Source organism: Pholcus phalangioides, unplaced genomic scaffold (assembly GCF_987345545.1).
Source record: "Pholcus phalangioides strain wild (caught in Gottingen) unplaced genomic scaffold, Ppha-v1.0 ptg000009l_1, whole genome shotgun sequence".
NCBI lineage: Eukaryota > Metazoa > Arthropoda > Arachnida > Araneae > Pholcidae > Pholcus > Pholcus phalangioides.
Genome location: NW_028301602.1, coordinates 39,217,203 through 39,361,381, shown reverse-complemented (window position 1 = coordinate 39,361,381; position 144,179 = coordinate 39,217,203). Strand labels below are relative to the sequence as shown.

Here is a 144,179-nt window from a genome sequence, read left to right as displayed (position 1 = left end):
TCATCTCGTCAATTATCGCTAAAAATCAGGGTCTGACTTTGACTTGCTGGAGCCCTGGGCAAAAGAGGTAGCCCCCTTCCCCCAAGAGCCGAATCTTGAATCCTGAAAATTACGCGGCCGCAGAAGGTGTCAACTGAAAAGGGCCGAATTTTTATTGAGGGAACTGAAGGGAAGGGCGAATTTTATCACTAAAATATCATTCGCTACACTTGAAAAGTATCTGAACTTCCAGAACCAGTCCTGGACCCTCCTACCCCCCCGGACTGTGGTCGAAGAGGTTTGAGACATGTTAGACCGGACCACGTCAGCAAATATAGTATTATGTTGTTTGTAAACACATAACCATAGGTATGCACCCCTGACCCCGCCCTAAGGCCATACAGGTTAGAACTCCTTAATACTCCTTAATATATGAAGGCGTCTTAATACAGGTTAAATGTTGAACAGACGTCGCCGTCCTGCTCCATGGAGGTATTATCTAGTAATACCCCATAATAACTCCATGTCCTGTTCGGCTCAAAGCCGACAGGGGAGACGTAATAATTCCCGAGTCGAGAGCCGGCAAGAGTCTGGTTCGATGGGGGGGGGGGGAGGGCTTGTCACCCCTCTTACTGTCCGTCGCGTGGTTTTTGGTCAGAGCTAAAGCCGCTGACCCCAGGGCTTAGTGAAACGTGCACAAAGCTAATAGAATTACCCACCGTATCGCGATAAGGAGAACCCCGGCCTGTCAACAGTAGGGTAAAACTAACTTCTCTCACGACGGCCTTTGTAACCACATAAAAAAAGAATATATACACTATTTTAAAAATAAGATTTTCCAAAATTTTTCCAAAAAAATATAAAAAATTACTGAAATATATGCTAAATGTTTAGTAAAATATATGCTAATAAATTTAGGGAACCCCCCCCGCAAAACATGGGGTCCTGAGCAAATTTTCTACGAAAAAAGAAAAAGGCAAATTTGTGAGAGGAATATTCATATTTATAATTGTAACTACCGCAATATAATTTATGAGTTGCAAAAACAAGTTTAATCCTTGATTTCAATAAAGAATATAAACTAACTTCAATTTAAATTTATTTCTGTACATGAAAAGTATTGCAGTGCATTATACAACATGGATGATTATTAGTACTCGAATTGGTAGTGTTAAAAATACGTGAAGCAACGGGCGCGAGGATTGCTAATATTCAAATATGCGTATGTGGAAAAAATAACGGATAAAACAAATTGTTTTCCAGTTAGCAATTTTATTTTACAAAAAAATAAAAATTTCAGGAACTCTAAAAATGAGGAATTTTTGTGAAAACCCCCCCCCCCCCCCCCCATGTGAGAAGAGACATTCGAAATGACATAAAAAAAATGAGGACGTCTGTGAACCCTACGACTATTCATCTCTCACATTCGCCATGTTAACTAGTTTTTTCGTGGATTTCCTTTTAATCCAATGCAATTTTCGGTAGTGCTGGATGTCCCACCATCAGAGTTATTTCGGTTATTTCAACAACAATTGGCAACTTTGCTGATCTTCATCATGATTTTATGGACAATCGTTATAACGACCTTCCCACTCTCGTTCGACGGAAAACGGACGGGGTCGTTTCCTCGAAATTTCGAAAGACAAACAAAAACTTTTTAAAAGAATTCCATACTTGCAATGAAATAAAAAATTATATTAATTTTTTTTTATAATGCAAGCAATTGCAGCAGAAATGCATCAGGGGTTAAGAAATAATAGCAAAATCATAATAATTTATTACATGCAAGGTACCTGTGCGCCGAATTTTCCAATATCAAGGTTTAAATTAAGGCGAGGGTACTCAGCCCCTTTCGGGAAGTACAGGCCACTTCATTGATATCAAAAAGTGTCGCGGGCCACTTGAACTGCACCGTGGGTCGCTAAAGTTACGTTCTATCGTGCCGAGGGCCCTTTGCAACCATGCCGTTGGTTATAAAAGTGATCTGCGAATGCACCACGGAAAGCTTGCGTTATGTGGAGCTGTACCGTTAGTCCCAAAAGTGATATACAAATGTGCCGAGGCCGTTTGACTGCTCTGGAACTGTGCCATTGGTCTCTCAAGTGATAAAGAACACCACGGGCCACTTGAGCGATCGGAAAATATGCCGTAGGTCACCACTTAGAGATCTGGAAATGTGCCATGGGTCATTTGTGTGATGTGTGGAACTAAACCAAACACGAGTCACATAAGTCGATCTGGAAATGTGCCGTGGGTCATTCAAGTGATGTGGAACTGAACTACACACGAGTCGCTTCAGTGATACCGAAGCGTGCCGAGGGCCACTTGAGAGATCTAGAAATGTGTTGCGGGTCACTTTATCATAAATAAATGTGGTTTGTTCGAAATAAATGAACAAAATAGAATGATGTATGTGATGCGGCGTGTAGCACTTTATCATAAGTATACGTTATTTGATCTGAAAACGTGCCACGGGCCATGTAAATGCTCTGAAACTGTGTAGCGCTTCACTTAAGTGATTCGTAAATGTTCCACGGGTCACTCAAGTGATCTGGAAACGTGTCATGGGTCGGGGAGGGGGTCACTTGAGTGATGGGGAACTGTATCGCAGGTAAAGTGCTGCTTTGTTTATTTTTGAAAAATAAGGTTTGAGGCGGGAAAAATGAGATGACTCCCCGAAGCCGCATTTGCCTCGCAGGCCATGCTTTGAGCATGTGTGGTTTAAGATCAAACACATTTTTGGCAAACGAAAAACACGAATTTTGTACATTTCTTTGCTAGAAAAACATGCAAAGCATAGTAGAGCTGAATTCGGACGTTGTATTGGATGGAATGATTTTTGCGGGTAATTATATTTGATGAAAAATAATTCGGGATAAATTAGAAAAAAATTTTGGGAGTTTTCGTACCAAGATCGTTATAATGGAACGGTCGTGATATCGTATGGTCGTTATAACGAGCGTCAACCTTATAAATTTTCGCGTTTTTTGAAAAACTAATTATAGAACCTAATAAAATGAACAATGACATCTAAAAATTAGTGGGAATTCGACAGATTGTCGAAACCTGAGTAATTATTTATTATTCATTGAATATCGTCCTGATAACATCAATCATATGAATGGTCCTGTTGCATGATTGATGAGTCCTTCTGAGTCACTACGAAGGATTGATTCTTTAATGCAAAGTGAATAGAATATGAGTGGGGCTTCCATCTTTAAGGGAAAAAATATTATTTCCGGTGACTCGAAAGTGGCAATATTATGGATTTCCTCAGTGATGACTTGACATCAGTTATTTGTATCGCTGGATCTTGACACTTCATCATGCTGATGCATCACGTTTTGCGCTTTCTTTACGTGATGACGCACATTTTGGATTCAAATTAGATTCCTCTTCATATCAACAGAGATGTCAATACGAGGAGACAGGTCCTCGTTGATTTGATGCATCTATTTCTAAATATTTCTAAACGGTGACGGTCGCTTACCATCTGAATGCAGAATGCTGGTGATGTCGATAGCATTCTACATTGTGCTGAACACTATTGTACCGCAGTCTTCTTAAAATATTTTTTAATCGGCACATATACTTATTATTGAGGCATTTATTATACATACACATATAATAAAGGACAATTATAAACGTAAGGGAAGATACGACCATAAATACGGGACATCAGTAATTCCCGTACAAAATGCTGCGAATGGTCGGCAAATGCAGTACGGGGGAGGGGGGCTGAGAAGGCTCGTGCAAGAAGGCCCGAAACGGAAACAAGAGCGACAAAAAATATGTTGTCATATCCGAGGTCACTGGATTTTCATCGACGTTATAAGCGGGATTAATTGCCATTATTTTCTATGGAAATTTGCCCGGACCGAAAATTATTAACGTTAAAACCGATTTGCCATTACAGTTGGAGTCATTATAACCGAGTTTGACTGTACTTACAAGATTTATGTCTTCATGTGTTTAATTTTAACCATATACAAACGACACAGTGCCATTTTTTCCGAAAAATTTAATATATATATATATATTTATTCATGTTTTTATTATTTTAACGAAATTTTTCATCATGACGAGCATGGCACTGCACAGACTGCATTCTCATGACCCAATTGGTTATTTTTTGTTACTTTTAAAAATGTGTCATGAACACACAGTCAGAGGCTTTTTAGCCAACCACGAGAAGTAAAATTAACATTAATATGAACGGCTAGGAAAATATGTATTCATCTCGCATATTTGCCATGCTTTATTATATTAACTACGAAAGTTTATTCTTTCGTGAAATACGGTTTAAATCAATGAAAACTTTCTGCAGCACAGAATTTATCGCCAAGAGTTATTTAGGAATTATTTGCAATTTCATCAACAATTGGAAATATTTTTGGCGAGAATCAGTGACATCTTGTAATTTTATGACACCCCCCCCCCTTCCCGATTTCCTATATTTTTTCCTCTAGAAAAAAATGGTCACCCAAATCATAATGAAATAATGACTTCATGCTCATCGCCTCTTCATGCTCAAATTTAGTTTCTTTCCCCGAACAATAACCGATTGGAACAACCTCCCGTCAAACATTATTGATTGTACAACAGTTTTCTGATTTCCTTTGTAACATCAATCGTCTCTTTCAAACTTCACCACCGCATTCCCTTGTATAGGCTTCGGCCAAGCAATATTGTATAAATAAATAAATATAGTACGAGATATATCACAAATTCTCTCAAAAAATTTTACGAACTGTCAAAGAAATCGCCAAGTACGGCTAACGAATTGTCTGTCCTTGGCGAGAAATGCAGTACTAGAAAATATGTGTGTGCGCAATGATTTAAAATATATTTCATGGGAATACTAACATGACGAAATAAGTGAGACGAATATTTAGTCATAATCATTTTTACACAATTTATAAATTATGTAAATAATAATCATCTCTTATTCTAGTAAAGATTAAAGTAAATTTCGTCAAAAAAAAATTATTGCAAAAATATTTTTGCAGTTTGAAAAATCGAAGAGTGAAATTACGGGATGGGGGCAGTTGTTTCCAATATAGAGTTCATGTTCATTAGTAGCACGTTAGAGCACCGAACTTCTCAAAAATCTTTCTTTTTTCCATCTTTAAGTATCAAAAACACCATAAAACGACAAAAAACGTGTCGTTATATCCGAGTTCATGGCATCGTCATCAACGCTATAAGCAAGGTTCATTAACATTATTCTCTGTGAGGGCTCAGCCCAGACTACCAATTATTGACTTTATAATCGAGATGTTGTTATAACCTAGTTGGACTGTATACCATACGCCGTACTGAATATCTTTTTACCCATTACCTACTTATCGTGAAAAACCTATCGGATCAAATAAGGCTATTTTTCTTTTTTCAGCGACCGAAGATTCCTCGGTATCGCTGAGCAAAGTACTTTGTCTCGTTAGATGAATCCTTCGAAAGTGATACTCTTTCGCCCATAACCTTTAATGGATTTTACCATGGAAACATCTTAGCTAAGCTACGCGGCGATTTATATGGGACTAATGTTCGGTGTACTATATCGATTTGCCTTCCGTTACGAAAAAAAAAAAATCCTTTCCCATACTCCTAAGATTATCGTGGCGTATTTATGCACCGTATAAAATACCACTCTCCTCATTAAAGAAGTATTTGGCAACAGTCTGAAGTTAAGAGGGAGTTGAACTTCATCTTAAAAAATTCCACTCGCATCAAAATGCATAACTTTTTTTTAAGTTTATGCATAATTAGAGTAACGATAATTAACCTTAGACGAGTGAAATAAATGTACTATACTTGAAGGTAAGGTTTATAAGCGGAGGTAATTATATAGAAATGTAAATTGAGTGAAGTTACGTAATGTGTAATTACGTAAATAAGGAAAATGGGGATAGAGTTTTTAGAATTATATAATAAAGTTAAAGAAGTTTCACGTAAATTATATACGCGGTGTCCCATCAAGACCACCCAAACTCTGCACAGCCAGATTCCTCTCTGGGAATACGTAAAAAATGCCCAAAGAACTGCACCCGTACCACCCATAGAGTTTTTGAGAAAAATTGCGAAAGAAAAGTATATGACGCCATATCCGGTGCTATATCGAACGATGGCTTTACGTCATTCCACGGCGCGCGCATGCATGCCTCGATATGCGCGGTGTACATTTTTAACATCTTCCTATGTAAACATACGCAAATACCGATGTTCATGTTTCCAATAAAGTTTTTGTTTTTTTTTCCTTGCACCGGATATGACATCATGCTTTTCTTTGGAAAAATATGGGTCGTACAGGGGTAACAATTCTTTGAGCATTTTTATGTATTCCAAACGAGGAATCTAGCTGTATAGAGTTTGGGTAATCTTGATAAGAGACAGGGTGCTTAAAAACTCAAACTACAAACTTTTAGGGGAGGTAGAAACACAAAAACACAAATCAGAATATCATAGGAATGCATGACCGGAAACCCCAACCTGCTCAGCTGGAGGATAAATGAAGATGCAGAAATGACAAGCGATTAATGGGTGGAAAAACTCTTTATTTAGCGATACTTTTACACGCGAACAATACGTGGACACGTTAAGTTTCACAACAAGTGCTCAAAGTTCTTACCATCCACGTCGCAAGAATCTTCGTCACAGCTGCAAACGTCCACGCAATGCCGAGTATTTTTGAAAGGGTTCGACAATACAGCAAACATATACAGCCCCGGTCTGGGCCTACGCAAGTCAAAGCAACATGCAAAAGCTACAATCTCAGCAAAACAAGGTCCTAAGGTCTCTTGTGAGGCCACCTAAATTTATAAGTGGAGCTGACATCAGGAAAGACTTGGGTAGACCCCTTATAGTTGGGGGCGATGCATGGGTGGAGATATGGGGGGGCGTGGGGGGGCCCAGAGTCAAACGTGGAGTCGACTGATCTAATGTATATACAAATACAAATACAAATACAAATACAACGCCACAACAGGCAAAATGCCCAACGAGGTGGCTGATAAAAAGATGCCCATAAAAATATGGTTGTCACATGTTTCAAAAATACAGCAACCCAATTAAAAATGCAATTAACACAAATTACAAACAATATATACACATGATAAAATATTATACAATGCCCATAAGGAATACTTATGGTTGTCTTATTCTAAGAATGGATAGCTTCTCGATCCACCCCATTAGATGAATTGACATCATCATCATCGTGCCCCCCCCAGCAATAATGACCTTGCCCCCCCCCCCAGACTTCCAAGTCAATCTCCGCCTATGGGGCTAGTGGTCGGCTGAAGTTGGTTTTCTGTGGTTCCCAACTTCAAGGCGCAAATCCGAGCCGATCTCCCCGTTAAAAAGTCTCACCACAGAGAGCAAAAGTCCTACAACGGTAAATCATTCAACCATAACACTTCACTCATAGTTAGAAAAACTGGGGGCAGATGACAGCACTACACATAACAAGCATTACATAGAAACAAACTTTACGTCAGGTTGCACTACACGTACACGCACATTCCCGCAGGTACCGATTCATTGGGGTTCGTTGTGGGGTTCCGCGGGGGGGGGGGTGCATGTGTGGTAGTAGGTGGGGCCTCCAAAAAATGGCTCGGGGATCCATGATGTTCTTAAGTCAGCCACCTCGTTGGGCAATTTGCCTGTTGTGGCGTTGTATTTGTATTTGTATTTGTATTGTATGAGAGAAAAAAACATTCTGAAGAAGGGGAACGACGGAATGAAAAGTTTGGGGAACTATGATCGATCTGAACTATCTCAAATTAAATAGAAATAAATAACCCCGAAAACTAATACAGATAAACGAATGTACTGAACTTGACATCACACACACACGCACAAATAGATATTTGAAATTTAGTTGAAAGTATTGGGTTTTTGCATCCAAATCGTCGATAAGAAATCCTATGCCGAGTTCCAGATAAGTTTCAAATTGATTTAAAAGTGGGGGAGAGGGTTTAAAGAATACGATATTCAGCATTTTCTAACCGAAAACCAAATTCAATCTTTCTGAAATATCCGCCGCAACAGTAGCACAAACTATTTTCCTGATTAAAATAAGAAAAAAAAAGACGGAACTTGAGGTTTTGCTATTTCCAGAATGCAGAGCGGAAAAACTTATCTTCGAAGTTAATCGCTCACAAGACTGGTAATAGTACCCGCAAAGGTTTCTCTTGTCCCAATGGACACCAGTTCGAAACCCGATTTCTGAAAATAAGAAACAATGAACCCTTGAGATATATTATGAACATCAAGTGGATAATCGGAGTATTAACACTCGGATATCAACACAATATCATCATGTATATGTAACTGTGCCAAAGCCCGAAGTGCTGCCAATTCACGGCGGTGTCGGCCACTTCACGAATTGGCCGAGAGTTTGGCCGAATCGCACTTTGGCCAACTATTTCGAGAAGTGGCCGGCGGTCCCTGGCGAAAGCTCGACGTAGTGATCTAAGACGGCCCAGTAGGAGCCAAATCAATTTTTTTTAATCTCCAGCGTGGGATGCATGCTTAGGCGGAGATAGACTTGGAAGTCTGGGGGGGGGGGCACGGTCATTACTGCTGGGTTGCACGATGATTATGATGTGTCAATTAATATATATATATATATACATTAGATCAGTCGAATCCACCTTTGACGCTGGGGAGGGGGCAATTCCCCCCCCCCCCCGTATCTCCGCCCATGGATGCATGCCTATATATAGCTGTTGTATTGGATTAGCTTCAACTGAAGAGAGAAAAAATATTGAAATTTAAGTGAAAAAAGTATAAAAATAATAATATAACATTTTTTTTGTCAAATTTTTGAGGGAAAATGATTACCGCATCGTGACTGCGGTTTGATGGGTTGCCATAACTAATTGGAGATAATTATCACGAAAAAATACGCCAACTGGGCGATGAGCCCGAATCATGTCTTTTGTTGTCGGATTTTGACCACGGATCACCGGCCAGTTCGCGAAGTGACCGGTCCCGTCGTGAATTGGCCGATTTCGGGCTTTGGCAGGCCAGGTGAGGAATGGCGATTAAAAAACCGTTTTATAGGAATTTTTCAATTTTTTTTCATAAATTGGTGGTTATGACGGAAAATAATATCTCTAAAACTTAGTTTAAAAAAATTCTCAATATTTTTTCAGTAAATATATACATATTTTCAGATTATCATTACTAGGCAAATGGAAAGAATTATAAGGCCACTCCCCCTTTATTCGCGTCACTTACCTCATTTGCATATCCTTATAGATAGGCATCATTTCTAGGAGATTCTTGGGCAATTCGACGTCGTTGCTTTCCACGAAGCTCGATTTTATTAAGATGGAACGAGGAAAGAGGCTATCTCTTATAGGAAAAAAGATAAGCTCCTCGTTCTGAAAAAGTCTAGATTAATTTCTCGAGGAATTGGATTGAATATTAATAAGCCTAAGATACTGGTTAACAATTTCTTGAAGAACAGCCGAATGTTCTTCTGAGCGTATAAAGGTACGGTCTGGACGTTTTCTTCAACAGATTGGCCAAGGAGAATATCAATAATATTCGAGATGCGAACAAAAACAAATTTTCAGAGAAAAAAAAATTACGGACGACTAATGACTTTCTTGGAACGGTAGGAGTGTCCGCAATGGAAGATTAGGAGGTACACATACCATGTGTTCGAAAGTAAAGGCTATGACTATGTACCCTTTCCGAGTACACACAGTGATAAGATTGAAGTTCGCTAAAAAGCCCTTAATTTGAAAAGGTATAAATGTTTGAAAATTTATGTTAGTCTTTATACAGGGTGGATCGCGATACTATAGAGTATAGATCACCCAATAAGTACACAAGTTATTCCATATGAACACCTAATATGGAAAAGTGTTTTCAATTTTTAGAGGCGCATTCAAGTGCGTCTCCATTGACGCATTCAAAATTGATGACGTCACTTTCGAATCCTGCCAAACTCACCGAACGTGCACCAAATCTTACAACTTAAAAATTTCACTCAATAGTGAAGGCAAAAAAAAGTTGATTTTGGAAAAATTTTTTCCAGTAGAGAGATCCCGTTTGGCCAACGCTTTATAAATCTGGTGATAAATTTGCCTATATAGTGGGGTGAATTTATCACATAATAACAAGGTTGACCTCTATACCAGTGATTCCCAACGTGGGCGTTAACGCCCCCCGGGGGGCGAGGGAATGTTCCAGGGGGGCGGTAGAAGCTACGAATATAACATAGGATCCTATTTGTTGGATTGCGTTGGGGAGGGGGCGATGGGAGAAAATAATTTCTGAAGAAAAAGGCGATGGGACAAAAAAGGTTGGGAAACTATGCTCTTCACGAAGGGGAAAAAGCGCCAATAGTGAAAGAAGATAACTGAACTTGGCTTCCAGCGGGGTTGAATGTTTCAGTTTATTTTCAGTTATCGGCAACCCGCTGCACGGGAATTTTTTGTTGTTGTTGGGTGTTTGGGCGCGTAATTGACCATTACGAAAATGACACGTCACCAAATTTCAGAACGTTATAAATCTATCAATATTCGTTTGACCCTTTCGTATTAGTTTTTCACAAGGAATCACGTGTATGATTATTGGGTGGTCGATAGCATCCACCCTGTATGAGTTATAATAATCCCATGTAATGTAAATTCTCATTTTAAAGCGTTCATTTCCTTAAAATTAAATACTTTTTAGGAAACTCCAATCTCATCATTGTGTGTGCTCGTAAAGTGTGGTCAGGACAGCCTTTACTTATACGGGAATTAACGAAAATTATTCATCCCACGAACGAACACCGCAATTATTTTCGCACCAGGCCCACGTCTGCTAAACGTACACCTACCATTAATCTAGGAGGATTTTGTAGTGGCAGCATCAAGCATTTGTTTTACTGACTTCTTGGTCAGAGACACGAAAGGAAAGCTGAGCTGAATATGCTTTCAAACTGTTAATGTCAGTATATTTAGATACTTATGAGCACATAATGACCCGAGTACGACAAAAATGATCACTAACAAGGCAGCTGAATACCTTTCAAGTTTACGTAAGCAATGTTGCTGATGGTGAAGTTCAGATATGCGTTTGTAAAGGAATAATTGAAATCCTTACAAATGCGTTGACATAGTTTCTTACATGAGCATTTGGTCGACATAATCTGGTACCGCTTCATGTGAAAGCTTAATACGTTGACACAGTTGTAAGGATTCACGACGGCTTTATTTAGACAAACGGCACGAAGGTAACACAAAACATTCAAGAGCGAATATCTTGGGAAGCCATTTATGTGTCACCATTCCAACACCTGAGCAATTATATGCTCGAATATGTGAACTAAAATAAAAGAACGAGAAGTCATCTAGAGCACACAGTAGCTAAGACAAGAAGACATAAGGATATTAATTTCATCACCTTGAAGAAAAATCTAATAAAGTGAGGAGAGAGTATATATATACAATATGTTTTTCCATACTTCCCCTACTGTTTCCATGCAAGCGAGTGAGCAGAGACTGCATGTTGTGAAATTCGAGTTACAAGTCCAGGAGAATTCTTAAATATCTTGAGTCTAAGAATTGATTGAATTCGTGAAATTGAACCTTGTCTGATTTTAGCATCGTATGATCATTTTTGTTTCATGAAATTTCAAATAATTCCATCTTTATGTTTGCACTTGTTACCTCAAAGATTTGACTTAAAGGACTGTGTAAAATTTGAGTTAGAAATATGGTGAATATGAACTTGGTAGTTCACCAGATGGCAGTACTTAAAGTAGAACTTTCAGGGGTTTTTTAAGATGGCTTCCTGCAGAAAGTTTCTCTAGAAAATGTTTGATTTGTTAAACAAAATTCAACAATAATTCTGGAAAAATTGTATGCGGAGGTGAACAAACCCTGCATCTTATTGGCTGAAAAAAATTGAATCAAGTGAATTATTTTTTTTTTTCAAAAAGAAATTGAAAAATTGTCTAAAAAAAAATAAAGATTTGATGACATTTATGTTTTTAATGCATTTTTCTTGTATCAAAAATGCAAAAACATTTTAAAAATTCTAAAAAAGGAAAAGTAGCTAAAAGTTACGATATTAAGGGTCCGAATGTCGGCAAAAAAAATTCACAACTATCACTACTAAACCACACATGCACCTCGTCCATATTCCTCTGCGGATTGGTACATGTTGGAATGTGTGTGTACAAGTAGTAGTGAACCTAACGTGAAGATTGTTATGTGTAGTGGCATCTGCCATCGATTTTTCTAACTATGAGTGAAAAACAAATTGGCTGCACTCATCGAGTCTACTGTTTCAATGATAGATAATAATAACTGCATTAGTAGCTAAGTTTACATTATTATACCAAAAAAAGCGCTAGTGATCCTTCAAGATTAGGTCGCAATTCAATATTCGATCGAATACTTGATATTTTATTTTCTAATGCAAAATAGTGCTAGCTAGAAAAAACTAAAAAATAATTATATAAAAAGTAAAACGTTTCGTATATGGAAGTATTAAAAACCATTTTCATAATAACGAAATTAATATTGAGTTCTGTATTGTTCGTTTTGCATCGATTTGAAAAAAAATAAGAATATATCTCAAATTCTAGAGATAATGTTTTCATGTCTAAAATCACTTGTCGCGGTTGTTTGCAATGCATTTATTTATGGTCTAAAAAATGAAATCTAAGTAACATGGGGCTACTACAGCCCTGTTAGCTCCCACCCCCCTCTCTGTTGAAGTTATGACGTTAACTGATGGGCTATTGGGACGGCCACCGGTCAGCTATTCATCTACAATGCTGTGCAATGTGCGAGCAAGACAATCATGTTACATGAAGCATTGTAGACAAACGAAATTTCTAATTTCTTATACATGGATCGCTTTCATCTAGGACTCTTACAATCTTTGATGAGAATTCGACGCTATGTTGATAGCTATCTGAAAGCCATGTTTTATAGAGGTATGAAAATAGTCTTCGTCACTTATATACCTAACACCAATTTTCCTGTGTCAGACACATCTTATGCCATAACGTAAATAAGATCTCTACTGATAGGAATCAATACTGGGTATAGGAGTATTGCCTACACGCTCAATCGTTTTTCAGAAAAAATGAGATTACCCTTACCTCGATTTCAGAAAGACAGTCGTTTGCCCTTCCCTCCTTGTCGTTAAAGTGGCAGGTAAACCCTTCATATAAATTATTATCGGACACATCATACTTTCTTAGACAGCAAGCGAAGCGTCCTTTATCAATCTTCTTCCTATTATATGTTACAATTGATAACATAATATAACGTAATTTATTTGATAATTTAGTTTATAAAGGTACAAAGTGACCAGAAAACAAGTTTCTCTCCGAGGTATTTTCTAGTTATTTGTCGGAATTCTACATGTTGCATGGAAAATACTGCGTTTTTAACCCATTATTTACTATTGCCCTTCTATTGGGCCCAATTAAGCAGAGAAACTTTTAGTTTTGATTCTTGCACCTAAATTTTGAACTGACTGCTATACACGTTTCAAACTCAATAAAAATATTTTAGAATTTTTAATAATGATTAATTAATATATAATTTATAATTTTAATTTAATAAAACTCTTTTCCCAAATAGTTTTCTTTTTCCTACATAATCCATGTTATCATTTTTAAAAGTTGAATAATAGTTTTTTTTGACATATAATGGGAAAATCTTCATTTCTGGAGATATGGAGTTCGTTTCCGGTAAGCACGAGAAAAAAAATCGTGTTCTACTGTAATTACAAATTTATAAATATCACGCAAAAAAAAAGAACGAATGCATTAATGGGAGATGTACAAATAGAAAGTCCACGTTGATGAAAATGTCACTAGAAATTTCCAATTCGGAATAACTTCATAAACACGAGCCGGAAAATAATCTCAGGAGACAAATTACACTGGAGATAATTTGGTTTTTTCGTTTTCTGTTGCATGAGATTTTTCAACGGATCTAAGCTATTTTCTTATCGCTGATTCCAAATCTGAAATCGATTTCTCTCTGCAAGCTCTGGTCTTTATGCAGTTTGATATTATATACTGATATATGGCCAAAAATCCCGGGATATCGACTAACGACATTCACTAGCTCAGTTGTTGCAGTTTAGTTGTACTACTATACAGGGTGATTCAAAACTCAACGTGCAAACTTTTAGGGAAGGTAGAAAAAAAAGCCACACAAAAAAAACAGAATCACTCATTAATGTATGACCGGAAACCCCAACCTCATCAGCTGGAGGATAAACGAAGATGTAGAAATGACAAGGCAATAATGGATGGAAAAACTGTTTATTTAACGATACTTTAAACGAGGACAGTACGTGTACACATGAAGTTTCCCTTTATAGTAACTGAGTAGTGCTATTGCGTCGATAGCCATCGTTAAAATGTCAATTAAATGAATTAGAGGAATCAAATTTGGTTGAAAAATCAGACTGTAATATAAGCTTGCACTATACCTCTTTTGCCTCCACCATCAACACTCTTTAATTTTATGGCCACTTACTTAAATGTCGAAGATTGCGTAATAGCCCCTCTGTATGTTTCTTCTTTTTCTCTCTTCCTAATACTGAAACCTATCCCTTAACCATTGTATTGCCACCTGCAAGCAATTGAATTTTTATCCAGTTCATCCGGAAAGTGAAAGAACGTGGGTTCGATTCCCCGCAAAGGCAGTTGAATTTTCTCTTTCTCCAAAAATTAATCTTAGCAACAGCCGGTTGTTAAAAAGCCTTCGTAATAAGGACTTGCTGACATTTGTGTTTTTAATGAATTTGTTTTGAGTATCAAAAATGCAAAAACATTTTGAAAATTCCACAAAAATGAATGCTCGGGTCTGAAAGGTTTAAACTTCAGTGAATGATTGATGGAATCGTTCGTTGATGATTATGTTTGGAAATGTTAATGCTTTCACGACAAATTTTTTTTGAGGAAAAAATATTAAATATGTGCTTTAATAAATCAACTAAAATACAAATATCGATAATATGCTGAAAGAATCTAAAAAAAAGTTATCAGGGAGGAGAAAGAATCAGAGGAGACATGTGTCTTGTTGGTGTTTTTTAGTGGAGCACACATGTGTCCCAGCGGTGGTATTTTAATAATGATTAAAATGCAATGAAAGACTAATTTATTTTTATTAAAATCAATTTTGATTAATATATTAATAAAACAATAAAAATTGCCACGGGACTTGTAATATGTCCCAGTGGTGGCAAAAAAGATTGAAGATTGAATGCGAAGAAAGCTGTCACTATAAAGATAATAATTTGTACGTTTTATCCTTATAAAATTTATTTTAATTTAATTTAATACATGTGTAACTCTGATATCACGTACGGGAGATACTGATGAGTGACTGAATTTAAGTGATATTTCTGAACGTATTTCTTCTATATCTATCATTCTTATCAACTTCACTCAGGAATTATGCATAATCATCCGGAAAAATTAAAATATCATTTGATCATTTTTGTCGCACCACGGTCATTTTCTGCACACGAAAGCTAATTAGACCGTTATCTGCAATTTATTTCTGATTCCGAACGTCAGGCTTTGTTTTTATACCGATCGAGAAGTAGGTATGCTATCCCCTTGATGTGGGACTCACTCCGGTAACAAATTTTTTCTGCGGTCATGTCGCCGTTTCTGTTGTGCCCCTGTGTCAGTAAAGTTTTCTGACAAGGACGAACCGGGTATCGAACTCACGACACCTATAAACATTCTTTGGTACTTTAGGCGAGTATCTTATCGACCTGAGCTACCGTACCCACACAAAAGTGAAAATACAGGAAAAATTTTGCATAATAACAGGTGAATAATATGTTGTGCATGTTTTACTTGTTTAAAATTAATACTCAGGATATACGTAGTCATGTCATCCATGTCAAACGGTCCGAATTTAATTGAAGAAAGCAAAAGATTGACATATCACAGCAGCAGAAACATAAATTATTATCGCACAGTTAATGTTATAATATGGGTGAAGCAAGGACTACTCACTCGAGTTCTCATACAAATGAAATTATCAGTCAGTTTTAGTGTAGAATGTGACAACTCAACTGTATATGCGCATCGTACACATTCCTTAGAGGAATTTCTAACGAATCGAGGTTTCACGTCTTTTACATTTTGGATAAAAATGGTTAATGCTTCAATTTCCAGTGCACGTATCAGTTGAAGGTCTACCGGACTTTTTCAAATGGGAGACCGGTTCACATTTGTTTTCGAAGTTGAAAAACAGCATAAAAAAAGTGTAAAATGTGAATGAATGAACATTTTTGATTTACGTAGGTATGTACTCATAGCAATCATGGCAAAATATGTAGTTCGAATGAATGAGTGAGGGTTTATATAAATATTTGCAGATAATTCCTATGGCTTAATCTTCGAAAATCTCGAATTCCCTTTTTAGCGACTAAAATGTATCAGAACGTACATTACATTGTTGTTTCACAAATTCGAAATCCGTTCGTTCGACTTCTGTTGTTCGAACAATGCGATCCAACAATGCCGGGCTCCCGAATATAAGCAGCCGCGCCAAAACACATGCACAGAACCGATTATTACTGCTATCATTAACTGGTGATTTTCTGTTCTATATTACAGGTGTGCGTGAGTGATTTCTAGTGAAGCGTAAGCTTCGATTTTTCGAGCTGATCTCGATATTTTAGTGGCATAGAAGTAGAGGAGAAATGGAATCAACGCGGGAGACGGACAAGTTGGAGGTTCCCGTCGTCGTGGAGGTTAGTGTCTATCACTATTTCCATTTTTGTTTTGCAAATCGAATGCTTTTGTTAAGCATAAATCATTTTGTATTAATTACCGATAATAGCGGCAGTACGAAATAATTTTCAATATAAGTGATAATAAGCAGGTGTGATTGTTTATCTTTTTCTTAAGGTCCGTCTTTGACTGAGATTTTGAAGTTAATTTATTTATCTAATTTCATAAATATGATGTTTAACGTTGTCGCGTGGTTATAAAGCCATTCATTTAACTAAACCGATTAACGTATAAAAGCCATTTGAAAGTATTTTTCTCATGCTATTGTTATTCGTAAATATCACGAGTCATGATGTCCGATAAGTAGTCTAAAGTTGTAATGTTTGCATGAAGTAATACCACGAAGTCGAGATTTTGAATGAACGACTATGTTTTTATCCTCATAGGAGGTCCGGAGGCCCACCGTGGACGAGGTATCATTCATCACCAACCTCGTCAACGAACAAATCGTGAGCACCAATAATTCTCCAATCGATCTTCAATCTATTTCATTGCTTCCGTTCGATTGCAGTATAGTATATGAAATTGTATATCCCACATTTATTTCGCAGAACTACGCCGTGGACCTCGTCGATCAAGTTTCGGCTGTGGTGAAGGACCTGGTGGACAGGACAGTCATCGAAGTGGCAAGTGTCTTCTTTTTCTGTACAGTAATAGTGTAATTCTTGCATTGTGTATGAATACACACGTTGTGATGTATCATTTGCAGAAAGTCGCCAATCTTTTACATTCTTATCTCATCTTCACATTATAAAAGTATTTGGTAATTCAGGGTTATTAAAACTTGGAGCGTCTGTCATACTCTGATTTCACGCGTAGGATTCAACTGACTAATAGCGAGATTAACTTTATATTACTTGTGTTATTCAGTTGTGATATTAATCCTTGGATTTGGTTATGGTTTTGTTCTTTTAACCTGGTTCAAGAAAATGCTAATCTTTGATTTCCATTTTAGGAGGTCTCTCAAGTCCTGTCCGAGGTGGTCGACAAAGTCGTCGCTGAATTCGGCGAGTCGGACAATCAAGTCATCGAGGGGGTTGCTGATCAAGTCGCACCCGAGGTGAAGTTTTTAATGCTGAAGTTTTTATGATTTTGAATACATTAGGTTTATTTGTGAGATGTAAGAAATGAAAGTCATGTTATCATGATTTCTTTTATTTCACTGACTTCTCTACTAATGCATTCCTTTGTAAAAAGAAGTGGTTTTTAGTTTCACGGCGTTGTATATGAACGTGGCCACTTCAATCGCGAAAGTTTTGTTTTTGTTCATCGGCAAAAACAATGCCTAATTTTTATTATTCACTTCACATGTATTTTTGCCTTTCACGGCCTCGTTAGCCATTGTAAAATGAGCGTATTATATTGATTACAACCGCGATGTAATTAGATGTATGCTGTAAAAGAGGCTCTCAAATTTGATACTTATCTTCTTTATTATATGGTTTATCGTCGAAGAGGGGAAAATACTCTATAAACAGCCGGCTTGTGTTCTGTTTACACGAGATAATTATTCAGTTATAAATATAATATGAGAAATGATATTAAAAATGGATAAACATTTGAAGAAAAGTTGCGGAAATTAATTCTTATACAGTATTGTTTTATTATCAGGACATTTCACGATACGTAATTCGTGGTTCTGTAGCTTCCAGCTTTTTCATACGCTGGTTTCAATCGTAGGTTTCATTGATTTCAATTTGATTGATCATTGATTCAATTGATTTAGATATCAAGATTACATGTTGGTTTTTATCATAAACATTAATGGATTTAATCCTTGAATTTTATTATGATAAAGTGTTCTTTCACCCTTTCCTAAAAAGACTTTTATATATAAATATTTGATTTACACTTTAGGAGGCGGCATCAATCTACTCCGGAATCTTTTGGGCCCCCACCGACGATTGGGTCGATGTCGTCAAGAAACCAAAGGTAAAGTTTTCACTACTGAGTTTTTGTGCTTTTGAATGTATCGGCTTTATGAAATGTGGAAAATGAATTTCTCTCGTGCTTTATTTTTTTTAGTAAATGCTCTCACTCATCAAAAATGTTATTTTTTTAAAGTTTTACAGCGTTCATGAACATGGCCATCTCCAATCACGGGACTTTGGTGCTTGTACATCGTTCAACGTTGAAAAGTTTTATTATCAAAATTTTTAATGTATTTTGACTTTTTAGTGATTCAATAGAAGTTGGGTAACAGGTGTATCTTGCTTTTACTGAAATCGCAATGAATTTATTACTCGTGTGCCCTAGCTATAGTAGAGATTCTAAGTATGAACATACTTGTCTTTTTTTCTCGTAAGATTTATCATCTTAAATTATCAGTTACCTGAATTGAATCGGGAATGTCGGAGGTATAACATTATCTAATTAAAATCTTGCCTTTGAAAATGCATTTCACCACTCTCTTCAAGAAGTTAGCTGATAGAACTATAAATTTTTTTTTCTATTTTACATGTACGTGTGTGCATAACTGTAAAAGGATTTCAAATTTAACACATATTTTACGATGTCTATTTACAGGTAAAACCCAAGAAGAAGCAGCTGAGGTTCGAACGTGGCCACCTGGTCATCGTCTACGTAAGTTAACCTTTTATTGATCACTTTAGGAGAACTTTCATTTGTAGCTATATATATACTGTTGCATGAAAAACACATTGATATTTATTTACATTATTATCTAATGTAAAGTGATTTTTGGCATAAACTCAATTTTTACTTGTAATAAAATACAAATTCCCTGTTTATGAAAAACATATGCTTGTATTTCTAATATGGGACATTTTTCTGGTCAATTCAGTATATGTTCACTTTGATGAAACGTCAATGTTTGTTGTCTTCCACTTACAGGACAAGAAGATGCCACCGACTGACCACCTCGTCAGTGTCGGCATTGGACACCCAAGTGAGTACATCCTTTATGTTTGTATTTTTCTTAATACAAATATTGATTCTAATAATTGTGTCAAGTCGAAAATGTTTGTGAGATACTGATTGTGACAAGATTGTAGACTTACATTTTCAATATGCTACGAATTTGAATGAATATTTTATTTGCTCTTAATTTTGGTCTGCACCAAACTAATGTCTAGAGACCACATTTTAGTTCAGGGTTTCCCAAAGGGGACAATTGAATGGATCAGGGAAAGAAATTAGAGAAAGCACCTAAGGATATAACATGGGATATATTTAAATTTTTCTTATAGCAAGGGGCACGATAGGAATGCTTTTTTCTTGTAGAAGATGGGCCAGTGAAACAAACATGTTAGGAAGCTGATTCAAACGTCTCTTCACGAGTGCATTTGACTGATTGTATCACGATGTCGTAGTGATATCACACATGAAATGCAACAGAGCTACATTCAAAATCACAGATGTCCTGTGTGTGTGATCATCCATATAATTTACCTATACATAACTCAGTTTTGATTTTGAAAAAAAAAATCCGAGCTGTGGCTTTACTGCATTTGCAATGTTATGGGTCACAAATTGTCCATCTAAATTGCATTACTTCTGGGCTGATCATAGGGATATTCAAAGCATCTCAAATTATGTGTCTCTGTTGCATTACGATATACTACATGATCGTACATTTTTTCTAATTTATGTGGCCCTGCTGAGCACGATACTGCTTCATATTTCTTTTCCAGGTGGACGTCTGTTCATCTTGGACTGAAATATTACTATGACAGGATCAAGTCAGCAAAACCGGAATTTTAATTCCTGTACGCAACTGTCTCTAATATATATTCTTTTTTTTTTCTTATTCTCGTTTCAGAACGCAGGCCTCGGAGTTACCGTCGTCGGCTCAACTGCCTTCAACGCTGCATGACGCGTCTCGTGCAGTGCCTGAGCTGCAGGTAAGTATGATGTTAAGGTAAGTACAGGTGAGTATGCAAATATGTTTTTAAATCTAACTTAAAATTAAAACAAAAATTAAGTAAAATTAAATTTATATAAATTCAAACTAAAAGTATTTTTGACTTTATAATCTGTTTGCGAAAATTAATTAATTTAATCGATTTAAATTAAATTCGCTTAATGAATTTATTAAATTAATTTAACTTAAAATATGACTCTATATTATCTCTTTAAACTTGAATTTCTGTGCGTCCCAAATATATAATAATAGTAATGAATAAATTGATCGAAGTAGTTCTTAAATATAAAATATAATAATCTCGAATGATATTCAACTCAATTTGATGGAAAATAATTTGACAGGCATTAAACTAATTAAATTACCAACTCAATGAATAAATTAAAATAAACTTAAATTCCAATTTTGGATTCTTTTTGTGGTTTTCTAACTAGAAATAAAAATAAAAATAATTGGGACTCGAACTTGCAGCCACCTCCCCGTGGTTGAGTCCTGGGAAGTTTCCCGTGTTGGAAATCTTGCCAAGCGCTGCATTCAAACTTGATTTTTACCATGACTTTTGACGTGTAAAGTTATTTATAAGAATATTTCTAATCACAGTAGTTTTAACGATAAACCTCAACCACCGATCGATCAAAATCATGTATTTATTTATTCGAATTAATTGTCTGATGGTGATGCCGAATGATTCTGAAAGCTAAAAATTCCGAAGGATTCCTTCACTACCTTTAAATGCTTCAAGTTTAGCGAGGCGTCTAAACATTAGGAACCCAATAATCCCAACTAATCGTGACCTGGATCAGTTCAGATGAAGAAAATGTTCAGATCATTGGTTCTCCTTTAAAATTTGATTTAAAAAGAATTTGATACCGTAAAGTAGGGTGTCTCGGTGAATAGCGGGGTGACTTGGGTGCATGCTGTAATTTGTGGGTTGGAACCCAACTTTCGCCACAGTGGTGTTCGGCTAAAGTTGGTTTTCTGTGGTTCCCAACTTCGAGGCGAAATGCGAGCCGATCTCCCCGTTAAAAAGTCTCGCCCGAGAGAGCAACAGGCCTACAAACAGTACACATATTCAGTGACTACACTTCACTCACCTCTCTACTAAAACATAGATGGCAGCACTGAAAAATCATACACAACACTAGATACGCGCTCAGGCTGTTAGGTACACACGCACTTACACTTCCGGCACAACTCACCTAGGTAGTAAATTGCCCATGGCGATAGACCTGAGTTGTGCTCGGTTTGAAAGAAAGAAAGCCTCTAGGATACAGGAAAAGAATTTACTTATTCCTTCACAAAGGTACTTTTTATAAAGTACAAAGGTATCTCTTTTTTCCCAAGAGATCAGGCCTTCTTTTCAGAAGATATGCGGTTTGTTTTCTGCCACAATATCCTGGTGTCTTCTCAGAAAATTAGATGTCCTCTTAGTGCACAGTCATTTAGTACAACAGAGTAGGGCTTTTTTTGGATAGCAGTAAGTGCAGTCTAAAATGCGTACTATTGCATAATGGTAATGTATGGAGTGGTAACAGCCGGCCTTTCAGTGTATTTGCGAGAAACGCATGACGACATTAAAATCGCTATTGACGTACTGAAATATCATGAGCATAATTGGATCATTTGTGTAGACCTAAAAATGATTAGCATCCTACTTGGCCAACAGAAAGGATTCTCAAAATTTTCATGCTTGCTTTGCAAGTAGGCGAGTCGAACTCGAGACGAACACTATTTTACTGCTCACAAACTCCGATCATATATCGCCATAAGGCAATTTCCACCCAAATGAGTCGGGTGGGAAATGAAGACGCTCATTGATTCGGTGGTCGCCCCAGACTCGGTGGGTAAACTTGTTTCTGAGGTTCTTGTGGGGATTCGAACGCGTGGACTTTGACGGTAACCTTCATAGTGGAAAACGAGCATCTTACCACGGCGTCACTCAGGCGCGTGCCACCAAACACTGGACCCAGAAGGAGTGGCCTATCCGTAAAACTCAGGAAGCAGGCATGCCAAACATTCTGAGTGATTCACTTGTCAGTCGAGAGATGATCGGTTTTCCTCCACTTCACATCAAGCCTGGATTAATGTGAAGCAGTTTATCAAGCCAATTGAATATTTATGGTGAATGTTTTCAATATATAACTTATTCTTTTACTGCTTTGTCTTTCAAGAAGATCAAAGCAGGTGTGCTCTTTGGACCTCAAATTCTTGCTCTTGTGCGTGATCCTGAATTTGTCACGAAGATGAATGAAAACGAGAAGTCATAGTGGCTGTCTTCTAAGACAATTATACAAAACTTTCTTGGTAACAGAAAGGCAGATAACTATGAGATTCTGGCTACTAGAATGCTGTTGGCTTTTCGGTGCAACAAGAATGTAAAGCTTCATTTCCTGTTTAATCACCTCGATCGATTCCCCAAGAACCTTCGGGCTGTAAGTGATGAACGTGGGGAGTGGGGGGGGGGGCGAGCTTTGATCAATATTTCATAACGATGGAAGAGCACTACCAAGAACGCTGAGACAAAAATATGATGGTGGACTACTGCTGGCAAACGAGATTGCCTTCATAAAGTTTACAAACGCCAGAGTTATAAGCCAAATTCTTGGCTGCAAAGTGCCAGAAAAAATAAATTTAGAACAAAAAATAAAACTGCTGTATTGAAAAAAAAATCGGCAGCCTACAGGGAAAAACTAAATTCAGATTTGAAATCAGTATACTCGATCATCCAAGAAGAAATCAACGGTTTTCATCATTTGAAAATATTACCGTTAAAGATTGGGAATGTAGAGCATATGGAAAATTTATGTATCGGATGAAGAGGATTTATTGTTACGGATAATGTCTCTCACAATCACTCGAAATGACGAAGCACGAAGCAGTTTTAAGGACAACACAGATTTATTTTACAGAACAGCTATTACACGTATTCACAAGGAGTGATTTGACAACACGCTAACCAGAGAGTGACTTCTGTCATACACAAGAGATCTGGCTTCAAAAACTCAGCAAATTGCTCATAGTTCCGGTTTGGTGCGCTTTTTATTCAGGAGAAAAAAGTCCGGGAGCTTCTCAAGAGATTCTCTGGCGTCATGACGTCGCCAAATTATCGAAGCTTTCGCCAGACTTGACAATTTTGCCGTTAATTTTTCGAGATTTACAGACAATCATGTTAATGACTTTTTACAGGTAAAAAATGACATAATAAATGATAAATAAGAACTATTTACATAATTTTCGTAACAGTATATATATGTGGCCAGGGATCCTCAAACTTTTCCCATCCGCGGTGCCCCTGAAAAAAGCTGGCGGCGCACAGTTTGAGAAACCCTAATACAGGCATATAAAAAAGTGTATGCCTGGTCAAAATTTTTACATACCTCAAGTACTAGATTTGCCCCCCCCCCCCCACCACCATCCACTTTTTGGTACCTACATTCAAAACATACGAAATACGCGTGCATTGCAATGGAAATGAAGTGTTTTTAGCGTTTTTTTAATGGTTGCGTCTTAATAAGGAAGAAGAAACATCGAATTAACCGATATTTCACTGTATCCGGTTATTTTATAAGTGAGCACAACTCCCAAAAATAGTCAAATGTTTGCAAATTATTGAGAAATTAATTTCTCTGTTTGAAAAAAAAAACCGATAGAAGGTGAAAAAGTATTGCCACACAAAATTTATACTTGTTAAATTAGAAAATGATATTTAAATTCAGAGATAGATGACGCTAGAAAAGAAACTAGTTTATTTTAACAAGCACAAAATCCTCGTCCCCATGGTCCTCACATCCTGCAGCAACGTCCCCTCTATAGTGAATTTATCGTGCAAGAAAACAAATATAAGACTCCTCTCAAGCCCTTGGGCTGTAGCCTCCCCTTGTTAAGAGCCATATCTCTTTGATTCCTGTGCATGGTACTTTGACTACAGCGTCATTATTTGAGCCTGGAAGTTTAAACAAAATGTCATAAATGCCTTTTTTTGCCTATATTAAAACTTTTTCTTTCGATTTTCCTGCCATAAATGCCTTTTTCAATATTGTTTTATATTTCTTCGTGATTTTCAGAGGCCTTATTCTGTAGAACTTAAAACAATTTATGTTCAAAATCTTCAACCCTTAATAAGAATTAAATGGCTCCATCAATTGCCATCGAAATGGGAAGGGTTTGAAGTTTCCGTGTTCCTGCCGAGAAGCCGATTCCCGTCAGTCTAATTTTCGTTAAAGCAGGTGATGGAGACGAGGGAAGGGTGAATTTCAAGACTTATCAAATGTTATGTATTTTATCAGTTATAATAATATATGATAATTATGTGCATTATTTGATGATAAGAATTTGGAGGAGTGGCGTGTTGATGCGTGTCAGAGAAGAAAGTTTTACTCTATCGCCTTCTTCTGTTGACTTCAAACATTAATTTCTGTATTGTTCTTATCTTAGAGAAATACCTTTATCTCTTTTTTTTAAATTATGATTTAAGTTATTTTGGATAAAATTCAATATAGTTGAGCTTAATTGCTGAGAAATTTGATGAAGTCAAATTTCGGTTAATGTATTTTTGTGTTACGTAATAGATCAATTTTATTCCATAGAATTAAATAGTAATATAAGTTACTCATCAATAGTTGTTTAACGTTGCACAAGGGGTTCTTGTGCCTGTATAGCAAATGAACTATAATGCCCGGAGAAGGGAAGACAGTCATCACACAAAATAGTTTTTTTCCCCATTCATACGTCATAGAAAAAAAATCAATCAATTATTTTAGCCGTAATTGTGTAGATTAAAATATTCTAAAATTCAAATAAAAGCATCGATTCGGTTTCAATCATTAAAAAATAATAATAATAACCGGGGACGTTTCCCGCACCAAGAGAATTAGTGCATTCATTAACCGGAGAAAAAAAGAATATGTTTTTTGCAACTCATTTTTTGTTGTTCGTAATAATAAACCTAATTGGAGATACGGGATGATTTATGGAACTTGGGAAACTTTTTCCTTTACTTGGTGACCTATATATATAAGTATGTAGATGAACAAACAGAGTTGCCGTCTCTCTGTACCCATAATTTTAATTATTCCTTTTTTCTCGAATAATTTACATAATTAGGACCATAGAAAAACTTCATTCTTTTTTTTTATTCTCCTTAATTTCCATTTAGTTATAGTTATGAACATTATGCATGGGTATAGTTGTATGAATAACTTTTTATTTGCTATCCAAGATGGAATCTCTCGCAAAAAAAAATATATATGTGATAATCAGAGCTTTACAGCATCGTAAGTCCCTAGGCCAAGGACATTCAACATTTCAGATATTGCGGGCCAAATAAAACTTTTCATGAACCCGCAGGCCACCAAGTCATATACCGTGGTATTCTATGTTATTGAACAGGATTCTCCAAAAATTTATTGAATACCTATTTTTTCACTCCGAATATCTTTCTTTCATTAAATTTGAATTTTTATTAAGTTTTAAATGAATTCCATTATTAATCAATTAATTCTTTTTAATCAATTAATTCTTTTTAATCAATTAATTCTTTTTTTTTCGATAATTCTGAACTTATTTTTTCATTGCTATTAAATTTTCATTAATTAGGAAATCATTTCTTTCAAAATTCCTTAATTTTTTCCAGGAATTCTTACTTTTAACAATTCTGAAACTACTCTTGATAACTGAAATTATTTCTATCCGTAGTTCTGAAATTATTTCTTTGAGTATTCTGTAACTATTTTTTTCAGTAAATTATAATTTTTCATTAATTATCAAATTATTTTTTCAATAGCTCCAGAATTATTTTTTTCTTTAAAGTGTTTTTTAGCATTTCTCTACATTCTGCAATTATGTATATCTTTTGAATGCTGGATTCGGCATCTCGAAATTTGTAGCCTATAAGAAACCATTAGCCTCAAAAACTGTTTTGGCTCAGGATCTTCCGAATTGTTACGACGGCCCTTTTAATGTACCAAATGCACAGGATTACTATTGAACCTGGAAAATACCTCAAATTCGAAATACAGCAGTACAGATTCCAATGACCCACAGCTCTCTAATGATTTCTTTTTTTTTTGGAATTTAATCGTTTTTCTATGTATAAAGTAGTTATTTTCTAAAAATTGTCGGTGGGCCACAGCAAAAAGCTCGAAGGGCCGTGTTTGGCCTGCGGGGCCATGGGTGGAAGACCCCTGACTCTAGGCAAAGTGATTTTTCTTTCCCCCCTAAAAACTTACAGTGAAATTCAAAATAATTAATAATTACGAGAACTGTGTGTATAATAAGTAGGAAGGATCATGTAACGGGGAAAAGACTGCGATGGCCCATTTCCATATGACATGTCGAGAGCGCTATGGTAAGTGCATCTTCTCAGTTGCGCAGAATAAGAGCAAGCATTTCATGCAATTCATTTTGGTTATTAATTGTGGTATAGTCAGCCACCAATTCGAATGACCATAATGCTATTAAATTGCCTTTATGATAAAAATCTTCCGAGACAGTCTAACCCCCTGCACAGAAGCCTTAACTGATATCATCGATACGTGATATAGTCTGGACTATTCTAGGCTGGTACGCAGAGGCAGATTTATAGTTTTCGAAATTCCGCGGACCGGTGGCAGTCCGTGGGAATTTCCAGTCGGTCCTTGAAACATTTCGCCAAATTCTTCAAGCGACTACAGTAGCCACCGCTTATAAGAATCACTGGCTGTAAAATTAACCACTTATAAAAACCAATGTGTAAAAAGAAAACCAAACGCTGTTTCAACATAGGAAAATCATCGGTTATAAGAATCAGATTTCCACTCATTTTTAAGAATCAAAACAAATTTTTTTTCTCAAAACCTCAGTGGTGGAAACTTTTGTAGAATATTTTTGAGTATTCACAAGGTAATTTGGAAGACTGTTTTTTTGTCATTTTTACATTTATAATAAAACCATCCCATATTGACTGTTGCCTTTCATCCCCCTCCCCCAACATGATATCAATTTTCCGTGATTGGAAGTTTTTTCCCATACACATGCATACACATGGTTAATGTGACATATAAATGGGTGATTGATTGATTGATTGATGACCGCTCACGCCCAGAGCTGCTGTGCAAGGCAACTTCCTCTCTTCACCTCCTAGGAGATTGGGTCGTGTCGGAGAGCATCTTCTATTTATTCAACAAATGAAAAAATTATATACATTCTATGGAAACAGTCCATCAGGAACCACTCACGGCCCGATTACAATGATGTCTAGATACGGTACGGGGCCGGAGCACGGCGGTTAAGAAACACTGATCTAGCGCGCAGTGTTTCCTAAAGTGGCCAATATCGCCCCCCCCCCTCCGAGGCGAAGGAAAGATCCAGGGGTTGATAGAAGCTACGGGTATAACACACACACACACACACATATATATATATATAGCAAAATACCCTGTGCCAGATTTGAGAGTGAGAATACAGTGTGTCACAAAATGAACAATCTGAAGTTTCATACTGTCTCCCTGTGCTCTAACTTCCAATGAGAAAGTTGTTGCCCTGTCTTTTCTGGTGCCAACAGAAAATTCAAGGTTTCTAAGTGCAATATTCACAGAGATATTCGAATTCGAAAAACGGAGGAAATTTGGGAAAGAACAGCTCTGTATATATATATATATATATATATATATATCTTAGAAACAACGCTGAAGCCACGTATATGATATTATCTTAAGAAGAAACACAAGATAAAGTATATAGAGATAAACGGCTTATTTCTCAACCCACTACATGAAGAAAACAGATATATTCTGGATATTATGCCGAGGTGGACTCTGTAAGGAAAGTCATCTGGTCTCCACCGGGACTCGAACCCAGGCCCACTGGAGACTCACTGGAGACACGACCCTGCCTTCCTTTTTTTCACGAGTTGTGGCGTGAGGCACTGAAGTAGAGGCATTAGTAGCCCTTAAATGCCCTCTTTTTTTCCGAGTTCACAGAAACATGGTTCTTGATATCTTGGGCTGAGAAAAAAACCGTCTGTGTGTGTGTCTCTCTCTACTGTCCCACCTGGGGACTATTTGCTAAACTTAAGAGAGGCTACTAATGTCTCTACTTAAGCACGTCACGCCACATTGCGTGAAATAAGGAAAGCAAGGTCATGTCACCAGTGATGTAGTTAAGCACTCGACCAGAATGACGCATTGGTAAAATGCTCCACTATGAAGGTTAGGGGCCGTTCAAGTATTACATAAGCATCGATGGGGGTTTCCGATTTGCTGAATTTTGATGACAAGGGGGAAGGGGGTTTTGATAATGCTTACGTCATCAACCACCCTTTATGAAAATATGAAATATTTTTAATGACATCTTACTCGGTGCGCCAAAAACGGGAAAAAACTTTCGATAATTTGTGGGCACTTGAAGTAACACTACCCTCCTCCCTATTGATAAGTGCCCTACAGAGCCACTTTAGTGATCTCTAAATGTTTCGCGGATCCAAGTGATCTGGAAATGTTTCCGGGCCCCTTAAGTGCTCTGGATCTGTGCCAAGCATCACTCAAGTGATCCGTAATTATATGCCGCGGATCACTTAAATAATCTGAGAATGTGACGCGGGTAACTTGTGTGATGTAGAACCGCACTGGGGGCCACTTACGTGATCTAAAACTACGTCCAGTCACTCTAAATGTGTTACGGATCGCTTAAGTGTTCTGGAACTGTGTCCCGGGTCATTTAAGTGATCTGAAAATGTGCCACGGGACACTTAAATGTTCTGGAATTGTACCACGAGATACTTAAGCGATCTGTAAATGTGCCGCTTAGTTCATTTTTACAAAATTAGGTTACAGGAGGGCAGGCCGCATCAGATAACCCCCAGGGCCATACTTGGTCCGCCGGCCAAGGGCCTTTATGCGATTTATCATTATATGGCTTAGAGAGTGGGTCGCAATGAATTTATTAAAGATAAATTCTGAGTTCATAACCTTCAAATAACATTGAAATTAACAGAAATTGATTATAATAAGGGGACAGTTGGCCCCCTCTCGATAGGAGGCTCAAAAGTAGAGAGCAATGTAGGCATGTGTAGTGCTTTCAATGACTTTTTCGCGTCGGTTTTTAATGGAGATAATGATATTCGATATACGGGTGTTGCATGGGGTAATAAAACGCTCAACGATATTCAAGTGGAAGACGTGGAGGTCCTAAATCTTCTAAGAAATGTATGTGCAAGCAAAGCACCAGGACCAGATGATATCTATCCCAGGGTTCTCAGGGAAGGTGCTAATGAATTGTTGGGGCCAGTCGCACAGATATACAGGAGTAGTGTTGCTGAGGGTATCGTCCCGAGAGATTGGAAACTGGCTAACGTTGTTCCGATATTTAAGAAGGGTAGTAGAGAAGTGGTGTCTAATTATTGTCCAGTGAGTTTGACGAGCTCCCTCTCGAAAATTTTGGAAATTATCATCAAAAGGCAGTTTGTGAAGTGGATAGACGAGAATAATGTATTGTCGGATAATCAGCATAGGTTCAGGAAGGGGAAGTCATGTGTAACTAACCTCCTTTGCTTCTATGATTACGTGACTAAGGCTTTGGGTAAGAGCAAAAATGTCGACGTTGTTTACCTTGATTTCCAGAAGGCATTCGATCGGGTCCAACATGGCAAACTCTTGAAGCGTTTACACGAGATTGGAATAGGGGGCAACTTGCTGAATTGGATAGAATCGTGGTTAAGAGATAGGTCGCAACGAGTTATGGTGAACGGGGAATTCTCTGGTTGGACAGACGTCACAAGTGGAGTTCCTCAGGGAAGTGTCCTTGGCCCCATACTTTTTTCACTTTTTATCGACAAACTCGATCAGGGTATCGATGGGATTACTAGCAAATTCGCAGATGATGTGAAGCTAATGGGGGTAATCGGAAATGAAAGCGATAGGGAGTTGCTCCAGCTTAAACAAGATTGCAGCATGGGCAAATGAATGGAGCATGACGTTTAGCGTAGATAAGTGCATGGTCGCTCATTTTGGTTCGAACAACCCACGGTTCTCTTACGAGTTGAATGGTGTCACTATCCCGGATGCAACTAGAGTCACCGATTTGGGAATTCTCATTGACGAGCGACTTAAGTTTTCTGAACATTGTTCAGCGGTTGTCAAAAAATCGAATAGAATGCTTGGTCTCATTTTCAAAAAGGTCTCTTCGCGTTCTCCTAAAGTCATTCTTCCGCTTTTTCGAGGCTTAGTTCGCCCTGGACTGGAGTATGCTGTAAGGTTTTGGAGACCATACCTACAGAGGGACATAGACTTGGTTGAAGGGGTGCAGAGAAGAGCTACGCGTGTCCTTATTGGCACACAGGGCTTGAGTTATGAAGAAAGACTTCATTTTTTGAATATGTTTACATTGGATGAACGCAGGTGTCGAGGAGATATGATCGAAGTGTTCAAAATTTTCAATGGGATGGATAGGATGGACCATGAACTTTTAGTACACCGCCAATCGACTGCTTTTACAAGGGGACACCAGTATCGATTGGTGAGGGACAATGCAAGGTTATGGTGTCGCAGGGAATTTTTCTCCAATAGGGTTGTTAATAAATGGAATAGCTTACCCCCGGAGGTAGTAAATTGTAACACAATTGACACGTTTAAAAAGAAATACGATAAACATGTTGGGGTAAATCGAGAAGCTATCCATTCTTAGAATAAGACAACCATAAGTATTCTTTATGGGCATTGTATAATATTTTATCATGTGTATATATTGTTTGTAATTTGTGTTAATTGCATTTTTAATTGGGTTGCTGTATTTTTGAAACATATGACAACCATATTTTTATGGGCATCTTTTTATCAGCCACCTCGTTGGGCATTTTGCCTGTTGTGGCGTTGTATTTGTATTTGTATTTGTATTTGTATAATAACATATAAAGTTATTTTCTTCCGAAATTTCAATTTAAAAAAAATTATTTTTTTTTGCATTAAAAAATAATTTCTTGATCGTCGGGGGGGGGGCATGAGCCCCCTACGCCTCTCCTCCCTGTGTACGTCTCTGATCCCACCAATATGCGTTAGGATTCAGAGGGGCCACAGAGTTAGAATAATTGTACCTTTAGTCTATGAGAGGGGCAGAGCTTATGACGAAATTTTGTTGACAAGGAGGAGAGTCAGAGTTTTTCTGACTTTTGCTGACGGGGGAGGAGGGGGGTCAAAAATGTCTAAAAATTTGTATAAGTACTACTTGAACGGCCCCAAAGAACATCAGAAACAAGTTCTTTACCTATTGAGACTGGAGTGACCACCGATAGACGGCGCCTTCATTTCCCACCCAACTCTACTGCTTGTATATAATAAACCAATATATGACCGGTAAAGTACTTTTTACCGGTATTTTATACAAAAATATATATGCGCAACGGAAGCAAACATTGTGAATTCAATATGAGGAAGGCAAAACGACCAAAATAGATGAGAAAACATAAAATATATACAAATTCATATAGTACCTAGTAGAACATGGAATTCCTGTGAAATATATCAGGGAATTCACCCGTATTATAATGCTTGCATGCTCGCAAAATTGGTGAAGCATTTAAAATGTTCGTGCGTGCACGAGGAAAATAAAAGACATTTCGGGAACTATGAACCCGTCGCTCGCGAGATGACACGGAGATATTAATTAGGCTCGTCAAATAATAGTCGTCGATTCTTCCGTGAAGAACTTTATGAAGGAATGATAGATCTCGCTTAGTACGTCTGCTATAGAGAGATGTCATCTTGAAAAAAGAGAGAAGATCCGAAGTGGGCGCATCTGGGACGTACACACCAAAAGTCTTTCGGAATAATGGCCTCAAAAACTTTTTCTGTACACGTTCAATACGTACGTTCATCACTGCAGGAATATGGCCCCATATCACTGAGCCATACTCAAGTGAGGGCAAGACATACGCGAAATACAGCCGTACCATCGCTGGAACTGAGGTGAATGGCCCAGACGACCTTACGAGAAAGCCAAGTGACTTGTTGGATTTCGACAAGACACTTTCCGCGTGAGCGCTAAAGTTCAAATCGGTCTTGAAGATTACACCAAAATCCATTACCATGCTCTTTCTTTCTATAGCCGCTGTATCTACGGTGTAATCGTAATGTAATGGATGTAATTTTCGCGTGAATGAAACGACACTGCACTTTGAAACATTCAGACCAAGGTTGTTGTCACGACACCGATCATTAAGATGCAATATATCATTTTGAAGAGCCAAGCAGTCTTCTATGGACTGAATTGATCGATGAAATTTTAGGTCATCAGCAAACATGAGGCAGCGGCTATTTTGAAGAGACAACGGTAAGTCATTTACAACTGATGTAGATGGTAGCATGCTTGCCCAGTTTACAAGAGGGGCCTGGGTTTGGAGTCGTAGCAGAGACCAGATGACTTTTCTTTCCAAGTTCACCTCAGCATAATATCCAGAAAATATCTGTTTGATTAATAAAAAGTATATTAAAATATTAAGGTATTACTCTAGTATATATGATCTCACATTAGTCTCTCTCGTCATTAATTATGAATTCTTCAAAATCAATTAATTCTGATGCCATGATTAATCAAGATTTATGAAAGATATTATTTTTTTTCTTGTGATTTCGATCATTATTTTTGTTGTTTTTTTTTCAAGTAAGTATGTTAGATGTCTTCAGATTTATTTTTAGAAATTATCGAAACGGTAATTACAGATCATATACGACGTTAAGGTGTTTCCGAAATTTCATGTCAAAAGGAAATAATATAATTACTGTATAATAAGTGTCTTTTTTTTAATTCGCACATGACTTAATTAGAGAGTCATTATTTTTGATCATTTGCGCAATAAAATTCTCATGACGACGCAGTGGCTCATTAATGAAATGATCGGAATTCCTCTAGAGGCAATTAATGGAACGGAAATTCAGATGTTCGTGACGATGAGGCATTTAGGCTCTTGAGTAAACGAATCGGAACTGGTGACATTAATTGGCCTGTTTCCACGATAATTAGAACTGAAATCACCCTATTTATCTACGGGAGGTGTTTCAGTAATAAAGCTATAATAATAAAAAAAAAAATTCAAGTCAGGCATGTGCAGTAATATTAACTTGGTATTCTCTCAAATTTTGAATAACTTCTCGCTTTGATTTTAAGCACTGCAATACTGGATGAATTAAAAATGGCTGTCATTATAAGAAACAAGTACTGAAATAGACAGTTTGCTCATACAGAGTTGTCACATAAATTTTGACAGATTTAAAAAATATCATATAAAAAATCAATAAATTAATTATTTACCCGAGTTGCGGTGTGTTAGCGCCTTTAGACTTGTCAAAGTCAAAAACTTTTGTACGAGAGAAATTTCAAATTTTCGCTGCTAGGTGACTTTTTAGCGGCACGTTAGCCAAAAACATGGTAAAATATCTAGATTACAACAACTTCACCAAATGTGTTTTTGCTGCCAGAAGTCAAAATCAGTCCTTCAAAGAGATATAATAATCCAACAGAGCTGTAATTTGTGATTCGCATTAACTAATATCCAGCAAGAATTTGTTTGTAAGCTAATTGATGATTCCCATCGTCTTATAAAATTATTAAATTTGCTTATTATTAGAAAACAAAAGATTATGCATCGCCACCTATCGGCGGTAACTTTAACTAATTTTATTCTTTTATCAGAAAATATGTCAGACTCTTTTGGGTGGCATTACAAATAACATTACAAAAATTTTATAATAGTTACTTTATTGAACTTGAAAAATGTAACCAACAAGCGTGTTGGTTACATTTGAGCGAATGGAACCAATAGGCTTATTGGTTGTTTTTTCAAGTTTTGTAAGAGATCTTTTATCAAACTTTTATAGTTCAATCCCGGTCTTACTTATCGAATTCATTCATTTATACTGGCTTTCTAAGTACAGCTTCGGCTGTATATTTTAATCTCTTTTTTTCTTTATTTGACACAAATCTTATACACACCCAACTATATCACATACACAAATAATTTCTAATCTTCTTCATCCAGCATCTACCTCAGTCAGTCAATCCCGATCTTTTACAAGTTTAAGAGCACCAACCACAACCCGTTACTTCATTTTGTGGATTTTTTATGATTTCTTAAAATCCGTTCAAATTTTCGGTACAGCCGGTATACAGAGGGGGTACGCAATCTTCTCAGTCCGCGGGCCAAAAACTTGTATATGAGTGCTGAGAATGAGGTAAGTCAATTAATCCTCATTTCGAGGAAAAAGTAAGTTAACTGCAATTGTTATCATAGAATCCCACATTTCTATAATTTCACAATCTATCGGCGAACTATTGCAGCTGAGACTCATTTCACTTTTTCTTTCAACAGTCTAGCACTTCTAGATTGCATTTCTGGCCTTGAGTCAGAATTGTTGAAAATGTACTTAACCAACCTGACTTTACCCCCCCCCCCCCCCCACCTACAGGGAGTAACCATATGATCCATATTCTACGAGATATTCAGATATTCTCGTATAATTTTGGCCGTCCCAATTTTTTTTATAAAAAATTTCCGTTTTTCCCCCTATTTTCAACAAGGTAACATTAGTTGAATTTTCAAAATCAAGAATTACGATTATTTTCATGACATAATAGTATTATGATAATTATGATTCTAATTATCATAATTAGTTATAGTCGTATAAATGTATTCATCTCCCATATTTGTCAAACATATAAGTTTATTACATTTCGACTTACAGTATCAATACTTTTCCGCGAGTTCTATGCGAATTATCGGCAATTATACTTGCCTCTGGCAATTTATTTGTTTGTAGATGGCAACTTTACTTACCTTTAACAATTTTTTACGGCTGTAATTGCCAACTTCTTCATTTGCCTTGACAACTTTTGGTATCCAGTATTATTTGTAAAGAAATTTTAAAGTACTTTGATACCGATTAGACCATTTGGTTCACAGAAATTAGTTTTTACAAAAATATTTATTAAAATTACTCGAAAATGTTGTTTGAACAAACCGTTGCGCAAACGCAAAGTCAGTCAAAAGTAGGTTCATAATGCCTATTACAGGAGTTCTTAACTCTTAGGTTATAAGAGCTTCCGAATTGGGCCGATAAAATTCACTTACAGCCATAGGCTTTGAGCTGTGGTTCTGATCCCAAACTTGATTCGTGGGATCCTCGGAGAATTCACTCGTATCTACTATCTGCCGAGATTCGCGGGGGCTTCCAAGATGGGTTCTTAAAATAGGGAATTCTTGAGCTATGAGTCACGACCGAATCTTGATTCAAAGGGACTTGTGAAATGGGTCGTTCAAATTCGCTAACAACCAGGGACTCCTGAGCTATGGGTCACGCTCCAAACTTGTTTTACTGGGACTTTCGAGATGGGTCATACAAATTCACTAACGGCCGGAGATTCTCGGGCAAGTCAAGCCCCCCCCCCCTGTTGTAAAATGGAGCACTTTTGCCTTATCAAAAATCCATATTTTATGATTACTTTATGGAAGAAAAATAGATTAAAATTTATACAGTACGATGTTTCATACAGTATACAGATATTAAAAATTAATTGAGTGAAATTTTACGTTAAAGATTGATTGAGGGACAAAAAGTTTGATGAATAATGTGCCGAGGAATAACAGTCTCCCCTACATACAAATATTTTCCGATGGTTTTCCCCCATTCCTCTTTGTTGGAAAGACATTATCTTTTCTATAATACTTTTAACCCACAAAAGAGCAATTGCACCGTTTTGTGCTAATGGATATAATGTTCGCAGTCATTCAACTAAGTACTATTCATCAATGCTGCTGCACCTATAACTTTAACGGCACCGCCGCGAAGCCAATTCAGTCGATTGCGTTTCCCTAGACAAAAAGAATAGCGAGATACTGCCTCCAGGAATAGTAGTCGTCGCCAGACAGTACCGTTATTCAAGCCGAGAGAGGCGAGGAAACAGTCCAAAGAAATAGTAAATTGCGTAACTTCTAGAAATGCACAGTAACTTTTGAGTTTTTCCATCTTAGAGGAATACGTGTGGCTAGAGAAGAGGAAGAAACCACACGCACACCTACATACAAATGGAGGAAACGTTGAATTGCTGATGCCTTGGGAATTTCAGTCAACGTAAGAAATTAGTCTAAGAGAAATTTGTCTTCAGTGGAAAGGAAATGGACGACATGGCCATTCTTGGTTGGGTGGAATGTGAGAAACTTCCATCCACCAAAGTTCCACTTCTCTGTGGAAATGGCCGAACCGGAAAGATTAGTAGCTACAACGGCATCACATTTTCACCTGTGTAATATTCCCCCCCCCCCCCCAGCGAGTTTCTTTTACTTATAGCGTTACTGTTTGGTTTTATTTTCTTATTTCACTCGATCAAATCCCTGCATTCCTTGGGCAAATCAAATATATACACCGGAAATAGTTTATAATAATTTTTCAGAGGATGAAAAGATAAAAAAATTACTCTATTCAACATTTTTCTATATAATCGTGACCCTATGAAACACGTTTTCCCCCTACGAATTGAGAATTTTTAATATTTTCCTTGAAGAAAGATGAATCTGCTGTGTTGCGCATGTGCTCCTCCATTTCTACATCATCATCGCTTCACTGTTCTCCCAATGCTTCTTTTAAGTGATCCAAACAAGCGTTAGTCGCAGGGTGATGAATCCGGACTACGGGGTGGGTGTTCTAGAACTGGCCAGTAAACCGCCTTCAGATTTTCAGTCGTTTATGCAGTAATTATTGCTTTTTACGACCACCCGTTGACGAGGCAAGATATGCTAACGCCGTTTGTTGTAATGATCCTGTAATGATCCAATGTAATGATTGTTTGTCCTCTGCTATATTTTTTGAAAAAAAAAAAATGATGAATTCCAGACAGCGTCATCCGAAAAAGCAACTTTGAAAGTAATTTTATTCTTCTAAAATTTTAAGATGCATTTTTTGTAAATAGAGGGTTTTTACGAGAAACACCCAGAAACAAGTCTGTTACAAAAAAATATATATATAACCTTGAAATTTGAAGAAATAATTGAATACATAACAGTATCTATTATCATTATTATTTTACAACGTGATCCTCACGTATTAGCATTATCCGTCCAGGGAATTTGTTAATGTTAGTAGACATCCGTGATCGAACCCAGACTTGCACAGTGAAAGGCTAGCTCCCTAACCACTCGACTGCTAGGTGGCAACTTTTTTTGTATTTTCACTAAAATCATATTTATAGAGTTAAAATTTCTAACACATTTATGAATGTTTGAAATTCCAATAAATGGAAGCTGTGAATTAGAAACCAATCAAAATGGAAGCCAAAATTTGCCTCTCTTATTATACTACCTTGTTTCCATGAGATATTTTGAGTGAATGTTCAACTCAGATACACAACAGTTACCTACAGTGTACTGGTTTCACGCACAGTATAGTGTCATTCAAAACTATATAGTAAGAAAAAAATTTGACTCGCAAACTTCAAGGTAAAAAAAAAGAAATGCAAACAAAGCATTTTAACGAAATAGCGAAATCACAGCCACACGTGCTCTGCAACAAACAGAGAGTTGTTGTTATATCTGTAAATATTACAGATAAGAGAGAGTATAGCAATATACTGTTTTAGAGAGAGATAGATTGCTTTTTCTCAGCCCAAGATATCAAGGAAACAGTTATTTTCCGGATATTACGCTGAGGTGAACTCGGAAAGAAAGGTCATCACGTCTCCGCCGGGACTCGAACCCAGGCCCTCTTGCATACCGAACAAGAGGGACTTTTTTTCCTTACTTTTTTCCTTCCTCTTTCTAACATGCCATTACGTTAGAACAAGGTTATCAAAACTTGTATCGTATTTATCGCCGATTCGACAAGTAGAGATCATCCGAATTTCTCGCCCAATCACTTGTGAGCGAAGAGGTTAAATTTAGCAATGATAAAAAAAAAAAAATGCCAATTCTGAAAAACATTCAACCTGTCCCGTAATGAAATATGATGATAGTGTTTAATATATAGAACTGACTACAATGAATACCTATAAGCGCGTACTTTTTATACCATTAACATTATTGTTAAAGAATAGCGATATAGAAAGTTTGAAAAACGACTTCCTATTCAGATTAAATAGGAAATGATTCAAAAATATCGAATGTTCGTGGTTCGTTCACCAATAATCATACAAGTCCTTGCTGCGATATTCCGTGACTGTTAACGTAGATCGAGTTACGAACTAATGTTCCAAGCGATCGATGATGACGACGAGATCGATGAACAATCGTATATAGTTCGTGCATAACAGTTCGAGGACCTTACAGGACCATTACCTATATCTGAGTGAAGTTGATGATAGCCAATGAGAGACAACTACATTCCTCTGGGAGCTTTCCAGAGATATTTTCATTTAGAATTCATTCGTCATTATTCAAGCAGATTTGGTTGAGCGTGCTCTACACTTCATACTTTGTGACAGTTGCGGGCAGAAACTTTTGCATAAGTTTCTAAATAATAAATAATAATTATAAGCAGAAAAATGTAGTACATAAGCAATAAACGTGAATAAAATTATTAAAATACATTGATTTATTTTTTCTCAGTTCTAAAAGATAAAGCCTAGAGTCTCATTTGCAATGAAACCGTGACATTCTTGAAAATATGACAACACATTCCGCCACTTCATTTCTAAGCAAAAAATTCCAATTATCATTCTATGTACGAATATGTCCGGCCCATCAGAAATTTTTATTTTTTGTTTTTTGACACGGTCCTGATAAACCAATCCTATATCACTTTACTAAAGTAAGACATTCCTCGATGCCCAAGAGCTGAAATTGTTCAGAGATTGCTTCAGATGCGTTCGTTGCTACAAAGACTTTGATTTACTTAGTTGTCTTCCAAGTAGACGTAATATCAAAAGCAATCACTTCGCAACATCAAAAGGAATCTCACAAAATGCAAGGAAATTATTTCTATTTTAGTCTGCTTCCTGTTAGAAAAAAAATCCATTTCTTATTTTTTATATAAGTTCCATCATAAAAAAGTGATTCTGTGATGGAAGATTAACAATAGATCTTCAAGAGGAAAGGAAATGGAATTTATGAATTATAGAGGAACCGAAAACACTGTGTGAAAGGAAAAACCAAACTGATAAATGAGATTCAGAAAAAAAATTCACAAAAAAATTAAATTAGTTTTCACGGATTTGAATCAATGTCGTTCCACGTCGCAAATCTCCTTCCAATTTTTATCATTTTTCTCGGGCACTATGCCCAACCAAAACACGAAAGAGTGTTAAATATTCAGTCAACAAAATAGATGAAAACACAGCTCATGTCCAACGTGTAACGGAAACAACAATTTATGTCGAAGAATACGTGGAATAATAGGAATCCCGAAGGGGAATAGAAATGCAAGAGATTCCCAAGAGTTCAAAAACAGGAAAAAGCTCCAATAGATTTTATGTTGTTTTTTTTACAATGAAAGAGAAATAAAAACACCAAAAAATATCAGTTAATTCTCAAGCCAAAATGTTATACAGTCTTTCACAGAAATATATTTATGACACATTCTATCCTATATGACAAGTCATCATGCGTTATAAATTCAGAATGCGGGATGTTTTATTAAGGTTCAAATATACATGAGATAAGAAACCTCCGATCTATTATTTATTCGAAGACAAAATGACCAGAGTAAAATTTCAAAGGAGAAATACCAATTCGACCAATTAGAAAATATTCCCTTTACGAATGTAATAAAAATCTAAGATTGAATTTTATCAATGATTGATCTGTTGTCAACCCCAATATATGAATGTAAATATCAATACAGAAAATTAATTTCATATGCAGCAGAACTTGGTAATTCCAAGTCCAAAGTCACTAAAAAAGTTCGAATTATCCAATTAATCTATCCTGCATCTGCAAAATGACTACAAATTGCAACCTAATCATCAACATTCACATATCATAACAATTATCTTGCAAATTTTTTTAACAGTTGGCTAATGCGAAGATATATTTTTGAAAAAGAGAAAATTCAACGACTTTGCGGGGAATCGAACCCACGTCCTTTCACTTTCTGAGTGAACGCCCTAGGCCAGTGGTGCACAAACTTGTTGAAGCGCGATCCTCCTTTTGACCAAAAAATTTATCGAAAGAATTCACGTGATTCTACACTTAAAATCGACAATTAAAAAAAATTAGCCATAAAACGTAGATACATCCCCCCCCCGTATATATTCACATGTTGCTCATCATTCTATTCTGTGTTTTTAATTTTAAGAACTATAAAATTTTGAAATTGGGTGATTCTCCCACGTACTTTTTTTTGCAAGGGCATTCATTGCACATTTGTGATTCTGGCATGACGGAGTCGATACATTGATTATTGTACAAGTAGAATTTGGTAAAATTACATTGTATGATACATGGTAATTAGCTCAACTGAATAAAAGCATTCTTTAGTTTTTCTAACACATTTTTAAATAAAAATGAATTTCTTATTTTGAAGTTTTATCTTGGAGAATCTCTCGTGTGTGACCCCTTCCCCCACAGTTAATTGACGTGACCCACGTGGCGTCGCGACCCCACGGTTTGCGCACCACTGCCCTAGACTACTACTACTTAACCATACATGCACCATGTAAACATTACTCTGCCGAATTTCTAATGAATCGGCATGTGCCGGAATGTGTGTTATGAGTGTATGTGTGGCCCCTAACTTATTTATGGTGTTGAGTTGCGTTTGTTTTTTTAGTGTTCATGCTGCCATCTGTCTTCCATTTTCTGAAGTGAAGATGGAAATGCTTGTATTTTCATTTTATGTTAGTATAGTGTTGTAAGTCGTAGACCACTAGACTACAAAGGCAATGAATATCTCAATCTTATTATCTCGACTTATCCGAGGATAATTCGCCATCTGTTGTGAGCTTTGGCCTGAGTTAGGTCCGACCGTCCATGTACGGTCCCGTTCAGTGCACACGAGCTCCAAGGAAAGATGGATACATCCGTTGCCTTTGTAGTCTAAGGCATTCGTCCACAAAGTGAAAAGACGTGGATTCGATTTCCCACAAAGGCAGTTGAATTTTCTCTGTTTCCAAAATATATCGTCGCATCAGCCAGCTGTTAAAAACCTTCTAATGGATATCGCAGAGTGACATTGACCTCGGATAATAATTATCAGTCATTACAATTTTTTATCGTCAGTTATGAAACGGTTTTCCGAAATTTAATACTTTTAATAATAAATTTATATTATAATAAATGATTTGCTACAATATATTATATTTATAATAATGAATTATAATATTTAATAATTTATAATTTGGATCTATAATATGAAAAGCATTTTCGATATTAAGCGGTGCACGGTCTCGATGCACTCCAGCTGAACAATGTGAAAATGACAATTTATAACAAGAAATTTTAAGATCATTGTAAAAGGGGGAATAAACATGCCTGAAACGCGTTGTTTGAGAACCATGGTGAAGTTAATATTCCAAATACTCATTGTGTGTGTGTTGAGACCCAGAAACTATTGTTGCCTGACAAGTTTTGCGATGATTTTGGGCATTTTCCCATCCCTGACGAACTTTTGAAGTACCCTATCGTTCAGGTCCCGAGTGGCGTGGTGGCAAGATGCTCGTCAGGTCGCAGGTTCGAACCGGGAGAAGAATATAGATAAGATATTTTCCCTAAGAGAGCTTGAAGCGACCGCCGAGTGCTGGCACCTTTACACGTGTATTTCCAACCGAACTTATAAAATTCAGTGAATTGCAATATAGCAATATGCGGTTGGTGTGTGGTGAAGTAATAGCCTATCGGTCGAGTCCTGTTTGGTATATATGCGAAATTTTGAGAAAATCGGATTAAAATTGTAGTTTTTTTTATAGACAACATACGCACAGACATACAGAAAATCAATTGTATAGATAAGATAGTACTTAAATAATTTTATACTTTTATAACCAGCTTATATATCTCAAAGAAATTGTTGAAAAATTATGGAAATTTTTGTTAATGGCATTCTACGTTATAATTCAAGGCATTGCTACAGAACAACAATATGTCATTCGATGCATACTAGCACATGTGCATGTCTATTGGTAGCTTTCAGAAACGGGAGAAAGCATATGTCATGACGCCTTATACTCTCCTCACTGGATTACAGTAGCTGGTAAAGTAATAAGGTTGCAACCAAGTCATTAATGTGCTCAAGAGAGCGAGTTCAATTCTAACATTCCCGAATGTATTTATATGGCTTGGAAACATTTTGTGAGTTTAACATGTGTTGCTCGGTGCAGCTACTCTGCAAATACTAATTCGCTTCAAATAGGACTGAAGTAACATAATTAGCTTTTGTGGGGCTGCCTGTGGAGGAAAATTAGTAGGCGTAGTCGAAATTTGTGTCACGCAGTTGGGAAGCCGCAGGAAGCTAAATTCTCGGGGCATCACAACTCGTGATACCCATTTTAAAACGCTGATGCACATCCCTTAAAGCCATAAGCGCCGGAACCTAGGGGGCTGAGGCCATTTGAGTCCCCCCCCAAAAAAAAATTTGCAAATGGGGGCCCCCCTCACAATTTCTGAAAAACAATGCAATGCACCTTTCTCCTCATGCGTACGCGCTTGAGTCCCGTATATACGGGACGACCATAAATTTTCAGCCAATCCAATGTTTCCTTCACGTCGGCGCCTCTGCTTACAGCTTATTGGAATAGAGCATCTGTCAAAAACAAAGTGGCTCTCAAAAATTTGCACAATTTTCTTGCCCCATGACGGAAATAATAATTGTATAAATCATTGTAAATTCTAGCTACTTCTAACCACTGAATACGTGCACGTCAATATGGTCGGCCCCAAGCGACGCTCTTTTACAATCTTTGGTGACTCCTGGCATGACGTGACTCACACTTTGAGAAATGAGTAAGTCACATAATTATTTCTCGTATGCTACACATACGCGGTGTCTCATAAATTCTTAAATTGCTTAAAATTCATTAAAATTGAAGAAATTGGTATATATTTTAATGTTGTTTGCAAAAAATTATTCTCACGAAGGGAGAATTTTCTTGGTCCTAAAAATAGTTCAAATGTTTGTTGATAGAGGTCGCTGCATGAAAGCAAATCGCAGAATTTCAGACATGTGTTACACGAATACAAACATGTGTTACACGAATACAAACATGTGTTACACGAATACAAACATGTGTTACACGAATACAAACATGTGTTACACGAATACAAACATGTGTTACACGAATACAAACATGTGTTACACGAATACAAACATGTGTTACACGAATACAAACATGTAGTATACAAATCTAGAAATGTGTTATACAAATATATAATACACAAAAAAAAACAAAAAATGGATGCACACATATTACAAACAAACACTTTGTAGCCTCAAGGGACTGAAAAGTCCTTCCAGCAGGTCTAAAGGAATAAACTATAGAATATTTTTTTCTTTCTCTTGCAACAGCATTATTATATCTATTAGATATGTGTTCACAAATGTATTTTCGCTTATCTATATATATCTGAATAATGTTCTCAATTAAGTTGTTTTACGTGAAGCTCCATATAATACAACCATCGTACACCACTTCTCTTATTTATTATTATACTCTTTTGCTCTTTCAATACTTTCATCTAAATGGTTTCGTAATCTATGCGTCTGACGAAGTCAAAAATGTCATGATTTATGTTTTTATTATTATTAAATTGATTTTCAGTGTGAAAAATGTTTAATATCTTAGGAACAATGAAGGAAAATCTCTTTTTATGTAATGTTTTATTTGGTTTTGGTACTTGATAAACTCGATTATATCTATTTTCTTAATCTATCTTTCTTAATTTATCTTTCTTGAATCTTTTCTGCGTCTGAAGCGTTTGTGAAGCTTCAATCAGCGATTCGTGACTGTGGTAAAACAATTTCACCAACAGTGCTTTATACATTAATGACAACCTTACACAAGCGCCAGCTACAGAAAAATCGAGAAATGAGCTTTTAATCTCACACTCTGCATTTTGTTGGACTCTGATTTGCATATTTCCAGTGATCTGCTCTCGTGTAGCGTCCTGTATCGATGAAAACGTGCACTAATTTTTGTTTCCCGAACCACAAAAAAATCCCCCTTTCCAAAAATAACTTTTTCGCAAACCACATTAAATTTTCAAAATTCCTTCAATTTATAAACTATTTATGAATTTTATGGGGCAGGCATATTGTAGTTCATAATCACATAATGGCCTGAGGCTTTACGAACGTTTTTGGGCACAAAAGGGTTTTAAGAAAGGTTCGTGTGTCCAGCATTCTGCGATTTACTTCTACGCAGCGCTATCTGTTAATGAAAAAACCGAATTAACTTTTTTTTTTGACACCATCACCACAAACCCCCAACTCCGGCCACATCATTTTTTGCTATTTTTTGAGGTGTGTTGTGGAAATGATGGTACAATCTCTCTCGTTTGGAAAAATGTCTGGATATATTGCCCCAAATTCACACACAATTGAGATTTGACGGCCACCTTCAGGGTGGTAGGTGGGCATCTTACCACCACCCACTCGTGAGCTTCATGACATACTGTATTTTCGCTCCCGAAACTGGTACAGAGTGATTCCTGAACACAATTTGAGAGCATTCTCTAAACTGGAACCATACTCTCTACGACGAACAGTTGATGAGATAAAGGCCCAATTTTAGGAGTTGCTGGACATCCTATTATATATAGCAGCGCATCTTTCGAAATCCCACGGTATAATCGAATGATGTATGTTATTGCATTTTTACTGGGATTAAATAACGTTGATGTGTTATAGAATCTCCATAATCCCGAGCGAAAAAAACTATTGATTGAAATGAAAGATTTTTTGAACTCCAGTTACATGATACGATTAAAAAAAATGATGATTTTTGATTTCTCATTCAATCAAATTTATTTATTCATTTAATTTCAATTTATTTATTCATTTAATTTCAATTTATTTATTCATTTAATTTCAATTTATTTATTCATTTAATTTCAATTTATTTATTCATTTAATTTCAATTTATTTATTCATTTAATTTCAATTTATTTATTCATTTAATTTCAATTTATTTATTCATTTAATTTCAATTTATTTATTCATTTAATTTCAATTTATTTATTCATTTAATTTCAATTTATTTATTCATTTAATTTCAATTTATTTATTCATTTAATTCAATCAAATTTCTGATTGCACCTTTTGCGATATGATTTTATACAACTTTCTATGATTATTTATTATCCGTGCCCGTTGCACTTTGACTTTAATTTGATTAATTTGATTCTTCATTTTACATGATTTTTAATTTCCTTTCACTGTATGTAATCTTTCACGTATCAATGAATATTGGTTTTGCAGGAGATGCCCTGGACCACCCCTCTTCGGAGGGGGGGGGGGTTGGGGGCGAAGAGCTTACGTTGCTTCTGCGACAGAGCCTGTCTCGCGGTTTCTGCAGTTACATGATACGTTGAACTTAGAAAAAAAAAACTTAAATGGGATTCGCGGAGTATGAAATAATATCTTTTGATTGGTACTTGTGTGTGTTGATGTTTTATGTGTTATAATCCAATTCAGTATTTCTCATGGGATGTGTCATCAGCATTCTACTTTTCTACTCGAATATCACTTTATTTTTAGACGAATAATCATTATTTTGCGAAATTACGAGATTGTCGAACACACAAATAGAAAACAAACTTATTATGGAGGAAACAAAATATCCTTCGATGAAATCAAATGTTGTGATTTTTTTCATCTTCCGTTACGTGCGTGGGTTTTTATTGTCACTTGGAAACGAAATTTGGTCCTGATTGTTATTTTCGGGAAATTGGATTTAATATACGCGTTTTTTTTTTCTGTACGAACGTTCAAATAATTTGCACATCATTTATTGTCCTTACCTCATATTGAGAGAATCGTCGTGTTCTCCTTTCCTAAATGAAAATATTCATATTGGAATGCCTCATGAATAACTAAATATGAACGAGAATGTGCTCATTGGGCGTATCTTTACTGAAATTCATCAGCGTTTCGAGAAATTTGAAACCGCTACAGTTGTATATCAAACGTAAGAGTTCATGATTATTAATAGCCGTTTATTAATATTGCAAAACGATATTTGAATGATTAATGAGATTTTCAATAGCGGATGGTTCGATCTCGCGTGGGGAGAAGAGATCAGCCTTTCCTCAGAAAATACCTTCTAATCTGCAGTATAGTCAATGTTATTGCTACGAATCTTACGTTATTATGTTCGAGTATGTTCTAACAGAGCGTCGACGTTGTTCGGAAATAAGCTTTTCCGTGATTTTGGGCGCATTAATATGTTTTGACATTTCTTCGCTCTTTTGAACGTATGTTGTATGCGAAATCTTAATCATGTCTGTCGCCGTGCTTAGCTCTAGATATAACGCCAAACTTCCGACGGTATATCATTATTAAAGATGGTCAAGGGTAGGGTGGATGGATGCACTGCATTATATCTCCCAGATTTTATCATAAGCCAATGCTTCAATGCGTGGAGGTTATAGAGGCTACCAAACAAAATTTAATCATAGATGATGACTGTGCTTTTCTCTGGAGTTCGAGAGTCTAACAGTTATATATACTTCTACTTTGAACTTTTGTAAATGTAGTCCAATCCGCTTAATGTAATCACATTGGGACTCGGGGCTTTCCAATAACAATAACCGAATGATTACAACACCGATGTGGTGGTTAAGTGGGCATAGTGATGGACTCACATCCCGGTTTCGAACCCCACCGTCGCCACAGTGGTAGTCGACTGAAGTTGGTTTTCTGTGGTTCCCAACTTTGAGGCACAAATGTGAGCTGATCTCTCCGTTAAAAATTCCCGACACAAAGAGCAACAGGCCTATATATACCGGCACAATTATTCAGTCAATACACTTCATTCACAATTTGAAATCGAGATGGCAGCACTACAATTCCACACACACAACACTATGTAGACACTCAGACTTCGGTACACGCAAACTCACACTTCCGGCGCAACTCAATCTGTAGGAAATTGCCCATACAGAGACCGGAGTTGTGCTCGGTTTGAAAGAAAGAAAGAATGATAACTACAGTCAAAGCCGCTTATTAAAATCACGGAAAACGTTATCATGCGGGTATCGCTATCACTTTTGCAAGGAACGGATCAATACCATAACATGGGAAAAAATTCATTTATCCGGGCAAATAACGGGACTTCGGATAATGCTGTCGAATTTTTTCCCGTCAAAAGTTTTTTTTCCGCATTCTGAAGCTAAAATTTAACCGAACTTGTTTTTCGCTGCGACTCATCCTTAACAGGATGTAGAAGGCTAGAAGGTGTCTCCCCTCCCACCCGTTGACAAATATTTCCGTAAATAACGTGATCAGTCCTTAGTATTAGCTGTGATACGTGTACGTGGGGAGTTTCTTATGCTATATCTTTCTCATTGTGAAAGAAAATGTGTGACGAAAATAAAGCTTGTGCTCTCCTTCAGATCTAATTCAGCTTCTTTCAGTTGACCGGATTCAAATTTCTTTTCCCGAGAGACTTTCTCAAGGGTTCTATGAGACGCATTATGTACACTAAAAAAATATCGTAATTAGTAATATACACATTAGACAATTCTATTCTAACGCCTCACAATAGCTCGTACGCATTCCTATGCAAAATTTTAAACGAATCGGCCCATGCCGGAACATGTGCACTGAGTGTATCTGCGACTCTAACGTACGTGATACAAGTCGCTTCAAAATTTGCGCACATCATAGTTTACAAATGTTTTTTTTCAAATGAACATGAACTTTTCAATAGAAAATAACGAATTAGACTAACAAAACTGCAAAATTTTAGGTCAAAGGGGAAAAAAGTCCCGTTTTAAAATGGAAGAAAGATGGGACGATTGAACACATTTTGCAACCAATTATGTAAGGAAAAAAACAGTTGTCCCGTTTTACCAATACCCACTTAGCACACGTCCCATTCAACCAAATGGGATGCATGGTCACCGTAGTTGCGAATGGGGACTTCTCGGATATGGTTCATTCGGTTATTATTATTAGAAACCACAACACCCTATGTGATCACATCAAGCGGCGTGGGCCGTATAACCGAAAAATAGTCCCGTTCGCAGGTACGGTGACCATACATCCCGTTTGTCGAATGGGGACAACTGTTTTGCTTTCCTACATAATTGGTGGCAAAATGTTCAATTGTTCCCGTTTTTTTTTCATTTCTATTCTAAACTGGATTGTTTTTCTTCGAGCTAAAATCCTACATTTTTGTTATTCTGCCATTGTCAAGCTATTAAAATGGAATTGCCCTGTCTAATGCTAATGTATATCAAGGATTTCGATATCCTGTCAAATGTGCACTACGTTTTATAGATCCCTCGTGAAAGTCTCTCACGAAAGAGAAATTTCAATCTATTATCAACTGAAACTAATCAAGAACTGAAGGAAAAGGCTTTATTTGCGTCATACACTCGCTTTCACTATAGGAAGGCCATTGCAAGAGAAGCTTCACACGTACATGGATTAAAGTGCATACTACCGACTGATTACGACAGTAAGTACGGATTTGCTTGTCGACAAGGGAGTGGGAGAGGAAGGGAGAGAACACCTTCGAGCCTCCTATATAGTCTAGCATCCTAATAACGATAACATTGATAACATACACCAAATACCCATTAACTGTAAGCAAATTTCTTCCACATGTTATGTATGACATTGGTCCGTTCCGTTCTTTGCAAAAGTTTCCGTTATTTGAAAAAAAAAATACTGTTAGCTAATACAGATAAAAATAAGTTTAATATAATAAATATTGAACACATTTAATTAAATTTGTTAATTGCAAAAATGCAATTCAAAGCACGGAACGTATATCAAGAATTTGTGAGGTTTATTCCTTGAGAAAATGAAGTTTGGATAAGATAATGTTTTTTATTATCCAATGGGGAAAATTAGACTTTTTACCAAAATAACATAATTCAACATAAGCTGTCAACCCCAGCTGAATTATTTTCCCTAATTTCTAGATACTTCGAAAAATCCCACTGGGATCAATATATATATATATATACGTTAATGATACATACGTTAATTACCACATTATCATGATCGGCATATACAAGATCTTTCCATTTGCAACGTTCTGACGTGAAGGGATTCTAATTAATCCTTATGAACATTTTTTTATATATTTTTTTTCATTCTTGTTGAAAAATCGATCACTTACTCCAGAAAAACGTCTAATGTCACGTAATAGAGTATATATATAACGCATATGTTACGGTAAATGCGATAAATCGGTTATTATACATAGTTTTACCAATCGTCTTGGTGAGTTTGGTGAAAGTGGTAAATTTACCACTTTTTCCGGCAACTAGACATAATAACCAAATGCCGTTGGTAAATTTGTTTAAAACTGAAAACATCACTTTTACCACGCGGTGATTGTGCATAACAACCAAGTGTTATTACAAAATTTGATAAACACTTGAAATTTATCGCCTTTGTCTGTGATAATGCATAAATACCCTAGTGTGATTGATGAATTTGATAAACATGGAAAAAATTCCCAATTGAGTCTAGTATGTGTGATAAATGTACTCAGACCCCGGTAGAATAACAAATTTTACGATCTTACCCTAATATAATGATACAATACACGCGTGAATTATCATGTATCTATATATATAAAATTGATTTTCTGTGTGTGTATGTTCTCTATACAAATCTACAATTTTAGATCGATCGTCGCCAAATTTTGCATATATACCAAATGGAACCCGACTTGAACGATAGGGTACTTTAAAATTTCGTCAGACCAGGGCAAATGCCCCAAATGGGCAAAAAACTGTCCGGCAAAATGGTTTTTGGGCCTCAACAATCACTTTCCGAACGTTTACTTTGGTTACCGTGGTTCCCTAGCGATGAGTTTCAGACGTGTTTATGTCTTTACAATGGTTTTTCACTTCTTTAATGCTGCTAGTTATGTATAATAGTTTATGCCTTTATAATGGTTTGCCACATTTTCAATACTCTCAGTAATGAGCCTTTTTGAATAGAGGTTATAATCATCACCATCATCGCTTTGATGGTCAGGAAAAGGGTGATCCTCATAGAAATCGGTATTAAAATTGCCGATTTAACTGCATAAATACGGAAATTTAGTGGGGGGGGGGTTTTCCTGCCACATCAATAATTTTAAAAATTAAATTGAATTCTCGATTTTTGAAGTATTGAATTCGCTTGGAGATACGAAGCCCAGAAAATTAAGTATGAATTAATTAGCCGGATCTACTTTTGAGTTGGATATCCATGCAATAACATTGATTTCAACTTTTTATTTATATCTTCTCAATCATGAAAATTAATGTCTCCGTATTGTCTTTTGATATTTATTTGCATAAATTCATATAGTTTAGGATGTTTTTAAAATTAGTTATGGGCCCCGTAAAGTGCATCGAAAAAATTCCACAGCTTTAATTAAGCATGTTTGGAAGCTGAAACAGGCAGAAATAGATAACTTGAAGTTCAGGGGGAGGGAATCGAAATACCTAACACCCATAAAAAAAGGGGGGGGGGACTATTCATTTCTACGTTTCTTTAAATTTAGATTTGTTTCTTTCATGAGTCGTGCAGGACGTCGCCATATTGGTTAACTTAGACACGGTTTGCATGTCCCTCAAAGAAAGAAGGAGATATCGCATGATCCAAAAAGCCTCATTGAAGAAAACCCGGGCAGCGCCGGGTATTGTAGCTAGTAGTATATAATATAACGATTTATCATGTTTATAAATGGAGTATTATGTATGATCATCGTTAAAAGTGATAATTTTTTTAGTACTTATTAAATTTACCAACGACACTTGGGTATTATGCATAAACGCCGGTTAAAATAATAAATTTAGGGAAATTTATCAAAATTACCAAAATGCTCGGTGATTATGCGAAGAGAAATAATACTCTAAGTACTATAGAATAGTACTATAGAGTATATATACTCTATCTTTTATCAATCATCAACCGTACATATCCACAAACTTGAATCAAACTAAGGGAAGGGGAAAAAAAAGATTCAATCTGAACACCATTTCTTTTCTTCAATATCGAAATGTCGCAAAGGATTCCACACTCGGCCACTTTCTACAGCGGAAGAACGAGTTTTGAATTCCAGTCAGACCAGGCTCTATTATAGAGTTGAGATTTCATTCCCATACGTGCTGTGCAATTCTTACGACTCACAAGAAGCTGCGGCGGTTTTAAGAACGTATTTTATTTTCTCGTGATCATTTTTCTTATTGCAGCTAATGCATCGCAGTTGCTTATTTAAAAACAGAAATTACAATTATTTCAATGGACTAATGATTTATAAATTATTACAGGAGAAACTATTTTTTTCGGACTGCAATGAACACTCATTTTAAAATTCCGTTACTTTAGAATTAGAAAAGTAGGAAAAATTAAGAATTTCAATCATTGATATCTCAGTGGATTTTCATACAAATGATATTGGAGGAGTTTCTTTCTGTAAAAAACATAGAGGTGGAATTTTACTTAGTGACTTTTTTTTAGATCTGACGCCGTTCACTGATTTTAATTTTTAGGTCTCTCTTCCAAATCGTTATTTTACGCTCTGAAGTTTGATGCATCTGATCACATGTAGTCACCTTGCTACACCGTTTCATAGCTGTAGCTCTTTCCATCCACTTGTTGTTAGAGATCATAGTTTGAAAGACTGGTAATAGATGGCAGCAATACACATAACAAGCTTTACACAGAAACAAACTTCACGTCAGGTTTCACTACACGTACACGCACATTCCCGCATGTACAAATACGTTAGAGGTTCCGCAGAGGAATATGGACGAGGTGCATGTGTGGTTTAGTAATTGTTTGATATCGAGCACTTTCCCATCACGAGCGTAAAAGTAAAATGACCATTTCATCCGGTATCAAAATCGTATCAAAGATCTTCGTCACGTATGACACATTAACACTTCTCTCTCTCTCCCCCCCCCCCAACTAACTTCTCCAAATGATATTTCTTCTTTAATCCTCTTTATATTTCCCAATTAACCTCTTTATGATCACGACCGTAATATTACGCCCAAACAACTGTGGCATAGGTTCAAACAAGTTCTTTGTGTTTCCTTCACTCGTTCTCTTCACCATCTCGAAGCTTTATAGCAAGCACATTATCTACCGAAGTTGTTTTTTTCTTTCATTTCTTTCTTTATAATGTATCTTTCTACACATGCATCTAAGAGCGAAAAATAACACTTAGGGTGAGGGTGAAAAGAGGACTGTAAAAATAACTCATACATTATTCATTTTACTTTTTTACTTTTATATATATTTTCTTTCCCCTTCTTCCTTTTTCTACATGTGTTTTGGTTAGAACAAGGTTACCAGGTTTATCCCGATTCTTTAAATAGAGATAAACAGAATTTCTTATCAAAATCTTGTACGTGAAGTGGTTAAAACAACTACCACGTTTCAACAATTTCTTTTTGGGATACTACCACAAACTTTTACATAACGTGCTATTTATAGAAATAGCAACTATATGGTTATACAACGAAATTAATGTCTTGAAATGAGGATAATTTGCATAAAACATACCATACTTGCTCTCAAGTAATTTTCTTGCAGAGATTGCATACAGTATTCTTTTCGAAACACGATGACATTTTATGACATTTGATTCAAAAAATATATTCAGATCAAAGTGGCATGTTTATTTATAAGACTTTTATAATATCGAGTTGTGCGTTCTTCATTCTAAAAAAATCTTCATCTTTCTCAATTTTCCATCTTTTTAAGTCTACGTAAGTATGTTATGTTATAAAACTCAAGACTCAAATCTTTTATAAGCCTTCTGTAAAATATTTTGGAAAAATATTACTTTTTTGTAATAAATCAATAAAGTATTTTAGAATTCATTTAATAAATATTATGTAGTTTATATTCAGGTGAACGCGACATAAATTAATTAAAAGTTTCTGAAAATAAAAGATATCATAATAATAATAATAATAATAATGATGATGATAATAATAATAAATAATAACAGCAGCAGCTGTAGTAATAATAATAATCTCCAACCTTAAAAAAAATTTCATTGGCAATAAACGTTAGTTCCACAACATTCCAAAAAAAAGGCATTTACAATGAAATTTTTAAATCATCAAACTTAAATTTTTCTTACGTCATCATTAGGACACAAAAATTTTACCTAATTTATTAATTATTTTTAACAGTTAATACTAAATGGATCTGCAGAACCCTTTCAAAAACACAGTAGTGTTGTTATACTCAATTACAATAAGTTGTAATAGCACGGATAATCCTTCAGGTACTTTTTTAACGTTGCTTGAAAATATAAGATTTAATTTCAAAATGAAACAAAAAATTTGCATGTATTTATAGAAATGATGTTTTTTCAAAGTGCATATTTTCTATAAATAAAGTCCACTACCCTTGAAGCATAAAAATGTTTTATTTTACTTGTTAGCGAGGGCAATCAATCAAAAGATTTGTTTTTACCTTTTTTGCTAGCTATTGTCGGTAACGATCACGATTCATTCTGTTGCATTCGTGATCGTTACCGACTTATGATCACGTAGTCTTTTGATAATTTGTACAGAAATGTCAAAGAAGAACTAGAAATATTTCGAAATAAAAAAAAAGTTATCAGATTTATAAAGAAGAAAGACAACTAACTACTGAATAAGTTTTCGTTCCTATTTATTTTTGCCAAACAAACTGCCGAGGAATGGTTTTTTCCCCTTTTATCTAGGTTTTACTAGTTCACTTCATGACCTTAATTGCGATGTAGTGAAAAAAAAAAATCCAAGTTTTTTTCTGGTTAGTCAAACAAATCTGATAATATTGGGGTAATGGAAGTGGAATACGTTGAAAGAACTACTCCATCTCTAGTTATTCGATAAAACTTTGGTCGTTTTAAGACCATAAAATTTCATTTTTTTCGGAAGCTTTACTGCTGATAAAAGTTAAAACTTAAAAAAAGAATGGTTAGAATATGGTTATATGGGTATAATGTACTACAAAGATTGACCATGCGCTATCATCTTTAATAAAGATTCTTTGCACATACATTGTTTGCTCTTGGAATTTTTCGATGTAATATTGGTCTTTTATCAGCAGCAGTGTATAAGAAATGCGCATAATTTTCCTGATGCTACCGAGTTTCTCGAACACAAAACCTGAGATATGTTTCAACGATAAAGAAAAATACAACAACCAGAAGTTAATGATCCTGCCATTGCTTGTAGCATCTCTAAGAAGATTCTTATGCTGAATGATATTCCTTTTAGTCACCGCTATCGGTCTCATCACCACTGATAATTTCCGAGACGAAAGCAGAGAGCAGAGTTTTCCTTTTTATTTTCCACTCTCAGTAGCAAATAGTTTGCTATATTCCGTAATTCACATAGTTTTTATTGTTGTTCAAACAAATATCTAAGTATCTTATGGATTTATATAGGCTATTCGTTCCGACAATCTGTCGGTCGGAGTGAACTTCCTTCTGAAGCAGATAGCTGATCAGAAAATTCTTTGTATTCGCTGCTGATAAGTTCGCAAGATTACTCAAGGTATGCTACTGGTGATGAGATCGATCGGAAAACAACGTCTGACTGAAAGAAAAGTTTTTCCGAAAGTGCTTTGAACACGCATCTATCCCCCCAATATAGTAGGATAAAGGGAACATCATAAACTTACTTTTAAGTTGAACATTTTATAGATAGTTTTTGCCTTATTGGTTCACATTTCACAGTGCTACATTGTACAGTTTGATCGCTTCCTGCGTCAGTGTACTGAGTGTATGTGCGACCCTAACTTACGAGATACAAGGCGTTTCAAAATTTGCGCACACCATAGTTTTACGAATATTTTTTTCAAATGAACATGAGCTTTTAATTAGACTTATGAATTGAAACATTACATTTAATGAAAGAATGAAACAACTTCGAATTTACTATATATATGTGGGAAACGTTGACCTTTTTATCCCGATGCATAGGCACATTTTTTTACGAGATTGCCCGAGACTTTATAAAAGTCTGCGAGAATTAATGTCTGATATTTTATTAATGATGTTAGTCCTGAGTTCATCAATCATACGTGGATTATTGCAATATACTACATTTTGAACACACCCCGAAATTTTGGTATTTTTCCAACTGCAAACCCTCATATTGTTCATGAACAGCAATTAGATGATTAAAAAAAATTGTGTTTGGTGTGCCTACATCACGCCGTCGGATTTGTGGGGTCTATATTTTCCGTTTCCACTATTAATGACAAAGTCTTCACGGGCATTATAACGAAATTCATGTCACTGATGAACTATGATGAATGGTAATCCTGGTTTCATCAGGATAGTGCAATACATCAAAATAAAGTTTTCATATTTTAGCTGAACTTTTTGTCGATCGTGTCGTTACGCATGATCTTAGGCCGCCTTTTTCACCAAACTTGTATCACTAGGACTTTTGTTTTCTTTGGGGATATCTTAAAAACGTGGCATTCTGCAATAATACACATACGATAAGTGAATTGAAGACTACCATCATCACTGCTACCTCTCACAGACTTCGTAAAGTTTCGAGCGATCTGGTAAAAAAAATGTGCGTATGTGTCCGGGAAAAAAGCCAACCTTTTCAACGTTCACAGCAAATTCGAAGTTGTTTTAAGCTTTTGTTAATGGTAATGTTTCAATTCCTACGCCTAATCCATTCTTTTCTGTTAAAAAGTTCATATTCATTTGAAAAAATATTCGTAAATTATGGTGTGAGTGAATTTTGAAGCAACCTGTATTTATATCGCTAGGGCTATACTCGTTTCTTGTTCTAGTCACGCTGCTATTTGTCATATATTTTGGACTGAAAATGGCTGGTGCCTGAATTTTCATGTGTGTGTGTTATGTGAGTATCGTATCTCTCAGACTTTTTCCACAAAGACAGAAATTTTGCATATATTACATAGTTTAGGAAACACAAGTTGGGGGGGGGGGGTAGACGATGGCATCAATCCATTTAACGCTACTGGTTTTTCGGCTAATCATGCAAAATAAAATATTAAGAGTTTATATTATTATCTTCTCTTACCTTTTCTTCTTATCAGAGTATCGGACGGTTGATGACATAAGGACCGCATTAGCATTTACAGGACACCCTGTATAGCCGCAATCAGTATTCACCTCAGAGTTTCGACATTTTTCCTGATTTTCTAGACAAGTACCTGATGAAGTATTCAATAATTTCGGGCATGTGAGCAAAATGTGTGAAATCACACAACTTTCCAGGTTGTCCAACCTTCCATACATTGGCGAAATTCACTCGCCAATGTATTTAGGAGACAGATAAGAAATTTGATAAGTATAAAATACTTTTTTTCGATTAATCATCTTTATATCATGAAAAGATGCATACGGTTTGTAAATTTCACAAAATAATTTGTGTGTTATGTGCAATGTTTTTGTTCGTTTCTGTAAAAACAGTGCTCACGTACACGAAGATATAGATGTTTCTTCTAGAAATTAATATTTTCCAACGTTTTGCTCTTTTTTTCTGGTTACAACGTGTCGTGTTTTTAACTAAACTCCATGAAACTTACAGAAAAATTGACAACTCAATACAAAAAACATATATATTGCAATTTTCAGAAACATTCAATACTCAGTGAGATATGAACATTCAAAGGAAATAATTTTCGAGTACGAATGTGCGAAAGTGAGTAAATTTTTATAATTTTTTGATGCCAAAATATATAGGGTGACTGGTATGAATATTCCAGTTGGATATCATTAAAATTCAGAAAGATGTCCACGATATAGCGAGCTGTTAATTTCTGAAATTAGAGCAATAATTATTCACAAATTTTCATTTTGATTATTTTCGGCCATTTGATTATTCGTTCACGTTTGTTCATTTTGCCATCAAACACGCGTTTTATGTTCAAACAGTGTGTTTCTTTTCTTTTATATGCATTGGATACCTGTTTTTTCTCATTCACATAATGCTGGAGGAGGAGGGGGAAATTCAAGCATTTCAGCAGAACACAAACAAGCACAACTCCGACAACATAAATACGTTAGCGTCAAGCATGAACACACACGAGAAACACGTTCCGGCATGTACCAATTCGTTGAATAGTTCTCAGAGGCATGTGTACGATGTGTTGAGTAGTCGTTGTAGTAGTAAGTAGCTTAAATGTAGGTCACTATACCGTCGACATCTTTCTCAATTTTCATGATATCCAACTGGAATTTTTATGTAAGTCGCCTTTTATAGCTGGGAACAAATTTTTTGGAAAACTGAAATTGATATCACACGCGCATACGCTCTTGAAAATTATTTCCTTCAAATGTTCGTAACTTACTGAATATTTAATGTTTTAATTTTCAAATTGCAGTGTAACTTCTTTTTTACGTTGTCGAATGAAAAATATGCAAGGAAACTTGGAACTTTTCAGAGTAAAATTTACATCTTCGTGAATGTGAACGATATTTTCACGAAAATCCACACAAACATTGTTGCACATTGCACGTAGAATGCTTAAAGTTACAAATCATTTGCAGCTTTTTATGACACAGGGCTGATCCCACAAAAATATTGTTTTCTTATTAAATTTCTAGTTGGTCCCTTAAATCCACTAGCGACAAAATCTTCTCTGGAAACCGTGAATTCAAGCATTATGTTTAGATGCCCGAAAATACAGAACAAATTCATCTTGTATTTTTCTAGAAAATCGAAAGAGAATGTTGAAACTCCAAAGTGAACATTGATTTACTGCTGTATGCGTGTATAGTGTAGATGGTTCTTATTTTGCGAATGCTTCTTTCCATTATATTTCTGTTCAATCAGAATTTCGTTTTTATTATTTCGACATTGGCGCACAACATCGCACTTTTCCCCCAATAAAAATTTTCCCCACGTACCAATAAAAGAGAAGCTATTGAGTAAATCCCTTTTCCTGGATGAGAATGGAGACATTTATATAAGATGATTCGAGAATACAACGAAATCGACCAGTTGAACTAAAAATGAAACTCAGCTTATATATCGTGGAGGCAGAATGAAAATATTTCGTGTGTAAAATAAATTTACGAGCAAGTAAATTGTCCGGGATTTAGGTGTTTGCGTTGTTGATCATGAAAATCTTCACTAGGTGTGACAGACTATATAAACGTGATGTAATGCAAATTTGAATTTATATCTTGAGAAGTGTAGTTATTTTTCATTCCAAACCTGATGGATTATATTCATGTGTATTTTGGAAATTATGTACTTATTTTTGTTTTTCAAGACTTTAGATTATTCAAAGCAGCAAAAATTATTCTTTTTGTGAATTTGAAGGTACTGTAAAGGTACTAAAAAACTCGTTTTTTATTTAGGATTTCGGAAAAAAATTAAAAATGTTAACCAAGCACAAAAAAAGGTGTCCATAACAAATATGTGGATGTCACATATTTCTAAAATACTTCAACCCAATTAAAAATGCAATCATAAAAGTTAAAAACGATACATACGTGATAAAATATTATACAATGCCCATAAAATATTTATGATCCTCTTGTTTTCCCTATATCGTATTTCTTTTTAAAATTGTCACTTTGTTAGAATTTACTACCCCCAGGGAAAAAGCTGTTCCATTCATTAACAATCCCGTTAGAGAAAAATTCCCTGCAGCACAACAACCTAGAATTGCCTCTTACCAATCGGTACTTTCTTTCAACCAAGCACAACTCAGGTCTATCACGATTCTATGGGCGATTTACTACCTAGTGAGTTGAGCCGGAAGTGTAACTGTGTGTGCACCTAACAGTCTGAGTGCGTAGTAGTGTTGTTTGATTTTTCAGTGCCGTCATCTATATTTCAGAAGTGAAGTGAATGATGTGTTAGGGGTCATTCAAGTATTACGTCAGCATCGGGGGGGGGGAGGGTGTTTCGGATTTGCTGACTTTTAATGACAAGGGGGGGGGTTGAAGGTTGCCTACGTCATCAACCACCCCTTTCTGAAGATATGAAATATTCTAAGCTGCTGACGAAATTTTGCTGACAAGGGGGGGGGGGGAAGTAAAAAATTTGCTGAAAATCTGCTTACTTGATGCTTGAATGGCCCCTTATGATTGAATTACATTTGCAGGTCTGTTGCTCTCTGTGGCGAAACTTTTTAAAGGGGAGATCGGCTCGCATTCGCGCCTTCAAGTTGGGAACCACAGAAAACAAACTTCCGCCGACCACCACTGTGGGGAAGATGAGGTTCGAACCCGAGACCGTCACTATGACCATTCGACCACAACAGCGGCTACCAATCGATACTGGTGTCTCCTTGTCAAAGCAGTCGATTGACGGCGTATATATAATACATGGCCCATCCTATCCATCCCGTTGAAAAATTTTAACACTTCGATCCTATCCGCCCGACACTTGCGTTTTTCAACTGTGAACATATTCAAGAAATGAAGTCTTTCAAGCCTTGTGTATAGCAACAAGAACACGCGTAACTCTTCTCTGCTCCCCCTCAACCAAGTCTATGTCTCTCTGTAGGTATGGGCTTCAATTCCTTATGCCATACTCCAGTACAAGACAAACCAGGCCCCTGAAAAGCGGAAGAATGACTTTAGGAGAACGTGAACAGAAACAGACCTTTTTAAGCATGTAACCGAGCATTCCATTCGATTTTTTGACCACCGCTGAACAATGTTCAGAAAACCAAAGCCGCCCGTGAATGAAAATTCCAAATCCGTGGCCCTAGTTGCATCCGGAATAATAACACCATTGAACTCATAAGTGAAACATGGGATGTTCGAACCAAAAATGACTTACCATGTCAACGCTAACGGTCATGTTCTATTCATTAGCCCATGCTGCAGTCCCGTTTAAGTTAGTCGTCTGGATTCTTTTCATATAGTCATCAATCGGTTATTATTATCAGAAATCCCGATATGATCACATTAAGCAGCATGTACTGCATAAACGTCTGCGTACAAGCACGTAATGACATGTTTTAATCATCTATGGCTTGAAGAAAATAACGCCGTATTCCTTGACAGGCCGAATTATCGAAAATCTGAATTAAAATTCTATTTCAATTAAGGGTGACCATAATTTACTGAGAGAAATGCGGGAAATCGGTATCATAAACATGGGAAATCGACAATTGTCAGTGAAATTGTACATTATTTCTTATAAAAAATTATAAAGTCTGCAGCGAATGAAAATGTATTCACGAAAAAAAATTCAACATGGTGCATTTGTTTCAGGAATATTTGTATCTACGCATAGTTAAATGCATTATGATACAGTTTATAAATTATGAAAAATATCTTCGTCACCAATTTTAATAAGCATTATAAATTAAAATATCAGCTTCGTAAAAAAAAAGGGACTCTCATTACAAAAAAAGTTGGAAACAACAAAATTGCGGGATGTCCCGTTCATGTGTGTTATACCCGGATGTCCCGGGTCATATCAATGAGCAAGTCAAAGCGTCGAACATGCAATAAATCATTTTTTCATCGTTGGGTATCAATAGAATGACAAACTTTCCCCGAATATGATCAGCTCTAACTTTCGGAATTTCTAAGAAAGCACCGTAGAAATGGCAGCAAAATCGACTCAAAATGTGCCGTTATATCCGAGACCAGTTCGTTTTCATCAAATTACAAGCAAGGTTCCTTAATAACATTGTTTTCTGTGATAATCAGTCGTGACCACCAATGTTTGATGTTATAGCCGAGGTGGCGTTACAACCGAGGTTTTATAACCGAGTTTGACTGCATTTCAATAGATTTGTTTTAAAAATCATTAATTTACAATACTATGTGTCAGCATGTGACAGCGCTTTGCTGCAGAAAGAATGATTCTCCATACAAATGCAGGAAAACAAAAATTCCTGCATAAATGAAAAATTCCTTTAAATGAAAACGGGGCCGAAAACCCCTGTAAAGTCACAAAAAAAAATTCAGAATAATCATTTTATTTCGAAAAAAATGTTTTTTCCTGTGCATAATGTGGATTGTTTTTTGATTTTATATTGGGAAAAAAACCAGATTCCTTGAATTCATTATTTTGTTTATTCAGACGCATTAAAAAGTACTTTATTGCCTAAAACCACTTAAAAGTTTGCGATCGCAAAGCAATCAGATATCTTATTTAATAATATATATTCAGAGAAACGATCAATAATCCTTTCAATTTTTCAATTTCCATATTTGCTAAAGGTAACATATTTACGTTTCTCTGTGCACCTCGAAATCCTTTAAAAGCTTCATTGCTTATTAGATAAAATATTTTAAATTTTGATTGAAATAATCGGAAATTCCAAGAATATTTTATTAGAGGCCGTTCAAGTATTACGTAAGCAAATTTTTAGCTATTTTTGACCCCCTCCCCCCCTTATCAGCAAAATTTCGTCATCAGCTCTGCCCCTCTGAATCCTAACCCATATTTTCATAAAGAGTGGTTGATGACGTAAGCATTATCCAAACTCCCCCTCCCCCCTTGTTATCAAAAGTCAGCAAATCGGAAACCCCCCCCCCCCCATCGGTGATGACGTAATACTTTCACGGCCCCTTAGGAAAAAACGAAATATATATATATATTCCTAGGAAAGTATTTGATGATACAAATCACCGAAAAATATGGCTATTATATAAAGAGTGGTATTTACAGGCGGGGTGGGGGGGGGGGGAATAAGTGGGCTATAACCTAGAGCGGCAAATTTGAGGAACGAGTAGCCAAGAAAATTAGAGCGAAGCGGAAGTATAGGGAAACAAAACCGAAAAAATCCGCCTATTCCCAGAAATCGAAAGACTAGGTCTGTGAGCGACAAAAAGAGTGACTTACAGAGTGTCCAAGCATATGTGAGATCAACAACAGTGACCTAGAGATCGAGGGACCAGATAAGTGAGCAGTCAAAAAATTGACTAAGAGAGTATGCAAGAATGAAGTGACCAAACGAGTGATCTAGAGAGTGAGGGGACCAGGGCAGTGAGTCACCAAAAGAGTGACCTAGAAAGGGGGAAAGCAAGGAATTAAAAGCAAGCAACTGACAAAAATAAGGTCCTAGAGAGCGAGGAACTGGGTCACTGAGCGACCCAGAAAGTGACCTAATAGGTTGTAAGCTGAGAGACCAGGTGTCAGTGAAGGACCAAAAGAATGTTACAGCATGTGAGCGATTAACAGAGTGCTAAAGCATGTTGAGCGACCAAAAGCTTGACTTAGAGCAGTGGTGCGCAAACCGTGAAGAATGTGAATGAACGTCAAAATGAACTTCAAACATCAATAAACTGGGCAAGAGAGAAAAATTCCCAAATAAGAAATTTATTTTTATTTAAAAATATGTCAAAACTAAAGAATACCTTTATTCAGTTGAACTAATTACTATGTATCATACAATGCAATTTTATCAAATTCTACTTGTACAATAATTAATACATCGGCTCCGTCATGCTAGAATCACGAATGTGCACTGTCCTTGCAAAATAAGAACGTGGGGAAATAACATTTAAATGTTTACTCTACCCATGTTACTATATGAATGTTATTTTCGCAAAATGTTTTGTAACGTGTGTTTCAAAAGGACATTATTGAAACACACGTGTGTTACATTCGCGTTTTAGGCATAACTTAGATAGCAAAATAAGGTATCCAAATAGCTGTAATAAAAAGAAAAAGAAAATTTGTACATTCGTGCTTCTCTGGCATGCGGCGGACGATATGAAGCTAGTATTTTTACAGGGTGACTTGGACAGAATCGCCCAATTTCAAAATTGTATATTTCTTAAAAATTAAAAACACAGAATAAATGATAAGTGATATGTGAATATACAGGGGAAAATGTGTCTACATTTTACGAATAACTTTTGTTAATGGTCGATTTCAAGTGTAGAATCATTTTGAGAAATCGAATGATTCTTTCTTAATGACCCTTATACGAAAATCAAGGACCAACACCTCGCTACACTTCCGCCTTGAATAAGGGACTTCAAGAACAAACAAAGCAAATATTTATATGATATTAAAAGAAATGAATATCTTTGGAAGTCAGTCATTATCGCCTAATCAAAATCAAAACCAGCGTTCCGAAAAGGGCTTTGGGGCAGCACGTTTACTGGCAAAAAAATTGTTATGGCCAGGAAAATCGGGACTTATGGACAGCCTATGTAGGGGGTCACCGAAAAATCTTTTTGGTCACAAGGGCGTCGCGCTTCAAAAGGTTTGCGTACCACTGACTTAGCTCTGAGACTGACTCAGGTCAAGCGGGCTGTAACCCATGCAAGTAAGTTTGGAGGGACGGGAATTTGAAGAATGAGTAATGAAGGAAATTAATACGTCTTTCTGCCATTCTAGTGAGTAAGGCTTAAAAATTTGTGTAGCCCACCAGGCAGCAGAACCATAAACCCGCCTTTGATTATATCAACACTGAAAATCAACGTTACAATAAAAAAAATACATCTTTACGGAGAAAAAAAATGATGGACGACTTTCAGAAATTCGTTAAAATAATGTAATTCTGCTAATTCGCGTCTGAAATCCAGGTTTAATTTAGAATAAAAACAAACTGATTTAAATTTCGTAGATAAGTGGGCACGAATTGTCATAAGTGAAGTTCTGCTGATGAGACATAGCTGATCAAAATATTCCACCTGAACAGGAGGAACCTAATACTACTTATCTACTACCACCAACCATCAACTCCGGCAATATTACAGCAATTTAAAACCGATCGAGTTGGATCGGAAATCAAGGCTCCACCAGGTTCTGTAAAAAATTACTTGTTATCTATGTTCTTCGCCAGGATCGAACTCGTAGGCCTGACGGCAGCCTTTATAGTGATAAAATAATGGGATGTTGCAGATCACAGAATACACTGTATCTGTATGATCTATGTAGATTTGAATAGTTCAAAAATGCCAATAAAAATATAATTGTTTATAAATGTATAAAAATGTTTGTCAACATATTTTTCTAACATTATTGAAGAATGAAAAGCAATATAGCTTCTTCACACATGGTATTTCGCTAAATAATGCGAGGGTTAAAAATTATTCTTGCTTGGCTCGTCAAGAAATAAGGACACACGTGTGCCTTTGATACATTCTGCTGGTAATTATAAAAACTTCATGAACAGCTCACAAGTAAAAGTCGAATATTTGAAAGTTACTTAAAAGCATAAATGCCGAAACGAGCTCAAAATATAAAATTCTCTTATTTGAAAAATATAAAATCTCGTGCTTCTTAACAGCAATACTATTGAAAAAATGGGTTAAATGTCACTAGAAATTAAAAAATATCAATTTCATTAAGCGTTTAAATAAGTAAATAATATTATGTATCATGCTTTGCAAATAAACCATCTTAGATTCCCTCGTTCTTTAAAACTTAATTGAAAAGAGAATGTTTCCAGGCAGATATAAATATGTAACTTCCAAAACAGTTTCTTTTTCTTTCGAATTTTGGTATTTTCACTTGGCGCTATGCGAAAAATGTAGGCGGTAAAAACAGATGAATTTCCTCCGTTTATCCACATGAAATGAATTTTCTCCGTTTTATCCGCGTGAAATGAATTTCCGTTTACTAATGCACATTCCTTTTTTAAATTATTCATATGAAGCATAGTGAAGAAAATCACCAGGTTCCAAAACGACTCAAGCAAAGTTTTGTCTTTTAACTATGAAATATTTGAGAAATGCTCCTACCCTTCAGTGAAGATAGAATTTTCCTTTTGTGCTGGAATGTTTTTCTTACCATTTCCTTCGTAATGAAGTTAAAAACACTGAAGAACAAAAAGTACTTTAACTTCACTTTTATGGCTCGTTGAACAAGTTATAGCCGTGGAGAAGAACGATATTTGGTTTTTATCTCTTCAGGATTAAAATTGAAATATTTTCTTCAACCTTGAATGTTCACTGCTATATCAGATGAGACCACAACCGCTCACACTCCCTCCATCATCTCTCTGTCAATTAGATGCAATAGTGCATTGAAACCATGGTTGGTATAAGAGAATTGGGATGATGTAAATTTAAGAGTCATCTCACACCACCTCTGAAATGGTGAAAATTTTGAAAAGAAACGTAGCTGGAAGTGTATCTTTACACCGAGAGTCACCAGCCAACTTCACAGGAAATAATGTATAGCACATATTGATGATAACCGATGCTAACTAAGTATATGTGATAATATGATGATAAATTGATCAACATGTAATATGATTAAAACGACAGCGTAGAAAATCGATCGCGCAGTAAGCACTATGCACTGTATGCACATTCCCTCAAAATATTTGACTCGATAGTGAAAGAGAACAAATTGCTCCACTTTTGGCAAAAAAGTGTTGATTTGGTTAAAAAAGTTTCAAGTAGATCACATTTGACTAACACTTTACAAATCTGGTGATAAATTTGTCAACATAGTGGATGAACCTAACACGTAATTACACGTAACAACAGGGTTATAATATCACACTACATTGAGAGGAAAAGCGCCAATCGTGAAAAAAGAAGGACGTACTTGGCTTCTATAATGGGACTGGATATTTCAATTCAATTTCAAGAAGTGGCAACCACGTTAGCTACCAAAGTTAACCAACGACTACCAAAGTTCCCTAACCACTCGACTGCCAGGCGGGAGTCGAGTGGTTAGGGAACTAGCTTCTCACTGTGCAGGTCTGGGTTCGAATCCCGGTTCGGGCATGGATGTTTATTAACACTAACAAATTCCCTGGACGGATCATGCTGATCCCTTGGGAGTACGTGAATATCACGTTATTATAAAAAAAAAACAAAAAAAAAAACTTATGCGATTGTACCCGGTTCCACCCACCGTGTAACTTCAAGGTATTTGTCGTACTTATCAAACCTAAAATATTAACCTCCAAGACGTATGGAAAAGGCATCTAAAATATTTATTAAAATAACATATTTACCTTCCATAAACTGATAAATAGATCGCTGCAGAATCAAACAAAAGAGGGAAATGGGCAAGTAGCTGAAAATGCTTTTCTCAGTAACCAACAATAGTTTTTATTTTCCACAACAGAAATTCAAACATGTTACATCCTCAGCTTTAGCTCAGAAAATGTAGGTTTTCCTCTTATGAATACAGACGCCCATTTAACCACATTTTGCTTCTACTGTTCTGAAAATATTACTACATAGTATTGCATGTGGTCGGCTGAAGTTGGTTTTCTGTGGTTCCCAACTTCAAGGCACAAATGCGAGCCGATCTCCCCGTTAAAAAGTCTCGCCACAGAGAACAACAATCCTACAACGATAAATCATTCAATCATAACACTGCACTTATAGTTAGAAAAACTGGTGGCAGATGTCAGCACTACACATAACAAGCATTACAGAGAAACAAAAAACTTCCCGTGAGGTTTCACTACACGCACATTCCCGCATATACCGATTCGTTGGGGGTTCCGCGGGGGGTGTGTGGACAGGTGCATGTGTGGTGTAGCAGTAGTAGGTAGGTAGGGCCTCCAAAAAATGGCTCGGGGATCCATGATGTTCTTAAGTCAGCCACCTCGTTGGGCAATTTGCCTGTTGTGGCGTTGTATTTGTATTTGTTACATCTTAAATATTAAATTACTGTAATAAGACAAAAAATATTCCAAATTGTTATCCTAATAAAATATTCGGTTGTTCGGCGAGTCGGAAGCAAGTGAATATTTTTAAAAACTTCAAATTCTTAACTTGAGCTCCAGAGGCGTTAATATTTCGCGATTCTCCAAGATTATTATCTTTTATTGAAAGGATCTCACAAACTACTGTGAACAGCACAAAAGAAATTTGCAAAGGCATTAAATTTTTTATTTCGCTATAAAAATGATAAAGAAGAAAAATAAAATTTCCAAAACTTCCCTCCATCAAGTGAAAAATATTTTATCCCCCCCCTGCATTTCGGAATTCGCCTCTAGGGAATGCTTTAGTTCTGTTAATTGAAAATACGATACTTTGGATCGATTTTTCTCGATCAAATGAAACAAAAAAAAAATTGGTGTGTTCAGTACAGTAAAGGCCAAAAAAGGGAGTATTACTCCGAAAGTATATCAGCCAAAAGTAATCATTCAACAAAGAGAAATCATCAGCCAAAGAGATAATTTTTGTCTCACCACGGTCATTTTCTGCACAGGAGGGCTAATTAGACCGCGACCTACAATTTGTTGCCGATTCCGAACGGCAGGCTTGTTTTTTATGCTTGTCGAGGAGTTGGTGCGGTAACCCCTTGAGATGTGGGACTCCTTGCTGTAGTAATTTTTTCCTGCGGTGTTCTCACCGTTTTTGTTGTACTCCTGCGTCAGGAACTTTTTCTGACAAGGACGAACCGGGTATCGATCTCGCGACACCTCTAAACATCACTTTAGCACTTTAGGCGAGTATCTCATCGACCTGGGCTACCGCGCCCGCCAAAAAGGAATCATCATAATATGGTGATTATATTCAGGGGAAAAATTCAGATTTTTTTTACATTCAGATACATACTCTGAAAGCATGCTTTTAAATGGCGCATTAAAATACTAGAACAGCCGGATTTTGGAATAATCTAAAACTCCCGTTTGGAGTCAACTTGATCCCCATAACAAATGCAAGCCCTATAAAAAGTAACTGTTGTTTGATTGATAAATGATGTTGAAATGACAAACATACAGTAAGACCTCAGTATAACGTAGAACACTTTTAACGTCACCCTGACTATAACGTCAGCTTTCCGAAAGTCCTGCTAGCATAATTGGCAAAAAGTTTTACTCGTTATCAAACCCGCTTTTGAAGTCATTTTTATTTTGTGTCCTTAGGTGACGCTATACGACGATCTGACTTCATGAGATTTAACTAGTTTCACGAAGTGCTTTCGCATGAGTACAAATGGTAAGAAAGCCAAAAAAGTGCGATTCAGCACATACATGTGTATTAGAAATTAATATATAATATGTTTCAAAGTGAAATCATACACATGAACTATGAATTAACCCACAGAATGTTCTAAAGTTCGTCAGATATCAGCACAAGTTGAATAATATTCAAGCTTGACAGTGACAGCAACGCATTTTCCACAAAATGTTTTCTAGCACCCTTCGCAGCTGTCAGAAGCTTTATTCTGTCTCTTGCATACGTTGGAAGGGACATTTCTTTCGTGTTGTGGCGTGTAGGAGAATTGGACGGCATTTGTTGCGCAAAGCACCAGCACAAAAAGAAATCCTCGGCGTGAAATTGTGGAGTTAGCGCAGGCTCGTAGCCAGAAATTTCGTTCGGGAGGGGGCAAAGTGACAGAACAATATATATGTCCATCTTTTCGCTCTTTTTCGGACATTTTCTCATATTTCGAGGGGAGGGTGGACTAGACCCTCGAGTCCCCCCCCCCCCACTTCGGCTTCGGCTTTTAGTATGAGTATTCCTTGAAAGTATGCAAGCATTGAGTGTGACAATGCCCCAAGGACGTTATAAAATACGTCCAGGCCATCTGCGAGCTCCACATCTTGTAGTTATTTCCTCGGCATCTCGTCTACCAAGGAAAAATCACATGCCACAGAAATCAGAAATGCCACGTTTAATGCTATTTCAATAATTGACAGTGTTCGGCTGCTTCTTTGGGGTGTCACCTGAAGACATATTTGTGCAAGGTGAACCTAAAATTCCTGCACCTACATATTGAGTGCATGTTGTTCACACTTCTCAGTGCAACGGGTCAATATTGTGGCTTTGAAGTGTCATGGCAATTGTGGTTTTCTTCGCAAAAAGTTCTTCTGTAAGTCTCACAGAAGTTAAATAGTTGTGAATTGATATTGTGTCGCCATCTGGTGGCCTCTCATTCACGAGGTATTAGTTGATTGCTGCCGGCGTCCATGTACGGAGCCTTTCAATACATTAAAATCCCTCTTAACGGACATACCTCAGATGCGAGTATCCCTCTTTCACGGCAAAATAATAATCTCGAGTTGTATAATTAACGTATGTATTTCAAACACCTGATCAACTGTCACCCCTCTTTTGCGGACGAATTTTTTTGTCCTGTCGGTGTCCGCAAAATAGAGGTTTTACTGTATATATACTCTCTAAGGCAGCGATTTTCTATCTGTTTCCATAGCTTAGTTGGTAGAGCACTCGTCAGGCAAATGAGAGACCGTGGTTCGTGTTCCCGTGGAGCTAGAGATGAATTTTCTCCCTTGTAATCATCATCTCCAAAAACATAACCAGTCTTTCGAGGAACCTTGTTCTATTGTATGTTGAAATAAAGCAGGGGAAAATTGAGAAAAGAGGTCAAAATGACTCCAACGGCGCTTCTAGTGTTAAAAAACGCATTGTTTAATGAGATTACAGTAAGCAAACGGATAACCTTCTTCTTTGTAAAAAAAAATCCAGCAAATTCATAAAAACACGGTAATTAAAATCAGTAGACAATTAAAACAAGATTTATAAATGAAGTCATTTCAGGATCAAAATCCGTTATTTCTCCAGAATACATGTTTTAATCCCTTCACTGAAACTTCGTAACGAATCACTGTGTGTTGACTTTATGGTTGATTAAGCCTTTATTCACTCCGCCACTTCATTCCAGATACACTTAAATCAACCACGACTGGCGTACACGAGGGGGAAATTCAATTTCAGAAAGACAATACATATATTTTCCCCACAGAAATAGGACTCTGGAGATTACTCTAGACGCACCTGATTTCGTAGTATCATAAAGGGAGAGCCACATTTTATATTAAACGTATATTAAGGAGAAAACTCATTTATACTCAGCATCCTCTGCTTAATGAGTTTTAGGGATTGAAATGTTCCCGTGGCTTTCAATTTTTCCGATAGCCGACAGCTTCAAGGAAAATCCCTTTCGTATGTTTCGTATTTGTTTCAGTTGTCTTAGAAGATTTACATTGAAGCATTTGCTCCCGGAACTAGTTCTGATTAAGCTATTTCTGAGATCATCAGTGGGAGATGCTTTCATAGAAATAAGGAATAAACTGCGATATAAATATGAGAGAAATGCTACTCCCCCGCTTTCCGTTTTTAAGAATATTATCGATAATAATTTTAGAAACTCAATGAATACCTGTAGTGAAAGGGGGATGGGCGAATTTTCACTGTTAAAGAGTATACATAACGAAAAAAATGAAATTCCTGTATTTTCCTGCGTATAATTCTTATAATTCTCAGATTATAGATTTAAAAAAAACATTTAAGGTATCCGACTATGTTCGAGAGCACTTTTCTATGAAATGGTACTGGAGTAAATTTTAATTTACATTTTTTGATAGAAAGTGTCCCAAAATGGTAAAAATAAAAAAAAAATTTAGGACTACCTGTGTAATTTTCTATGAAAAAGTGATTTTTATATGTCACATTTCAAGCAAATTTCACGTAATATTCAAAATGCGATTGCAAAAAATAGGGCTGTAGGTGTGTGGTGAAGTAGTATTCAGAACGTATTTAAGACATAGGAGGAGATAGACTTGGAAATCTGGGGGGGGGGGGACGCGGTCATTATTGCTGGAGGGTCACGATGATGATGATGTTGACTCTCTCGTATATACACGTGTGCAGTAGATCAGTTGACTCTACCTTTGATGCCTCTCCCGTATCTCCGCCCATGATTTAAGGGCTAGTACATAGAAAATGAAAGCTATTCTTACAACCTAAATTTTAATAGGCCTCCCGGGCCAAGAAATTATCTGACACCCTATCTGTGTGTCTTGTAAATTTACATGCTCAATTTCGAAATTCCAACCAGATCTTATATCTGCGAGGCCCTTGGTGGACCCATGCCTTAAGATGGCACTGCTGGGCAGTGAAAGTCGCGGAGCATTTCTTCAGGCAACGGTTTTGAGCTAGGTCGTATTATAGTATACCTTCCTTCTAAACAGCTCATGGCCGTCTGCTCTGTCTCCATGAAAAGATGCAAGCAGGTGGTCGAAGAAGACCCGGATCGTGCTGGAAACGGTAAGTGTGTGAGTTGGGAACTCGAAGTAAAGTTTGTTTCTGTGTGATGCTTGCGATAGTGCTGCCATCTGCCATCAGTTTTTTGAAACTATGAGTGAAGTGTAAAGATTGTAGGCCTGTTGCTCTCTGTGGCGAGACTTTTTAAAGGAGGAGACCGGCTCGTATTCGCAACTCGAATTTGGGAAGCACATTTTCTCTCTGCTGAGGGAATCATATTATCGGGCTTAGGTAGTTTTCACAAATATTTTGGTAATGTAGTTTCTTAGATGGTTATTCGTTCTTATTTATTTATTGACTTTAAAACTTGCATCACTGTGTTTGTGATATGCACACTTCTCTATTATTATTTAAAGTTGAAGTCTTTCATGCTTTAATGGTTACTACTCAGAATGACAAATAAAAGATCCAAAATGATTAATTTTAATCAGTGTTTCCACCTAAAAACCAATGTCAGAAGTAGCTATTAAAAATACAGTAAAACCTCTCTTTGGCGGACACTGGTGGAACAAACAAATTCGTCCGTAAAACAGGGTGACCATTAATGAGGGGTTTGAAATGCATACTTTTATTACGCGCCGGGAAATTATATAATTTGCGCGTAAAAGAGGGTTGTCCGCTAAGAAAGGTTTTACTGTATGTCTCTTCAGATTTACGTATATAATATGCATACATACATATTTTCAAAAACGATGAGTCCATGACCCAAATGTTCGAAGTATCTGAGAAAACGGCTAATGGTATTTTTCCGCCCACCAGTTATGTATGACATTTTCTCTCATAACTGGATAAAGAAAATCATTACATCCACCCACAGAAATAGCGGACTACCATCCGTATCTAGGATCATTTCTTCATTATTAATGGCGTAATCCTCTTGATTGAAAACCCAGAAGAACTCCAATTGATCTCGCTCTATCCTTACAGTATGATTTTATGGAAAAACAAATTGTTGTGAGGAAGGAATATTTTTATTGACCGTTCTTGATGGATTGATGATGATTCATCTACTTGCTGTTTATACCCATTCACTTTGATTTATATATTGACGATTCTTAATGGTTCATCACGATTTATATACAGACGATTCTTAAGGAATTAGCGATTTATACACAGACGATTCTTAAGGAATTGGCGATTTATACACAGACGATTCTTAAGGAATTAGCGATTTATACACAGACGATTCTTAATGATGTATTATGACATAAACGATTGTTACTTCATTCTTTTAATGCTAATGCGAGAAAATTTGTCTAATCGCTCTTTTTTTGTTGTTGTTCATGTACCTATTCTGAATTTAATATTGGCTTGTTGGACTTCTGGATGCACCCATTCCCCGGGAAACGCTTCTCTTCTTGGAGATGTGAAGCAGGGTGGTACCGGGGTCCCTCTCAATGTCAATGTGAAGAAGGAATACAGGCTTTCATGGTCGGTATAATTGGTAAAAAATTCCGGGGTAAAGATCCGTAGTATCGACGGAATTGTTCTAAATATCTTCGGTAGAAATATTCACTGACAACGAAGTGACCGCCTTGGTCAGTGGTTCCCAACTTATGGTATGGACTGAACAATACATACATGCAAATAATCTGTAAAGTTTTTGCTTCCGGAAGACAGATGGCAACACTTCTCGCACGTTTAAAAACAGGGAAGAAAAATATACCAAATTGCCCTATAAGCGGTGAAGGGAATATGTCCTTACAACAACGACCGTTCCAAACGTACTTGCATGTATTTAAGATCTCAGATAATCAACTATAATACTGCCGAATGTTCGGAGCTCCATTTTGAAACATCGTTCAAGTACATCGAAAAGCTTCATTTCAGTGCTGAAAGTGCGAATAATTTTTGCAGGAAGAAACTTTCTCAAAATTAAGAATTCTCAAATGTTCTCAAAACTTTCGGCGGTCTTTACCCTTTTCTTAGAAAACTTAGATAAGCTTCACTAGAAATAAACACGAGCGGAGAAATACCAACTTCACTTGCGTTGACGAATTCTTTAGACGGGAATCAGAGTACTAGTGTAGAGACCTAGATGTTAATTCTGGATGTGAATTTTCCACACTGGTATAAACTGGTACAATACAACGCGCGCGAAATGTGCATACATTATTTAATGTGCATATTAAACATAATATGAATTTTTTTGTATGCATTTTTTTTCTGGCCATACGTAGGATCAACCTTGATGGTGGGGGCCGCAAAGGTTTTCTTCTCGCGAAAGTTTGAGTTACTACTTATCAGAAGGCGTTTAAATTAACAGAAATTGGTATAGTGGTATGTCGTGGTTGAGTTTGGTTTTCGAAGGCAAAGCACTCTTGAACGTATAACATGTAAAAGCAAAATGCCATGCTGAGTATACAACACATACACGGTACATTCCATCAATAATCCGTAAGGAATTTTAAGCATTTCCAAGAGCACGCATGCCCATCACGCACTTCTATTGGTTCTTAAGCTTTCTACGATATTGTAACGCATACCTCCCCCACCCCCTTTTTAAGGGTACACAAATCTTGTACATATGCTATAGGTACTCAATCCGTCTATGATATTTATTAGGGCGTATTCCATTTTTTGCAAGAATTTTTAAATCAATTTATCTTAAAATTGAAAAAATAATACGATTTTATTACGTAACATTTAGCCATAAAATTGGAAGAAAAATTGTATGTGAAGATGAATTTATTTCTGCATCATTTTGGCTGAAAAAATTTGAACGACGTGAATTATTTCCTCACAAAAAAATTCAAATTTTGAAGAAAACAAGGATTTGCTGGCATTTATGTTTTAAATGTATTTTTTGAGTATCAAAAATGCAAAAAACATCTTGAAAATTCCAGAAAATTAATGCTCGGTTTTGAAAAAGTTAAGTAATCTGTTTTTTGAAACATACTATTTATATACGAGTATTTTAAAATCTGCGGCGGGCCGGATAGAACCTCTAAGCGGCCATAATTTTCCCCTCACTATCCTAGGCTATCTAAAGACGACGTCATCACAAATCACAACAGACAACCATTTGCGTAACTTGATTTATTTTAATGGAAACATTGAGATCCGTAATTCAAGCAACTTTTTCTCCCAAGAGATTTCCTCTCAAGTCAAAAGAAGAAACAACGAGTGCAAAATAAAATTGAAAAGAACACATCGAGCGAGTTTCAAACTTCCACATCAAAGCTGTTCTTTTTATTCGAAAACATTTTCACAAATCTTTCATTAAGTCCCTTAATTGTGGTTTCTCCTTTGAAATTCTAAGAGAGTAACGATAAAATAACACAAAAGGAAAGGAAAAAAGACATTATTTGTTAAGCAAAACGTTAACGCTAGACTTGGTGCAATGCGTTGAATAAAGCCATCTGCACGTATCAGCTTGGTTAAGTTCAAATTAATTACTGTTTTGAGGATCCTGTGAATAACTCCCGAAATGTCTTTTTTTAAGAACACTTCCCGAATTCTAAATGCTTCTCCGAAGAACAAAATCGACTTTAAGTGGAGGTATTAACGTTCCAACTACCAATCCAAAGCTCAATGTCTCAGTTCTGAGAAATAGATGAAGCATTAAATAGGCTTTTATATTTTGAGTTACTGGGTTATTCACTTTTTTACACCTTAGTTGTTTCTCTCAGGTGTAGAATACATGCAAAATTATTAATTCCTTCCCGAATGAATGTGCCTTCCGTGAATTCGTCCAAAAGGTAAATCGATTAAGGAAAAAAAAAATTGCAGAAACTGAGAACTTGTTTTTTAGAAGCAATTTTTATGTTATCTAATTTGTTTTTGGGAAATTTTAATTGGAGAATTTCAACGGGAAGAAAAAAAACACACGTTTCTACGGGTTACTCGAATATTTACGAATAGATGCGTTTGTCTGAGATCCGTCAAAAACTCAATTCTATGTATATCTATTTTTAAAAAAAGTATCGCTCACTAAATAAGGATTCTTTCATACATAAAAATTTATACATTTTAATTTTCCTTCATTTTTTTCCAAAAGAATTTCATATCAATTCAATAAAAAAATTAAAAGAATGCATCCCCTCCCCCTTTCATAAAAAAACAATCAAGTTTCTGTGATATACGTCGCAAAATTTTCACGCGCATTTCCTCGCTGGTATTTGTAAATTACAAACTACAATCTGTTAATTCAATAGCCAATCAAACTACTTCTACACCATTCTATGTGTCCACAGACAAAAGATGTAGCTTCAACGGAAAAAAAAACCGTGTCGACACCCTTCAATAGTTTGTTTAAACTTCGTAAACTCGTTAATTAGTTGTTATTTGCTCATTAATGAATGTTCACCAGGAAAATAAAAATGTTGAACGTACTGTGTTGTCGGAAAGTTTATATAAGCTCATTAAGTCAGAAAAAATAGCACAAAATTTCCTAAATAGCATGAATTTCTTTTTTTAAATTCAAAATTTGTTTTTCTTTAATTTAGAAAATTCTCCATAACTCTAAAATACTTCCGTACACTGCTTAAATTTTAAACTTAATTTGAGGAGTCCTAAATTTCCTCTGTTTTTTTTTTACATTTGACAGTAGTTAACCGAACTCACTTCTTCTAGAGTAAATTGCTTGAATGGCGATAGATCATCAGAAAAATATAGGCAGTCAGGAGAAGAAAAACGTATTTTTCCTTTTCTAAAGCCGTGAGAAGAGCTGCCATCCATTAACTAGAGAAAAAAGAGCCCTTTAAAATAGGTTACTGCTGAAAATCAATTTTGCCAGCATCTTGAGATTAACTTCTTAAGACTAAAATTCCCGTAAATTCCGCGTGAATAGAAATAAATTGAAAAAAAAAAATTACCGTAATTTCAGGTAAATAAGCAGTTTTTCCCCTGCATCTTACAAGCCGCAAGTAATTTTTTTTTTCAAGAAGCTCTAAAGAAAAAATATAGATGTTGAAATAAAATGATATATTGTGCGTTTAGCTTACTGTTCAAATTTTCTGCGAGAATCTCATAGTAGTTAAAGCTCGGTATAACGACCGGAACGGTAAGTCCCAGATATTTACCTATACTGACTATCCTATATGTTTTCTTTCAATATTACGTTCGTTCTCGTGGAAATATAAGGGTGAAACATATGACATCCATATTTTTATGGGCATCTTTTTATCAGCCACCTCGTTGGGCATTTTGCCTGTTGTGGCGTTGTATTTGTATTTGTATTAAATCGACTGTACAACGCGACAATTATTCTGAAGTAAATGTATATATATTTTTTTCCAAGCCGAACACTACTCAGGTCTATCGCCATGGGCAATTTACTACCTAGTGAGTTGTTCCGAAAGTGTAAATATGTGTACCTAACAGTCTGAGTGCGTATCTAGTGTTGTGTATGATATTTTAGTGCTGCCATCTATATCTCAGAAGTGAAGTGAAATGGCTGAATATTTGTACTGTTTGTAGGACTGTTGCTCTCTGTGGCGAGACTTTTTAACGGGGAGATCGGCTTGCATTTGTTGGGAACCAGAAGTAAATATTAGACAAGGACTATTATTAAAGGAGTAAATATTAGACTCTGCAATTGCATTGAAAATAAGCACATAAAACAAGTTAAAGTCTTTCAAAGCTAGAAAAAAATTATGGAATAAAACGTGGCGTTAAATAATTCGTAAAGATACAGGTTGGGCAAAAAGTCCGTAGAAACTTTAAAAATTCATAGAAACCGGAAAAAGTAATCGAAATAAAAAAACGATTTGCAGGGCTGTCACGGGAAATTTTTTTGACAGAAAAAAACCAAAAACTAGCCGATAGGTGGCGCTGACGTACATAAGTCAAATGAAAGATACGGCAATAACGAACAGAATGTCTCAGAATCGTTTATTACAAGCAGTATGTGTTCCACATGACCACCACCACCACAGGGGATAACACATTGCAGGCGAGTCACGAATCCAACAACGGCAGTGGGCAGCTGGTCCACGTACACGGTTTACAATGGTGAACTGCTTGTAGATTAGGAGCGCAAGTTCTTATAACCTTCTCATTTGCATATTGCCACCGAAGTTGCTCGCACCAGTGCCACCTATCGGCTGTTTTTTTAGTTTTTTTTCCCTGTCAAAAAAAAAATTCCCGTGACTTTAATGCTCAAACCGTTTTTTATTTTCGGTTATTTTTCCGGTTTTTATGAACTTTTCAGTTTCTACGGACTTTTTTCCTATCCTGTATCTAAGTCGCTGCTTTATATCTTTAAAAGTTCGTTTTTGGTATGTTTACGACACATTATGATTATCACTCTTCCAATTCGTTAAAAAAATTTCACAGCATTTGTCCATGTAATACACATTTGAGAAGTTTTAAAAAATAGAGCCTTAATTGAGCATATTTTTATTATTTCAAATTACTTTAATTGAAATAATTAGTCATTATTATTTCGAGAAATCTACCATGTGAAAAAAACAATGGGGGAAAAACAATTTTTCTATTAAAAAACAATAATTATTATTCATGGTCATGGAAGAAAATATTACGGGTAGAAAATCAGGTTAAAATTTAAGTTTTGGAAAGCCAATGAAAATAAAATTTCCTCGAAAAAAAAATTAAAACGCTCATTATATAGACCTCTAAATTCTCAAACCTATTCGTCTCATACAAAACTGTGGAAGAAAATTATTTGAAAAAATATTTTAAACAAATCATTGCACAAACTTAACGTCAGTCAAAAAAATTGGAAAGAAGAAACTTCATTAGTGAGTAAATAATAAAACTCTTTATTTCCTTATTTTTCAATACCATTATAACCAACAAATTTTTTTTAATAATTCGGACTTAATCACTTTCACTCACACACACATATAGCCAGAAGATGATTCTATACGTACATGCACCAATCATCAATAAAATAAACGACATTTAAGACATCTCAAATTGAATAAATATATATCCAATTAGATATTTATACGCGTTCAAATATATCAGTTATTTTGATCACAAAAGTACATGCAGTCGAATCCCGTTTTAACGAATACCGGTATAGTGAAAATCTCGTTTTAACGAACACTTTCCAATCTTCCAGATAAGTTTACATGGGAATAATGCAAAAACCTGGAATTTCGTTATAACGAAGTGATTTTTCCGGTCTCTTGGAGCTCGTTATAACGTGTGATTCCACTGTATTTTCAACACTAAGTATTAAAATCAGCATATTTATTTTGTTCGTATATTTATTTAGATGTTGGTTCGTGTCGAATGACAAATCGTCGAAGAATCTAGGGTATGGAATAAGATAGTTTCCATGCAGCAATGTCAAATATATCAAAGAGGTGATTTTAATAAATGCTTAACTTGCATGTCTTGAAATGTTTACGGGCAGTTTCGTTCTGAAAGAAGTGTCAAACAGGATGGAACGAATACCTTGATTTTCACATACGGATAATTTTCTGAGCTTATAATAATGATAATAAGCATAGTAGCACTGAGAGAGAGAGATCATATCTTTTTTACTGAATCAATGTTTCAGGTAAACAGATCACGTTTTCAGACCGCAGCGCTTCCATCCATAGACTTGAATTTCGAACCCGTTGATACAGGAGTGATAAAGCAATTATCCGGTTTCCCAAACGTCTCCAAGCTCATTTCCATGTTCCGTCGGTGGTATCGCTTGCATGGAAGATATTCAATTAGCGCTTCTCTTATCTAACGGATAATAAAAAGAATACAAATTTACTTTTGCTCATTTTTCATGTCTAATTCAAGTGCACGAAATAACGTTTTGAAATTACACTCATGTCCATAAATTAAGGATAATGCCAGCTCCGGCAAATAAAGGTTCGGAAACAAAACAAACGTTACTTATTCATAAAGCCCATTTATTAAACAAAAGATAAAGAACAAAAACGATGGTGTATGTATGATACCATTCATAAAAACTACGGTTTTTGCTCCCTGGAGCAATTGTAAAAAGTATCTCCTTTACAAAAACTTACTATTACATGGTTGATATGATGGTTAATACATTGTATGTCTCCCATGCGATGAAATACAGTCCGTACAACGCCTAGGCATGCTGAGTATCAAATTATCGATCTGATCTTGGGGAAGATCACTCCACTCAGCAAGCAATGCTCCCCGAAGTTCCGGTACACATGTAGGAGGTGGTTGACGGGCTGCAACTCGTCGGCCAAGCATGTTCCACACATGCTCTATCGGATTCAAGTCAGGTGAGAATGCTGGCCATTCCATACGGGTTATATCTTCAGATTTAAGGCATTCGTTTAAGATGTTTGCTCGGTGAGGACGGCCGTTGTCATCCATAAACACAAATTCTGCGCCCATGGAACCCCTAAACAAACGTACATGTTGTTCCAGAATGATGTCCCGATAAATTTGGGCTTTCATGGTTCCGGTTTGAACATGTAGATCTGTTCTGGGACCCAGTATAATTCCACCCCAAACGAGCAATGCTGCACCACCGTAACGGTGTCGTTCAATGATGTTGTCTTGGTGGTAACGGGTACCTGGCGTTCTCCATATGAAAGTCCGACGTGAATCAGACTGCAAGCTAAACCTGGACTCGTCGGAAAACATCACACAAGCCCACTGTGACGATGTCCACATTGCATGTTCTCTATGCAATATCTTCCAAACGTCTGTACACGGTTTGCCTTGAAACTGTGGTACCCGTGGCAGCAGATAGCTAACGAGACAGGTCGGATGCTGTGCTCCGTCTGCTTCTTTTGGCAGTTACTGCCAAATACCGGTCTTCATTCGGCGTTGTAACTCGGGGGCGACCTGTACTGTAACGTCTACTGACATTTCCGTTATCTTGGAATCGTTGCCAAAGCCTAGAGATGACACTTTGGGCAATTCCAAGTTCCTCGGATACTTCATCTGAGTACGCCCACATTCCAGGCGGCCGATAATTCTACCACGTAAAAAATCATCCACACGCGTCCTCTGTGTCATAACTATTCGCTTATGGCACTGAGCGCCTTGCAGAACTCTTGTGAACAATTTTACTTCTTTGCCACCATTCCTTATATATCCCCCTCTTACACTCTCGTCATTGTGACGTACTATCGGCATCATCTGGTGGCTTCCTGAAATTTGCATATCATTCTTGCAGATGTGTGTGATAATTCTACAGGTGAAATTTTTACTTTAGATTTCGATTTCCGTGTGATTCTGAATTATCCTTAATTTATGGACAGGAGTGTAATATCCAATATACAGTAGAATGAAACATACCGCAACTATACATGCATTAAAATGTTTCAATGCGGCATTTTTGTTACAGCGATCATTCTAATGGGCAGGAAGAAGTAAGAGTGTCTGAAAGGAATAAAAATTCTCGGATAAAGCTAAAATTACCATATCAGCGAAAAGAACAAATTTTAGAATTTGAAAAATGATAATTTTTCAAAATTTTTCAATAACTCTGAAATGATAATTTGCGGGAATTTAAAATTACTATACGGCTGTGTGTGCATATATGCAGGGTGATTCAGAAAAGATGGGAAAAACTTTAAGAGGTGGTAGCGCACACAAAAACAAACAAAAAAAAAATTATTATTTTATTTTTAAATTTATTTTTAAATTTATTTTTTAAATTTATTTTTTTATTTCCGTTTTTTTATTTTCATTTTTTATTTTTTTTTATATTTTTTTTTATTTTATTAATTTTTTTTGTTTTTTTGTTTTTACAACGAATACAAATACAATGCCACAACAGGCAAATTGCCCAACGAGGTGCCCCCCCCCCCCAGACACCTGCGTTCCTCCAATGTAAACATATTCAAGAAATCAAGTTTTTATTCATAGCTCCAGCCTTGTGTTCCAACAAGAGCACGCGTAGCTCTTCTCTGCACTTCCTTCCCTCAAAGGGTATGGTCTCCAAAACCAGTCCAGGACGAACTAAGCCTTGGAAAATCGGAAGAATGACTTTAGGACAACGCGAAGGGACCTTTTTTTTAAGAATCAAACCGAACATTCTATTAACTTTTGTGACCACCGCTGAACAATGTACAGAAAATCTAAGCTGCTCGTCAATAAGAATTCCCAAATCGGTGACCCTAGTCGCATCCGGAATAGTAATACCATTCAACTCGGAAATGACACGCGAGTTGTTCGAACTAAAATGAGCGACCATGCACTAATGAATGCTCTATTCATTAGTGCATGGTACGAATTTGAATATAGTAGTTGTAGTTAGGCTAATGAATGAAGCAGGACCTATAGCCCTACTATAATTACATTCAAGTTCGTCTGGAAGATTTCCCTATCGCTTGGATTCCCGACTACCCCCATTAGTTTCACGTCATCTGCGAATTCGCTAAAAAACAACATCAATTTGAGGAATTCGCACATCTCCTGTACCCACATATACCGTGAGAAATACATTCCAAAACATCTAAATCCGTCGATGTACCTATATTGTAATATGTTGGTTTCCGCCACTTTTTTTAGGATCATTTGATCTCCGTATTGTTTTTGAGATAGGATTTTTTTTTATCACGTAAAACAGTTGCAAAAATCAGACTTCAATACACACGTCGGATCATTTTCATTTATTATCATTGCACGAATAACATTTAGTTCCATGGAATTGTCATTTATTACTCCAATTTTGTTATGATATGCAAATTATAAAAACCACACATTTTGGATTGGGAAGGGGTGCTCTAAATTGACCTTCACTACACTAGGTCCGTGATATCAAAAAAAAAAAAAAAAATTGGGAACACTGCTATACAGCAATACAGCAAAGAAAGGCTCAAATTTTATTAGCGCACGTTTTATCAATTTGGGGCCGTACTCAAATTTTAATTTTTGTGTATTCCTTTGAATCTTAATTTTACAGGGGGCGACGCTATCACATTTAATTTCCTATTTCTTTGTTGGCTTTTCAACAGTTGGATTTTCATTCTTTACGGACACTCTTTGTGAAGCTCCCCGTATACTTATGTATCGTATGTATTACAGTGAACACGACACTTTCCGGCTTGCACCTATTCGTTCCAAATTACCCAGAGAAATGTTTATGAGGAACATGTGCGATTTAGTAGTAGTAGTAAAACATAATGCGATCAGGGAGTCCTTTCAATAACCAGAAACCTCGACATAACCAGAAGTCAAGTCTTAGAAGTCTTAAAGACAGGCGCATATATGATCATTGCGTATTCCGAAGTTCAGTAGAAAAAAAAGGAGTTTCACAAAAAAAAAATTATGCAACTTGCCCTTTTTTTTAATACACATCTTTTGTACTCGAAATTAAAAACTTACAAATTAACATAACTTTTACCTAAATGTCCACGAGCCAAACACGATGCATCTAAAACAACACGTAGTGTTTTAAACGACAGTATTCTGAAAACTCTGATTAACTACTATAAGTTTTTTTCCTCTTAAATTTTAAAATGAATACTCTCGCAACGTTTTGTTTGAGAATAATAAGTCATTATTTTGGGAGAACAATCATTCTCTATGAATAATACGAAGGAACTTCAAAACATTTCCAACTTTGTGAAAAATTCGCTGTCGCGAATACAAACTGGCATAAATTTTAGATTTCGCGAGAGTTCATTATACTAGAAGAATGATAATTTGTTGATTTGTTGTATCTAACTCGAAATCCTCTCTTGACTTTCTGTCGACAATGAGACTCAACTGAAAATATCTTCGAAAGCCTTGAGTTTATATTCGATGCTTCGAAGATATTTTGTACCATTATATATGCACCATATATGCACCATTTCTAAGCAATACGTCGTGCGTATCTTCTGCTGGGGAAGAGACAAAGATATCACACATTTTGATACGACACCTTGACAGAGACTTCGAATTGAAATTCTATTAAAGCATTCACTCACTCACTCACACTCTCTCTCTCTCTCTCTCTCTCTCTCTCTCTCTCTCTCTCTCTCTCTCTCACACACACAATTAAGGATACTATTCCTGTCTCTAAGTCTCACCGTGTCGAGTAAAACCATTCGAAAGTCATCATTTTCGACAAATTTTCCGAATTCCTTCTCCCTTTTAAGAAATGGTACCGTAAAGAGAATTCAAAATGTGCATCTCCCAAGAAAAGTAATCAAATTTACAGATGAAGCGTGATTCGTTCACCTTCTATTATGCGACAGCCGTGTTGCAAGTTATCTGTAATGTACTCCTTTGAAGTGCTTTTGTCTACAGTGGATTGCATAACCCATTAAGTGTCCCCCTCCCGAATATTATTTTAAAAAAACTATCGGAGCTTTTAGAGAAACTAACTCACTTTCGGACGTTAATTTTTAATGTAAAATATATACGTGTATAGAAAACAGGGCGTGTCATTTTTCACTTGAAAACCGTTGATCCAAGAGGTATATACTTTCAATGAGAATAAGTATCGAAATCGCATGTAGTACTCAGATATGTCATTCATGTCGCAAGGGGTTGTATAGTTATTAAAATAAAATAAAATCAACTTTTCATACGTGCACCCTGTCCTCAAAAACCCAATCGGAAACTTGTTGCTCTATCTATCCAGAGGCGAAAAAAAAAGATCCACGTTTCTAAGTACAATATTTGCAGAGATATTTTTGAATTCAAAAATCAAGAAGTTCATAAAAAACAGCATAAACTATTGGTCAAAGCTTCTATCTCTGAGTTATGTTGTTCTTTCAATTTGCTGATTTTTTCAAAAGACACTGCCACGTTAAAACTAAAAAAAAAGCACATCTTTGCGAGTATTAGTAATAAACTTTTCGTAACATACGGGCACACTGTGCTTGAAAACCCAATCAGGAATTTGTTGCCTTTTGTCTCTCCTGATATTCCAATGAAAATATTCCACGTTTCTGAGTGCAATATTCGCTGAGCTATTTTTCAGTTCAAAAATCGGACAAAATTTTGGAAAGAACAGCATAATATGAGCTTGTCGGTTAGTTTAAACTATTTTTCTCCAACTTTCCTCCATTTTTCGAATTAAAATATTTCAGTGAATATTGCACTTAGAAACGTGGAATTATTTTTAATGGCATCAGGAGAGACAAGGCAACAAAACTTTCTGATTGGATTTTTGAGCACAGGGGTATCCGTATAAAAAGTTTATATTTTAGTAACTATACAAAATCTTACAACATGAATGGTATATATGAGTACCGCACATTATTTGGATACATTTTCTAATTGGAAGTATGCCTCTAGGATCATCGGTTCATTAATAAAATGCTATATTATTCGAAGGTGAACTTCCATCATCTTCTCTTCAAGAACCATCTGCCGAAATACGACGTAGTCAGGCTTTGGCAGCTGACGACCAAATCGTGTGCCAATAGTTAGAGAACGCAAACTCGGGCGGCATTTGGGCTACTTTTACCAAAGCTGAAATGAGATCTTTATTCTCTGGAAAATCAGCATCTGTGAATGAATCCACTTCTTTATTCATTTAATTTTTGTCAATAGATCCAATATTAACGTGGAGGCGTGTCTGGATCAATGGATCCAGGTATGTGCAGCTAATGGCACACAACCTTATTCATGTATGAATTTTTTTTGGGTTTTTTTTTTACCAGAATCGAAATGTTATTATCAAGCGGGACAGCTCAACGTCAATAGACTGGCAATCCAGTAACATACTAAAGGCCAGTTTACATGTGCCAAGTAATTTAGCAGTTCAGTCAGTAAGTACTTTAAAATGTATGCAGACGCTGAGGGCCGTTCAGGTGTAAAGTAGACAAGTGAATAGAATCCGGTTTATTATTATTTTTTGATTATGTGGGATGGCTCTAGATGCATACAGTAGTGAGTATGAGCATTACAGATAATTCGATAATTCCAGATTTACATAATTTCAACTTATGTTAGAAAAGTCTTTAGTTTTTGACGACTTATCAACTTAACGCGTGTAAACGGCCGTCAGTTGGCCACTATCATATGGCCCTCAAATTCAGCCTTCGCCATCCATGAACAACTAATGATCCGTGAAAAAAAATTGGTGGTCCGTCGAGGAATTTGTTTTATCATTTTCCAATTTTAAAATTTACACCTTTTTCTCACATTTTGATTCACCTTTCATCGACCCTAGTACACGATTGACTGAAAAATTAAATGAGATCATTTAATGTGTATAAAATGGGACTTATATGATCATTTCATCGATGTGTGTATCTTTTTTTTCCAAAAGAAAATTAATCATAGTAGTCCAGAGGATTTTAATTAGTGAGTTTGGCTGTAAACGGGATTCAAAATTATGAGGTCCGAAAGGTTGGCGACCGCTGCTCTAGCCAACCGTATCATAATTTAATAAAATAAAATATCATAATATCCATTAAAAAACATTCCTGGGATTAATTGCAAAGGTTTGTTTTACACACGCAAACAATACACCAACGCGTTCTATAGCTACTCAAAGAAACACATTCGTAGTATTTTGGGCAGTATAAAGTACGAATCTCCATCAGTGTTTTGAGCAGCTCAAAACATCTTTGTTTCATTGCTTAGCAGTCGCAAGACTTAATATGCAATTGGATAAATGTGCGCAATGGTTTTTCCACTCTTACTGTGTACAGTAATAAATATATTCATAACTACTCACATATGCGATTAAATTTACTTTATGTAATAAAATTTTGTGACGAGTTTCTAATAAGGGAAAGTGCTCCAATTTAATTTGTTGACATTATAACGCTGTTGTTTCAAAACGCATTCAAGTTCCTTTTTGAACCGAAAAGAATATTTTAATTTGTATAAAGCATACCTTGATAATTTGATTTGCTCAAGAGCTTTTATTGAATACTCATAAAATATGTTATAGAATAATTAATGAAATTTAATGCGTCTGTATATATGCATCAATTCACTTGGTTCTTTTCAACAATCTTGGCGTGAAAAATTAAATTACCTGTTAATTAGTTAATTATCTAAATACGGTTGATAACTTTATGAATTGGTTTTATTTGATTACTCAGATAATTGAACTGGATATTGTAACGATAGTTTTTCTAAGTAGTCTAAATATACCTCCGAGTATATTAAAATATTTTTTCTCACAAATACCACGAAGTTTTGGCCTGTGAGAGAGAGAATTTCATTACTCTCTGAAAAGTGTTTTAGTAATCTAAATATTTATTACGTTTATAGAATGGGTTCGTGGGAAATTATCAGTGAAATTTTAACTGTAATTTTTCAAATTTTCTCAAATTATCTTTTGAGGTACCTTTTCATTATATGGTATTAATGTCTACTAATTAGATTTAATAATCAGACATTAACACATTAATGAGTAATAGAACAATGACTAATGACAAATGACTTTTATTTTGAAATTTTGAAAAGCACTTGGAATTTAGATCCAAGTAGATAGCATGTCAATCTCCAGATTGATAGATTTCTTTCGAATTCCGATAACAAGCATAAAAGAGTAGGCAATCGAAATCACTCCAAATTGCAATTTTCGATCTAATTTACGGTAGATCGTAAATATCAGAGAAACTAGTATGCCTTGATACGTACCTTTTGATGAAGTATTGCAAAAGTACGGCCTGACTGAAACTCTATGAGATTGTGGAAGTACTCTTGTGTAGGCAATAAGTATCTTGTAGAGTGGTAAATAATGCTGTTGTAATTCGAGAGTTTGTGTTCTGCAGTGTATTACATAGCACGGTAACTTAGGTGACAGGGACCTAAACTTAGACGGGTTTCTCAAACAAAGGTGACTAAATGCCTTGGTGTGACTTGCGCAGTCCCCGTTTGAAAGACCCGTCTTAGTAACCAGTCTACTTTTTGAGTTGCCCAGGAACTATTTGGATTAGGTAATAAATGTTTTGCAAACCTCGGCAATATTTTCTGAAAATCGATTATATTTGGTGATAGAATCAGTTAGATAGCTTTTGTCTCATTGATAGCTTGCTACGCTACCTCTGACAATTATTGGACAAAATTCCAGCAATTCGGTGTGTACCCTTCGTATGCATAAAATGATCATGTGCGATGCGATAAAGATTAGATTTAATTTAATGTTTGAAAATTTTTGAGAGTTCAAAATTTACGAATTGTACCTATACTTAAATAGTAAAATTAATTTGCTTAAGGATATTAGAACAAAATATCATAATTCATGCTTTGAAATTTTTGAAACATGAAAATTTCGAAGAACATTGCTAACAACTGTAAATGAAAATATACAATGAATTTGCTCACCTGCGAATTAAGAAAGAAGTATACGATGGGATTACATATTACGCTGGCTTTAGCAAAAATTGCCGGGCACGCCGACGCTACCGGACCTACGAATTCAGAAAACCCCAGAGCCACCATTAAAGATACTGTCGCGTATGGTGTCCACGCAGTGACTGTACACACTACCATAGCCCAGGCCATGATGGTCACTTTATACTCCGCTTTGGCTGTTGAACTTTTACCGTTTAGCTTCGGCGCCTGTTTGTAAGAAGAGAAAAATAATTAATCAAAAGTGAATATGAGAGAGAAGAGAACATAAATGAAATTCGTGGACAAAAATATTGTTAGGAGGATAAAATAAAGTGTTTGAAATCGTCTTAAAGACATGTACACTGCAGGGGCTGGACATATCTATTGCTCAAAATGCCCAGGGCAAATACAAATTCTGGCCGGGTACGTATTCTTTTTCCGACCACATTCCCGACGCAGGCATAAATTGAGAAAAAAAAAAAGTAAACAAAACCGTTTGTTCATTTTTTTTTCGTTTCTTTGATTTTAAGATTAAACTCCTGAGCACCTTGTATATGTCAGAATTAAATTACATTGCTTTAAATTATGTTGCCTTCAACGTTGATGAATGAGTTCTATCGAATTCTATCAACACCATAAGACCCCCGCACGAAGTTTGTGACGTCAGTAAAGAAGACCATTTCTGCTATTGCCATTGGATATATGGCAAAAAAGGTAAAGATATCGCATGCGTTGTCTTGCTATAGCAAATGGCAATGGGTGAAATGGCCTTCTTCAGTGACGTCACGAGCTCCGTACGGAGGGAGGACTTGTTCTATAGGTGGTGTTGATTATATTCGCTTTCTCTTACCATTATAAAAAATTTTATATAAGAGAATATGGCGCATAAATATCGTTTGAAATAGAAAAATGTTGCGATGGAGAAGCTTCCGCCATCTATTGAACTAAAATAAAAGTGCTATAATTCTCAAATAAAATGGTTATTTGTTTTAAACCACTGTGCAGCATGAAAAGGAATAATATGTGGTGAGAAATTATAATTGTTTTATTTAATGATGCATGCACATGTTAATTTCATGCGCCAAAATATGCCGGGTTAAATATGCTGATTAGCAGAAATGTTCACTTAATTGCAACGGTCGTGGTGACATTTTTTCGATTCCAACAGCATTAGCGGTTTGACTAATTTCGCATTTCCAACTGGCAACCACATTCCTTTTTTTGTGGGATATATTTATTTCTTTCAAGATTTCGATTTAAAAAAATGCATATACCCTTTTTCGATATTTTTTATGAAAATAAATCTATTCGTTTTTGAATTTTTCCTAAGTACTTCCAATGATAATATTTTTCTGGCATGTTGATTCGGGCATCTATTATTTAAAGTGTAATATAACCAACCGGCAAATACATTTTCGTCCAAGCCTGGTACAGGACGTTCCAGAAAGGCGTTCATGCTCTCAAGCTTTTTAAACACCATTTTACTCGATTTTATCATTGATAAAAATCTTTATGATGCAGAAATTCTCTTTTTCTTTTCTTCTCAATCATAGCTCGTTTAATGGGCAGGCCTGGAATATGCTGGTTTATGAAATTAGGATCAACTTTTGCTAATAGATGGTACCACCGTATAGTCTTTCGAAAACATTGGTAAAACCACATCACGTTGTATTCAAAGTGGTCTCCGTGTCTAGTTATGCAATGACAAAAGTGAAGAGCGAAGTTTAAAGCCACGTTCCTGCAATATCTCTGTTGCTTCACAGATGAACTATTCAAAGCTGATACAGCGTTTGAAGACTCTTGCTGTAAACAATGACCTACAAATGGCCCCACATTAAGAAGTCGTGAAATAAAAAACATAAAATCCACCCGTAAAAGTTGTAATTAATTCTACAAACGGGTGTATATAAAATTCCAGGCCTGTCCATTTTAAATGCATCTTCTCTGTTTCATCTATCTGTCTATCACTGCTTTCAAGTTATGTCATTTCAAAGTTGGAGAGTCCTTTCTGAAACATCCCCAACGATTTTCTCAGTTGTGTTATCCTTTATCCGGTATTATCATAATTATTATTGTTTTTTCAACCAATGACGAGAATGCTTAATTAGCATTGCAAACTATGATGGACGCACTTGAGACCTTGAATAAAATGTATTTCCGTTTTAGTGGGGAGAATTTTGGCATTGAAAATGGGTGAGGAAATTAGACTAGACTGGAGAAATCGCGAGACACCCAGGACTAGACTAGACTGTAAGAAGGATGACAAAACTTCTACAAGCCACGCGTGACTAAATCATAAGTCTGCCTCTAGCCGTGAAAGAAGGTTAAATCGAAATCCACTTTTTCGGTTAAAACCCTGCTTAGTGTGAAGAAACGAGACCCTTTTTTCCTGGACAAAGCTATATTTTGTTCGGGAAAATAATTGCAAAAATAATTGACGATGGGGGAATTCTCAACCAATAAGAAAGAAAAACTTCAGATCCAATATCATCATAAATGAATATTTATCGCTTTGTAAATAGATATGAGTGCACTTATAGCTTGGGCATTCTAAAGTTTTCTGGTAATTTCCATTAATGAGTGTTAGAAACACGAAACTTCAAATTAGTCGAGAAAAATTTATGCCTCCTTCTTCCTCTCCATGTCTTTGTCCTCCGTTTCAAGTGAATTGAAACAAATGAGTTCGTTTTACGTTCGAGAATAATGCTAATGGCGGCAGTTGGGGAAGTTATATTCGTAAATCTTCACTTACTTTCTTGACGATGAATACAATTTTGACGTAGCAGGTGGCCATTATGCTCACTGGCAAGAAATATCCTAGGAAAAATATGTAAACGATGTAGGACGTGTGGTTGAAATCGATCGCTCTCCATTGTACGGAACAAGCGATTCCGGGTTGCTCGATAACGTACTCGTTCCAGCCAATAAGTGGAGGTATGGCTTGTATGAACGAATATAGCCAGATGAGTAGTAGTACTAAGGCTGTAGAAAATGGAGTAAGCTTCGCACTGCTATGGCATGGCCTAGAAATGATTATGTAACGCTCTATAGCAACTGCTGTCAGGGTGCCGATTGATGTCATACCTGAAACGATAAAAATTTAGACATAAATATGGTGTTGGTAGATATACGGGGTATCTCCATGAAGAACATCTGAAATGAATGAAATGGTAGATTCTCTGAAATAATATCAGCAATATAAGCTGTAATATACTAATACTATCAGTATTTAGTAGCGTTAGTTTCACTTTCGTAAAATCATAACTGATTAAATTGAAAACTCAAAATTTGTCTTCCACCTCCTGATAAGAAAATTCTCAATTTTGGAAATTTGCGCAACATCTCTTTATTATAAATTAATGAAAAAAACTAAATTAATGAAGTCTGACTGAGGCGTACGCAGAATAGAATTTTGGATGGGTCGTAAGGAATCTCTCTCCGAGAAATTTCGGGTCTTGGAGCGGGAGGAGCGCGAGCACACTGTAGACCCCTTTTCGTAAGCCTCTGAAGTCTAAAATAGAGGTGGTCGTAGGAAATATAAAAAATTAATAATTTCAATTTTCAATGCCTTGGTGAATTTTTTTACAAAATGGTGTGGAGAGAATATTGGTACACACAACGATGAAACGCGCAAATTTATTTGAATGAATTTTAATTATAATTTTACGGGGTCGACACTATTGCAGCTAAATTTCCCTTTCTTTGGAACTCATTTTTCGAAATTTTACTTTAAAATTATTACCTCAATTCAGAATCAGCAGTAGAATTTTCATTAGTTTCTGACAGAGGCGTACGCAGAGGGGTGCACAGGGGGGACTGTCCCCTTTTTCTAATCGGATGATTTTTTTTTTAACACCCTGTATTTGAATGCCTTAACAATTATAGGAAATTACATAGAGTAATTCCCTACATTTGATATCTTAAGCGACTGAACTACCATTAAATGAATAACTTCTACACAATGAATCACGCGATGATTTATTTTCCCCTTTTCAGATATTAAATTCAAGTATTTATGTGATTCATAACCTATGTACTTAAAAATATTATAGGGTTTGGTGAACAATGTATATATATATATATGGCCTGATGAATGTATATAACAGGAAAATTTCTTCGAAACAATTGAATAGTGTATACGTATGGATGTGCTGAGCTGACAACAAACATCGTCGATTTTTTAAAGGTTATTTCAGTTTGAAATAAATCTACATAAGTAATTTAAACTCGTCCTTTTATTTCCACTTTAAAGAATCGATTCACGGGAGGAAGGGGATCACAAGTGATTACCGATTTTATTGGACGGTAAATGATAGTTTATAGACTTCTGTCACGTAAGAGGCAATTTCAGATATTCTGCCGGTGCTGAAGTATATTTACTCGAGCGCTATATATAAAGCTCGATAAAAAAGATCTGTTGTACTATAATGATGTTATACATGAAAGAAAAATCAGTAACCCCGACATTGTTAGTGTATAGTAAAATAAATTGTTCTTGATTATATATTATTGAAAAAAAAAGGAGTATAGACTAATAATTGTAGAAAAATTTCACTTCATTTAGATTGAATCAATGTATTAAAGAGCACAAGATATCAAAATGTGCATTTAACGTATAGTATGCCACCAAAAAATAGAAGATATATAATTGTTTTTTGTTGTTTTTTTTGAAATCGTGAATGCTAACGAGGGTAAATGCTACGACCCAATAACGAGGGTCCTCGCTGAGGGTAGACTCGGCTGATAGCCTCTGCATCATATCTATTCCAATTCAGAAATATTAGTGCACCAAGCAAATGACTTTAATATGGTTGGTATAGAATGTAATTTAAATTTTCTGGCGGCCTTTTTGGGTTAGAAAAATACAATAGATCCAGCGAAATGAAGTTATCCGAAGATGTTGTCACTCTCCGCTATCCATACAAAGGTTTCTAACAGCTGACTGATGCGAAGATATATTTTGGAAAGAGAGAAAATTCAACTACCAGTGCAGGGAATCGAACCCATTTATTTCCAAAAAATATATCTTCACACCAGCCAGCTGTTAGAAACCTTGAATGTATAGCAGAAAGTGACATCATCTTCGGATAAGTCGCCATCTGGTGGCATTGTGAGCAATATCGAGCTTTGGCCTGAGTTATGTCCGACCGTCCATGTACGATCCCGTTCAGTGCACACGAGCTCCAAGGAAAGATTGAGATATTCGTTGCCTCTGTATTCTAGTGCATTCACCCGGAAAGCGAAAGGACATGGGTTCAATTCCCCGAGGGCAGTTGAATTTTCTCTCTTCCCAAAACATATCTTAGCATCAGCCAGCTGTTAGAAACCTTTGTAAAATCAAGTTAGACGGGGGGGGGGGGGGGGCATGCCCTCACCAAGTATAATAATCATAAATTATAAAAAATAAGAAGTATGAAGGTATTATGTAATGATGAAGGTGAGTAATATTGAAAATATTGCAAAAAAATAAATTTTTTTAACAATAGTTTATACATTTGATTAATGTTCAAAATTATTTTATTAATGCTTAATTAATTTATTAATTTTGTCTAGCGTTTATGTAAGTCTTTTTAATGTTTCCGTTCAAGTGGTATTTTTTTATTTTATTCCTTAATTATCATGTAAATTTCCAATCATCCGTAGAAGTATCATAGCCTGTGGATGTAAATATGTTTTACAAAAATTAATGTTAAATCTCTCTGTATGTGTGACTATGAAATTTGATATACACCACTATCTATAATATCATCATGATGAATATTTACATGTGAAACACTAGGTTCACACTAATATGGAGAAATTGTGAAAAATATGGAATGTGTGTGAGTCATTTGCGCATTATAATATCTTAGCATCATTCATCATCATCATCATTCATTTTTAGGGCTATCGACCGTAAAATATTTAGATCTGGCAAATCTGAGTCGTGTACAGGGGATATGGAGCAATTTTCCCCTCAAATGTTAGAGTTTTGTTCAGCTGATGCTCACACACACACTTATGTTTATTAATTTTATGATTATATACTTAATTACGGTATTTTTTTGTCAACACTCCTCGGATTCTACGTTTAAAAGCATTTTAATTTTTTAATGCGAACTATATGCGGCTAAATCTTATCTGCGGCTTTTTCTTTGACTAGTCGAATTAAAAATCAATGTTGAAATTTGCATGCAGAAAATAACGTTTTTCAAAGATTTATAAATGACGAATATAAAAGAAGAATCGGCGTATTTTTTTCTGTCAAAACATGACAATCAAAACGTTCGGTTTTTCAAGTGGTTAAAATTTTATTATTGAATAATTAAATTTTCACAACCGGACTATAAGATGATGCTTTCTCTCAGAGTATCGAATTTTTCATATGCGGATTATACGCAGAAAATCAAAGAACAGTGTTTAAAATTATTGATCTATATATGATAACATTTAGTTTTATACCATCATTTTGTACGGTCTAGCACTGCTAACTACGCAATTATGTACGTCAAAATATTATGTCAAATATTTACAGAATTAAATGTGAGAAAGTGTTGCATTTTTCGACATTTTTATGACATTTCTGTCAGCATAGTTATAACTTAATGTTAGACTAGTAAATTCAGGTATTAGCACTTACAAAAGGGGTATTTCTTTCCTCACGACGTTTGTAAAAATTTTCTTTGAGCACTTCTTGTCAACAATAAATCATCTGTCAGACTAATGATGCTAGCGAAACGCAATCACATTACGTTTTAGGCAATTTCTTGATTAAATTCTTACAAATGTATTCATCAACGATAAATGCATACACCACTTAGAATTAACTTATTATAATGAAAAAAAGAAGCCTCTTTTCATTAATAAATTTTTATGCGTTGGAAAGAATAAAAACAACTGCCACGGAATAAAAATCGTAGCTTTGCACGTCATTGATCTCCCAAGGAAATGTTTTTGTTGCTCCAATATGCAGACTAGTATACTCGTATATACACATATATATTTATATATATATATATATAAACTATTTAATATCCAGAAAGAGAATAAAATGAAATCGATGGCAGCAGATGTCCTTGATCTTCCAACAAATTTTCGCACTTTCGAAAGTTTCTAAAGATTCAGTTCAACTTCACTCGATTTTTATGATATCATTATTCCAAAATATGTTCCTAATGATTTTTCCAATCATTCTGGGAAGAAGTGTGATAATGAACAGAGTTTCGACCGAGAGAATAAAAGGGTACTTCCCACGATTAAAAGGAAAGTGTTGAAATATCTGCATTAATAAAGAAAATCGCAAGTGTGCTTAATGCTCAAGCGAAATCATTATCCAAGCAAAAAGATTTTTTATATTGATCTCAGCTCAAGCTATATATTTATTGATATACTAGTATATGTGAGTACCGTGTATGCGCGTGCGTGAACGAACTGACCTACAAAAGATAAATTAATATTTCTATGGTCCTTTTTTTTTATAATAGTTGACGTTTTAAAGCGAAAGCGTCTAAAAGTAAAGTTTATTGTAGTATTAAAACACATCATTCGCATATCACAAAAAACAGTATCCTTCAAAGAAGAAATTTTTATACATATTTTATTTATTTATATGCAACACTAGAAGACATGAATGCATTTACACCGGGCATAAAAGAATACTCACAAAGCAAATGTAGATATAGATTAGAAATAATATTGATATAATTTATAATACAAGCTTCTTCCGAAATTCTGCTGTAAATAACGTGTTGAAATGATTGTTTAAGACAAATATGAAGCAATGTATGCAGATATCCTCATTATCAATAGGCGGTATATATTGGGGTACATATTTCGCTAGTAATATATTCATGCAATGTTTATAAATTGGAATATAAGATTTTATAGTTTGTACTAATATCACCATAACCCTGTAATTGGGAATTTATATTGAAATATAAAAAGCTGGATTGATTTGCGCCAGTATTTTTCTGCAAGTGAATTCAAGGAAAGTATAGCTGTAAGCTAAATATAGTTCATAAAATAAATGCCGAATGGTAGTAATGACGCAAATATTGGAAAGTATACAATACTGCATGCATAAACTTATGTGGAAATTATTTGTGTAAAAGAAGACGACTTTTTTTATGATTGTCGGTGTTTCCAGATATCTGGCATATAAATGTTTCATGTATGTTTTAATTTGATGCAAGAATGTAAACCCCAGAGTCACTAAATTTCTGCTCGCGAAATGTTAATGGTCCTTCCTGCGGTTTTTTTTTCTCAAAACAGAAACCTTCGAGGAATCCCGTATGGTGAATCATATTCGCCATACGGGAAGGATGGATCTTAACTCCACCAGGCCGGAGTTAAGAATCTCATACACACAAAGGATGTATGAATTCGGGTAAATAAAAGCAGCCAAACAGAAATTTATAATTATGAAAAAGTGCGAAGACTAAAATGTAGAAATTAAAGAACGCAAAAACCTGCTAAAATTGAATTAACAAGTGAAAGTGAAAAAAAAACCCACGATGATACTAAAATTAATTTTTAAATCAAGTAAAACCACGCTAAAATAAATTTGGAAAAAAAACCCAACAATAACTATTAAAATATAATAGTAGTCAATGAAAAAGCATTGTAATTCGAGATAAAACGTTTAAAAAGTGTTTCTAAGTTTATAGTGAAGTGGAAAGCGGGTTGGAAAACGCTTGAATTAAAGGTTTACGTCATTCCCCGTATATATAATACAATACAGTATTTCACGTTAAAAATAATCTAAATATATGGTATATATATTACGGTACATTTTTTTAATCCGATGATTATACATAATCTCCGCTTATTTGGTATAATCTCTTATCACTTCTGTAAATTTGATAAGCATTTCATTTCTCATATCAAAGAAAATTAAATTCTCAATTAATGTAATTTCACCATTTTTTAAGCAGTTCAGCAAGAAATTTTTCAGTCACCATGAATTTCGCTTGGGTTCGCTGATGAAATGCTACGAAAGTCAAGGTTGCCATGCATACACATAGGCCAATCATGTTACGTAGATATGAATAAAAGATTTGATTATATATATAAAACTGATTAACTAGAATCTTCAGATGAAGCGCTGGAAACAGATTGTTTCAACACACAATTATAAAACTAAACAGCATACGTCTTTTGCAATAATTTTGACGTATATAACAAATTCCAATTTGAAAATTATAAGAAAAAATTTAGAAAAATATTCGGTCTCAAAGTGCACTGCAGAGAAGTCTTATACAGACCGGCATTGCGATTAAATATAATTGATCCGTATCTGCAAATAACTTCGAAAATTCGATCAGTAGAGTCTGTATATAATAACTTATGCAAATGTTCTGTGTCAATTCCCAACCATCTCGATTGACCTTTCCAATTCTCGCTTACTTGAAAACTGCCGCCCATCTGTGTATACAGGTATATCCCGTGCTGGGGTTCCCACAGGTTTTCTATTGGATTAAGGTCTGGATTATTTATATATATAGCACTCTGGCTACGCATAAATAACGCGTACGTGATTGATCTAGAACCATTTCTTTTTTGTAGAGGCAGACCTGTAAATAGATGCATTGTCTTGGTGGAGGCAGAATGTTTTTGATTTTTTTTTATAATTGACGTTGTAGTTATTTTAAGAATTTCATAATTATTGCAAAGGTAAATTAGTTTGAAAACTGTATATAAATTTTTTTTGACTTTGCTTCCGTTAAATTTTTATGAAAAAAAAATATGTTTCCTATATTCAAAGGTGCACTTTAGTGTCTGAGATTTAATGTGTTTCAGTTTTATTGCCGTTTGCTATGCGTTGGACAGCTTTCGTCTGAGAACAAACCTAGAACTTAGAAAACTCCATTCCCGGAACGTTTTAAGATTTGTAATTTGAAAATCCCATTTGTAACCCGTTTCGTAATGAGAACAATACGGTTAAGTGTCATCTCGGGAAGCAGAGCAGATAAGAGCAGTTTTCTGCAGCAAACGATGATTCGTTCTGTGTTAAGTTTTCGAACAATTTTCGAAGTCTTGAATCCTCGCTTATTGAAATTCGGGATATGAGCAAACGCTCAAGTTGTCGTGAACGAATGATTTTTGAAATGGTGCCGTCAGACTAAATGACATAAAATTGTCTTTTTTTCCCTCTCTTATTCTCAATATATGGTCATGGCCATTATGGGCGTCTTTTCTCGATAAGATGGGATGGAGCATATGAGAATCGACGAATAAAAGACGAAAACTCTTTCATAACAGCATATAATCTGTCTAGGATAGATATATTTATGAGTTCTATTCTATACTCTTTTTGACTTATACTTCCCATGCGTATGATCGAATTTATTTGCTGATAAGAGAGCTCGCATTTCATAAATTTTCTCTACATTTTTTAGTGGTAGATATGTCTATTCTATAGTTCACTTATATATTATGATCATTAATAGTTCACTGAACAACTTTAGAGTTTTAGGTAATGATTTTTAATCATCTGCGATTCCAAAAAAAACTATCTTTTGTAGTTTTAAAAGGTGTACGCGAATATACAATATTCAACCAATTATAATTAATTTTTTTATTATTTTTAGACCCGTTACATTCACCAAAACGACCAAGTGATTTTTAATCAATTTTCAGAGGTAGTTATATAGCTCGAATCAATCGTTGAAAAACATATATATTATTATACCCATTCAGAATATTTACTTTTCAGGAATCACTTGGTACACTGCTTCCCAAAAATAGACCATGAGGTGTAAATATTAAGAATATTCTGGAGCTGACACGTATAAGAAAAAGTGATTCATGTACTAATATATCAAATTATGTTTTTAATCGCACTTCGGTAGTTAAAATCTGTGCGAACCAGGTCTCATATGGTGTTAATAAAATTGTCAAATTGTTTGGGAGCATTTATTTTGGACTAGGGTTGATTTGTGAGCTCATTCGGATTTTTTCCACGTAATTATGGTGTCGGGATCACGAAAGTAAAAAATTCATCTCATGGATTTCATCAGTTTTTTTCCACCCCACTTTGGGATCATTCAGTCATTTTGTATTAGTGGAAAAAACTTCAGATATGCAGGACAAGTTCCCAAAATGTTTAAAACACGGAACTCCGGAGACATCTCCCATGTCATTTTAAAGCTTAAATAACTAATACACTGCATTATTCCAACACAACTGATTTGCAGCTACATGTTGTTATTTTAGCATGTGTAGATGAAAACCATACTCAGACACTGACATCGAAAAATTCTCGAGAAGCCATTTTTGGTTTAGAAATAAAATCTTGAAAAGTTGGTGCATTTTTATTATCTCGTGGGTGCTTTTGTTTTCCCACCTTATGTTAGCGGGCGGCATTATATTGCTATTTTCATGCAAGTGATTCTTTTGTAATTGATGATTTAGATTACAGTTTAATTTGAATGGGTGTTTCGTAGTTTTTCCAGTTGAATTTGAATAAACTAAGACAATTCAATTTTCAACTTATTTTTTTTCTAATATGTCGTCATATTTTGCAGTCCTCAATTCAGGACACTTGTCGTACAATGTTATACTTCCCGTTGATGCATTTGGAAAATCTCTTAATTGGTGCAATTTCAACGAAATATCCCAATATCGAAATGAAATTCAAAGATCCTCAACTAAGTGGGTTAACATCTGATTAAGTAGTTACCGCAGAAGAGGAAATTTCTATATGCACGAGTTATGTGCGGCAAAATTCATAGGTCAAAATATAATTCTCTTAAACAATTAAATTTATTATAACCCCTCCCCCCTAAATTCCAAAACCAATCGAATCTCGAACCTCGAAACCTCATTTAGAAAGTAGTGTATGTCAATAGTGTCTGTAATCTGAGAGCTTATATTACTATATTAACTCTTTCGGTAGAGAACTCATTTTAAATACTTCTTGAACATTATTTTCGCGTACATGTACAATGAATGTCGGAAAAATGGCATGGCAAACCGTAATCAATAAGCACGCATGTATTTGTTGTTGTATGCATAATATATTAATATCCCAAATACTACACGTTTAATCTTTTGATTCTCTCCAGCGTTATCTCATAAATCAATTGTGGTTGTTGTCGCTTGAAGTTTTGCCAGATTTTTCATTCCATAGCGACAGAATTTTTAAACTAAGACAACTATTAGGGTGTGTTTGGTGAAAGCAACCACCTTTCTGAAAGTTCGATCGATGATACATCATCTTCTAGGAAACATTAGAAGAAGAAAAAAATTACTTCTACAGATTTTCCTGAAATTTACTCAAAAAATCATCAGTTTCTATTAAATAGATTCTTGATTGATTTCCTCTGGTGAAACCGTTTTAACGAACCATTACGAAGAAGATTGAACATGTCTTTCTTTTCTCTCTACTTCCTTTCGCTTCATTAAAAACGATCGATATTAATGGTTTGACCAAGTTCGTTGGAGGAAAGAAAAAATGTTGTTCCAACATTATTGTCGGGATTATGATGTTCAAGCTAGACATGATGTCTCATCATTTTATTTCATGGGGTTTTTTTTTCTTTCCCTTTAAACACCACTTTTTATCTTTAAAGGCTATCGAAAACCAAGAGAGAGAAGACTATAAGTTAAAGAGAAATCTCTCCCATTACAGTAATGCACTTCCAGCGATAAAACTTAAGGAAACTGCCGTGGAGACCATGAATAGTTGGAATACCTAAAACAAATGCGATAAAAAATAATTAACACCTGAAGAAAGTTAATATTAGGAGTTTAAATTCGAGGAAATGCGATTATAATAAATTTACAAAAAATATTCTATTATATAGTAGTATATCAGTAGTATAGGAATATGCGTGTAGTATAAATGATAAAAAATAGATAGAATATTTATCTTCCTATTGTTTTCTATTATTATTATTCTCGGTTTCAAGGAAAAACATTTATTACTGTACAAGATAGAAAAAAAATGTTCTTGAAAACAGATGGCGATATCTAGAAAGATTAGTGATCTCAACTGTGGCAGTTATAATGTGGATCACGGAAATTTTAAAAACCGCTTAAAGGTTTAATCTTGGAGTGATTCACCATAAAAAATAACTAACAGATTCAAAATGCACAATCCATGGATAATTAATTTTGCGCTGATTCGAATTTATCTCATTTCAAACGGATTTTTTTCAAAACCTACTGATTTTGGGTCCCAATTATAAGCCAATTAATAAAAGTTATATTCCATAAGAAAAATAGGTGATCAAATGCCATTAAGTTAATCATTAATAAGTTTAATCATTAAAATTACTACGGCATTACATTTAAAAATTGAACTATATGTACGTAGTTATTTTACGTACATAATTATTTATTAACTTTTTTATTAAATTTATTAACTTTTTTATTAAATTTATTAACTTTTTTATTAAATTTATTAACTTTTTTATTAAATTTATTAACTTTTTTATTAAATTTATTAACTTTTTTATTAAATTTATTAACTTTTTTATTAAATTTATTAACTTTTTTATTAAATTTATTAACTTTTGGTCCGTAAATATTATAGATTCACTTTTTTCTGTTCCTCCTATTTATTCATTTTTTGCCGGTCCACAAATTACTTCTACTATTCATTTTCTCTCTAATTTTTGGTCCCCAAATCACTTCTACTACAGTACTGTATTTCCTGTATTTCTTTTTACGAACGTCATAAAAATCTATAAATTAAGGCATTGAAGAGTGATCGATAAATTTACAAAAATTCAAGGAAAAAGTGCATAACAAAAAGAATTTAAAGCATTAATGTGTATGACTTTTTTCCCCAACAAAGTTTCTCATTAAAGATTTTGTTTTTGAAACTTAAAAGTTATTTAAACTAATTGGAAATTCGAGACCAGAAGACGCTTTTCCCCGTTAATAAGTTTAAAATTTGATGCTCCTTATCTTTCATATCCAAAAAAAATTATCAGACAATCTCTCCCTACATTAATGGATTTTCGAGAGAAAAAATGTACACGGACTGAAAAAGTTGCGTGTATGATGATGCCAATTAGACGCGATCTAATCGAAAATAAAATTTTAAAAAACTGACATGGTAGAAACAATGTAGCACTTTTTGATGTCTATTATTACTTTGAAAAGAACATGTTTTCTCTAGGAATAATATTTATATTTCGAGAAGTATGTTATTTGAATAATACAGCTCATTCCGCCCAAAAAAAAAAATGTGTGTGTGTGTGTGTTTTTTTAAACTACATATCCTTCCCAGACGCAACTAATTCAAAACGCAAACGCAGGGGATTGCTTTAAAAAATATTTCTACATCATTATGCACGTAATTCATCACTTCTTGGCGACGAACCAATACACGCTACACGTTCATCAAGGAGAAAATGCTTAGGAAACTCTTTTATATGCGACAGGCAGCAATTTCATGAATAATTTCTGTCTTGCGGCATACTTATGAGAATAGTGTTTTAAAAATTTCATTTCTCATATGCTTTTCTTTTAACTTTCTCTTACAGCTTCATTAACTTTATCATATTGTTTGACAGCAAATGCATTTGTAAATTTTGAAGCAAGTTTATTGAATTCAAAGGGAAAACTTTTCTGAAAATAAAATTATGTTTCTAAAATTTTTTTCTACCGAAATGATCATAGGAAATGAATTATTGCATTTGAAAGAAACGACATTAATACAGAGATGGGAATAAATTGTATGAGTAATCAATTGACTTCATATGATTCGATATTTACTTGAAAAATTAAAAATGTCAGTAATTTTTCGCTTGCAACTGAATTCGATTTTTTTATTCACATATTTTCCCCAGCAGAATTGCTTTTATTCAATAACATAACTATTTTATTTTCTTCTCTAATAAAATCTATACGTATTCTTGTATTATCTCCTGAACAGAATATTAAATTATGCCATTTTAATGGCTTTAGTCAACAAAAAAAATTAATAAATTTTAGTGAATCTTATTGCAGTTGGGAAATCCAAATATTAATATTTCTTTTTAATGGAATAAATTCTTATGCTCATAATAACATGATAAGCATTAACGTTATAATTTTACCAACTTTTCTAAACATATTGGACGATCTTGATAATTTCAGCTCGGCAAATATTCGGAGCGAACTTGAAACGCGTTAATTTAAAACTCAAATTTTGAGAAAACTCTACAAAAGAATTTTTATTATAACCTTCAAGCTTCAAATATTAACGAAATTTAAAATAGAAAATGGATTTTACGCGCTTCATTTTACTGTCTTTTATTATTCAAAAATGAATAATGTAAAAGGAGAGAAACAAAAATGTCGTTGTTGTAGTACTTTAAGCGAAATATGATTTTTTGATGCACTATTCGCATTAGAATCTTTTTTTTTTCATCATCATTATTTTCTTTCAAAAATAACGAAGAACTGTGACATCTTCTTTTCTAATTTAATGCCCAATAAGTTTTACTGGTATTCAAAGAATTTCGATGAAAGAAAGTCATTTCTTTGTCGAGACTTTCTGATAGAAAACCTTGTTTGATCTTAACGCTTTTGTATATATTCTGAAAGAAACCGACATTTTATTGCCAATGAAATTGTTTCTTGGACAATATGTGAGAAGGAACGCCCCATACGTTAATAGCGAGTTCCAGAGAAATGAAAAACCAAGTGTTCACTGGAAAAAAAAAATTATTTTATATATTAGAATGTAATTTTTTCTCTGAAAAAGAAAAGCACTTAGGATTCCAAAAACATGCTGGATGGTATGGAATATTTCAGTAAAAGTAAACATAGTTAAATAATTTTTGAATTTTATTTTCGTGAGAAATGATGATTTCAAAATAATATTGACCTATTATTTCAAATTTCCGTTCACTACCGCCTAATATATCTAAATAAATAATTCAGTTTTTGTATCTCAAGATGACTATTAGAATAATTTATTTTAAAACCTGAAATACTGTGAGCTGCTTTCACTATAGATGTTAACTTCAGCATCAAATGGAACTTATGCATGATATATTAAGATTTGATTGAATTTCTAATCGCCAGTAACAATGGAAATGTATTGCATTTCTTTACTGCCAGTGGGTATTGAAGCTCTTTGTATACAAAGCAAAATCATTTACATATTATGAATAGTATATTATTCTATACGTTTTGCTTATTGAAATACGTATATAACCTTTGGTTTGCGTGGAAATCTGTAGAGTGAATGAGATGGTCGAATCCCTGTTGTAGATTAGCTTTATTGGAATTGGTGAAATCGGGAGAGTGTCAAGGAAGCTGGAACTCTTAATGCTCTTTCAATAAAATCAATTTTGAGGAATTTCTGGCAACATAACCATCTGCCACATTTCTGCCACATTACCATCTTAAAAAATTTCATATTCCTCAGAGAAGACAATGGACATTAAAGGAGTGATTGCATAACCTGCAGCAATGGATTTATGAACATAATGGTTGAAAGTACCCTAAAGATGTGTTCACTAGTGTCCACACAAACCCAGATAACACCCTAATAACATTTTCTTAAATATTAATGTTTTGTTTCTTTCACGGGCATGATAGCCCAGGTCGAAAAGGTACTCGCCTTAAGTACCAAAGGATGTTTAGAGGTGTCGCAAGTTCGATACCCGGTTCGTCCTTGTTAGAAAACTTTCCTGACACATTGGTACAACAGAAACGGCGACATGACCACACAAAAGGATTGCTACCGCAAGGGATTTTCACACCATGTGAGTATAAAAAAGGCTGCCGTTCAGAATCGGCAATAAATTGTAGGTCCCGGTCTAATTAGCACCCGTGAGTAGAAAATGACCGTGGTGCGACGAAGATGATCAAATTGTTTCTTTCAAACCGAGCACAACTCCTGTCTATCGTTATGGACAATTTGCTACCGACTGAGGTGTGCACGTGTACGCAGTACCGTGCGTGAATTTTTCGTGCCGCCATCTATTATTCAAACAACGAATTGATTGAATATTGGTATCGCTGTAAGCCTGTGGTTCTGTGTGGTGGACAAAGAGATCGGCTTGCATTCACACCTCAAAGTTGGGAATCACGGAAAAACATTAATTCTGAAATCACAAGCTTGTTTCCTTTCAACAATGAATATTTATCATGGATTTGCCATAAGATAGACTTTCTAAAAAAAAAAACCCCCCATTCAACTAGATGAGGTAATTGGAAGAATTCTCTCCTATTTTGATCTAACTATGCAAAGGGTTAGGGTTTTTATAGCCGTATTTTTGGAGCCGTATAAACAGTAGGGATTACTTTGACATGTTAGACAGAAGTCTGGTAGCTTCCTGGATCATTCGAACAGTTAATTACTTACATGCTTTCTCACTATCGATCGGTTTTCGCAACCGTCTCCTCTCTGAAGGATTGCAGTTGATTTTTTCTAATGTTAACACTTCGGTTAATCACATTAGTTTAGTTTAGAAAGTTTTTGGTTCACATTGTGCTGCACACTTTAACAACACAAGAAAATCCAACGAATCGCCAAATTTCAGATGATCAAATCAATTCAAATGACCATTGCCCATAAACTATAAAGCCAACAATCATCTCTTTTTGAAAATTTAATGAACGGATGTAAAAGTTTCTTCTCTCTTGAGCTAAAGGAATGTCGTAAATTTGAGTATCGATTGGACGTTTCTCAAATACCAACAGCTAGCATAAACAAGAAATGCATTTAGACTGAATAACACAGTGCTCTTTGTAGACTTACTCGGCTTGAGTAGATTTGATTTGATTGGATTGGTCATTTACCGTATATTCACTCACAACAGCTTCTAAGCCCGACAGACTCATTCAATTATACGACTGCCGCGGGAACCTAACCAGCAATTTGATGAAGCGCTTGTTTAACCTCAGGGATACTTAAATCTTTTCCCGTCACCACCCGAAATCAACAGCATGATGAACTCTATTTTTTTTTCATTAAAAAAATGCTATTTAATATTTCTAATTGAAAAAATGACTGTTTATTTTGAGAAGTTAGTGAAACAAGTTCATGGTATCTTAAGAGGTGGGCCAATGGGGGCCTGAGTCCAGGGCCGTCGAATCAAATCGAAACCTCAAATTATTAAAAGCTCTCAATGATTCTGAAATTATTTTCTTTCATAATACTGAATTTTAATTTATTCACGAATTCTGAGTTTTTAATTATTCTGGAACTATCTCTCGCATGACATTAGAATTCTTATTCATTCTGCAATTATTTGTCTTGTTAATTTTTAATGAATTTCGGAATGATTTTTTTTATCAGTTCTCGAATCTTGCTGTCATTCCATCAGTTTTAAATTCTCAAGAGGTCCCCAAAAATGTCTGCATCCCAGCCCAGGCCCGAAACCCTGAAGCGTTAAGGCGCCGCAGGAGTAGTTGGATAGTTACAATACTCCAGTAGTGCAACAAATGGAATTTTAACCGGATTCATGAAAGGTTTCGTACACTCCAACTCAGGAGCCCCTGCGACCCATATGTTAAGAACCCCCGTTTTAACCAGTAACGACTGTCACATTTCCTGAATGAATTCACAAACCAAGAAAATACTGTACTTGATTGACTTCAAAAGTAGTGGTCCCAATACTATTAGTGAATTTATTATGACTCTAATACACATCTCTATTACGAGTCATTTCTGTGTTGACTATCCATTGTAAAGACTTGCGAATTCTTTGTTTCTCCTCTTCCTTCTCACGTTTTCTCGATCTTTTTGCATGAGTCAACGTTTATTCCACCATACATCTGTGTTTAAAAAAGAGACGTTTTATTCCAGCCTACAAAACATCCTCAGTTGTGAGTAAAACCCCACTTCTAAAACTATTTGTGTACATTTTTCAATAAATATTTTTAATGGATGATTATAATAATCTCTGCTTAGATTCACACATAAATTTCTCTCACGTTCAATTAAAAAGTATTTCAGCCATGCATATGCTCAAAAATATACGCTTTATGTTTGAATGATGTAATGATGTTCTTATCATGATGATGATATTACGATGAAAGATTAGATTACTCTCATTATATATGATGTATTATAGGAATGCATAATCTGCATCCCGCTTGCTAAATAGGGCCCGTCAGAGGGTTCTATGCGGTTCGCGTTAAGGTGTTCCTGTAGGAAACTATCAATACACGAAACACGATAAATACCTAGACTGACAATATTTCCTTGATATAAAAATACGGAAAATCGGAACCCAGCGGTATATCTCCAATCATCACAAAGAAAATTGTGAAAATTGCGAGCCAAAAGAACTGTCAAAAGCAAGAAAATTCGCCAATCACAGCCAAGAAAGTTGTCAAAAGCAAGTGCAGTGGAAAATTAAAGTAAAAAAACTGTCAAAGATGAATAAAGTTGCACATTACAGCCAAACACAAATTTCAAAGGCAATTATAGTTGTCAGCTATCACTACAACTGCAGAAAAATCGCCAATGGCGTGAACAGGAAGCTAGTGCAAGTCGCAATGGGTAAAAAATGTAAATCACCGAAATATATATGGTTGACAAATATGAGATGAATATATTTATATGACGATCATTTCTAATGATATATATAAATTATATTATGATAATTATAACTCTAAGTCATGAAAATAATCTTAATTCTTGAATTCAAGTAAACCTCGTTGAAAATAAAAGAAAATGTGAATAGGTGAGACACATATACAGGTCTTAATACTATATACAATACCCTACATAAATAGAAAAGCATTTTATGTGAATCGGTTCAGTTTTTTTTCCAATTTCAATCGCAATTATTGTCAGGGTAATGGCACCATCTTCAGAAGAAATGTCTCTGATTTGTGGATCGTGACGTTTGTTGCTGATTTTTAATTCACGTTTCGGTGTGATTTTTACTATAGTTATAAATTGAATCATGATGTTAAATGTAAGAAGTTTTTGAAAATGATTTAAGCCATTAGAAGAACTTTGAATATCACACGGTGCCGATATCGGAGCCGAAAAAAGAATCGATAAGTTATTGATTAAAAATCTCTCAGAACATTTTACCATATACACATGTTTTGTAATATAATAATTCTAGACATGGCGTATTAGGACATCTACGGCCGCACGAAGCGGCGAAATTTGAGGGGCAGTAGGTTTTCGGCCCGCATTGTTTTCTAAAAATATTGTTCTGGGTTGCTTTGGTCTGGGGGAGGAATATTGTGATACAATTTGACTGCACAGGGGCGTAAGAGCTCTAAGATGGGCCTGTTTAGAGGAATCAAAGTCATTCAAAATCGCCTTCCAGACTACAGGTCTCAATCAAACTATCACAAATTTCGACAAAAATGAGAATAAGGTGTAATTTATTTTTCTTATATCACGTGTGTTGATAGACACGAATTATAAATTTGCTTCTATTTGTTCGCAGAGATTCAAATTGTCCGCCAACTCGTGATTCAGAATGCCTTTTGAAACATTCAGGACGAGCCGGGAGCTCAGTGCCAATCGACAGTACTTGAGGCAGTACGTATATATATTTCACCACTTTTTTAATAAAAAATATCACTCATAAAAATTTGGTATTTACAATTTTATGTTATCGATTTTCCCCCATATTAATATTAAAGCTACTTTCTTGGATATCTTTGAAAGGAAGAGCAGTGTTGGTTCTTTTTGGGTTTTTTTTTTCTTTGTTAGCTCCTTCATCTAACGTTAACATCAGTAACGTCTCTCATGTGTGAGCAATAATTCAGTAAAATTCAACGTCTACTGGTCGATGTGTTCAGGTATAATGCGATAAATCCGGTGATTATACATACTCGCCGGTTGCTATAAATCACCACCTATCATTTTGATGACTGATCAATTTTGCGAATTTGTCATATTTACCGGTGTATGAATAATCCCCAGCTTGCGTATTGCTAAACATGATAAATCGCCATTGAAATACTTAAATTTACCAGATATTATACTCAAACCTTAGGATCTTCATGTATTCGATTGGTGATACTGATTATACAGTATTTGATCCCTTCATGAGCCAAAACTGACGGTTAACTTTTTTTTTTTATTAATTTGCGCTTACCGTATGCCACGATGTTTGTTAATCGCGACAGTACCCAATTGTCCGTCCGGGGAAAATATGTTGTAAAAATTTTGTATGTTATTATTTTTTTCCCTTTTCGACACAAAATAAAGTGTTCCAGACTAAAGTGAAGCTGGACTGGAAGAGATCTCGGCAACGGGATGAGTCCAGTGGCGAAGTTCTGGCGTTCATTCATTCATTGTATTCCACAATGTCCAGCTGTGTATAGTTTATGTGTTGTGTTGTTTTTCCGTTACGTCATTGTATGTATTTTATACAAATAAAAGCCATTTCTTTCAAAAAAAATTAATTGATAAATTAATTTGGAGGTCGATATCTTTACTATAATAGGTATATTAGGTATAATACGGGCATATAAATATTATAGGGCCATTTGAGTTAGGTACACTTACTTCTTAACTTGGAAGAAAAAAACAAAAACCATTAAAACCATTGTGTATGTGTGTGTGTGTGTGTGTGAAATATAAAGTACACATTTCTGTGGGTACTTAATTTTTAATAACCTTTTCACGTGTACCTTTTCACAGTACACACGTGTACCTGTAGATCGAATAGGTTATAAACGAGGTGATAAATATGTGAAGGAAGCTAACAAGGCTATAATTTATACGTTTTAATCCTTATAGTACTCATTATAAAATTTTTATTTTTTATGGCAAAATATGTGTAGTGCACTCAACACCTACGGGAGATATTAATAAGCGGTTGTATTTGAGTGATATTTTCGCATGATTTCTATTATATTTATCATACCCCGTCATTCGGGAATAACTCATAATCACCAATAAATTGATAAATGTAGAAAAAATTACCAAACTTGCCGAGACGATTGGTGTTTATGCATAATAGCCGGCGATTATTAATAGTCACCGGTTTATCACATTTACGGTAACTGATACACTGAGCAGCCATAATATCAAAACTATCTTGTCGTTAGCAGGTGAAGTTGTCCGCGGAGCTAATCTTGAGAGGATCTACAAATCCTTACAACGAAATTTCCTATACAGGAAATCCTGCAAGTCATATTGCGGCTTTTATCTCATCAACCATTCGTCGCACAGGTTTAGTTTCAATTTAAGAAATGCACAAAATGTGTTCAGAAATCGCCCTGTACCAGTTATGACAGTGAAAATACACAAAATAAGTCTGTGTTTCGCAAAACAAAAAAAATCCAAATTTTTTAACGGTCCCCTTCACGTCGTCTTGCCCTGCCCTGTCTCTCTTGAGGATCACCGAGATAACAGCTCGGGGTGGGATTCTTTGCATTAGCCATATTTTTTAGTGGTCGGGTCACCGTTCCTGTTGTACCCCCGCGTCAGGAAAGTTTCTGACAAGGACGACTCTAAATATCTTTGGTACTTTAAGCGAGTATCTTATTGACCTGGGCTACCGCGCCCTCAATATTTCTAAGCACAATATCCGCTGAGATATTCCAATTCAAAAATCGGAGTTGGTAAAAAGTTGGTAAAGAACAGCACAAACAAAAGAACAACGCGCCTTTCTCTCATTTATGTTGTTCTTTCCCAACTTTTCTCAGAATTTTTGATTGAAATATCTCGGCGAATATTGCAGTTATAAACATGGGAGTTTCTTTTATTGGGCTCAGAAGAGACAGGGCAACAACTTTATGATTAAAAGTTGGAGAACGGGAGGGGGGACCTTCTAAAAATTTAGATTTTTTGTGACAAACAGTGTTTTCACTCTCACAACTGGTACAGGATGATTTTTGAAGACATTTTGAGCATTTTCTAAATTGAAACCACACCTCTACGACAAATGGTTGATGAGACAAAGTCCGAATTAGTACTTGCAGGAAACCCTGTATAATATGGCGGTATGCTGTGGTTACAGCATGGTTGAAGGCGAATATTTAACCAATTCGGATCATGATGGGTGAACGAAGATATCTAAACTACTCATCTCATCGTGTATTCAATTCGACACAATCATCGTGTGAATGATTATTTTAGGGGTCATTCAAGTAATACGTCAGCATCGAGGGGGGGTTTCAGATTTGCTGACTTTTGATGAAAAGGGGGTGGGTGGGTTTGAAGTTTCCTTACGTCTCATCAACCACCCCTTTTTGAAGATATGAAATACAGTCAAACCTCGTTAATGAGTCACTCTTGGGAAAGCAAAAATATGACTTGATATGCTTACTCATTAAACGGAGTAAGCCATAGCTGTGTCATTTCCTGCCTGAAGATAATAGGGCCTTCCAAAAAGTGATGCGGTAAGCGGAGTGACGTGTTAACCGGGTGACGCACTAACGAAGTTTGACTGTATTCTAAGCTGCTGACGAAATTTTGCTGATGGGGGAGGGGGGTCAGTGTTTTGCTGACTTTTGCTGACAGGGGATGGGGGTATCAAAAATGGTTGAAAATCTGCTTACGTAATACCTGAATGGCCCCTTAGCTGGTATAATTGAATATATATATATTGTAAATTATAATTTTTTCCTAGGCAACAGATGAAGATGCTCGACAACATGACCTTCGATCGGTACTGCCGTCTGCTGCTGAAGCAGATACAGGAAGACTGCTGGCTGACGCACGAATCTGTCGACGTGATCCGGGATTTCATCAACGATATGTTCGAGAAAATAGCATCGGAAGCTCAGAAGATCATGCGCCGATACCGCGAGGCCGTCATGACCGAGCGCCACTTGCAGAGCGCCACGCGGGTGGTTCTGCCAGGCACGTTGTCGCAGCACGCAGTGGCCGAGGCAGCGAAAGCTGTACACAACTACGGGGAGAACGTGCATTGATGATTCTGTGATCCGAGGATCACCCTCCCCCCCCCCCATCCTTCAGCCGACCTGTCCTTCAGCGAATCCGTATCTTGTCCGATCCTCATGGATGTTTCCAAATTGACGTAACGTTCAGTTCTTATTACTTTCTGTAGTTGTGTTTAATAAAAAAAATATTCAGAGTATATATATATATCCCGCAAGTTTTTCCTGTGGATCAAACATGTTCAATCCACGCACACGACCCGAGAACCAAATGTGGCCTCGGAGTCATCTGATGTGACTCACGATCTTGAACCTAATTTTGTATGAAAATGAACAATAAGCGGCTTTTATTCTCAGATCACTTGAGAAAGGGCCGCGGTGCATTCTCACTTCAATTATGTGGTCTGCGGCACATTTCAAAATCACTTAAGTGCCCGCAGCACATATAAAGATCACTGTAGGGGTCCGAGGCACATTTACAGATCACTTAATGGGCCCGCGGCACTTTCTTAGATCACTTAAATGACCCGCAGCAAATTTACAGATCACTCAAGTGACCAAGAACACATTTACAGATTACTTAAGTCATCTGGGGTGCTATTAGAGATCACTTAAGTGGCCCACGACTTTCTCACTTCAATTAAATGGTCCGTGGTACATTTCCAGACTACTTGAGTGGCCCGTGACGAATTTACAGATCCCTTAAGCAGCTCGCGATTAGTTTACAGATCGCTCTTAAGTAGCCCACGACGTTTTCAACCAGTGAATTTTGCCCGCACCGTTTGAAAAATTGAGCACCTTTGCCCACAGTGGTGGATCATAGGTGATGCAATCGTAATTGGTGTTTTATTGCCAAAACCGAATGATATACGCACCACAATTCATGCTTTTCCAACACGAAAACTTTCAGGTTCGAAGCTTGAGTGATGTGACGAAATTGTTGTGTAAAGTGTCCGTAGAAGTGATGTTTCGGATATCGTTGAGAGAGAGAAATCATCTAAACACACACACACACACACACGCACGTGCATCTACTGTATATAAGTATATATTTGAGAGTAAAACGTATCACATATACATAGAAAACAGAGAGAGATGATGATGATGTCACTCTCCACTATTGATACAAAGTACAGATGACTGGATACCGACGTATTGACAGGGAGGGAGGGAAGGGGATAAGCGGAATATAGCCCCGCGTGTGGTGAGTTCAGAGGGGGGGGGTGACAAATTTCAATAATTGGTGGTAAAAAAAACACCAAATTATAGAACGGGAGAAGGGCGGCAAAATTTAAATAGCCAGCGGGGGTAAAGTCATAAACCCACCTCCGGTTGTATATAAGGCGCCTATGAAGCACAGGGCACTCGTCGTCTGTCGTTTAGCAAAGAACAGGTATGCCGCTTCTAGCGATCTCTCGGAAATCGTCAAAAAAAAGCCGGATAGGGAACAGCGATTGGCTATAGCAACGACACTGACTCCAAATTTTTTCCTCAAAGATGGAGAATGAGTCAGCCTGGTATTTCAAGGAGCTCAGAGTTTTTTTTTTATGTGGGGCGTATCATGAGCATGGTCGTCCAGGAAAGGAAGGAAGTTATGTACATCACGTCACGTGACATCTATCTTATATATTCTTATTTTCCGAGTGAAGCACAGTCTCGATGAATACAAATACAAGGTAACAACAGGCAAAATGCCCAACCAGGTGGCTGAGAAAAAAAATGCTCATAGCAAATATGGATGTTATTCATATATTTTTGTAAAATACAGCAATTCAATTAAAAATGTAATTATAAAAATTAAATTCTGCATATTCATGATGAAATATATAATACAATGTCTACATAAAAAAAATTATGGTTGTTCTATCTAAGTGTGGATAGATTCTTGATTTATCTCTCTATGTATATCGTATTTCTTTTTCAAACGTGTCAATTGTGTTAGAATTTACTCCTCCGGGGAGGTAAGCTATTCCATTTATTAGCAATCCTATCAGAGAAAAATTCCCTGCGACACCACAACCTAGAATTGTACCATACCAATCGATTGGCAAAGCAGTGGATTGACGGCGTATTAATAACTCATGATCCATCTATTCCGTTGGAAATTTTGAACACTTCGATCTTATTCCCTCCGACACAACTGGGTTCTTTCTTTCAACGTAAACATATTCAAAAAATGAAGTTTGTCTTTATAACTCAAGCCCCCGTGTACCAAAAAGGACACGCGTAACTCTTCTCTGCACCCCTTCAACTAAATCTATGTCCCTGTGTAGGTACAGTACTTAAAGTCTTATGATATACTCCTGCGCAGGACGAACTTAGCCTCTGCAAATCAGAAGAATGACTTTAGGAGAACGTGAACAGAGACCTTTTTAAGAATGAAACCGAGCATTCTATTCGATTTTTTTGGCCACCGCTGAACAATGTTCAAAAAACCTAAGCTGGTCGTCAATGAGAATTTCCAAATCGGTGATACTGGTTACATCCGGGATAGTGATACCATTCGACTCGTAACAGAAACGTGAGTTGGAGTTTTCAGCGCTATTTTAGCATCCTATAAAACTCTCTTTTGAAGCCAAAAGAAAACGAAACACTTTTGGTGCGACTGGAATAATTTAGATAACAAAAATCGATGTGTATCCAAATAGCGTATTTTACCAACCTCGAAGAACTCTCTCCCATATAAAGTTACTTCGAGCCTATTTTTATTGTAAGATTTTCCCTTAGAAAAGCACAGAATATATAATGGCATGTCGTAAGGAAAGGCACAAACCTGAAAAAAAAATTGAAGTTTTTCCCTGTCTAAAATGTGTCAGCCTGACAGTTACTTTTACCGAACGAAAAAAATATAAAAATGTTTGAAAGTGTACCACTGAATAGACTCGGGAATTCATGATTCAGATAGAATATTCAGATTGAGAGTTTGTAAGAAATTATCACTTGAATGTGTGAGAGAGAGAGAATTACATTCACTCTTTTAAATATACAGGGCGATTATTGTTGAAGTTTCCGTACTCTGAGTAGTTTTTCCCAAAAACCGCTTATCCGAATACGGCCAAATTTTTAGGATATCTTAATGAGACTATGGGAGAGAGATATATGAAATTAAAAAAAAAAGTTCAATTTTCGACCAACAGGTGAAAAGTGGCGCTTTTTTTAAAATGAATTTTACATTTTCCCATTTACCATATAGCGTTATATACTAAGTTTAAATAGAATACGCCCTCCACAACGGGCGGTATATATATCGGAGCGGTGTCAGTATACTCAAACTACTCAGAGCTATGTATCGCCCGTTCTGGTAGACGTATTCCATTGATACATATATATACGCTATATGAACCCTGTAAAATTTTAAAATATAATAAATAAAAAAGTGCCACTTTTTCACCTGGTGTTCGAAAATTGAACTTTTTTTTCGTAAATCTCTCTCCCATAGTCCCATTGAGATATCCTAAAAATTTGACTGTATTTGGCTAAGAGGAGATAGAGATTTTCCTTCGCTAGAGCGTAATGTGTGCCGAACGGAACCGTGCAATGGACGTTGAACCGATTAGCTAATAGCTCATGGACGACGAGCGACCAGATGGCTATATATATGACATGAATGTCGACATTCATGTCATATTTATTAGTTTAACTAGTTTTTTTAATTAGTTTAATTTAGCGTGTTTTTATTCGAGAATTTTTGACATTTCTGAGCAACAAATGTTGAAAAATACCCTGGAGTAAAATTTTATTTTTAAACTGATAAAAATAAAAGCATATTAAAATCTTTATACAAATTCAATTATTCATTAGTATCTTTTGAAGTCACTACGTCAGAAAAAAAAGTTATTCAGTAAGTCGAAGTGCTAAAATTTAAATTTTGCAGCTTTATTACAGGAAATCACTGTGAATAACATTACGGTTATTATACGGATTTATTATTTTACGGATATACGTCATGATTTATCTAATAATATATTTCCTCTTAAAGGAACTGAATAAAACTAACCATTTATTATTTAGAAAGAGCAAAAAAAACCATTTGTTTTTTGTGCATTTCTGAAAGAAGAAAATAAAATGCAACATGGTGTTTTCTCAAAAATGTTATAAATTGTCTTATTTTTCTTATTGATCTTATGTCTGCCGAAACCAGATGTTATCATGTGGATTCTTCGCAGTTGGAATTATCTCAACAAATCTATTGCAGTGACTGACCTCTGTGGGACGCGAGTGCAATTCTATACATTTTTCAGATTCGTTTATGATATTTATATTTTGATGTTTTTTCCACAGAAATATTGATATTTGTCACGTGGCTCGAGATTCATGAAGTTATCCGGAATTGATAGGATAACCTTCTCTGTTATCCATCAGCTCAAAGGAAGGAGATACTAACACAAATGTATCTGAACGGAGAAAAATGGACTTGATATATAGAAATGTAGATAAACGTGGATAAAGAGAAGATTCAGATGGCAACAAAAAGAAAGTTCCTTCGTCTCGTAACAATACCTATACTGGAACCCAAGACAGATATTAGGAAGCATTGCTCATGTGTGAATCGTACTTTGGCAGATTAGTTCCCAAGGGATAAGGGGGATTTGTGTGAATATCATTGTGAGCCCATTGCTCAGTCATGTAGACCGAGATATATCACGAATATATCAACACAAAAACGGGTTGAATTTATTATGATTAGGATGATCATATTTGACCGAGAGAAAACGGAAAATTGGGAATATATATACTGTATACAGTAGGACGTGTTGATTCGAACTTTCACTTAACCTTCTCTATATACGTATATATATATACCTTTCAGTTTTTCACCTACTTAATGTCAAAATTTCTTGTTTCATTCGAACTTTTTTTCAAATTTTTTAGATAAGTTGGAAGAAAAAAAATCATGGTTATCGTAAGAGCAAATTTGGTTTGGTGAAATTCTAAAGAAGCCAGACTTTACTCGATCAAGTTGTTAGTCTGTGCATCTAGACTGTGTACCACTTAACCCATTAACGACGACTTTGATTTTTTTTTTTAAATAATGAGTGGAACCACTTCCCCCCTTATTGACAAAAAAACCCTTAAAATTTAGAATGGCATATTTTCTTACCAACCGACGTTAATCGGTTAATACTGATTATGTTTTTCAACCTATAGATGAAAGTGTAGCATTCAAAATCTGAAGCTTTCTGTCGTCATTAAGAGTATGGGAAGATTGCAATACGTTAATAAAACTATATTTCCTCGATATCATAAGAATGATAAGCAAAATTTAAAAAACAGTTTCATAACGGATGATCATGAACTGTTTCCGTAAATCAGGCGTCGAGCATGGTCAAGAAATTTGAAGTGACGCTAATTTCGAAACAGTAAATGAGATAGATGGCTTTTTTTCTCAGCCCGAGATATCAAGGAATACAGTTATTTTCCGGATATTATGCTGAGGTGAACTCGGAAAAAAAAATCTTCACGTCTCCGCCGGACCCAGGCCCTCTTGCACACAGGGCAAGCATGCTACCATCTACACCACTGATGGTGGCCATTTCCTGAAGTTAAGAGAGGCTACTAATGCCTTTGTTTCAGCGTCTCACGCCAGTGCGTGAAATAAGGAAGGCAGTGCCATGTCTCCAGTGGTGTAGATGGTAGCATGCTTGCCCGTTATGCAAGAGGGCCTGGGTTCGAGTCCCGGCGGAGACGTGAAGACTTTTCTTTCCGAGTTCACCTCAGCATAATACCCGGTAAATAACTGTTTCCTTGACAGTAAATAATATATAGCAGCTAAGTTCAATTATATAATATGATTATATAAATTATTATAAGTTGGGAAACAGTTTCGTAACAGATAAAATTTTACTAACTGATAATTATTATCACATGTACGTTGCAACGTTGATGACCACGTTGCAATTCGTAGTCATGTTACGGATCCAGGATAGATCAATTGGATAACTTTTTCTTCCAGTGACTTTGAAAATTTATGTAAAGTTTCCCAGAGAGCACCTCTTCGCTCCAACGTTCGTCGAAGAACAATCAAAGCTTCCCGGCATAAGTTACAGACTTCAAACGTTCAATCTTCTTCTGGCCCTCATCATTCTGGTGGGTTTTATTTCTTCATTTTATAATTGCTGATGCAATTTTTTCTGAATCGGATTTTTCCACCAACTTTTGCAATTCCATTTTCTGGTACCGCTGTGTGGTCGTGTGGGCGTCGTGCTGAACTCTCATCGTGGGAATCCAGGTTTGAACCGCCGATCTCCCCTTCGAGAAGTCTCTCCGCAGAGAGCCGGCAGACCTAAACCAGCACGATACTTATATAATATGAAAATTCAAGCATTTATCATCTTTACTTCAAGTTATGAAAGACCGATGGCAGCACCAGCAAGTACACGAAACAAACGCAATTCTGACAACATAAATTCGTTAGGGCCACACGTTCACTATGAACTTACATTCGGACATGCACCCATTAATTATAAATTCCGAATGTGTACGAGGCGCATGTTCGGTTAAGTAGTAAAGTAGTTCCGTTTCTCTCTGGTAGTAAATTGCCTTTAATGGCGATAGACTGGAATTGTGCTCTGCCCAGATGCAGACGACCACCTTTTCTAAGTTCCCAGTCTATTTTTGTTACTTCGTTTATTTCATGTGTGCTTATGGTCAATTTCTTTGATCGAATTTTCAAAAAACAAAAACTAACGCAAGCGCCGCGTAACCATAAGTGACGGCAGCCTCAAATATTACGTACGCATATGAAACTTCGAACCCCGCGGTAGATAGAACAAGGAATACGGTAAGGTTGGGATTACACTATGAAAGTTTGATAAAAGAGCTTTTAAAAAACTTGAAAAAACAACAACCAATAATCGTATCGGTTACATTTGAGCGAGCGTAACCGATACGATTGTTGGTTTCGTTTTTCAAGTTTCATCGAAAAACATTTATCAAACTTTTATAGTGTAATACCGGCCGAAATAGACTTTGAAACTTGTAATTTTCATGTAATAATTTTATTTACGTATTTCTTTTTCAAATTTCAATTCGAATAAAATTTGCAATTGAAGTTCAGATGCCCAAATTGACCGAATAATCCACAAAATTAAATTTGCTTTCGAATTGAACACAATTTTTTTTTCGTATGAAATTCATTTCAAAAATGTTTCAGATTTGGTAAAGCGACGGTGTTAATTTTATAAAATGGAATTTTTTTTATGATGTGACCGGTATCGAATCGATGTTTTTTTTGCAATTCAATTACCATAAAGTGGTCATTTTATTAGCGGCGGGCACTGTCAAAGCCTCCTAGATGTACCTAGTAGTATCTAGGAGGCTTTGGTATTGTAACCTCAATTGTGGGGAAGAGAGGGACTAGAGAATGCACTTTATTCGAAATGACAATTCGTTAATAACTTTAAATAGAGACAAGACGTAATTTATCATTATTTATTTTAATAATAATACGATTATTATTAAAATAATTGACTCTTTGAAGTTCACCTTAATGAGGTTAATGTGAGGTTCAGGTCCACCTTGTTAAATGGGAATTTGTTCGCAGAATTCACCGTCATGAAATTCGAATTTAGTATGCATAATTATGTATACTACAAAGTTTGAAGAAAATGGTCAATGGCGAAGCCTGTAATTTGAAGACCTAGTCTTATTTCTTTTAAAGGAAGCTTCGAGTTCTTAATGAAGACACTTATAGTCCGTTTCAGGTTAACTTTGCAGTGAAGAGGAAGCTACGAGGGAACCGCATCACTCGTTGCTATGACAACGAAAGCCTCTTAACCTATGTATCGATGCGCGGCCTCGGTAAGGTATGGACGATTCTCGCCAACCTCGCAGAAAAAAATATTTTTTTTCGTATAACGTAATGCTTGTAGAAAAAATTGCAGTCCGTTAGTAACAAAAAATTAGCTAATGAAAAAAAAAAATCATTGTCGATACTTTCAGAAATCAAAGTTGCGGTTTTTGAAATCATTTTTTTTATTGAAAAGTATCTTAGTAACTCCTATTAACCCGGTTTTCACGTTTGAATTTGGGAATAGCCCCAAATAATAATAATAAAAATGATAAGGCAAAATTTAGAATTCTTTTACTCACTTTTCTTGCCGAAATTTCCGTCGCTCACCCACCCGAACGCATATACGTCGATGCCACTTATTATCACTACAGTTTTAGTCATTTTTCACGGATTCCCATTCTATGGAATCCTCACTTGACGTTGTAGAACTATCTGATTCTCTATTACTTATTAATTGTTGTTGCTCCAACATTTGTTACATCAGGCCACCTGCAATCCAAAATTCCTCTTCTTTTTCAATAACGTGCTTTATGCATTATTGCCAAAAAGAACGGAGAACGTTTTAGCGTGTCTATCTCTCCTGAAAAGCAAGATACAACTGTCACGGAAGAAAAAAATACACTGCAAGCCTAAACCATTGTGGGTCTCTCTCTCTCTTGCTTATTTATATTTATCTGGAGAGACACTGAAGGGTCATCATCGGGGAGGAAGTTGGTGTGGGTGAAAAAGAGACATTACTTATGTTAACACCCTCCGCTATCGGCTATTGGAATTCAGAAACCACCCCTATCCTACGAACACGGCAAGAAATAGATATAAAAAAAAGGGAGGGGGGGTCTGGAACCGTAACCTACTCCCATAAAGAGAGCCTCTCACAACGGTATCGGCGCTGTCGTGAAAGAGGGACACTTCCTGTAATCTATATATGAGTGAATATCTGAATTCGTTGGAGGTTATTTTCGCGAGAAAAAAAAACCTGATTGAATATTCGTCTGGGTGTGTAGGCCTATAACTACATGCAAAACTGAATGAAAAACTGTATCGGAAAAAATTCAACAAAATGACGATATAATATATATATATAACTCTCTCTCTCTCTCTCTGAGCAATAAAAAAAAAAGCGCGATAGTAATATTGGCGGGGAAAATTTCTTGGAAATCGCGCCAAAATGTTCATGAGCTCGCCATGGATATTTGATAATGGTAACCAATATTTTTCTAATTTAAAAATTTTAAATGAATATACATTGGTTCAAAACGGTATTTTTTCAGTATCTTTTTCAAAATCATAAGAAAATTTGAAATATTCTATATAAATGATCATCAGAAACCTCCGATGTATGGGAACTATATTTTGCGGCGAAGGAATACACTCTCTACCTTTCTCTCCACTGCAAAGTTAACCTGAAACAAACTATAGTTATTTTGAAATCTCATCGAATTGCCAACGCTGTCATCGTATTGTTGAGGAATGACAAAATTGCAAGAGGAAGGAGAGAGTTTATTGTATTTTTCTTTATGATAATAAAGATAAGATTATAGTTTGATCAATTTAAAATATTACTCGTAAGTGGAAAACTCAATGATAAATTATCTCAAAGTCATTAGGTTTTGCAATGTGTATCTTTAAGATCTTATCGCGTGACTTTTCCAATAAATCACATGAGAAAGGAAAATGTACTCCTTAAGAAACATTAATTTCATAATTACGGTTTCTGTGGACCACGTAGAAGACAAACAGTCTACTGAAGTTGTAACATAATTTGAGATCCGTTTCAAAAAGATCAAGTAATTTAGCTTTCTTGAAAATTTCGCGAACTAGTTTTTTGAATTAAAATTTATTGAACACAAACACATCACAGTTAATACAAAACACATATAGACTCTCATTCCCATACTTTTAATGATTTGCTCCAGAGAAGCACCATCTATCGACAAAACGTAAACTGATTTTTTCTTCCCTTTTCATAAAAATCTCCGTGAGAATAACTTTTTCACAAACCGGGCATTGAAATATACCAATTCTTTAAATTATTATGAATTTTTAAACTTTTTAAGACTTTATGGGAAGCCTTGTTTTAAATTTTCTAAGGGAAAATGTGCTAAAGTGTGCTAAGTGTGCTATTAAATTATTAAAACAGAAATAATCAAATGCGTACAATACTGTTCATAATTTGTAATACCAGATCTAAACCTTTTAAGGCTAGTTTCGTAGCAATATCTGGTTCCTTGCAAGAAAGTTTGATCACAAAATTTTCATAAATCAATTATGTTTGGATTAATCAATAGGAAATTAAGTTCTCAAGAGCGAATGAATTTATTTAAAAAAACTTGACTTATATTGGTGACCTTCAACACTAATTAGAGATGGGACGAATATTCGGTATTCTGCCTATTCAGCCGCTGTGGTGGTCGAGTGGTCATAGTGACGGACTCGCATCGCGACGATCCGGGCTCAAACCCCACCGTCGCCGCATTAGTGGACGGCTGAAGTTGGTTTTCTGTGGTTCGGTTCCCACTTCGAGGCGCGAATGCGAACCCATCTCCCCGTTAAAAAGTCTCGCCGCAGAGAGTAACAGGCATACAACGGTATAATTATTCATTCATTACACTTCACTCACTATGAGTTGAGAAAAAATTCATAGTTTAAAATAAATTGATTGCAGATGGCGAAGCACTACACATGACAAGCATTACACAGAAACAAACTTCGCGGAAGGTTCACTACACGTACACACACATTCCAACATGTACCAATTTGTTAGAAGTTCCGCAGAGGAATATGGACGAGATGCATATCTGGTTTAGTGGTATTCTGGCCTTTTGCCTAATGTTCCGTTCGGCCAAATATCTGCGTAAACCTAAGTACAAAAAATAATTTAAAAAAATATATATTAATTGGAATATTTCCCAGAAATTAAAAATTCACTGATTATATTTTATTGTGTGGTGTGCATATCTCTATCTCAGAAAGAAGTTATGTCCGCGTCAATTTCTAGGATGAGGAAAACATGAAACTGAAAACAGAATCCTCCTGCAATAAGGTGAAAGTGAGCATGAACATATATATTACACAAATTCACTAACTGAAGGGGGGGGGGACGAGTAGACAAGAGACTTGTTGAGCTACTGAAAGAGACGAACGCGAAAAAGAACATCTGTAAGAAAATAAGAAATTAAATCATAAATTTTATGATTCATTACTATTCGAGAGTAAATTATGATTGACATTTTCGTAATTAAATGTGTAATTGGTAACAGACGTTGTGATCAAAAAATGAATTTTGTAAATAATGTGAATTTGATTTTCATGGGAATAAAAATCTTTCAGTTACCAGTGTTTTTAACATTAATTAAAATCATAAATTGCACAATTAAAATTTAGGGTCAATTATTTGAAGTTAGCGCTAATTTTATTTTCAATTGAAAACTCCAAATTTATTTATAATCGCGATGAATTTTAAGAAAGTTAATATTCGGCTACCAATTATTAGGTATCCGACCCAAAATATTAGCCGAACATTCGATTATTCGGCAAATAATTATTCGTCCCATCCCCAGTACTATTGGAAAATTATAAGAATTTCAGTTTTTGTTTAATATCATCAAGAGTGTTCAGAAATCATCATGCATACATGAGTTCAAAACTATTTTGCAGAAAAGCTATTGATGACGCCAACCTTTTGTTTCCCTCAAAAATAAATGAATCCTACAATTATTTTTTATTTCGTTTTGGTGAATTACGCATGTTGCCTGGAGTGTAACAAAATCAAAGTAAAAATTTGTGAACAACTGTTCACCTTAGAAACATTGGCCGGAACGTGTTGCGTGTGTGTGTGATATATGCGTGACCCCCCTATCCTATTTATATTGTCAAAGTTTTGAATGTTCGCGTTGTGCTAGTGCTGCCATCCGTCTTCCAAATTTTGAGTAAAAATGGAAACCTTATCAAGTTTTATTGACGTCTATTTCGTACATCAATGCAAGAAAATTTTATATTTGTCTTAAAAAATATGTTGAAAAATGTCTTTGAATGGAAACTAGACAATTTCATTTAACGACAAAATAGTAGTAAAGTAGGCCAGTTAATAAACGGAAATGGAATGAATTATCTCTTCTTCTTGGGCTCACTAAACAAATCAACGTATGACTTATTCCTAATAAAGAGAGAAGCGATACATTATGAAATCCATCTTCCACTTCAAGAAAGTACCATCTTCATTCATGAAGGCAAATATCAACTTTTCTCTAAGGCTCCCCCCCCCCTTCCACATACAATTTTTTCAAAAATTCGCCCATTTTCCTTCTCCATGTTGTGAAATTCAGCAGACAGCTCACGCTTTATATCAAAAGAATAAATGAATAAATAAAATTTTAACTTTCTCAAGTTTGAACAAAAAGTACAAGGTTTTTTTGTATCCACTTTAGAAAAAAAAAATTCACCTCTTTTTATGTACGTTACAATTTCTCACAGGAAAGAACAATAAGCGACGGTACCATCCTTTTTCATGTCTATGTAATCTTACGTCACTTCTAAACTATGTCTTCAACACCAAATAAAAAACAGTAAATTTGAAGGATGAAAGGTTTTTGTTATAACCGAAACTGCAAACTAATAAAAAAAACCCTGAAACCACATAGTTTAATAATAAAAAAAAACTGTCTCTTTTCCACATGATTTATTTTTTTTAAAAAGTTCTATTTTAAAACAAAAATAAATAATATATTCGCTATGGTTAGAAGGAAAACTTCTCTTGAATAAGTACTTGACCGTCTTCCAGAATTCCACAACGTATGCAAAAAGAAATAAACGGTGTTCGTTTCTTTAAAACAACAAAAGGGAACTATCTCAGATGGGAAAAAAAAAGTTCCAAACAAACTCCGTTATTTTCCCCGATTATTTCCAAACCCCTTCGATACATATATCTTGAGGTGAATAAATTAACGTGAAAACGACGAATGGAAGTTTCTAACTGTCCGTGAAGAAATAATATGAGACAGAAATATAAAAAAAGTCGATAAAAACCCAAGATATATCGATATAACGTAATATATAAGAGGCAATAGAATGAAAATTGGCTTTGCAGGGAATGGGAGAGTTTACGTCTTTGCATAAATACATATTTTATGCATTGAACAAAAAGACAAAAAAAATTCATCAAGAATGCGTCAGTGGTTCTCAGACATCGCGGAAAGATGCGAGAGAAGGGAACGTAAGTGTAATCAAGAATGTATTAGAGCTACTTAGAGCATTAGTGCTCCACGAACAAGAAATTTTTCGATTCATTGATCTATGTTATAGACGTAATTGTGTGAAAAATCGATACCAAGTTGAACAAATAGCATTCACTCCCACCGAGTTAATTGATGAAAACATTTTGGATGATGAGTATGAGCGTCTAGAATCGCTGTCGGTGAATGATAAATATTTTGTTTGAGAGAGAGAAGAATAACATCGATTATCTAAAACCCATTAATCGATATCAATTATATCCGTTAGATAATAACTATAGTAGCATTTATCAATGATAACTAAATAAGTGGCGTAGGAATAATGAATCTGAAAATCGGAAGATTTACTGTCTTACTGCGTATAGGTAATCAATACTAACGAACAAACACAGATTACGTTTTTAATAAGCAATGGAAGGAACATTCAACTAAAATACGGTCACCTCGATATTATTTATTCAACCAATTTTTTCGCAACATGGATGGGAATGCAATCAGTTACGCAAATAACCGTGATACCCTAATTAAACAAGTGCCTATAGTAAATTCCGAAATTCCGCTTGAATTCTTCATGTCTAAGCATTCAATTTTTGGAATCTACCAACACATAAAACACACATTCAAAACAACTGAGAAAAACACTAAATGACACACGCATGTAACAATGGCACAGACACTGGGATTGGAAGTCTTTCAAATGGGTCAATATGAATTTAATTAAAGAGTCAATTGGTTTAAGCAACAGTCTGCTAATGTACTGATTGGTTAATATATATTTTATGGAATCATATATATATATATTTATTTTCTTTTTTAATTTTTTTTAATGAATAAAGAAAATACACATTCACTGTTGTACCTTCACCATAGTAATAGTAAACATTCAAACACTTGAAATAATTTTGATAGTATTGCTTTCCAACTCTGATGTTTTTGGAGTGATGTATTAGAAGTACATAACGATTAGAGCTGAACGTGGTTTGAGCTCTATCTATGGGCATTGACAGCGATTTTGCAAGTAGGCACATAAAGTAATAAAATTATGTTCTTATTTTTGCTGTGCTTCTTCTCAACGTTTCAAGTTTAGAGTGAACTATATTCAGTAATTATATTCTATACATTCAATCATACAAAGAATCGTGAAAAAAGTTATTAATATTTTTTACAAATAATAGAGCTTGGCGTACCATGAAACAAAAAAGAAATCGTGCATCTCGAAACACTAATCCAGTTAACCTTAAAATACTCAACTTAAACTAGTTTTTAATATATTTTTTGCCTTCAAATGGAATTGATATTTTGAATTTTAGTTCTATGCTTATTTCCTAGTCAAATTTATTGATAAAAAACCCCATAAAATTGACAGTGTAACATATCTTATTGTTCATAAGTGCCGGATACAATATACGTTCCCCAGCACGATTCAACCCATACAAATAAAAGGCTTATATCCCGGAATGGACAGAGCCTGGGTCGTGTCTGGTCTGACAGATACAATATACGTTATGCCAACATTTGCTGTATCTCTTATGCAATCACCTAGCATCAAAGGAACTGACAGAACTAAAGATTAAGAAACATAATTCTTTTCCTTTCTATACAAGTTTAATAAAGAATAATGATACATTTCATCTGTATAAATACGTTTCTACCTCCATTATTGTTACTTTTGTTTATATACGTATATTAATAATCATATTTGTGCCATTATGTTGATATTTTTTATTTAAATATGTGATTTATATTTAAAAAATACTCATTATATTATTTTTCCTGTAACATTTGTACTTTTTCTGTCTTTGTGATTTTACCGTTTCAAGATACAACAGTGCATGTTTCAAGGTGCAAGTCCCCCTTGTTGTACCTTGGAAAGCTTTTGCCTTTCCAAAAATACATATTTCATGATTACAGTAATAGAATAATATAAAACTTGTATTATGTTTCGTAAAGTATGCAGTTACTAAAAATGATGAATTTAGTGAAATTTTATCATTAAAAATTGACTGGGGGAAAAAAGTTTGAAAAATAATGTACCAGGGTGTGAAATACTCGCCCTTATATTTGTTAAACATTGTAAATTTATATATACGCTATTTATATATTAAAAACGCGCTACTGACATACAAAAAATTCGCGTACAATCATATTTTCACATGTATTTTTGATTTGATTAACATAAATGTTTATATTTTTGAAATTTTTGGAATCAATTGTTGTATTTATGTTGCTTTATGATCTATTTGCAAAATATTGATTCTAGACTAGTGTTTATTGAGAATATATTGTGATTGGAATTTATGTTATTATTTGTATGATTAATTGCAGAATAGATTCATTATTTTAGGGAAGAATATCTATAACTCTTTTGGAATAACGTTTTACTTGTTTTTGGCACTTGATATAAAAGTATTTAATCTACACAAGGTTCTGATTTGTTCCGTTTTTCGAACAATTAATTATTTAAAAATGAACAATTTAAGCAAGTACAAGGCCACAACTGACAAAATGCCCAGTGGCTGAGAAAAACAAAAATGGAAGTCATATATTTACAGCAATACCTTATACTTATACCATACACCTTATTCACTATCTTCATTATTATATTCATTATCTATTAGCCTATACACTACAGTATAGTTTTGTCATAGTACAATATAGTTTTGTCTTACAGTTAGTTTGTAGCATCCTATTGTATTATTGTTTGCTGCGGTGTTTATTGTTCGGGATCTTATTTATGTATCTATGAATGATTAAATGATCTGTCATATGTTGTTTTTTTTTCCTGTAGCCATACTTCTTGATTTGTTGTATGTGATGCAAAACAACATAATTATTGTGTTATTTAGAACAAATAATCTTTTCAAAGAAAGTAACTTTCTGTATATTATACCGATATGAACTTTGAAAAGAAAAGTTTGTTGTCTCTTCCGAGCAAGCGCACTAACCACATTACCACAGAGGCACACCTCTTTCTTTCCTTATTGTTATTACACGCATAGTAGCGTGATGATGCTTCCTTTAACTAAGCGAAAGCACCCCCCCCCCCAGGTGGTGACAGTTGACAGAGATAGTACTTTCGCAGTGAACAGCATATAAAAACGATACTTTTTTGGATTTTAATGCTGTTTTTTGGGCTTAAAAAATAACATCACATCTAGAAGGGCCTATCGTTGAGTTCAGGAAGACTATTCTCTACTCAACACGTCAACTGTACGTGTTGTAATATGGAAAGAAAGAGTTGAGTCTCTGTGGTATATCAGTTACTGTACTTCCTTGAATTGCAACAGGGTCAGGGTTCGATTCCCTAAGAATAAACTAACATTTCTTTTCAAAGTTCATTTCATATTGAAATAACAAGAAAATCTCTTTCTTTGATGTGTTGCGGGATGAAAAAATAACACTTTCTTTGAATGATCTTTCGATCTTAACAATATCTTATTATCAAAAGATCATCACAGAAGACGTCTTCGCAGAATCTCTTGGAACGCACGAAACCACGAGTCGTCCAACATTCCTTGTGTCTGTTAAATACACTAGCCAGAAAGTTGGACATGTGAAGATGCACATGAAACTTCATCGTGCATACTTTATTTGGTATGAAATAAAAGAATGTCGGCGTGACACTAATATCACGTGAATCGATCATTAAAAATAAAAATGCTAAACATTTTGAAGTGACAGCAATTTATAACCATCATTTAAAATGCAACTTACGTATCTTATTATCAAAACATAATTTGAAGACAGAGTTGTCTTTAAACTCACTGTTTTCTACGAATGAATGACTACAAATGAACCAGAGAGAATAAATCATTCAAGTCACAATCTTATTTGTTGATGAAAGAACTTTTTGACATCCAAACAATAATCAATTGATTGCGTGATGAGAATGGTATTGCATGCAAATGAACAGTATCACACACACACACACAAATAGCGTTTTCTATTCATCTCTATTATATGAATCTTTACTATATAGCACATAAGAATATAAAAATCTCCTATTACTTTACATGCTGTATTTCTTGAAATACTTGGGTTTTAAAAATATAGCGCAACTACCGAAATTTCTAATCTTTCTTATAATGTTAGGCTCATTTAAATATCTTTATAGCACATAACTTTTTGAATAACTTTTGAATAGAAATTTACAAATGTGGTCTGAAAGAGGGACTATGAATGTGATATTCCATTCATTTCTTATAAGAAATAGCGTTCGTATTTCTTTCATCGAAATAAATAGATTGATATGTATTCTATAGTATAGCGTCTTAAACTGTGAACAAAAAGTTTGTTTTTAAAACGTATCGTTTCGACTTGGGTATTCGATAAACTTTGATCTAGACAAAAACACAAACATGTTCAGGCGGCTATTTAAACCGATGAGTAACACGCGGTGCATGTCACCTTCAGAAGACAAACGATTAAAAATCGTGGCCCTCATCAATCGCAGAATTTGTGGAGCGTGTCTCCGCAAAATTGGATAAAATTGAAATCTACCGAGAGAAGAAAACAGAAAGATGGATGAAATTCTCACATGTGTAGGAAACTGTGGGAAACTTCCCATTTATCATCTCAGATCTGTAGCCCGAGATCGTTTATCTCCAAATAGAGTACTTAGGCAATAGAAATGTGAACAATGACAATGTTGCCATATTAGTGACCTCGAATTTTCATGCAAATCGGAATTAAAAGCAATTGATTCATTTTTTAAAGATAGAGTGTTATGAAATTCCGATAAATTTCAATGATTTAATCAATGTATCAATGTTATATACAGTCTCCAATAAAGGGTTTCGAGTAGGTAAATTCCTGATGTAAATTAATGTGCATACTTAAAAATAATTCTACAACTCAAAATATCGAACCAATATTTATGCAGAACTTCACCTTTGATGTCAATATTGAAGTTAGAGAGTGGGATAAAATTATGTGGCACGCGGTCAGAGATACGGGGCTGGGCATTTCTCACTTCCGCCCCCCCCCCCTGCTTCAATGACAAAGCCAACTGATGTAATGTAGTGTACCATAAATTCGTAAGTAGTTAAAAAATTTCATAAAAATTGTCAGAATATTGGCGTATTTGAATGCTGTTCACGATAAAGTCGGTAGAGGGAACTGCACGAAAGCAAATCACTCACAGGGAAAATGCAATGCAGATCAAAATAGGACCGTCTTAAGAGCATCACAGACCATTGGGCAAAATGATTTTCTTGAGACCCTTCCTGTGGCTGGAATTTTTTTCCATTTTTACCAATTAATTGCTTACCCTTAAAAAGTTTGTACCAGATCCCATATTCATCGGGTGCCCTCTACACTCGAAGCTCCCAGGACGTGCCCGACTGGGGCCATGCGTCAAGATGGCAATGGATTAGAGTCCTATAAAAAGCAATGTGTACTATTAACATCTTATTTATCAATTTCCTCTCGCAGTATTAATTCAAATTCCTCAAGTATTAATTAAAAAAAAAAGAGCCAATTAAAAATCATTTGAACCGTCAAAAATGAGATACACACATATGTGTACCTCTGGAGCGAAGGGGATAAAATGCAGGGTGTACGATTAACAGCTCGTTTTCTGAATTTTCCTGTTACTCGCGCTTGCATAAAGTGCATAACATTGCAATGTTGACATTGGTGGATAAATCATTATTGGTGAAGCTATTTTACCTCTGCAACGAAGCGACGAATGATTCGGACACAGAATAGATTGAAGAAAGGTTCGGGTCTAATCACTCCTGCCGAAATGGTTTTCCGCGTCCTCTATCGACAAAATTTTGAATCAAATTAAAAAAAAAACTCCTTCAAGGAAATGACTTTTTCAAAAATCGCATTCAAATATACCACAATTCCGTACATTTTTACATTTTTATTATTTTTTGAATAATTTATGAATTTCTGGGGCACTGTACATTAGATAAATCTTCTCCATCACATTGACGTTGGTGGGGAGGAGAAATGCCCTACCCAGTATCACCGCCCTTGCGTGTGTCGTGTAATTTTATCCCACACTTTACCTTCAATATTGACGTAAACCAGTGTTTCCCAAAGTGGGCAATATCGCCCCCTGGTGGGCGATGGAATGGTCCAGGGGGTGATAGAAGCTACGGACTTAACATAGGATCCTATGGGTTCACTTGAGTTGGGGGGCGATGAGAGGAAACAAATTGCTGATGAAGGGGGCGATAGAACAAAAATTTTGGGAGACTATGACGTAAACGAAGGTTCTGCATGAATATTGGTTCGATATTTTAAATTGTTGAATATTTTCAAGTATGTACATTAATTTATACGAGGAACTTAACTTATTCGAAAATCTTTATTCGAGACCATATATAACTTATACACATTTATTAATTTATGGGACGTCCTGTATGTGGATATATATGAATTGACATCACTAGAACCCGGATTATATGCAAATGCATATGTGCATATGCATTTGCATATTTTGGCCTTTTTTTAGCATTAATGCATATAAATGCATAAAATCAAAGAATTTTCAATATAAGTGCATATTTTTGAAGGTTTTATTTAAGCTCACTAAACTTTTTTTATAATTTTTCAAATAAATATTTTCATCATATTTTCGTAACATCGGTTTTGTCCCCGTAGGTGAAATTTAGTGAATTAATACTGTACATATGTATAAAGTATTTTACGAATATTAACCATTTTATTGCAAGGCTATTTCTAGAGATATGTCAGAGTGTTAAATTTTTTTTTTAGAAATAGTATCGAAATTTCTTTTCTTACTGGTGTTTTCGTTATTGAGCAGCTACAACAAACTGAAAATTAAAAAATACCTGAATAAAAAATATGTAGAAGTTATTTGCATATGCGGTGTATATATATATTTGAGGAGGATATTTTTCTTTTTTGTAAATGAATACATAATGCACTAAGAAATAGAAAAAATGCCTTTAAAAAACAGATTTTTTTTTGCATGGTGATTTTTAAATGCATATTTTCTCAGTTTTTATACATATTTCGGAATTTTTGACTTTTCAAGATTTCTAGTGCATATTCTGGGGTGTTTAATGCATGTTTTTGAATTTCCATTGCATATTTTGGCATTTTCATTACATACTTTGGCATTTTCATTGCATATTTTGGCATTTTCATTGCATATTTTGGCATTTTCAGTGCATATTTTGGTATGCATTTTCATTGCATATTTTGGTATGCATTTTCATTGCATATTTTGGTATGCATTTTCATTGCATATTTTGGTATGCATTTTCATTGCATATTTTGGTATGCATTTTCATTGCATATTTTGGTATGCATTTTCATTGCATATTTTGGTATGCATTTTCATTGCATATTTTGGTATGCATTTTCATTGCATATTTTGGTATGCATTTTGAGTGCATATTTTGGTATGCATTTTGAGTGCATATTGTGGCATTTTAAGTTCACATTTTGCATTTTTTGGTGCTTATTTTTGCATTTTTAAGTGCATATTTGTATATTTTTAAGTGCATATTTGTATATTTTTAAGTGCATATTTGTATATTTTTAAGTGCATATTTGTATATTTTTAAGTGCATATTTGTATATTTTTAAGTGCATATTTGTATATTTTTAAGTGCATATTTGTGTATTTTTAGAGCATATTTTACCACTTTTTTAGTGCATATAATCCGGGCTCTAGATATCACACACCATAATTGTCCCCTTCCCTCACAGCTTTTTAATATCCCCTCAGCTATTGGCCAATGATAACACATTTCAAAAATTAATGTAAAATCAGCCGATTCGCATGAGAGTGCGGTCTTTAATGAAACGCTGGTCGTGATACGAAGGCTTTATTTTTTAAGAAATTAAATATTTCCATGTTATTTTAGTTAACACTGGAGCACCTGCAGACACGAATAATGGGACTGTTCAAAACTACCGCAATTCATTTTAGCAAATGCATGCACTGAAATAAAATGTGTAATTAATTTACTCTTATAAGGGGACGTCGTGTAGGAGATGCGTCTCTTTTCCGGGAGATGGCGGAATAGTTCTAAACCCTTGATATTGGAGGGGAGTCGAATTAAAGCACGAAACTGCGGAACTTAAAGAAGAAGCCTTTATTTCGAAGCACACTCAAAACAGACAACCTTCCAGGACGGAAGCCACATTCCAACTCACGTTCTCTTCTCTTGGAAGATAGATTTTTCTCTTCTCACCTTCTTTAACAACGTATAAACAAACAAAACGCATTATGTGCTGTAAGGCCACAGAGAGTTAGTAAAAATATCCATACTGGGAAAATAGGTTCATTACACTCTTCAATTTGTTTTAATTACTTAATTAATTTTATATATGGTTTGAGTGTAAACGAAGAATAAAAATGTTAAAATATGGTTTCGGTTGGCAAAAAACCAACTAAACTTGCAATATGTAGTGTAACTGATTCAAATTTTCACTGCCATTACGTTTTTTTTGTTTTGCATGTTTTAATTTCAATTTTTACAATTCAAGTCAATTTCAATTTTATTTCCGTACATGGAAATATTACAGAGCATTATAAAACTGGTATAAAATTGTCGATAAAAATGAGAACTAATATACATTTGTACATAGGAAAATAGGGCATATAAATATCCAATTTTCCAGATGTTTTCACCAGAACAAGTTCTTTTCTACAGAATGCACTCTCATGCATTGATTGGTCGATTTTAAATCAAATTTCGAAATTGGTGATGATCTTTTTACCCCATAACTGGTGAGATGTCTTTATAATAAAGCCTGCTCTTTTTATAATAATTACGACGACGGTATATACTTTGATCAATGTGGAATTAATTTATTGCTATCGCGAAACAACAAGGAACCACACCGTGAAACATTGATAGGAAATAAGCGACACCTCACCAAGTCTACTGTATGGATCAATGGACGTCAAGAACTGTATCGAAGATCACAATGGTTGACCTAGTGGTAGCGCCAAGTCAGTCGCTAAGGGGTCATTCAAGTAGTACGTCAGCATCGAGGGAGGGGGCGTTTCGGATTTGCTGACTTTTGAAGACAAGGGGGGGGGGTTTGAAGGTTGCTTACGTCATTAACCAGCCCTTTTTTATATAAATATTCTAAGCTGCTGACGAAATGTTTATGACAGGTGGGGAGGGGGGTCAATGTTTTGCTGACTTTTGCTGACAAGGGGGGGGGGGTCAAAATGGCTGAAAATGTGCTTACGTAATACTTGAATGGACCCCTAAGACACGCTTGTTAATGGGCGAGGATGCTCACATGTTCAGATATTCACATCATATTCGTTCTATACAAAAATTTGATTTACAAAAAATAGGGTGACTGCGTCCATTCTATGCGAACGCCTTAAAACCTGTAAAAAATGTAAGACGGGACACATCTGGACTTATGGGTCTTTTCACCCACCCTACCCAATACTTGACTAGTACTCTTTTTAATTAGCACTTACATTAGAGGATGTCTTGGTTAAACGCCACGTAAATCGAAGATTTTCTATGCCATAAGAGCTATGCCATAACAGAAATTTGATATAGGGAGTGCCTTTTTTTCTGAAACATTTGAACCTCTTGTGGACCCTCTAGAATCACGAACTAACTTTCGAAAACCACTGGACTAGAGATAACTAAATACAATGAAACCTCTTGATAACGTATAAACTTTAGGGACTGAAAATTTTGTCTGCTGAGGGAAAGTGTCCGTTTTAATGAGCATTAAAATACCTTAATCCCCGTTTTGACGTAATTCAAAAAGGTGTCTATTAAACAAAGAGTGTCCATATTTCTGTAAATGACAATTCCGATTTCCAAGGTGCAATAATGAAGAATGATCTTGAATTAAATTATTTTCTTATCTGCTTTTGAAAGAGAACATCCAAACTTCCAATTACGTAATTATATATTCTGAACCCACTGCTGTGTAAAATTCAAAACCTTTGTTGACACAAAATTGAGGACCTACGCATTTTTCCAAAAACAAAATCCATATTTACTCTTCGCATAAATTTGTTTGAAATTGAATAGCAATTTTTTTTCTTCAAATTTTTGTATTCATAATTTTAGAGCGGTGGATAGGAAATTCAACGGATTCGTTTTAATGAAAGCAATTGTTTTTAGAATCCCGCGCGGAAGCAATTTGAACGGCTCTTGAACATCGAAAAATTATTATTTCTGTATGTGGTCGTACTTTACGATATTACAATTCTTTCGTACGTGTTTTATTTTGTTTTCTCTTTGAAAACCACCTGAGCTCGTAATTTAATTTCGTTCGTATATTATTTCAACGCGGGATCTTTTATCCTTTCGAGATCTTTTGAAGTAAATTTTTTTCCTTGATGATCAAAAAAGTGTTTCTAATCAGCGTTGCAATACTTTCATAATCTTATTAGAGCCATGCAGTAAATGAATATTTACAACTTTCCTCTAAATCAACATCAGATACTTTTCCTGCATTCCAATTCAAGTTGAACAATTTATGTGCATGCAGCAAACAGCAAATATAAAACAGCTTCAAATGTTCTAGCTGTTAAAAATGAAATGGTAATAGTTAGAATAGTTTATGCAGTATTTTATGCATTGAATGTTTAATGAATCATTTCCAGTATTTTCTTGATATTTTTGAAATCAAATTTTTCAAAACTTTTTCTTATAATGGGTATAAAAAGTGGTCTTGATGTTGAATATAATTAGTTAGATATAACGCTTTTAAAACAAAATCATCGTATCAAGTTTACTTTACTTTAAACCAGCTTCTTGAAATGGTAAAAAGTTAATTTTTTTTAAAGAAACTGAAATTAAAATTTAAGATGTTTTTTTTTTTTTTTCGCGCTCTGTAGCATTCGTTCCCAATCGATACGCCAACGTACGGGTACTTAGATGTTTCCAGAAGTACTTTGAATTCTAATCTCGCTCCCAAGAGTGCCATGAACGTGAAAAGAATAAGAATCTTTGCACTTGTAGCAGTGATTTTAAAGTAGTGGTCCGCAAATGGATGCTAAGGGTTTCGCAAGATTTATTTCGGAACAAAGCAAAAATTAGAGTGAAAATACATAGAGAAGCTCTGTGGAGTGGGGGAACTCTTGCTTTTTCTATTATTATCTTTATTTTTTAAATTCTGTGTGTTTGACGAGAGTAAGTGCTAATCGTAAAACAGTTCAGAAATTCATAAAAATTGATTTGATTGCGGTTTGCGAAAAAAGTTATCCCCCCGAAAGGGGTTTTTTTTTTTGGTTCAGAAAAACAACTTTTAGTTCAAATTATTCTTGATAGAAATCTCTGCGTGAAATCAAATCAGGAGTAATTGGATCTAAAACATTTTTTTCAATCTGTTCTGTGTTCGAAACGTTCATAAAGCTTCACCCGGGGATTCGTACCTGAAGTGAAAGAACTTTACCAATAGTGCTTTATGCACCAATGTCGAACTCACGATAAATGCCTTGAATAAGCACCATTAACAGAGAGATTCAGAAACGAGCTGTTATTCGTGTACCCTCTATTTTATATGACTTTTGATTTGCATAATTCCGGTGATTCGTTTTCGTTCAGCGTCCTCTATCGACATAAATTTGAATTTATTTTTCTATATATATCAAAAACAATCTCCCATCGGGAGAATAACTTTTTCTTAAACCGCATTCAAATATGCCAATTACTTATAGGGGGCACACTTTAAAGTAATGGGACATTTTGTGCAAACAGCTGTGTTTTTACAATTCAAAAATAAACTATACGAAAGATTGTTCTTCCTCAATGGAATTTCCTGATATATTCTCGATTTTCCTCAAGTAAAATATTATTCATTATTACATACATCTAACTTCATATAGCATTAAGGACATCACTATTGACATGTTGCATCGCTGGCATCTTACGCATCGTATGGTGAAGTTCATTATTTATTTATATATTCATCATATTATCACACATAATTAGTTGGCATCAATTATCATCAATATACGATATCCATTAGTTCCTGTGGCGGTGGCTGTTAACTGCCGGGTAAAGATGTACTTCCAGCCACATTTCTAACTTTTTTGCCATCTTGGCGATGGTGTGAGATAGCTCCTAAATTGCCATCATCCCCAGGCCCGCAACTAGGGGGGGGGGGAGCAGGCGGATCTCGTGCCCCGGACGCTGGACCCGAGGGGGCGCAAATTTCATTCTGAAACCTCTTCCTCAACATTACGGGGGGGGGGGTCAAAATGCGAGCTTGCCCCGGGTGACCAAGTGTCTAGTTGCGGCCATGATCATCCCTATTCTCTTGTTCCTACCATGGCTTCAATGAACTACTGCATTTAATTGGCAGAGCGATGATAAAGGAGGGGGTACGGGCTGTCTCCCCTACAGTCTCATTACGGCACCCCGATATACGAGTGAAGGTACAAGAATCTGGTGGTCGCTGTCGTAAAATATTTCGATGACAGACCTGCGCATAAGTATACTTGAGGAAAATAATCTTCCTCAAAATCTGCTTATAATTCGCAAGTATTTCAAATATTGTTACAATGGGAACGTATAATGTAGTACGTTGCCTACTAGATTTGTAGAGATTTGCTCTTCTACTATACCCCCCCCCCCCAACAATCTAAATCGATACCATTCAGTTCGTGCAACTTCTGCGTTGATTGTCATCTATCTTCCATAAAAGAAAACTGAAGAAAGGGTCAAATTTCTCAAGAGAGTGATTTTGCAGAGGGAGAAGCATATCTGAGACTATTTCCGCACCCAAAGGGTTACTGAAGATAATATTCTAACAATACATGTCATAAACTCGTCATTCAAACATATTAAATTAGTAACGCTAACTTGAATTCCTCCAATCATTTGCGTCCGAAATGAAGATCAGCATCTTGATTTGCTTAGCTAGTGCAAATGCTAGTGCAATTCTTTTAATTCAAGAAATTTCAAATTTTTTTTCTCATGGAAGTAAATGGCCTCATGGGATTAATTTTCCCTTCGTTGATGACGACTAATTCAATAAAAACATCATTCAAAGTATTTTGATCAAACTCTAAAAATTCTGAACTCGAAACTTCTTTCTATGACTCTTCCGTTCAACACGCTGATTTGAATTGCTAATTCGCGATATACAAGGAAAAGTGTGTCGTAAACAGCTGGATGGGAAAGTGACACCCTCTCAAGCTACTCTGTTTATCGATTTTTTTTGTATTGATCGATATTGACCGATTTTCTTTCGTTAGGTTAAAAAATACACACAACGCCGCTTTTTGTGATCACATCGGGTCTAGGGGGTTTCTGATATCAATAACCGAATAACAACTGTATCCGAAATAAAGTCTTATTCTCAGGTACGATGACCATACATTCCGTTTAGTTAAACGAGAAGTATGGTAAACGGGTATTGATAAAACGGGACAGCCGTTTTCCTTTAACAAATAATTGGTTGCAAAATGTGCAATCGTTCCATTTTTTTATTTCACTCTAAAACGGAACCTCTTTTTCTTTTTAAGCTAAAATTTTGCACTTTTATTAACCAGCAATGTGAGGCGTTAGGAAGAAATAATGTACATTTCTAATGTACATCATAAATTACGATTTTTTCTTTCATGTACACAATACATTTCAGCCCTTGAGAAAGTCTCTCGGAAAAGTAAATTTAAATCGGGTCAAATGAAAGAAACTGATCAAGAACTGAAGGAAAGAGCTTTTTTCCTTGGCTTTTTTAGTCATGCATTTGCCTTCACTGTAGGAAATCCATTGGAAAATCTGTGAATATTGAACTTAGGAAAGTGGACTTTTTTGTTGGCATCAAGAGAGATAGGGCAACAACTTTCTAATTAGAAGTTAGAGCACAGGGGGAACGAATGAAAATTCACATTTTTTTTAATTTTGTTACACAGTGTGTATTTCCACTCTCAAAACTGGTACAGGATAATTTTCCAAAGTCTTTTGAACATTTTCTAAATTCTAATCATACCTCTACGACGGACTGTTGATGCGATAAAGGACGTGCTAGCAATCACAAAACATCCTGTATATCGCTGCACGTGTGTAGTATTTCCTATGATAACTTTGGACGTCTAAAACGATCCTTAAAAGGTGTAAGAGGATTTCTCGGAAGAGAGACATTTTTTCCCCTCGTAATTGATGACAAAAATAACATTCATCACCAAAACATACACATGAAAAGAATTTTTCTCATAAGGAAAACTATTCTTCACCTATTCGAAGATGTACAGGAAAAATACTAAAGCAAACGTAACCTTATGTTTACATAATGAAAAAATTTTAAAACCATTTTCTGCGGAACAATATAATCTACACATGTGATAAGTTATTCAAACATTCCGTTCGTTCACACATACACACATAGCTCAATCTATTAACATCTAAGGCTTGTACTGTAGGAAAGAAAAAATATGTGTCAAGATGAAATATAGCCCATATATCAAAGTACGTCTATACCACACCAAAGACTGTTTATCGTAAGATTTTTTTTTTCGTAGAAGTTTTACTTAAGTACGTGACTGGACTGATAGTCAGTTTACCTTAATACATTTTTTTTTTTCACTGAGCAAAGCAATCGTTTTAAGTATAGCTTAAATTTTATTTCAGTTCTTTTTTGCTTTCTACCTCCACAAAAATGGAATAAAGCACGTCGAAAAATTCACTGCAATATGTCTTATCTTCAGAAGAAGAAGAAAGAGCTTTGGTGGTATGAAAGCATTTCTATTAAAATCACGATCACGTAAATACTTTGATTCTAGCAATTCACCCCCCCCCCCCCGCCAGATTTTCCGCCATAATTCCCTTATCTTGAATGCTTCGCTAAGAATGTAAGTCTACTTTGAATACTCAACACTTCAATATCCAATGATGGTCAGAGAGATGCTTTAGTAAAACTACTAAACACAAAGGATGTGCCATAAATATGAATCAGGAAATCGATCGTGATGCCTTATACGACCATACAGAGGTGTGAAAGCCCGAGTTTTCTAAACATTTTATGCGTATTGTCTAACCCCACTGTGATAGTCTTACCGACTCAAGTAACGGGTCTTTTTCGAGTGTCTCAGATTTTATTATACATGTTGCCCACGATCATTTTTCCCTACTTTGGCCAATTCTTAGGTCTTAGCGGTGACTTCAAGTTACAAAAATATATTTCAAATGTTATCGATCATCATCTTCGAAATCGTTTAGGAAAGAGAAAATTATTTCTTGTAAAGTTAACGAAATTTAATTCTTGAACGGTCCCTGGGTTAGAAAAACAAATTCGAAGCAGAAATAAATTCAAGCAAAAATTAAAAAAAAAAATTAAGATGCAACCTGCATTAGAAAACGAATAGCAGTGAGGCTTATGGAAAAGAACGTCAAGGGAATTACGGAAGATTTAAAAAGAGCAAGAATTCGCGACTAGAAGAAAACGGACAAAAATGATCAAAGATATTTGTAAAATACAGGAACTAAATGGAAAAGAAACATGCGCAAATAAAGTGAAAAAAGTAAACTTAGACATGAGCAATCGGTGAAAAAAATAATTTCAAAAAAGAAAACTTGCCACCGCGACGGGCAGAAAAAATATTGAGTAGAATTTAACTTAGAAAACAGTGCGAGAGCAAATTTAATATACAGGGTGCATAGATAAGAGGGCGTATGGTATTTTAATGGCTAACCGTTGATCCTAGAGAGGCATACTTCCAATTAAAAATACGTATAAGCATCCAAATAACGTATAGTACTCAGACATGTCATTTATGTTGAAATGGGTGTATCTTTATTAAAATAAAACATTAACATTCTATAAAGTTCCCGTGTGTCCAAAAAAACCAATTAGAAAGTTGTTGCCCCGTCTCTCTTGATGCCAACAGAAAAATTCTACGTTTCTAAACACAATATTCACCAAATTCGTAAAACGGAAGAAAGTTGGAAAAAAACATCAGAGAAAAAATAATTTCAAACCACACATTTAAAATTTTTTCTTCCATTTTTCGAATTCAAATGTGAACATTGCACTTAGAAACGTGGTTTTTTTTTCTTTTTTGTTGGTATTAGGAAAGAGAGGACAACAACTTTGTAATTTGGTTCACGAGCACAGGGTGTCCGTATAAAATGTTAACATTTTTATTTTCGTAACTACACAACCCCTTGCGACATGAATGACATATCTGAGTACTACACATTATTTGGATACCTTTGCCAATTGCAAGTATGCCTCTATGATCACCAGTGAAATACATACTCCCTGTTACCTATGCACCCTAAATAGAATGGCACAAAAAAGGTCAATGCCCATAAATAAACATTACGGAAAGTATTTCAAATTAATAATGGTCTTAACAAGAAATTCTTAGTAAATGACTCAATCAGAAAAAATTGTAGGTAATATTAACGAGAAGGTCTGAAGTAATATCGAAGAAGAAATATTAAGAGAAAGATATCAAAAGTCAATTCATGGAGGAAATAAAACGCAATATTGCTTCCATTGGTAAAGTATAAATAGATGAACAGAAAATATGAAAATAAGATTGCAAGGAATAAAAACAGCAAAATTTTTAAGGCAAACTGACTACGTGCGGGGCACTTTGTTTTTAAACAGTGATTTTCACAAAGCAAGTGGGGTTTGAATCATAATACTGTACGAAATAAAGAAATCTAGTGAAACTTCTGAAATATCTTTAAACTTTTTGAGATATTCTAAGTCATGTCCTCAAAAGTGGCCGCTTGAAATTGTACACTGAAAGCCACATCATTTATTTGAATAGTTTTGATATTGTATGTTTCTATGACTTATCTGTGCAATGAACTGAAAGTTTCAAGATACGCAAAATATTCTCTGAGATATGGCAGAGAAGTTTTCGTGAATCAATACTTTATTTTCAAGCAATATTCTTAATCAGTCAATTTTTTTTATTCAAATACAGCTGTAAAATATTGAATTCTAAGCATATGGCCAAGATCCTAGTTCATTGCTCGGCTAACGTTATCTTTAACACTGTTGAAAAATTGCATGTGAATTTCCTGCATATTTTTTGAGAAAGTTTGTTTCTCGTGGAATAGATAACGGAAATATGAATATTCATAAACGCGTTTGAAAATTGTTTGTTGCCTCTGAAACAATTGTTCCAGATGATTTAGATCAGCCATAACTTTGTTTTTATTTACTGCATGCACAAGAACAAAACAGTTTTTGATTCTGGGTAAAACATTCTTCCAAATAAATATATAAAACCATTTGCGACAATTTTAGAAAAAATCGTCATTTGAACGTAGTTTCTTAAAGTTTAGACAACGTAAAACATGGAGAATCGATTCCCTAAATAAAAAAGAAATTGTCGAAAAACAAGATCGATATTCTATAACATGGCAGAATTTTTGCCATTTTTCAAAAAACGAAAAAATTAGGATAAAGAACGACGCTATAATAGTATTTGTTATAGAATAAAATTGAATATTAATTAATCTGGTCATGTACTCTACTGATTTTATTATTTCGTTTTGCATTTTTTGCTATCGGAATTTATCCAAGAATTCATTCAAAGTTGTTTTACCTGGTTAGGTTTAGAAAGTGAAATTTAAAACGATACTTAGTCGTAGATAACTTCATAAAAATTCTTCGGAACTATGAAACAATAAGAAATAGAGATTTCAATCTCTATCTCAGTTTAAAGACCCTGAGAAATGCCGATAGAGAAGATGTAATAGTATAAATATTGTATCAAGTGAGGATCTTGAAAATTTATCGAAATTAAAGCTGAAGTTGATTTTTCTTCAAATGTTTAATAAATAATAAGTTTCATTTTCTTATCATCACCAATTCGTTGAGAACGGATTCACCTAAACAAACATATATTTTCTTTCTCAAGGTATCCTAACAGATAATTAATATTTCATTTTTAACCAAAAATGTGATTATAAAAATTTCATAAATTGCGTGAAAGACAATAAAATTTACTGTTATTGTCAACAAAACTTCAATCTCAACTAAATAACTTGGTTCAAAAACCTTTTATGTATACTCCCGGAACCGTTCGATGTATTAACGTAAATGTCTATGGATAGTTAATATTATTTTAAATGTATTATGTGGATTTTTTTTCTGAATAAATTGAATGACTTTATCGTATATTATGAATTAACTATTGCACTCCTGATATACTCTATCGTTTTTAGGTCCTGAAACTTTTTTAAAGTTTTGATTTCGGATTTAAAGTTTTTAATTAAAGAACTTTAAACTGATAAATTTTATTTGAAGAGTTATTTTACGATGGATTCAAATAAATAATGAACGATTTCTCTTATAATAAAATACACCCGTAGTGAAATTCAGTGTCATATCTCAAAGCATTATAAGGATGGAGGATAGTACTAACCTGACAAGGTCATCATGAAAGCGTAAAGATGGCAAAGACTCTCACCGAAAATCCATCGATGGTAAACGGCCGAGAAAAAAGTCATCGGAGTTCCCAACACAGATATGGTGAAGTCATTACAGCTCAGATTCACTAAGATAGCATTGATCGGAGTTCGGAGTTTCTTGCATCTGCAAATCACGACGATGACGATGAGATTAGTCGTTGCTCCAAGGACAAAAATTAAGAACAAGCACACGGATACGACAAAATAACCAGTATCCGAAAAACTGTCCTGTTCATCGGACGATGAGTGCGCGGACGTTTCTTCACTGACGTTGATCAATAGCTCTCCGATGGTTCCTTTCCACTCATCGAATTTTCGGATGTCCGATCCGTTACCTTCTTGGAATTTGACATCAATAGTTGTCATTATTTCTTGCACTATCATATCCTTCAAAATAAATCAGTTCAAAATATCCATTTGTATCCCAATAGGTTCGACTAAAGAAACGAGTTTCTAACACTGGAAATTACTGCGAATACAACATTTGGTAAAAAAATATAAATTCTTACGCATAATAATAGAAAATTCAGTAATTTCAGATAGCTCACAGAGTATAATACTATCTACGATAATTTTCACTAATTAAAAGATTTATAGATGAACAAGTGAATCGATTCTGGCAGTAAAATAATAATCACTCAATGTTTTGTACTGACAGGTACTTATTAGATGCGGCGGCGAAAACTACATTCGTATACAGGAATTATCTGAATTGTCACAAAATCATTCATTTCGAGAATTACGTATCTGTATTTTTTCTGTCGTGAACACTTTTCGGTATTTCACATCCCATTCCTCTGATGAAACAGCGCTGTCTAGTCTCGAGATGGGTACTTGCGAATCAAACAGCGCTATCTAGTCTCACGAACGAGATAGGTACTTGCGAAGTGAATTACCCTATACGCAGAAGATAGATCCATCGAAGGTGCACTTACTTGCGATCATTTTAGCTAGAGGAGCTACCAAAATGTGCTGCGGCAACTTGCAGCTCAGCTCTGTTTGAAACGAATCTGTGGCTGACTGAATCCTCGCAACTTGTTAATATGAAGCACGTGGTTTTCCTAACTACCGCGTGGTTTCTCAGGTTGCCGTGGTTATGTAGTTTGCCACTGCGCACGACTCCGGAGCACCTTCGACGTTTCGCAGACTCAGAAAAATCGATCGCGTGTTCAAAAGGTGTTGTGTCTGTGGGCCATCTCGCGACCAAGAATTCATTTCCTGTGCCGACGGGGACCGTGCAGTGAAAGCCAGGAGGTTTCGCAAT

General features: G+C 35.3%; 1 protein-coding gene across 1 annotated transcript; it reads right to left on the bottom strand.

The window, feature by feature from the left end:
• Positions 1 to 78,336: 78,336 nt before the first annotated feature.
• On the bottom strand, positions 78,337 to 143,356 carry LOC149083045 (rhodopsin-like). The gene is made up of 4 exons (XM_089236911.1): positions 142,870 to 143,356; positions 90,529 to 90,860; positions 87,768 to 88,004; positions 78,337 to 79,283 (listed from the first exon to the last, which is right to left on the bottom strand). The coding sequence occupies exons 1-4, from the start codon at positions 143,297 to 143,299 to the stop codon at positions 79,125 to 79,127; spliced, it is 1,158 nt and encodes a 385-aa protein (XP_089093037.1). The 5' UTR covers positions 143,300 to 143,356; the 3' UTR covers positions 78,337 to 79,124.
• Between the last annotated feature and the right edge of the window lie 823 nt (positions 143,357 to 144,179).

Bases quoted from the DNA above. Each gene is read 5' to 3' on its own strand.
- LOC149083045 (XM_089236911.1), bottom strand. From the start codon at position 143,299: ATGATAGTGCAAGAAATAATGACAACTATTGATGTCAAATTCCAAGAA. The intron at 90,861-142,869 runs GTTAGTACTATC...TTATCGTTTCAG, and splicing joins TTTCATGATGACCTTGTCAG to GTATGACATCAATCGGCACC. The intron at 88,005-90,528 runs GTAAGTGAAGAT...TCTTACAAACAG, and splicing joins TTGTATTCATCGTCAAGAAA to GCGCCGAAGCTAAACGGTAA.